We start from the raw sequence: 121,896 nt of genomic DNA on the forward strand, positions 1-121,896 counted from the left end.
AACTAGGGACAGCCTCCATGCCCCTGCACCCATTGAAATTATTCATGCTAGCCAATCCTAAACCTGTGTATGCTGCCACGCCATTCCTTCCTGCAGAAACACAGTAAGGATTCTTCCTACACCTCCCCTACTTCCTCTGCTCTCTGACTTACCCACTTGCTTCCTGGTGCAGTCCCCTGTGGCATAGTTCACTCTCTTCTCTTGGGAACTGTGAGTAACAGGCTATCTTCTCAATGCCAGTCATCTCCTGAGCTGTTGACCTTGCCATACCTAACTAATAATAAAACCTATATTCTAAGGCAAAAAAAAAAAAAAAAATAGGGTCTCACTCTGTTGCCCAAGCTGGAGTACAGTGGTGTAATCATGACTCACTGTAGCCTCAAACTCCTGGGCTCAAGCAGTTCTCTCATCTCAACCTCCCGAGTAGCTGGGACTTCAGGCACACACCACCATGCCTAGCTAGTTTTCTTATTTTTGTGTAGATACAGAGTCTCTTTATGTTGCCAAGGCTGGTCTTGAACTCCTGGGCTTAAGTGACTCTCCTGCCTTGGCCTCCCAAAGTGCTGCAATTACAGGCATAAGCCACCATGCCCAGCTCAGAAATCTTCTTATTAAAAGTATTTCAAGAAGAGAAAGCCAAAAATGTTGAACATATATATATATAGATAGATACAGATATAGATATAGATATAGATATATAGTGGGGGACAGGCATGGTGGCTCATGCTTGTGGTCCTAACTACTTGAGAGTCTGAGGTGGGAGGATCACTTGAGCCCAAGAGTTAGAGGCTGCCGTGAGCTACAATCCCGCCACTGCACTCCAGCCTGAGCAACAGAGCAAGACCTTGTCTCCAAGAAATAATAATTTAAAAGAAAAATATGAAGACATCTTGTTGTGGGCTGCAAAAAAATTAATAAAAGTCAAATTAAATTAAAATGTGTAAATGGGCCGGGAGCAGTGGCTCACGCCTGTAATCCCAGCACTTTGGGAGGCCAAGGTGGGTGGGTCACTTGAGCCCAGAAGTTTGGGATCAGCCTGGCCAACACGCCGAAACCGCATCTCTACAAAAATTATAAAAATTAACCGGGTGTTGTGGTGTACTCCTGTAGCCCCAGCTACTCGAGAAGCTGAGGTGAGAGGATTGCTTGAGCCTGGGAGATCAAGATTGCCGTGAGCCGAGACTGCACCACTGCACTCCAGCCTGGGTGACAGAATGAGATCCTGTCTCCATAAAAAGAAAAAGAAAAAGAAAAAAAAGATGGAAAAAGATGTGAAAAACCAACAACAGAAATACTCACACATCATCAATGGGAGGGAAGCATCTTGAGGCAGCAAGGCGGGAGTGCTAGTAGAGAGGCAGATAGGACACTGGACCTGAGGCATTAAGGAAAGTCAGGATTTGGAGCTTACGAGTCTCTCATTGCAGATGGGATGGGGCTGGAATGAATGAATGAGCAAACACAAAGCATTTCCTTCCCTAATGACTCCCTACAGTCTAAAGAATCCCCCATTAGGCCAGGCACAGTGGCTCACGCCTACACTGGGGAGGCTGGGAGGCGGTGGATGAGGTCAGGAGATCGAGACCATCCATAACATGGTGAAACCCCGTCTCTACTAAAAATACAAAAAATTTAGCTGGGTGTGGTGGTGGTGCCTGTAGTCCCAGCTACTCGGGAAGGCTGAGGCAGGAACATGGAATCGAGGTAGAGCTTGCAGTGAGCGATCAGCCACTGCACTTCTAGCCTGGGCAACAGAGCGAGACTCTGTCTCAAAAAAAAAAAAAAAAAAAAAAAAAAAAAAGAATCCTACATTAGAGTTGGGGAAATGGGCAGTCCTGGTGGAAGTTAGGGAACAGATTTGGGACACATTATATCCAGCTGGACCACAGGAGGCCATAAGCTCAATTCTTCCTTGACTCTGAAACCTTTCGCTGGTCCTAATGCCTAGTAATTCTAGGCCTTTCCCAGTTGTGCTAGGCCTGGAGGTGAACACCTCTATGTGCCAAAAAGGAAAGGTATGCCAAGCAGGGGCTCAAGTCATCCTTATCCTCAGTCTGTCTATGAGTGGTATGTACCCCAGCTCCCCTTGTAAGATCTGCTGGGGTTAGGTCTCCTGGCTGTGAGTTCCCCATACCTGGGCATAAATGTAGTGAGCCTGAGTTCCCAAATAAGGTTGGGGGCTCCAGAGAGGTGGAGGATCCTGTCTCTGGGAAGTGTGCCCACCCAGCAGGTCTGACAAGGAAGATACAGTACTGGGGTTATGGAAAAAGGCTATATGTCAAGAGACCTGTGTCTCCATTTACGCACAGAATCATCTTTAATTAATGGGAAATTGGAAGGTGAATCACTTGGATCTGAAAGTACCTTTTGTTTATTGAACCACTGTGTTGTAAATCACATCTCTCTGAAGGTAAGAGAAACCAGGGAGTTACAAAATGTTTAGGAGAACTAAACAGGACTCCCTGTTTTGCTAACTAATCAGATTGAGACAGGCTTTCTGGTAAATCTACAAATTTGATGTTGTTCAGTCATGAGTAGTAAATTTCCTATGTTGGATTTTCCTGACAATTAATGTAAAAGGAAAAGGAGTATTTTTGACAAAATATTTCATTGTTCATCTAAACTGAAAACTTCTCTATTTTTCAAAATTGCTATCCATGTTTAAAGATGTAGATATTTGAATAGCCTAACTGGTACAGAAGGTTTAATGGGTTTAATGATGATTTCTTTTCTTTTCTTTTCTTTTTTTTTTTTGAGACGGAGTCTTGCCCTGTCTCCCAGGCTGTAGTGCAGAGGCACGATCTCGGCTCACTGCAAGCTCTGCCTCTTGGGTTCACACCATTCTCCTGCCTCAGCCTCCAAAGTAGCTGGGACTACAGGCGCCCCCCACCACACCCAGCTAATTTTTTTTTTGTATTTTTAGTAGAGGCGGGGTTTCACCATGTTAGGATGGTCTCGATCTCCTGACCCCGTGATCCACCCGCCTCAGCCTCCCAAAGTGCTGGAATTACAGGCGTGAGCCACCACACCTGGCCTTAATGATGATTTCTAAGACATACCTATAAATTACTTGAAATTGAAACAAAACTTAAGAATTATTGGAATTTTAAGAGCAATTTTCCCCTTCTCAAATGAGTTATTAGTTTCATAAATACTATACAATTCCATAAGAGATTTGGGGTTTTGAGATGTCTATTTTTTTTTTTCAGACGGCGTTTCACTGTTGTTGCCCAGGCTGAAGTGCAGTGGCGTGATCTCGGCTCACTGCAACCTCTATCTCCCAGGTTCAAGCGATTCTCCTGCCTCAGTCCCCCAAGTAGCTGGGATTACAGGCACCTACCACAACGCCAGCTAATGTTTTGTATTTTTAGTACAGATGGAGTTTCACCATGCTGGCCAGGCTTGTCTGGAACTCCTGACCTCAGCTGATCCACCCGCCTATAATTTATTACTCCCTTTTGCAAATGTTTAAAAGAAATAAAGTGAAATATTTTTAAACAGAATGCAGAGTTCTGTTGTCCTTTGGCAATACCAGTTCCAGACTCTGAGAGTGGCTCTTACTGTTGCCGACAGTGGGCTAGTGACCAAATCCCAACATGCTCCCCCTGCGAGTCCTTCACATGACCCGATTCATTCATCAGTTAGAGGCCAGCAGGCTTCAGAGAGGCGTGAGCCTCAGCCAACAATCTATAGGGCAAGAGACACAGAACTCAACGCAGACAGGTTTGGATTCTGGTGCCTAAAGAATGCAACTTCGAAACTCCGAGCCAGGAGGAAAGGGTTCTCTCTCCATCAGAGGGTGTGGGCTTCGTGAGGAGGGACACACAGCAAACACAATTAACAGTCCACCCCTTAATTAGAAAGTTGGTCCTTTTGTGTTCCTGGTGATTCACTTGCTAAGTGGAAGAAACAGGAGGGAATCTTTTCTCCTGCCCTCCCGGTAATCAATAGCCCATGGCCTGGCTTTACTTCTGTAAAGTGGCGGGAGACCTTTTGACAGCTGAGCCATTTCTGATTTCATTTATTTTAATAAGACAGGGTAGGAATGAGCAATGATGTTAGTACCAGGGGACTGTTGTTCTTTGGGAGAAACAATCTTAGAATGGTTAGTGACACCCCTTGCTTTTTCATTATACTTTTTGTACACATAATTTTTTCCCATTTATTTACTGGAATCTTACTGATTTATTATAAGTATAAGCTTTGTGTCTACACATGGATAACCAGTTTTCCCCAATTATAAGTCTCTTTTTCATGGAGGCACAGCCTAGACCTGGTTAGCCACCATCTCCCCTCATTGTATGCCCAATGTCTATTGTAGTATCTGCTGCATAGAAGGAACTTGATGAGTGAATGGATGATTGATGATGAATCAATAAATGAATGAACATGTCATTGTAAAAAATTCTAAAAACCTAGAATAGCACAAGCCGTTCCCACTACCTAGAAACACAGATACCAGTTGATGTAAAACTTTCTAGGTTGTGTTTCACCATGGGAACACGTCTTTGAACAAAAATGGGATCATATTCTATTTCACTCTTTCCCTTAAGAGATTGTCTATACTTCTCCAGGTCATTAAATGTTATTCCACAGTATCAGTATATGGCAGAGGCAAGGTCATACCAGGTCTGTCTGAATCCAGGGCTTAGCTCTTAACTTCTAGTCATACTGCTTCCAAGTCTAGGTGGCTGGGTTTTAGGATCTGTGATGGGAACTCAGTGTCACAACCTCTACTGGAAAGGTATTCTGGTGTTTCGTAACAGGACTTTCTGTTAGAGATAAGCATGGCAAAACGGGATGGAGACAAAGTTCAGGTTTCTGCTGCCAGGAGCTGAGATTGCTGTGACCAATGGCATTCTCCCAAACCAAATAATCCAACCTGGAATTACCATAAACCACTCATCATCTTTTCAAGTTCCCAGAAAAGAACATTTGTTAAGGGATGGAGGCAAGGAAGTGGAGAAGAAAGAGCACTGGCCAAGGTATCGTGAGTGTCCTGCGTTCTGGTCCTTCAATGAGCCATTTATCTTCTCTGCAGCTTCTCCATCTGATAGGAGTTTGGAGGCAGAGTTTTTCTTAATGTTAAAAGACAGTCGTGCCTAGAAGACATGGTGTACATGTTAGAAAGAAGGGACTGGCTGTGACTCTATAAAAAATGAATTCATAAACAAACAAATTACCCTTCCCCAGGGAGAAAGCTTGGATCCAGTAATTAGTGATCTCAAAAAGTAGAAGACCCGGCCTGCGAGGCCTGTGGCCTCCAAGTTTCAATACTGTGTGTCAGCTTTAAAAATGAGTTTCTTGCTGATAAATGTCCTCAGATTAAGCATGTGCTGAAAGTACTCCTTTTCCACCTTCACTAGCCACTCTTTCCTTCCCCTCCTCCCTTGTCCCTTCATTCTCTCCAGAACTTCTGCTAACTTTCATTCTCTTCAGGAGTTCAGCACAGTTGGGAGAAGATCAGAAAGTCATCCTCACTGTTTTTATTTTAGTCCACTTGACCTTTGGGGAGTAGTTCCACTGGCTCATAAGTATAGCCCCCCACAGCACAGCACCCCACACTGAGCCCGAAAGCAATGAAGAATCCCAATCTGCTGTCACTAACCAGCACGCTCAACAGCCATGTCCTTTACCCTTCTTATCTCCCTGCTTTCATGTCACATTAACTAATTTCCCTAAGAGTCAGAGACAGCCTCACCTCTCCCTACAGTCTGCCCACCCTTCTTCTACTACCTTCCAGTGAGTTCCTCAAAAGAAGGGTCTGCAGCGAGGATGCCCCTTTATCTCCGCCTGTTTCCTTCCCATTACAAAAACCTGAAACCTGTCTTTCCCGTGTTGATTTCACTTTATTCTCATCTTTACCCACGGGGTATGCCTCCTGCAATTCCTCCTAGACAACAGAATGGGAAAGAGGAGTCCTCGTCCTCTTTGCTCTCCATGACCATTTCTCTATTCTTCATCCCCAGTTCTCCATGATGTGTCCTCTTTGAAGTCCCTGATAAATTCATTACCACCTTCCCTCCAGTCTTACTAATGTTATCTACACAAGTGATTTCCAAACAGGAAGATTTTCAAACACTGATTCCTGAAGATCACCCCCAACTCGCTGAACTGAGACCAAGACCTCCAAAATTATGGATTAGGAATCTGTATTTTTTTTTTTTTTTTTTGAGACAGAGTCTTGCTCTGTTGCCAGGCTGGAGTGCAATGGTGCAATCATAGCTCATTGTAACCTCAAGCTCCTGGGCTCAAGTGATCCTCCCACCTCAGCCTCCCAAGTAGTGAGGACAACAGGAGCGTGCCACCATGCCCAGCTAACTGTTAATTTTTTGTAGAAATGGAGTCTCGCTATGTTACTCAGACTGGTCTCAAACTCCTGACCTTAACCCATCCTCCGCCTCCGCCTCCAAAAGTGTTGGGATTACAGTTGTGAGCCACCGTGCCCAGCCTAGAAATACCCACTAGAAGCTTCTGTGTAGACAATCTGCTTAGTGATATTTGGAGACAAAGTATCTCTTTATTGTATTTGTTGACAAAACTCTCCAGTCCTCTCCCATCTTCACGGAAAATTTTCACAGTTCATTCACAGCCCTCTTTCCAACATATTCACCACCAATACTCTTATTGACAATAACTATATTGTTGAACCTTCCAGTATACTGGATTCCCGGATATGGCCCCCTCAAAGCCCTGATATGCAAATATCTGGGAAAAGAATGCTCCAGAGGAAAGGAACAGCTAATCCAAGGCCCCTAGGGTAAGATGTGCCTGGGAGTTTGGAGACCAGTGTGGCTGGAGCAAAATGAGCAAGAGGAGAGAACTGGATGATGAGTTACGAGAGGAAGGAGCTAGGACAGTTTGAGTAAAGTTTGAAAACCATTATAAGGACTTGACTTCAACTATAAGTGGAAGTGGAATCCTCTGGAGAGTTTTGAGTGGAGAGTGATAGAAGTTGTCTTGTGTTGTAACAGTCTGGCTGCTATATTGAAAAGAGACTAGTTGGTGGCAAAGGTGGAAATGTGGAAGCCAGTTAAGAAGCCATCATAACCCGGAAGATGATGCCTAATAACATCTCTCTGGGAGCAGCAGAGAGCTGATAAGGGTTTGCCTTCTGAATGTTTTTTGACAATTAATGTAAACATTTCAAGTAGGCTGAGACTTTATTGCATATTAACAATGTCCATGTTCATCTCTAAATGACTAATACTAAACATCATTGTTCCAAAGCTTTTCCATTTTTCTTAACCTTCAACCTGTCAATCTATTGCAGATGACTTCTACTTCACTCATGCACTGACTCTTTCAATCAATAAAAGTGACCGAGAACCTGCTACAGGTGAGGTGCTGTGTTTGGTGTAAAAGAGACAACAGTTATCTGTCAATAAGGCTGACAAGGTTCCCATCCCTGTGTTTTGTGCAGTCTGGATCAAACTCAGAAATGCAAACAGGTGGAGAGCAATGAGTCCTATGACTGGTAAAGGAAAGGGCCTGCTGGTTTCCCTCAGGATCTCTGTCCTTCATCTCAAAATGCATCTTCCTTGTTATCTCTCCTCTCCTGCCTGTCTCAGAGGAAGACCTGCTCCTGCTACACTCTGGGCAACCCTGTCCCCAGTGGCCCTGTGGGCCCTTGGTCATCAAAGTCTATGTTGTGCCCTATCTTTTACCCTCAGTCACTCTCTCTCTTAACATTCTCCCTGTGCCCTGTAACTCTCCCTCATCTTTAAATGAATCCTCCTCCTTTGCCTTTTGCATGTATTCAGTCATACAATTCAACAAGCATTTATTGCACAGTGATATTCAATTTGCCACTTGCTAAAAGTCTGAACCTTGGCAGCTGAATGTGATCAGAAAAAAAGTACGACTGCTATGACTAGTCTCACTTTAAATTCATGGTCATTAACCTTGAGCTACCGTACAATCCACTACCTTTCTCAAGTTCAGTCACATTCTTCCTCTCCTAGATGATCACTTTTTACTTCTCTTCTCTTCTGAAACTTCCCACAACTCCTCGTTCATTCTTTTCTCAGTTGACAAGTTTGCTTCCTATTTCATCAAAAAATAGAAGCAATCAGATATGAACTTCTGGCTGGGCATGGTAGCTCACGCCTATAATCTCAGCACTTTGGGAGGCCAAGGCAAGAGGACTGCAGGTTAGGAATTTGAGACCAGCCTGGGCAACATGGTGAGACTCCCAATGTACTAAAAATTTTAAAAATTACCCAGATGTGTTGGCAAACAACTGTAGTCCCAGCTACTTGGGAGGTTGAGATGCAAGGATCACTTAAACCTGGGAGGCTGAGGCTGCAGTGAGCCATGATCACACCACTGCACTCCAGTCCAGGCAACAGAGCAAGACCCTGTCTTGAAAGAAGAGGGGACGAGAGGAGAGGAGAGGAGAGGAGAGGAGAGGGGAGGAGAGGGGAGGGGATGGCTGGGGAGGGGAGGGGAGAAAAGAAAGGAAGATCAGGTGAGGAGTAGGCCAAGGAGTGTTTTTTAAACTTACTGTTTTCTCTTTCCCAACAAGATTGTCATTTCTTTTAAAAAGTAGTTATCCTGAGGCCTATATTCATAGAATTCTGAAGGTGCCTTATCTCCTCTGATCTAGGGAGGTAAGCAGGGTTGAGCCTAGTAGTACTTGGATGGGAGACTACCTGGGAATACCAGGTGCGAAAGAAAGAAAAGAAAAGAGGAAAGAAAGAGAGAGAAAGAAAGAGAGAGGAAGGAAGGAAGGAGAAAGAGAGAGGAAGGAAGAGAGGAAGAAAGGAAGGAAGGAAGAAAGGAAGGAGGGAGGGAAGGAAGGAAGGGAGAGGAAGGAAGGAGAAAGAGAGAGAGGGAGGGAAGGAGGAAGGAAGGAAGAAAAAGAGAGAGAGGAAGGAAGGAGAAAGAGAGAAGAAGGAAGGAAAAAAATGAAAGAGTGAAAATGAACGAGAGAAGAAGAAACCACAGTTGCTGCTATGTCCACCAGCCTCTCTGCATGTCCTGGCCTCAGCCCTGCTGAGCTCTGGTACTGACACATCCTTTCTTCCTTCCTAATTTCCTAATTGACTAGGCCAGCTGAGCAGGGCTTTTCTGTGCCGAGGAGGTAAATCTCGGGATATCTAGACTGAGGGGTGGAAGGAGCCTTCCAGGGCACACATGAGACATGGCAGGGCTAGGCTGCCAGTTTTATTTTGTTTTGATTTAGAGACACGATCTTGCTCTGTCACCCAGGCTGGAGTGCAGTGGCATGATTATAGCTCACTGCAGCCTTGACCTCCTGGGTCTCCAGCAATCCTTCCATTTCATCCTCTTGAGTAGCTGGGACTACAGCTGCACACTACCACAGCCGGTCCATTTATTTTTATTTTTTGTAGTGACAAGGTCTTATGATTTTGCACAGACTGATCTTAAACTCTTGACCCCAAGTGATCTTACTGCCGTGGCCTCCAAAAGCATTGGGATTACAGGAGTGAGCCACTGTGCTGGACTTAGTCTGTCAGCTTTGAAGCTTTACATATGAACTCAGAGGGACTTGATTTCAGAGGCATCTGCCATGTGGCCCAGCAGAGCCCATCCAGAGGAAATGACAGTACAGTCAGGAGCTGGCTTCAAAGCCGCCCCCTCACCAGCAGCAGGTGCCACCATCACAGGGCTCCTCCTCAACTCCTCAAGAGTCTCAGCCCTCCCCAATTTGAGGGAGCAGAGCTTGGTCTCCTGCCCTGACAGCTGCCATGCACAGCAAACCTATCTTGTTCCCACAGGTTGCCAACAACTGGGATAAATGACCCGATGAAGAACCACTGGCGCCTAGGAACTTGTCTTTTAGACCGTTTTGTAGGGGAATGACCTGCAGGACTTCCTTAGGGGACCACATCCAGCTTTTCTTCCCTCCCAAGAGCCCAACAGGGAAGGCTCAGCATAAATAGCAGCCACCTCTCCCTGGCAGACAGGGACCCGCAGCTCAGCTCCAGCATAGATCAGGTGAGGAGCACACCAAGGAGTGATTTTAAAACTTACTCTGTTTTCTCTTTCCCAACAAGATTGTCATTTCCTTTAAAAAATGGTTATCCTGGGGCCTACAGCCATACCATTCTGAAGGTGTCTTATCTCCTCGGATCTAGGGAGGTAAGCAGGGTCGGCCTGGTAGTACTTGGATGGGAGACCACCTGGGGAATTAGTTCAAAAGCTTTAAGAATAAAAATTAGGCACAAGTATACATATGTAACAAACCTGCACGTTATGCACATGTACCCTAGAACTTAAAGTATAATAATAAATAAATAAATAAATAAATAAATAAATAAATTACAAATTAAAAAAAAAATAATCCGAAATGTGAGCAATACTTTATGCACATGTAATATATAAATCATGTGAGCATTATTTATAATTGAAACATTTGAGACAAACCTAAATGCCCAACAGTAAGGGCACAATTAAGTAAAGTATGATATGCCCATAGAATGTTTAGAAGTTTTTAATGTCATGGGGAAATGTTTATGACCTAATGTCTTGAAAATTTACAAATTATATATATACACACATATATAGTCACTATGTAAAATATATTTAAAGAAGAAAAAGAATAGAAGAAAATGGACCAAAATGTAAGCAGTAAATAAGAGAATTTGAAGCCATTTTTTCATTATTTACAATGAACTTGTGTCTTTAATTTATTATTATTATTGTTAATTTATTTCTTGAAACACAATCTCACCTCTGTTGCCCAGGCTGGAGTACAGTGGGTTTGCGGATTCTCATGCCTCAGTCTCCTGAGTACTGGGATTACAGGTGTGCACCACCCATGCTAATTTTTGTATACAGTGTAGACAATTGCTTACATGTTGGCTGCTGGCCTAAACTCCTGACCTCAAGTGATTCGCCTGCCTTGGCCTCCCAAAGTGCTGGGATTACAGGTGTGAGTCACTGCTCCCGGCCATTATTCTTTAATAATAATAATAATAAACTATTAAAAATTAAGAAAAAAAAAGAATAAAAATTGTGATCTTACTTTGTGTTTATCCCATGTTGAGTTCTGTGCTGGGCAGAGGGATCACACGGTAAATGCGTTCTTGGGAATTACAGGCTACTTGAGGGAGTGACAGTCTGGTCGAATCTTCCTCCATCAATGCCACGTTGGCATCCTCTTACACAGTCAGGCTTTAGGGGTTGATGAACCAAGCGGCTTCTCGTTCCCATACAGTTCCGCCTCCACATACCAAGATTCTAATAAGATCCAGTGGAAATAACCAGGCTCTCGTTGGAATATGAGTCCCAAGGAAAGTTAAAAGCACTCTTGTGGGCGACTTCCTGCCTGACTTTCATTTCAGCACCATGAAGCTTCACGGCCTGGTTTCTGCTCCTGGTCCCAAGGCCAAGCAGCCGAGGCTGGTTTTCCTTCCTTGGTGAGGCTTATGATGGTAAGGCTTCAGAAGGTATGCAGGATTTCTGAAGAGAAGCATCATCCTGGACCTGATCAAATGGGGGAAATGATGCTTTCGGAAGGCTGCTTTTGAACCACAGAGTTGCTAGTGTCTGCGTTGCTAAGGCCTGTCATGAACTAGGCTTTGCTGGATTGCCCATCTCGGGTCTTTCAGAGCTGCTGGGAATATCTTCTTTCCCTGTAGTGCAGCTTCTCGGTGTGTTCAGCGGATGGATCACGTTTCAGAAGCCGCTGCAAGGTGTATCAAAAACACATCTCCTGAGCCGTAAGGGACGGGAGATCCAGTAACAACGCACACGGGGTATTTTTGTGCTTTCTTAAGGTTTGAGCCGCTGCCTTAGGTTGTGGTGCCCAACGTGCAGGATGTGCCGGGTGTCTGGGGAGCTGCTCAACAGCTTAGAGAGTCAGTCAGGTACTCAGAGAAAGAACAATCATCCTTTCCAGGAGCAGCTGAGCTTTTGTTTTGAGTAGAAGATGCAAAATAAGGCCTGCAATTGGTATAAAATGTCCCTCAGCATAAATCTCATAAGAGCATGACTAAGGCTGTTGACCCTTGTGTCTTCTTTCTCCTTCCTCCTTTGCTTTCCTAGTTGGATAATGTACAGGGCTCTTTAGCCTCGCTCTGTCAGGGGCTCCCTTCCTGGTTTGTTCCATTTCCATTCCTTCTCCAGCCTTCTTGACAGGAGATGGGAACTGATGGGCATCAAACTCCCACAAGGATCAGAGCATCTTCTCATTGAATTTCAGAACGACTCTGTGAGGCAGGCATCCTCCCCTCTTTGAAGGTGACAAAGCTGAGGCTTAGAGCAGCTGAGACCGCTGCCCAGGGACTTACTGCCAGTCAGCAGGTGGCAGAGCAGAGGTTTGAGCCCAGCTGTGCCTGAGGTCAGAGCTCTTGCCAGGTAGATGCATCACTGACCAGCTCCTAGAGCTTGATGGTTATGAATCTCAGGCACACCTTGGCATCACCTGAACTACCCATGCCTGCAACTCCCCAACAGAGTCTGCAGAAACTGGCCTGGGGTGTGGCCTGGGCATCGGGACTTTCAGTTTCTCTCTGGGTGGTTAGAGAGTGCAGCCAAGGCTCACACCTGTAATTCCAGCATTTTGGGAGGCCAAGGTGGATGAATCACTTGAGGTCATGAGTTTCTGAGCAGCCTGGCCAACATGGTGAAACCCTGTCTCTACTAAAAACAGTAAAATGTAGCCAGGCGTGGTGGCAGGCACCTGGAATCCCAGCTACTCGGGAGGCTGAAGCAGGAGAATCACTTGAACCCGGGAAGCAGAGGTTGTAGTGAGTTAGATCGCACCAGTGTGCTCCAGCCTGGGTGACAGAGCGAGACTCCGTCTAAAAAAACAAAAAAAGAAAGTACAGCCAAGGCCGAGCACCACTGCTCTATTGCTTCCTCAAGCAACCCACAGCATCAGTACAGCCTACTGAGAAAGTGTTTAGGGACTTTTATGCTCCTAGCAGTCACTGGGACTCAGGTCACAATGACGTGTATCCCATTTGTAAGAATATATACTTTAGGTCCGGGTGCAGTGGCTCACGCCTGAAATCCCAGCACTTTGGGAGGTCAAGACGGGGGATCATGAGGTCAGGAGCTCGAGACCAGCCTGACCGACATGGTGAAATCCCCATCTCTACTAAAAATACAAAAATTAGCCAGATGTGGTGGCACATGCCTGTAATCTCTTCTACTCAGGAGGCTGAGGCAGGAGAATCTCTTGAACCCGGGAGGTGGAGGTTGCAGTGAGCTGAGATAGCACCACTACACTCCAGCCTGGGCGACAGAGTGAGACTCCATCTAAAAAAAAAAGAATACATACTTTAGCAGTCAGGGCAGAAGTGCTCTGTGTCTGCCACCTTTCTCAGCATCAGTATTTCATGTCACCACCTCATTCCTATACACTCCTGGATCTTATCACGGACAGCTTCATTCTATAGCAGTGGCTCTTCACCAGGGGACCTGGAGAAGCCAACTAGGATAAAGGAATGTGCTTCTCAACCCACGGTATCCAAGGCTGCTATGATCACAGGCTGAAAGCTTGAAGTCAGTGGAAGATTTGTCCTTCTTTCATTCCCCTCTAAGGTGTTGTTGGATTCTTCATGTTCTCCTGATGTCCCTTCTGCCTTTCCTTTCCTTTCCAGGTGCTCGGGACATGTGGAGAGCCTACTCTGACATGAGAGAAGCCAATTACATAAATGCAGACAAATACTTCCATGCTAGGGGGAACTATGATGCTGCCCAACGGGGACCTGGGGGTGTCTGGGCCGCAGAAGTGATCAGGTAACTGGAGCTCCTGGGATGCCAGGGCTGTGTGAGCAGAGCTTGCCTGCCTTGGACAATCAGGAGGGAGGTGAGCTCCTTGTAGAGAAGTTAGAGGCTGCAGACCCTCCTCCTCTTGCCGTCTCTCTGCCTCTGTGCTCAGTGTGAGGGTCTGAGTGGTGGTAGGAGCGAGTGATTCCTCACCCTCCCTCTCTGGGTGCTGTTCATCCAGCCTCGGGTTGCCCAGCCTGGCTGAGTGGGGCGGTGTCCAGGCAGGGGCAGTGTTTTCACCACCACTTCCTTGGCCTTTCTGGGCTCCTCTCAGAGCCCTCCCTTGGAACCCCCATTCCAAGGGAGTTTGGGAGGGTGGGCTGTTGCTCACTGGCCTGGTGATTAATCTCCCTCTTGCCTGCCTGGACTACAGCGATGCCAGAGAGAATATCCAGAAACTCCTGGGCCGTGGTGCGGAGGACACACTGGCTGATCAGGCTGCTAATGAATGGGGCAGGAGTGGCAAAGACCCCAATCACTTCCGACCTGCTGGCCTGCCTGAGAAGTACTGAGCTTCCTCTTCAGTCTGCTTTCAGGAGACCTGGCTGTGAGGCCCTCAGGGCAGGGACACAAAGCAGGGAGAGGGCACACAATAGGTATCTAATAAATACTTAAGAGGTGGAATTTGTGGAAACTGTGTTATTCTTTGTGGTATAGACTGCCTGTTTAGTACAAAGGGGTGATCCATGCACATCTAGGTGAAAGTGGAGCCTGGGTGGGTGGGAGACAACTCCTGGGCACACAGGGCATCCTGGGCATCCCTGATCAAGGGCATGATGAGTTCAGTGACCACCCCCACAGGATCCCAGGGGCTTCAGCAGCATCCCACCCCTTACCGCATGTGAGCAGCTGCCCAGTGAGTTTGTAGGAACCCCAGCCACATTCCCAGTGAGTTCAACTGCACCCCGGCACGTTTTGCTGTCACCTCAATGGAGAGCTCCTTGCTTGTCAGCTTTGGCTTGTGGCACCCAGCAAAAGCTTCCTGCCACTCAGTGGCTACAGCCACACACTCTCCAGCAAGATTTAATCTCAGCCTTGTGAGGAGCCCTTTCCCAAATGTATTTCTATGTTCTTTATCCCTTAGTAGCTAATCTCATGTTAGTTGGTAATAACTCTGTTAAACTCGTCCTTTTATATCTGTGGCTACATCGATCAATTGTCTTACACCACTCACCCACCCCCTCGCCCAGGTCATGCAGAGGCCTCGCCAGTCGTTTTGTTGCTATTCCCAGGCCTCTGTGTGCCCAGATCTCTTCACTGCCCTGTCAGTTGTGTCCCGTCCCCTTCTCCACCTCCTGGCCTTGTCCTCAATGACCTTTCCATGAGGCTTTGGAAAGCCTCATCCCAAGAGTCCTGGCAACTGATACAATTAGTCTCATCAACACTAGCCCCTACTCCTGATCTCATTTTTAAATTTTATTTTCTTATTTTCTTATTTTTTGTTTAGGAACATCAACCTGCTTCCGACTGACCCAATTTTTAAAGTTTCTCTTTATTCTCCCTAAAGAATGGCTCTCCCATTTGTTTCCTTCATCTTTTTTTTCACTGACTTAGAATTCATGTCCAGACAAAAATTCTACTTCCTTGAAGAGCCTTCCCAGTAGCCATGAACCACACTCTGGGGCAGTTTGTGGCTCCCGAGCACTTTGTTCACACCTGCTGGTTCATCTTTACCCCCTAGTCTCAGAACTGGTTTTGTATGTCAGTTCCCCTGCTGGACTGGAAGTCCCTCTAACACAGCTAGCATTTGAACAGTTCATAAAAAACACTTTCATTTCTATGGTCCTGTGTAACTGTTCACAAGATACATTAGTCTCACTCATTGTCGTTTGACAATGTTTATTGTTCTAAAGAGGAAGTGAGACATGTAGGTGGACACAACACAGTAAGAGCCTCAATACAGGCACACAGTGGTGGCAGTTCAACTCTGCTGGAATATGGAAGGCCAGTGAATAGTAACTAGAATCACTGCCATCTTTTACATTGCAATTGCAAGACTGTGTCCTATACTTTATATGCTTTATCTGATTGACACCACAAAGAAACCTTTGATGTTCTCAGGTGGATAAACAGGTTTAGAGGTATGTGCTCAGGACCTTCTCCAAGGTCACACATGTAACAGGTGCAGAGCCAGGACTACAGGCTGGTTTGTCTGACTCCAGAACCTGCGATACACTGAACAAGGCCAAGAGGTTCAGCAGTGGAGACCTCTTCTCTTCTTCAGGAAGATAGGGAACATGGTAAGAGCAGTGAATTCCATAAGCATGGGACCCCATCATACTTCATTTTTTGTAAAATTAGTTCCTTGATTAGAAGCAATGCCTTTGGGTCTCTCACTATTGAATAAGTGTGGATGTGCCACTCTCCCTAGTACCCCAGAGTGCAGTTGGAGGCTTGCCTAGAAACTAGAGGTTGAGGATCCTTCAGTAGTTCCTATACCAAGCCATAAGCCATGCTGCATCTGGAGATAGGGTCAGGGAGCTCTGCTGAACAGATGGGGAGGACATCAGAGTGGGAGGAAAAGGAAGCAGGTCGTGTCGGGAGAGAGAAGACCCAGCCTGCCATGATGGCTGGGTAACTACTGTTTCTTTTTTTTTTGAGACAGTGTCTCGCTCTGTCGCCCGAGCTGGAGTGCAGTGGCCGGATCTCAGCTCACTGCAAGTTCCGCCTCCCGGGTTTATGCCATTCTCCTGCCTCAGCCTCCTGAGTAGCTGGGACTACAGGCGCCCGCCACCTTGCCCAGCTAGTTTTTTGTACTTTTTTTAGTAGAGATGGGGTTTCACCGTGTTAGCCAGGATGGTCTCCATCTCCTGACCTCGTGATCCGCCCCTCTCGGGCTCCCAAAGTGCTGGGATTACAGGCTTCAGCCACCGCGTCCGGCCGTAACTACTGTTTCTTATCTAATACACCCTCAACTTAGATAACAGACTAAGTCTAGGTGACAAAACCTCAAAGAATAGCAGACTCTCCCCACTGCATCCGCTTCCCACCTCCGCCACCTTTCCACAATTCTTAGCAAGGGTTCTCCCGAAAAGAAAGCGGAAACAGAGTCTTGCGTGCAGGTATTTTATTTGGGGAATGAACCTGGGGAGCAGGAGTGAGACAGTGGAGTGAAACAGGGAGGAGCAAAGCCAATACAGGGACACATTATACAGCTGGCCATGCAGAAGAGCTACATAACTGATGCCAATGGGACCTTCAGAGGAACGTGTAAAAAGTGTCTCAGTGCTCTCCATTAGGAGTCCAAAATGAAAGGCACCTAGCAATTGGCTTCCATATCCCTTTGGTCAAAGGTGGTCCCACCATTGTTAACTTTTCTGCATTTCTTGGCTATGCACACATGAGTGTCCAGTGGGTTTACCTGGAGTAGGAAATAGAAGGTCCACGGAGCAGACCCAAAGCAAGGTGCTACCAGGTTGTACCTGCATGAAATGAATCAAAGCCTATGGTGGAACTCATTGCTGTAGCAGTGGCTTGAGAAAGGGGAGGGGGCCAGCAGGTCCGAAGTAGTTGACAGGCTGCATCTGATACACAGTGCAAAGCTTTGCTTTTTGAAAGTAAGGTCTGGACACAGCAAGTTCACTCAGGAACAAAGGAATGGATTGGATCTTAAGACTGAAAATAAAAGAGACAAGAAGAAACTATACTGGGTAGCCAAGATGGGGAAAGAGGCAGGGCGACTGGGAGAGAGAGAGAAATGTAAGCCACCATGGACTAATGAAACCTGCCATAACCCTTGTGGTCCCACACAGATGCCACTCCCAGGGGGAACATGATCCGGGGCACAGTGCTCCATAAGACACTGAAGGAATTTAGGGATGCTATGGGGCTTTAATAGGTTTAGGGACATGGTGACTTTCCTAGCAACAAGATTGTAACACACTACATAATCTTTTGCTTGAAATAACTTTTTTTTGTTCTCTTACAACATAGGTACTTTGTTAGAGGTTGGGGTAAAATGAGGGTAATATGATGGCCTTTATGGTTAGGGGATACAAGGAATACATGAATCTTATGCCCAATCAAACCCACAAGGTCCCCAGTGGAGATAAGTTCTGAGGACAATGACCAGTACTCTACTGTTGGTTGGGGTCTGGCCCCAAACTTCAAAGCAGAACTCCGGTAAGCTGGGCTGCACTGCACAGTCTGGGCTAGAAGTCTAAGAGGACTTCTTTCAAAATCAGTCTCCAACCCCTCAGATCAGAAAGGCCATTCCAGTCAGTCCCCACCAGCCCTGGAGGAAGTGAACCAGAGAGCATGAGCTTGTGTTGGACCCACTCAGAGCCAAGTTCCCATTGCGCGCCTCATAGGCTTTTTCCAAAATTAGAAAAGGACAGACAGACCGGTGAGACCTGCTCTCCTTCACTTCCATTAGTAGGGTAAGGCTAACTTGCTTTAACAAAGATACTCCAAAATACAGAATGTTAAGGAATATACAAACTTACGTCACACTTAACAGTTTGTGATGAGTATTTCAGCTGCCAGGGACTTCCACTCCGTACTTTCAGGTTCCTTCCAAGTTGTTGGCTCTACCATACTTTAGACTGACCCTTGCTACTCAAAGTGTGATCCAAGGACCAGAGGCATCAGCATTGCCTGGGATCCTGCCAGAAATGGACAGTCTCAGGCACTACCCTAGATCTACTGTGGCAGTCAGGAGCTCCTACCTAATTTGTAGGAACTACTGCAAAATAAAAATGTGGGAACTTGTTGGGAAGCCAAAATGGAAAAAAAATGTGGGGACCCTTGTCCATCAATTATTAAAAATTTCAACAGAGTGAAAGCAGAACATTAAACCAAGTGGGGGGCCCTCATAAGCTTGGGGTTCTGACAATTATATGGCCCTCGCATCCGTGTGAGGCGGACAGAATCCTGAGGACATTTCAGCAGGTGGACAATGGGTGAAAAGCCACGCCAGGGTTGAACAGGAACATATGCAAAAAGTGCAAAGTGCAGAACGCACATGAGGAATGGAGGACCCAGGACAAGGGATAAACTTGGGCTCTGAAACTGAGAAAAAGTTTGAAAATAGATCACAGAGGGCCTTAAATGCCAAGCCCAAGGGCGTGGGCTGTGCTCTGAAAACAGAGGGGAGGTGCTGAAAGTGTCTGACTGGCAAGTGGCATGACTGGGCCCCAAGAAGACAAAGATTCTGGCAGCGCATCTGCAAGTAACTTCCCATGAGAGCAAGATAAACACTCTTTCTCAGGGGCTGTGGTGCATCTATACACAAGGATGACTCAATATCTAAATCTCCGAACAGTGTGGGGGTGGACGGCAAGTTGAGGGAGGTTAAATTAGTCCATTGAGGCCGGGCACAGTGGCTCACACCTGTAATCACAGCACTTTGGGAGGCCCAGGTGGGCAGATTAATTGAGGTCAGGAGTTCGAGATCAGCCTGGCCAACACAGTGAAACCCCATCTCTACTAAAAATACAAACATTAGTCAGGCATGGTGGCGAACACCTGTAATCCCAGCTACTCGGTAGGCTGAGGCAGGAGAATCACTTGAAACCAGGAGGTTGTTGCAGTGAGCGAGATCACATCATTGCATTCCAGGCTGGGTGACAGAGTGAGACTCCATCTCAAAAATAAAATTAAAATAAAAATAAATTAGTCCCTTGATCTATAGATTTCAGGTTTGGGGCAGGGTCTCTACCAATTGTTTTGTTTTGTTTTTTTGAGACGGACTCTCACTCTATCACCCAGGCTGGACTGCAGTGGTGCAATTTCAGCCCACTGCAACCTCTGCCTCCCGGGTTCAAGCGATTCTCATGTCTCAGCCTCCTGAGTAGCTGGGACTACAGGTGTGTGCCAGCATGCCCAGCTAATTTTTTTTTTTTTTTAACAGAGTCTCGCTGTGTGGCCCAGGCTGGAGAGCAGTGGTGCAATCTCAGCTCACTGCAACCTCCACCTCCCGGGTTCAAGTGATTCTCCTGCTTCATCCTCCCAAGTAGCTGGGACTACAGGCACCCACCACCATGCCCAGTTAATTTTTTTTTTTTTTTTTTGTATTTTTAGTAGAGACGGGGTTTCACTATGTTGGTCAGGCTGGTCTTGAACTCCTGACCTCAGATGATCTGCTGCCTTGGCCTCCCAAAGTGCTGGGATTACTAGTGTGAGCCACCGTGCCTGGCCAGCCATTGTATTTTTAACAAGCTCCTGTGGTGATTCTGATATGTAGCCAGGTTTGTGAACCACCTGACTGGGTGACATCTAAGATTGTTTACATTTATTGTGCTGAGATGAACTGGTAGCAGTAATGGGATGTCAGTGGTTAGAGGTGAAGAGAGGAAGGTCACTTAAGACTGCTGTAATGGGCCAGGCGCAGTGTCTCACACCTGTAATCCAAGCACTTTAGGAGGCCAAGGGAAGTGGATCACCTGAGGTCGGGAGTTCCAGACCAGTCTGACCAACATGGAGAAATCCCAGCTAATATATAATTAATTTAAATAATAATTATAAATTAGCTGGGTGTGGTGGCACATGCCTATAATCGCAGCTACTCGAGAGGCTGAGGCAGGAGAATCGCTTGAACCCAGGAGGCGGAGGTTGCTGTGAGCCGAGATGACACCATTGCACTCCAGCCTGGGTAACAAGAGTGAAACTCCATCTCCAAAAAAAAAAAGACTATGGCAATAGTCTAGGCAAGAAGTAATGAGAACATGGGCTGGTGGCAAGAGACAATGGGAAAAAAATGACTAATGGAAAAAAACACCAGCAAGGCAGAATTGAGAGGATGTACCTAGTAATTAGAAGTGAGCATAGAGGAGGAGGAAGAGGCAAGGATGACTACTACAAGGTTTTGAGCCTTGACCAGGGGAGTCACAAATTTAACACACGCAAGGAAATTATTAATTTCAATTTTCATCTTCCCACTGTCTCTGGCTCATGTAAATCCAATGTCTATGGGTCTGAAAACTACCAGGTCCAACGACGACATCTCAAACCTTTCTAACAAGAGTTAACATTATTACCTATATGCTATGTCACAGGCACTGTACCCTATATTTCCATCTCCTTTAATTCTCACTAAAGAGGAGCTCTAACACCTCACTCTTTCTTTGTGCTATTCATTATCTCATCTAATCCTCAAAATACCCTGAATCAGAGCTACTATCATCCCAATTTTACAGATGAGAACACTAAAACTTAGAGAAACAAAGGAACTTCCCAAGGTCATAAAGCAAAAGAGAGCACAGATATTCAAACCAAGGCAGTCAGCCTCAGAACACAAGCTCTCAGCCACTATGCTGCCCTGTAAAACAGTGGTCAGATCTGGAAACAAAAGTGAAAGGGAGGTAACCATGAATCACAATCTGCCTAGAACTTTCAGGCAAGTGAAAGAAAGACACAAGTTCTATTTAAAAACTAATACCCAAATAGACTGCAAGTTTAAATGTTTAACTGAAGTTTTTTTTTTTTCATCTAGCCCAAAATATCATGAAGGTGATTTTTGTTTGTTTGCCTTGGAAAACAAATTCAAGTGACAAGATTTGTTTTTGTTTGTTATACTAGAAATTTCTCTCCATACCCTTTATCAAATGAGAATTGCTGTGCCTTGAGAAAGTCTGTGAGGAAATGATTGCACAATTGTGCCAGTTCACGCTGTCTGCTTGCCATGGGACTTCCTCTGGGCCTTCTTGTAGTCACTGTGCTGACCGTGGACAGGGGCTCTCACCCTTATCTCAGTATAGACGCACATTTCAACATAATCCAATAGAGCCAAAAGGCAAATTATGCTAGTGGGAAGGTTTTCCATACTTCCCAGAATTCTCCCATCCAAGTACTAACCAGGCCCGACCCTGCTTAGCTTCCGAGATCAGACCAGATTGGGCGCGTTCAGGGTGGTATGGCCGTAGACTACTTCCCAGAATTCTAAGAATTATCCTTTCCCTGACAATCTCTTTAATCCATATGGTTACATCATATCTAGGAGTAATGTGTAAGTTTAACAGTGATTTGTGTCCATATTATCTGGTTGTGTTACAAATGAAAAAAAGAGTTGAATTGTTCAGTGCATCCAACGCTTTACTTACTCCACACCTTTCAGCAAAAATGCTCACAATAAACCTCCTGTCTACGTTCTGTTCAAATGAAAACTTTAGTCATACTTTACATTTATTATTAATATAACATGCTATGTAAATGTACAGGAGCCTGACAAATGACAATCTACTTACATAATTTAAATAATACAAGTGCTTGCTGCAGTCTTTATTAGTACACAGCTTTGTTATGGCTTCTTAGAAATAATTTTTAAAAGTGCATGATTCTTGTGGGCTACTCTGTTTAGGAAAGATTACAGATAACACATTTCTAAGAATGAATCAGTCAGCTGTATATAGGTTCAGATTAGAAAATATTAAATAAACACAGGGAAAAACATTTTAAATTAGCTTAATTTATATATGAAGACATTTTATTTAATTTATTTTTCAGACAGGGTCTTTCTCTGCCACCCAGACTGGAGTGCAATGGCACAAACATATCTCATTGCAGCCTGGACCTCCTGGCCGCAAGTACTATGCCCAGCTAATTTTTTTATTTTTTGTAGAGATGAGTTCTCACTATGTTGCCCAGGCTGGTCTTGAACTCCTGGTCTCAAGTGATCCTCCCATCTTTACCTTCCAAAGGGTTGGGATTACAGGCCTGAGCCACTGCACCCAGTTCCATTTTACTTAAATATCAAATTCAAATCTTCAGTGTTCTACTTATTTTGGGTTTGTTAATTCCATTACACAAGGTCTTATTTCAGTAATTTCCATACTGTGTCAGACAAGATATAAAAATAATTCAACTCCAGGCAATAATACTATCTGTCTTCATGTGACCAGGATGAAAAGCTTCTGCTCCCAACATGGAAGCCACAGTAAGAAAAGAATCTCTCTAATCCACTAGCAACAAGCAATTGATACTGTAGTTCGGAATAATACTAGGACATTAACATTCTAATTCCAGCAAACAAGGACTGACTCTTTTCAAAATTCAACTTTGGTTAAGAAATGCTGAGTACAACTTTGGTTAAGAAACACTGAGGTCATGGATAAAGAGTCACAGATGCCAATGCCAAGGGTACAGACACTGACAAAAGTGGCTCCAATAAGATGGCAGGATTTGGGGGTGGTGTCTTTACTTCAATAACAAATGCATTCAGAAGGTTCAGGAACATGATTTAGCTTTTCTCAAAATGTCATAACATCCTGCTGAATCTTCTCCCACTAGGCCTGCTGGGACCAGAGAAACCGATCACATTTTTCAAGCATGCTTTGTATCAGGGCCCTGAAATCCCAAATAAAAGAAACAAGCAAATTTAGTTGTCATTGTTCATTCTTCACAGAAAACTTAAAAACTACAGAGTTTCAGAGGATTCAAAAAGTTGACTGACTCTGTGCATCAAAAGACACAATCCACAGAGTGAAAAGGCAACCTACAGAATGGAAGAAAATATTTGCAAATCATATATCTGACAAGGGATTAATGTCCAGAATATCGGAGAACTCTTACAGCAACAACAAAAACACCCAACCCGATTCAAAATGGGCAAAGGACTTGAATAAGTATTTCTCCAAAGACAATTACATAAATGGTCAATAAGCATATGAAAAGATGTTCAACATCTCTATCACTAGAAAAATGCAAATCAAAACCACAATGAGGTAGTACCTGACACCCACTGGGATAGCTACTATTTAACAAAAAACAACAACAGAAAATGACAAGTGTTGGGCTAGCACATGGAGAAAGTGGAACCCTCGTGCACTGCCAGCAGGAAAATAAAACAGTGCGGTCTCTTCAGAACAGTATGGTGGTTCCTTAAAACATTAAAAATAGAATTATCATATGATTCCAGAATTCCACTTTCAGGTATATACCCAAAAGAACTGAAAGTAGTGTCTGGAAGACATATTTGTATACTCATATTCATAGTAGTGTTATTCACAATACCCAAGAAGCGGAAGCAATTCAAGTGTCTGTCAACAGATGAATGGATAAACAAAAGGTGGCATATATATACAACAGAATATTATTCAGCCTTAAGTAGAAAGGAAATTCTCACACATGCTACAACATGGATAAACCTTTAGGATGATATACTCAGTGAAACAGGCCAGTCACAAAAGGACAAATGTATTAATTCCACTGAGATGAGGTATTTAGAATAGTAAAATTAATAAAAACAGAAAGTAGAACTGTGGTTGCCAGGGGCTAGGTAGAGGAAGTAAGTTGCTGTTTAATGGGTGTAGAGTTTCAGTTTTGCAAAATGAAAAAGTTCTAGAGACTGGATGCAAAACAATGTGAATATACTTAATACCACTGAGCTGAACATTTTTAAATTGTTAAGATGATAAATTTTATGTGTGTTATACCACACACACACACACACACACACACACACACACACACACACAAAGACTGAGACATTAGGTACCTGGTAATTTTTTTTTTTTTTTTTCAGAGTTTCATTCTCGTTGCCCAGGCTGGAGTGCAATGGCATGATCTTGGCTCACTGTGATCTCTGCCTGCTGAGTTAAGCAATTCTCCTGCCTCAGCTTCCCGAGTAGCTGGGATTTACAGGTGTCCGCCACCACGTCCAGTTAATTTTTTTGAATTTTTTTTTTAATAGAGACAGGGTTTCACTATGTTGGTCAGGCTGGTCTCGAACTCCTGACCTCAGGTTATCCACCTGCCTCAGCCTCCCAAAGTGCTGGGATTATAGGCATAAGCCACTGTACCCAGCCAGGTACCAGTAATTTTTTTTTTTGAGATGGAATCTCGCCCTGTCACCAGGCTAGAGTACAGTGGCACATTCTCGGCTCACTGCAACCTCCACCTCCCGAGTTCAAGCAATTCTCCTGCCTCAGCCTCCCAAGTAGTTGGGACTACAGACACGCACCAACACGCCCAGCTAATTTTTGTATTTTTTTTTTTTTTTTTTTTTTAGCAGAGATGGGGTTTCACCATGTTGGCCAGGATGGTCTCAATCTCTTGACCTCGTGATCCGCCCACCACAGCCTCACAAAGCGCTGGGATTACAGGCGTGAGCCACCACAACCAGCCTGGTACCAGTAATATTTTTAAAGAATCAAGGACACATCAGATTATTCTGGTTAATCTGAACAGCATCTTGGTCATGACTGTGAATGAAATATTACTTTAGCCTCTTCCCTTAATTACCAGTTCAGTCTCAGTCTCCTCATGTTAGTGATGGGTCGGGACTAACTGATCTCCACATCTACCTCTGAATGTCTGGCATTCTACCTTCTCCAAGTACCACGCAGAGGGTAGGACAAACTGGTATTACCTCTGCCTTTTCTCGGCAATCCTCAGGACGTCGCAGGTTCTGGTAAACTTCTCTGACAACTCAAGGGCCAGACCACATTCCTGTAGCAGTGACCAAGCCCGATCTGGGCCCATGGCCTTAGCTAACAGAAGTGCCACATTCTCCACGTTGATGGGGGAAGGCCCATCACTGAGGCTCCCATTTAGTGACTCCTGGGGGGCTGGCCTCGTGCTCTTGTTCTGTATGAGATGAAGGAGAAGCTTCCATTCCTCCACAGTCTCTGGGATCCAACCTAAACACACACAGGGAAATGTCAGTTTGACCACTCTTAGCACACTGACTGGATACAAGAGATGGTCAAAACTGTGAAAATGTTTAATGCCAAAACATAAAAATATTCAAGAACATAATCTCATCACCCTAACACAAGTTATTTTCTGAAAATTTGTTGTATAAATTGTTCATGAGAAAGAGAAGTCACAAAATTAACTTTGATTTTTTTTTTTTTAAAAGAGAGACAGGGTCTCACTACCATGTTGCCCAGGCTGGTCTTGAACTCCTGAGCTCAAGCAATCCTCCCACCTCAGCCTCCCAAAGTGCTGGGATTATAGGCATGAGCTACCACACCCGGGCAGCTTCAGAATTCTTTCAACCACTCAGTAATTACCCAGGGCATATCCTATGCTAGGCACTGGATATGTAATGATGAACAAAAGAGACACAATCCCTGTACTCTTGTGGAGCTTACAGTATAGTATAGGAAACAAAACTTAAAACACATAAGTAAATATATACTTATAAAGTATGCTAAGCACTATGAAAAAAAAGAACAAGGAAGCATCAGAGAGAATGGCTAATAAGGGCTCTATGAGGAAGTGACATTGAAGCAGAAAGCTAAAAGATCAGATAAGCTTAGAGGACATATGCATGGGGCCCACATAATGTGAAAACTTGGAGTAGAGGCCATCAGAAATAAGGAGGCCTACACTTCTGATAAAGGAAACACGGAAGACAATGTGACACAGGAAAGAACTTGATGAATTCAATGAATTTTTCTTTTCCTTTTTTTTTTTTTTTGAGACCAACTTTAAAATTCAACACAAACCTAGCATGTTTCTTCTCCAAATATTCAAACCTTGGAAGTCTTCCTTGACTCTTCCCCCTCCTTCATTTGCTATATCCAGTATCAGCATGTCCCACGGCATTTTCCTTTGAAATGCCCACTGGATGTGCTCCTTTTGCTGCCCTACTAATCACCATTTTTTTGGGGGGGTCACTCTGTTGCCCAGGCTAGAGTGCAGTGGTGCGATCTCAGCTCACTGCAACCTCCGCCTCCCAGGTTCAAGCAATTCTCCTGCCTCAGCCTCTCAAGTAGCTGGGATCACAAGCATAAGCCACCAAGCCCAGTTAATTTTTGTATTTTTAGTAGAGACGGGGTTTCACCATGTTGGCCAGGCTTGTCTCAAACTCCTGACCTCAGGTGATCCACCCACCTCGGCCTCTGAAAGTGCTGGAATTACAAGCGTGAGCCACCATGTCTGGCCAGAATCATCTTTAATTAATGGGAAATTTAAAAAATAAAAAAAAAAAAAGCCTAAGCACACATTTTGGAGGAAGTCCTTGGTCTGAACCCCAGCTCCAACATTTACTGTTAGTAGCTGTGTGATTTTGGGCCAATTAACTGTCCCTTCTGTACCTCAGTTATCTGGAAAGTGGAAATAATAGTAACTATCCCCAGAGTTTATCTCATTTAAAACAACATATGGAAAGCACATAGTATAGTGCCTAACACATAGTAGGCACTCATGAAATAGAAAAGTTGCCTGTAGTTTATTCTTAGTTGTGATTTCGTAACATATCAAGGGCTATAGGTAAAAAACAAAAAACAAAAAACAAACAAAAAAAAACTCCACAAATGTGACAAGTAAAATTATATATTAAATTATGATCATTGAAAGGTTCACCAAATTTTTTTTGTTGAGAAGTCTGGAGTAACTTCTAAAAATTGACAACCAAGAGTAACCAGTTAGGATTGACATACCATTGTCCCCTTCCATCAGGCTCATATCATTCAGATACACAATATTGGTGAAGGCCTCTCTTCTTCTCTCCAGCTCCAAACAGAGACTTAGATATCCAGGCCAGAAACTTTAAAGAGACCAAAGTTGAAGAAAGGAATAAAAGACCATAAATTTATCTGGAGCTGTGCTGTCCAAAACAGCAGACACAGTCACATGTGGCTATTTCAATTTAAATTAATTAAAAGTAAATAACATCTGAAGGTCAGCTCTTCAGTTAACATATTCACATTTCAAGTAGTCAATGGCTACACGTGGCTAGTGGCCACCATTGGACAGTTCAGTAGAATATCTCCACTATGATAGAAAGTTATATTAGATGACCCTGATCTATGGAAAAAAACACAAAAAAACTAGCAACAAATGCTGACATTTGAGGCCAAGCTCCAATTACAAGGCATTTAAAATTTATTCACTTTATAAACCTTAAAATTCAACACAAACCTAGCATGTTTCTTGTCCAAACATTCAAACCTTGGAAGTCTTCCTTGACTCTTCCCCCTCCTTCATTTGCTATATCCAGTATCAGCATGTCCCACCGCATTTTCCTTTGAAATGCCCACTGGATGTGTTCCTTTTGCTGCCCCACTAATCACCAATCCACTCATATCTGAATTACTCCAGCAGCTTCCTAGCTGGCCTTCTGTCTCCAGCCGTCTCATGTATGACATCAGAAATGATCTCTAGAAAGCTCTACTTTCATTATGCAATTTTTGCACCAAAAAGTTTAGTCTAAAAGGGTCTCTACTGATAACCAAATACTTCTGCCGGCTTTCAAGGTCCTGCACTATCTTGTCACCCACCACCTGGCCAGACTCAGCCCTTATTATCAATGAACAAATATGTATCAAGTGCCTACCACTACACAAATTAGATACAGACATTATGAGGGAAAAGAAAGACACAAGGCGCTATCTCCAAAAGTTTATAATCCAGGTGGAGCCATAAGGCAGCATCACCAGGCAATAAATAACTGACTGAAGTGTGATGTGGATAATAAGCAATGTCAGTTTTCCACGCCCTTGCTCTCTCTCACCTAACTCACCCTCTCCTGGCTCCTTTATAAATACAAATCCTACCCAGGTTTGAGGTTTTATCTTCAAAATCTCACCTCCTCCCTGAGTCCTTCACCAGCGATTCTATTGAGCCCATTTTGATCTCTCTCTTACTATATTAATTATAAAAGCCTGTATCAATTATAATTGGTATCACACAATCTGGTGCTTAATGAAATACTATCTACATGCCTGAGAACTGGGGCTGGCAACTAAGCAGAGGGAGTGGAGGGGAATTAGCAAAAGGCTATACAAAAAAAAAAAAGCATGAAATTTAAACAGAAAAAACACGTTTAATTTACTATCACTTAAAACAAAAAGGTGCTTTTAAATAGCAAAGAGACTCCCCAAATAATAATGTGTATTAATTCAGACCCTTAACTATAAGGTTGTTAACTGAAATGTTTCTAATCTTAACTTCAGTTTCTAAGAAAATTCTCACTTACCCACAAGACCTGCAGATGTCTGTCATTTTCTCTTTCGTTATAAAATCTGCAGGAAGCTTAATTAGATGAAGGATCAGCTGACTGTAACCCCAGGAAAGTAAGTGTGAATGAGGCCTATGAAATGAAAAAGAATCAGTAAATCAGATAGGAAATAAACTCTAGAAAATGCTTACTAATCACCTAATAGGTAAGAATAGAGTTTAACTGCATTCTATTACTACATTTTAAAAACATTGCTACTTGGCTTTTGAAAAATTAAAAACAGATATTTTTCCTATAACCTGTTTATTTTTAAAGATTAGATACTTCAGGTAATCAAAAGCAAAAGAAATTCTTTTTTGATACTTTAGGTGATCAAAAGCAAAAGAAATAAATTATTTTTTCTTCTTTTAATTCATTCCATCACTCACAGATAACCACTGCATATCCTTCTAGACTTTTTGCTAGGAATGTAAGACTGGTATTTGGGGGTCTTTTAAGAAGTTTCTCCTGGGGGAAAACACAAGGAACAGTTCTGACACAAGTAGCCGTGTGTAGCTTGCCTGAATTTTATTTTATTTTTAAAGTCCTAAATCAGGTCAGGTTATGTCTAGAAATTCCTTGACAAATGTTTAGGAAGAAAACACTTACATACCTATCTCTCTAACCCCCCAACCCAGTTTTACCCTCTCACAGGCTATCATCAAGGTCTCTTAATGTGGGACCATGAAAAATCTGCAGGGGGTCAGTTGTGCACAATTTTGCAAGACTGCATTTTTCTAAAAGGAATCATCAGATTCTTATAGGGTGACCCCAAATAATTTCAGAACCACTAAGAAATACACTTCATCTCATTACTACCATGACTTGGGTCAGTCTCTTCCATAGCTATTCCTAAAGTGAGCCCAGAATGCCATATGTGAATAAACCAGTTCCATTCCAAAGGAACACTGGAGCTTAATCCTTAGAAATAAGACTCCTAGCCAGGTGCAGTGGCTCACGCCTGTAATCCCAGTACTTTGGGAGGCCAAGGCAGGTAGATCGCTTGAGCCCAGGAGATCGAGATCGGCCTGGGCCATATGGCGAAATCTCATCTGTACAAAAAATTAGCCGGGCAGAGAGGTGTGCTCCTGTATTCCTAGCTACTCAGGAAGCTAAGGTGAGAGGGTTGAATCACCTGAGCCTAGGAGATCAAGGCTGCAGGAAGCCATGATCTTAGCACCACATTCCAGCCTAGGCGACAGAGTGAGATCCTGTCTCAAAAAAAAAAAAGAAAGAAAGAAAGAGGACTTCTTCTGTACCTGGGATAACCTTCATCATCCATTGTGCTGGTGCTTGGTGGAGCATCAAGGGACACTGCCAAAAGCAGCCAATCCAACCTTAAAGACTCAGGTTGCAGAAGGGACTCAAGAAAAGATGACCTAAGAGAAAGTTGGGGAAAAAGTCACCAATCTTCACACTAAGAAAGGAAACATAAAATGTGGGGAGTGTGAAGAAAACCTGATTAAGAGATGAATACAGTAGAAGAAATAACTCGAAGACTCTTCTGCTACAAAATGTCTAGAAATGCTGGCGACTAAGCTCCAAGATAACAAGGAAAATGTCAAAGGGCCAAAAAAGAAAAAAAAAAAAAAAAGGAGAGAAAGAAAGAGACAAATAAAAACTAGTGTGGCCAGGGTAGGAAGATCACTGAGGCCATAAGTTTGAGGCTGTAGGATGCTACGATCATACCCGTGAATAGCCACTGCATCCAGCTTGGGCAACATTGTGGCAAACGTGAACCAATCAAAAGAAGAAAGGAGGAAGCTGCTAGTCTAATAAGCCAGGGGCACAGGTCACAAGTGTTACAACCATGGGGAGATAGAAAATCAGACATCAGCCTACAAAGAGAAGAGCTGGAACTGAGATCTATGTCAATAAAAAGGTAGCAGTGAATCTACTCACTGCAAAGACAATAAGAAGCTTATCTTCTTAGTCCAGGCCCTGAATCAAGGGATTAATTTTGCACTGATCTGAGAATCTCTGAGAGGGAGGGAAGAAGTGTGGTACATGCACATTTGTGATGTGTGCTGTGACATGTGGCAGAATGTTACAAGGCTGCCCAAATCCTCCTCTTCCATAGTAGGTGCCTCAACCCCTTGGTAATTAACAGCAACAATGTGACACCTGCTTATAAAAGAGAAACAATGCCCTATCAAAAGAAAGGAGAGTCTGCAAATATCTTCTCCTTCTCACCGCTGATCTTCAGGCCTTGATTTCACCAGACTGTCTAAATAGGCCAAAAACTCAGCAGGATGATGATGACAAAGTTGTATGATATCCGAGGGCAAAATGGATGGATAGAACTTGATTAAGGATCGAAGAGCAGATTCCCCAAACTTCTCATACAACCTGCATTTAAAAACAAAACACTTTAGTCTCTAATTTCAGTGAAATGCTATAACTTGGTTACATTTAGGTTACTTACTACAAATGAAAATAAATATACTAACGGAAGCTGCCTCATATGCAAATGAGTAACATGTTAGAGACTAAAATACACACAAAAAAAGCATGTGCTTTAGTTCATAAAAACAATATATAGGACAACTTACCGGGTAGCATAAACAACTAACAACGGACTATCAAAAGGAACCTTGTCATCTAGTAACTTTAACCTTGTTGGTAGATCTCCTTCTTCCATCTCCATATACACAGGATTGGAACTTGCCATTTCTGAAATATAAAGCATACCCTTTTCCAAACTTTATCTCTTAGATGGAAATATTCAATTTATGAACATGCTCATTCAGAAATCATCAGTCACTTACCTACTGTGTGGACCTATTATGTTCAAGGCCCAATGTTTGTTAAGCATTGTAGGAGAAACAAATAAAAGAACAAGAGATGCAATCTCTAGTTTTAAGAACCTTAAAATCAAATTGGGAGGCAAAGCATATTAAAGGTTTTAAATAAGACAAAGGAACATATAATTAATACATCAGTGACTATTACTCTTAAAATAATGAGTGTCTAGGGCTATATATAGTGACCGTCCATATCTACACACATCACAAAGCAATATACCTAGCTACCATCAATGCCAAGTTGATCAGTTTTTTCTATAACTAGTATTCCTACTCCATCTTTTAGAATTAAATTCAGTGAAAATAATTTTAAAATATTTGACCTATTTTTAAAGATATCAGTATAGCAAATATTCATTCTCTGAAGAACAAAATATTTGACTTTTTGGAATAGCCAAGTCATTTAAAACCAAGTCTGTGAAAGAAGTGAGTGATGATCTAAAACTATTGTGGTTAAAAAAAAAAAAAAAAAAAAGTATGAATCTAAAGTAAAGTAGGTGTTTTTCCAAGTAGTTTTCTTTTTTTAGTTTTTTAGAAACAGAGTCTCATTCTGTTGCCCAGGCTGGAGTGCGGTAGCGATCACTGCAACCTTGAACTCCTGGCCGTGTGTGTGTGTGTGTGTGTGTGTGTGTGTGTGTGTGTGCAGCGACAGGGTCTTCCTACATTGCCCAGCTGCAATGCTGGTGTGTGCACACATGCGCACATGCATGTGTGGAGAGACAGGGTCTTGCTACGTTGCCTAGATGCAATGCCTGGGTGTGTGCGTGTGTGTGTGTGTGTGTGTGCAGAGACAGTGTCTTGCAATGTTGTCTAGGCTGGTGTGTGTGTGTGTTTATGTGTATGTGTGTGTAGATAGGGTCTTGCTACATTACATAGGCTGGTGCGTGTGTCTTTGTGTGTGTAGAGACAGGGTCTTGCTATGTTGCCTAGGCTGGGCAAGTAGTTTTCAACTGGCTCTGAAGGCAAATCCCAAATAACAGTTCCAAAAGCTGTTTACCATAATTATAACATCATTAGAAGGGTGAGGGCTACTCACCAGGTTCTAAGAGCCAACATTCAAATTCTGATACATGTTTTTTTTAATAAGTCATTTTTTTCCTAGTCTCGTTTCCCATTTGACTGTGTCAGGCAATAAGTACTCTAAAGGAATTCAGAGGAGGATGCCATTCAGAGATTTGGGGAAGCCTTATGACTGCGTGCGAGCTAAACCAGACATACTCTCTTAAACTCAAGTAAGCAGCCACATCACTCAAATTGCCCACCATGCTTCCTCTAGCCAGCACTGGTAGTAACAACTATCACTCTGGCTGATGGAGACTCTTTTCTGCTCTTCTGTGACTGGGTATGATCACATAATAGAGACAGATACAGTAAATTTACAATGAGAAATAATGTCACACAATTGTGAGGAGAAATAACTTGTTTCTTATTTTGCACAAAAGACAATCTACCTCAACTCAGAAAAAAAAATATTATTATGCTTTTAACTGCTGTATTTGAATTAAAGCAGATCTGTAACTATAGATCCGTATTTCTAGAAAGCTAAAATATCTTTAAGTAAGTTGACATAAAAACGTTTCTCTATTCACTTTTGGTAATGAATGAAAAGTTTGCTTAAAGTCTAAATTAATTATTAGAAATACAGCATCTGTTATTCAAGCAGAATTTGGAATTAAGAAAATTCACTTCTTCAAAAACATGGAACTATGGCTGCAAAAAGGGCAATGCATATAGTTTTTAGAGTATGAGAGCTGGTTTCTATTATATGTCAGGATGACACATAGTGTGACCTTCAGCCAAGGTAGATACTGCTGGCTGTGCACCAAAGTTTCTGAGGCAGACATGTAAGCAAGTTCTTCACCTATATGCATTCTTTTCCTCCTGGACAGATTGCATTTCCCAGTTTACTTTACAATTAGTTGGGGCCATATGACGGAATTTTCTCCAATGGAAATGTATACAGAAGAGATGTAAGCCACTACCAGGCCAGGCCTGTAAGACACCACGTTCTACGTGCTTTCCCCAGACATAGCAACCCAAACACAACCGCAACCCTTAAGGGAAGCTGGAGGTGAAAATAATGGAAGGAACTTGGAATGCTGGAATGCTGAATTACCACCTGGAAGACAGCTACCCACTGACCTGGAATACCTGTCCTGGACTGTTACATAAGCAAGAAACATACTTCTATATAAGTCTGAGTTACTACATTATGAGATATTTATTACAGCAGTTTAGCCACCTAAGATCTCTCTCTGCCTCAGATTGCTTACCTATAAAATGAAATAACACCATCTACTCCAAAGATTATTGTAAGGATGAATGAGACAATGCTGAAAAGTGTTTACCATAATATCTGCCACACAATAAGTACCCCATATAGTATTTCTGTATTAGTAAGTTACATGAAAGATTTTCTTCTTTTAATATATCTGCATTTACAAACATTTTACTTTAACCTCAACTTCCCCAGCACTGCTCTACCATTTTCTGAATGTCATTATGAGAGAAATAAAACTAATTTCTAGGGCCAGGCATGGTGCCTCACACCTATAATCCCAGCATTTTGGGAGGCCAAGGTGGGAAGACTGCTTTGAGGTCAGGATTTCAAGACCAACCTGGGCAACACAGTAAGACCCCATCTCTATAAAAAAATGAAGAAATCAGCGGGTACAGTGGCACACGCCTATAATCTCACGACTCATAAAACTGAGGCAGGAGGATTGTTTGAACTGAAGGGGTCAAGGCTGCAGTGAGCCATGATCACACCACTGCATTCCAGCCTGGCCACAGAGTGAGACCCTGTCTCTAAAAATAAAAAATAGGGCCAGGCACAGTGGTTCATGCCTGTGATCTCAACACTTCGGGAGGCCAAGGCAGGTGGATCACTTGAGGTCAGGTATTTGAGACCAGCCTGGTCAACATGGCAAAACCCCGTCTCTACTAAAATACAAAAATTAGCCGGGCGTGGTGGTGCGCGCCTGTGGTCCCAGCTACTTGGGAAGCTAAGGCAAGAGAATCTCTTAAACCCAGGAGGCAGAGGTTGCAGTGAGCCAAGATGGTGCCACTGCACTCTAGCCTGGGCAACAGATTGAAACTGTCTCAAAAAAAGTAAAATAAATAAAAATTTAAAAACTAATTTCTTATAATCCAGTTGTAAATGTAACCAATGTCTGAAAGAACTATTAAAAGTTAAAATGAGGCCAGGCATGGTGGCTCACGCCTGTAATCCCAACACTTTGGGAGGCCAAGGCAGGCGGATCACGAGGTCAGGAGATCGAGACCATCCTGGCTAACGTGGTGAAACCCCATCTCTACTAAAACTACAAAAAAAATTAGCTGGGCATGGTGGCAGGTGCCTGTAGTCCCAGCTACTCGGGAGGCTGCAGCAGGAGAATGGTGTGAACCCAGGAGGCGGAGCTTGCAGTAAGCCGAGATCGCGCCACTGCACTCCAGCCTGGGCGACTGAGCAAGACTCCATCTCAAAAAAAGAGGAAAAAAAAAAGTTAAAATGAATGGAAAACAGAATGAAGGGCTGACCAGAACAGATGTGATTTTCTACTTAAATCTTTTTTTTAAACCCCAAAATTCAAAACTGCTACTGCTTTTTTATACAAATTTCTATCTTTGATAAGGCAATCTGAGTATTACCTTTCAATCCTTCAATAAAAGTATCCCAAACAGAAGGGCTATTCCTGTAACTAAGCTTGATACTCTCTTTTGCTCTTTTCAAGTCCAGGAGAAAAAAGTACTTCTTCAGGAATTGGCAAGCCAGAATTTCAGGAGAGTACTGTTGCAAAGTGTGGTCCGCATGTCCACTGGTGCTTTTGGTCTTAGAATTCAATATATTCAACTCCAAACACAATGTTGTCAATTCAGCCAGGTCGTTCTGAAGACCACTTGCAATGGTGCATGGAGAACATATTTGAAACAGGTCATCCAGAGACTCCCTTGGACTCCTTACACATTCACATGCTGTTTTATCAATAGTTTCTTCATTGCCTAAAGAGTCCCTTTTTTCTTCTTCATTATCTTCATCTAATATTCCCTTTTTTGATTCATTAACTAATAGTACATCCTGGTTCGATTTCATGGATGAGTTGTCAGTATCTGAAATGCCTGAAAAGTCTTTCATGGCAAATGTTTTTTCTAAATATGAAAGCCACTCCTGTAAAACCATTCTCAGAGACTCGGATTCAAATAAAACCAGAGGGTCCTGTAGCTTGGTCCTATACAAGACAGATAAGTATGAAATTTGTTTCATGTGTCTTTCTTAAAACAAATTAATTCAAGCTAAATTAACCTAACCAATGTAACATACTCATCTGGAATAAATGTTACTTTTCAACTCTTTCAATAAAAACTGTCTCAACAGATGACAAAACAGAAAACATAAACTTGGCAGTGTTTACTAATCCCCCCCCCCTTTTTTTTTGTTTTTTGGAGATTGGGTCTTGTTTTGTCACCCAGGCCAGAGTGCAATGGCACAAATATAGCTCACTGCAGGCTCCAGTGATCTTCCCACCTCAGCCTCCTGAGTAGCTGGGAATACAGGCACATGCCACTACACCAAGCTACTTTTGGTATTTGGGGTTTCGTCATGTTGCCCTGGATGGTCTCAAACTTTTGAGCTCAAGCGATCTGCCCACCTCAGCCTTCCAAAATGCTGGGATTGCAGTCATGAGGCACCGCGCCCAGCCTAATTCTTCAATTTCAATTCCAGATGAGGCTACCTCTGCCCCAAACTATCACAGGACTACTACTGATGGACTCAGAAAGTCATTCCCATTCTGGGCTTGTGTGAAGGCTGCTAATCTCAGAAGTTTTACACACAAAGCTAGGAATATTGAAAGTCAAATACCAAAAAATTAACATGAAAAAAATCTTATTGCTGCCAAGAATGAAAACTTCAGTGCCTGGGTTTTTCCTACTAATCCTAGGAAGGCAACTTGGACTTAATAAAAGGAAAGACCATTTATAACAACTTCTCTAATCAACTATATATTTCACATAAGGCCCATAAAAAAGTTACGATATAATGATTCACTTCATTTACTAAACTGCCTTGAGAAGTCACTATAAAGGTTTCTCATTATACTCACATTGCTTCCGCTGTTGCTACTTTAAGCTCCTGGAGCCTGTCTTCTTCTGGTGGTGGACTAGTTACCTCTTTTTCCTCCCTAAGGAAACGTGAACAATAACAATAACATTCACAAGAGTTAGAGGGGATCAGAGTTGTTTTTTTTTTTGAGACAGGATCTCACTGTCGCCCAGGCTGGAGTGCAGTGACGTGATCTCAGCTCATTGCAACTTCCGCCTCCTGGGTTCAAGCAATTCTCCCTGCCTCAGCCTCAGAGCTTTCTTAGACAAATATTTCTTTTTTTTTTTTTCTTTTTTTTTTTTGAGACGGAGTCATGCTCTGTCGCCCAGGCTGGAGTGCAGTGGCGTGATCTCTGCTCACTGCAAGCTCTGCCTCCCGGGTTCACATCATTCTCCTGCCTCAGCCTCCTGAGTAGCTGGGACCACAGGCACCCGCCACTGTGCCCAGTTAACTTTTTGTGTTTTTAGTAGAGATGGGGTTTCACCACGTTAGCCAGGATGGTCTCGATCTCCTGACCTCGTGATCCGCCCGCCTCAGCCTCCCAAAGTGTTGGGATTACAGGCATGAGCTACCGCGCCCGGCCCTTAGACAAATATTTCTTACACTTACTAAATGGCAAGTATTAATACTCCTATTACATCAGACGAATAGATGAATAGAAAAGGTGGTCCTTGGCCTCAAGGTGATAAGCTCCAGTAAGCTCTCATTAGAAAGAAAGGCATGCAAACAACTAAGTATAATTTAAAAGAAGAGTAAGTTGAATACCAAAGACCAGCTCTTTAAAGAGCATTGTGATATGAAAGCAGAGAAGAAGACATAATTTTTCTGAGTAGGGAAAGCGACAGATTCCTAAGGAGGTATTATTTGTGTTACAAAAAACGGTGGGAGAATACTCTGGATAGAAGACATAGCATGAAGAAAGGTAGTAAGGTATCAGAGTACACACTTAGTTCTCTGACAGGAGTGAAATTTACAGCACTTAGAAAATGTGGCTGGAAGGTAGCTACGGTCAGATAGAAGGCTGCATTAAATGTCATGTCAAAAAATCTGTACTTTTTTTCTATAAACACATGGATTCACTAAGTTATTCTGAGGATTACAAATCTTTTATTTCATCTGGCTGTCCATGGGTTTCTAAACCCCAATACCACTGGTGTCCAAACACTGGTCCCATGGGTTTCTCTCTTAATTCCTGGGTAAGTGCTGAATTTGCTTGCCTTTAATACCCAGATTCCCTAAACTGTAAGGCAGAAGCCAGAAAGACAAGATACTCCACACTATGCCCGATCAAGGGCTCTGCTACAACTCTGCTACACAAGGACCAGGCCACCAGCATATCATGGGAAAGTACCTGACAGGACATCAATGCCAACTGTTTGATCAACAGTGTCTTCATTGCCTAAAGAATCCCTTCTTTTCTTTTTCATTATCTCAATCTAATATTCTGTTTATTAGAGAATAAAGTATTACGTTACATGAGACAATGAGATGAATATAAAAGGTGGTCCTTTTGCTATTGCTTGATGAGTCCTCGACTCATCAAATAATAGCACATTTGGATCTTGCAGGCCAGAGAGCATCAGTGACATTCCCAAAGTCACATACTAGTCATAAGCAGAGCCAGGACAAGGTCTAGATCCTTGGTCATCCTACTCTTAATATAATACTCCTGTGAGATCCCAGAAGTTTGAAGAGATTATGGGGGAAGGAGGGGAGTTATGCAGGGGAAAGATGGAAGAGGTACTAAATTAAAACTTGGCTCCATAGATCTGCTTCAGGGTGATGTGATTTTTCAACACTTTGTGGAACTTCACAATTTTTATAAGCTACACAAACAATCTTCAATGAATGCAGACATACACGTGCCTTCTTGAAAAGGACACAGCCTATGGCACAGGTGTCCAATTTTTGGCTTCCCTGCGCCACACGGGAAGAATTGTCTGGGGCCACACATAAAATACACTAACAATAGCTGATGAGCTATTAAAAAAAAAAAACACAAAAAAACTCATGTTTTCAGAAACTTTACAAATTTGTGTTGGGCTGCATTCAAAGCGGTCCTGGAACACATGAGGCCCAAGGGCCACAGGCTGCACAAGGTTGGTCTATGGCTTTCGTAAAACTGACAGCTGGATTCCCTATAATGTATAGAGACTGATGTCTAAGAGCTTACTCGGTGTCTTCATCCTTTGGGCAGGTATCTGAACTCCCATCCTCTTCACATGATTGCTCATCACCCCTGAGCTCTGGTCTCACTTTCAGATCAGGGCTTGTGTGAAGGGTGCCAATCTTCTCAGTAGTTTTACGCACAAAGCTAGAAACACTAGAAGTCAAATACCAAAAAATCATTAACATGAATAAAAACTTATTACTGCCAAGAATGAAAACTCAGGTTTTCATTCTTGACTTTTCTGTGTTTCTATTAGTCCTAGGGAGGCAACTTGGACTTAGTAAAGACTGTTTATAGCAACTTCTCTGTTCAAATAATAGTATTTCACATAAGCCCCATATAAAACTTACAATATAATGATTCCCATTATTTACTAAATTGCTCTAAGAAACCAGTGTTTCAGGGCTAAAGAAAAGGTCTTTAACTCCAGCTGTATCTGTAATATTTCTATCAACTTGGGCAAAACCATGTGATCATCAGCCCCATTCTGGTCACAGAACAACAAAGAATTGCTTCATGTAACTCAGCTGTTAACTAGTCACAATATAGCCTTCTTAAGCAAAACTTGTACCCAGTAAGACTCAGATACACAGCTAAGTAGCTGCACAAAGTCCTCTCTCAAACTCAAATGTCAACCCTGGTTCCATGGAGTAGCTAGAAAGAATTCTGAAAAGACTCCAAGTCTGAGCCCAAACTGACCATTAGAAAGGATCAACTAAAGACTAATGATACATGGAAACTATTCCCATCAGAGATTTTTTGATTTTTGATCTCTTGAGGGTGTGGACACCTACACCTGTAACAACTCAAATACCAGCTACTAAAACAGAGGGAAACTAGATTCCCCAAGGTAAATGAGAGTTAATAGCTTCATATGACAAGTTATACGGAAAACAAGAGACTTCTTTTTTCTCATTTTCCATTCTCTCTCTAATGTGACAACTGAAGTAAGATCAGAAATGGAATTAAATAACAAGACTAATTGGTTTACCTTTCTTTGACAGCCTGAAGAGACACAAGAGGAGATGGAGAACGAAATGGTAATGGAATGCCGAAGGGGAGAAAAGTTTCATTCTTATCTGTCTCAAACATCACTGGAGCATGAGAAACATTGTCTAATGAATGGAATCAGGAAAAAAAGAAACAAAATCTAATCATGTGGGAGTTGTTTTAATCTTCAAAAAAATTCTGAAATGAATAAACCGAAAGAAATGAAGGATTCAATACCAAAATCACAATTGACCCAGAAACAAATGAGCGAAACACAGGTTTACAAAATGCACGGGATGGTCCACATAAAACAGAGGCAGGTACCTTCATTTGCCTACTAACCCTGAGTCCCCATAAGTCAAAAAGGGAGTTTAGGGTCTCTACTATTCTCTTCTCAATAGTTCAGCCATAGGAATACTCGCACATCGAAAAAGGAAGGCAATGACCCCCAAAACTGCAGTAATTTTTCATTCCTGATGAAAAATAATTTGGTTAGTCAGGATAAAATCTTCCCACTCTTTTGGTTAATGACTTTTCTTTCATAACTTTTCCAGCATTTTGATGCATGATCAAAAATAGGCCCTAATGTTAGTCCAAACATGAGGGGAAAAAATACTAAACATAAACCAACTCTTCTAATAGGCAGCATATCTGTGGATCTGGATGGAAAGTTCTATCAACATGTTAAAAATTATTAACACTTCAGAGAACTTCTGTGCACAAGATAATCCTGGTAACAAGAGCTTGTGGAAAATAATGGCTTCACATCAGGAACCAACAACAGACATATTCATCACCTTCATTTCCGTGTGAGCCACAGCACTGATCTGGCAGGTCCTCTTCCTGTTGTGAGGTGAATTCTTTAAATCTCTCATCTTCCGAGAGGGTTTGGCTGTGAAGGGAGCAAGAGTCTTCATCTGACTGACTGCCTCTTCTACTACTAATGATACGATAAATACCAGAGTCCAAGATGCTGAAACTTTCCTAAAAATTAAAAGAATTCCAAAAAAAAAAGTAAAAATTTCCTTTATAACATTAATATAACTTCTGCAAAGAAATATCAACACTCAAGTGGAAAGTTAATAACAACCATTATGGCTTATTAGAAGAAACTGATGAGCAAGGCTTAGGCGCCTGGCAGCTGGGTCACTCCGTGTGCCAGTGGCATCAGCTGCCATATTTCACCAGCTTGTCTTCATAAAGCGTGGTAGTGAGAATGGGGATTAAATGAGATAATCCGGAGCTGCATTCAGACTCAAATTAGCATAAAGCACCTGAAATCACATATTAGAGCAACGTAACTTATGCTGGGAGCTATATGAGTACATCAGGGAACAGAAAATAATAAACAATGACAAAACAAAATGTGGCTCCAAGACACACCTAAATGGAGGCTTCACAGAGCTGGGCCGGTAGCTAAACAAAAGTTCACCCCTTCCCACCAAAAAATCTAAATGGAAAGGACAACAAATTTGGAGATCCTAGAGGTAAATAAGAACAACCAAAGGTGGAAAAATCCCTTAAAGGTGAGAATACTTACATGTGATGAAATTGAGCTTCTTCTACTGCTACAAGCTGAATCCAAAGGTTCAAATTTTAAGATCAATTCTTCTAGTTGAGAAATTAGATCATTGTAGGTGCCATGGTCCAGCTGAGATTTCAAATGCTCCAATTTATCTGCAGTCAAAGTTTTTCTTGCCTAATAAAAGAATATTGCAATGGAATAGCTATTTGTAGGTAAATCTATATTCAAATGGCCGATATATTGAAAGAGGTCTAGGTCGGGCGTGGTGGCTCATGCCTGTAATCCCAGCACTTTGGGAGGCCAAGGTGGGTGGATCCCCTGAGGTCAGGAATTAGAGACCAGCCTGGCCAACATGGTGAAACCCCGTCTCTACTAAAAATACAAAAATTAGCTGGGCGTGGTGGCAGGCGCCTATAATCCCAGCTACTCGGGAGGCTGAGGCAGGAGAATCGCTTGAACCTGGGAGGCGGACATTGCACTGAGCCGAGGGTCGACCCATTGCACTCCACTCCAGCCTGAGGGACAAGAGCGAGACTGCATCTCAAAAAAAAAAAAAAAAAGAAAAAAGAAAGAAAGAAAGAGGTCTAATACAGAACATAAAACTTCAATGGTGCTTTAAAAAGGCTTAGCAAGCTAGAGAAAAATTTAATGAGAATTTTCTTAGGAATTAAGAATTTAAGGCCATGTGCGGTGGCTGACACCTGTAATTCCGCACTTTGGGAGGCCAAGGTAGGCGGATCACTTGACGTCAGGAGTTCGAGACCAGCCTGGCCAACATGGTAAAACCCCGTCTCTACTAAAAATACAAAAAAAATCAGCTAGGTGTGGTGGCGAGTGCCTGTAGTCGCAGCTACTCAGGAGACTGAGACACGCGACTCGCTTGAACCCAGGAGGCAGAGGTTGCAGTGAGCTGAGATTGCCCCATTGCACTCCACTCCAGCCTGAGGGACAAGAGCGAGACTGCATCTCAAAAAAAAAAAAAAGAAAAAAGAAAGAAAGAAAGAGGTCTAATACAGAACATAAAACTTCAATGGTGCTTTAAAAAGGCTTAGCAAGCTAGAGAAAAATTTAATGAGAATTTTCTTAGGAATTAAGAATTTAAGGCCATGTGCGGTGGCTGACACCTGTAATTCCGCACTTTGGGAGGCCAAGGTAGGCGGATCACTTGACGTCAGGAGTTCGAGACCAGCCTGGCCAACATGGTAAAACCCCGTCTCTACTAAAAATACAAAAAAAATCAGCTAGGTGTGGTGGCGAGTGCCTGTAGTCGCAGCTACTCAGGAGACTGAGACACGCGACTCGCTTGAACCCAGGAGGCAGAGGTTGCAGTGAGCTGAGATTGCGCCACTGCACTCCAGCCTGGGTGACAGAGCAAGACTCTGTCTCAAAATAATAATAATAATAATTTAATTAAAATTTACCATATACACAATTATCCCCCTTAAAAACAAGTTCTGAAACAAATAAATTTGTATGTAAATTTGATATTTTAAATGAAAATTGTACCCTATTTCTTACCCTCTATCCACCCCTAGATATAACTATCATGCTTTCCCTGGGCATGTATTGCTGTATCTGTAGGTCATACAGACAGGGCTAATAAAGTCAAGCAACTTTGTAACACAATCTTGCAAGCTAGGATAGTTTCACCAATCCATGGCAAAGATGTCTAGGTAAGCTCTGACTCACTCTGCTGGCAATGACAGAATTTTGGAAAAGACAGCAGGTGCGAGCAGCCAGGTTCCATAAGCCTCTTCTTAGCAGGCGTTCCACACAGCGCTCCACGGATATCAGGGAGAGATGTGAGACCTTCCCATTTAGGTACAAGCAGAACAATTCATTCTTACAGACAGCCACATCCTGAATATCTACAAAAACCACAGGTGTGAACATACAAAACATTAACCAAATATCCCTTACAATTTTAAAAGGGTTGAAATTATTCTAATAAATTCATTTCTTATGTAGGGTTTGGCTTGACTGAATTTCATCTCTATTTTTGTACTTGCAGTTCAATGAAGAAATCATATTTTAGAAACTACTCTAAAAAGATCAAGAATAAAAGATGTGAAGAAAGAACTCTCTCTCTCTGACCTGAAGTCTTATGTTTTAAAATGCTGCTTTCTGTGAAAAGGAATTGGGACATTAAAAGAGGATAATCTACATTAGAGGCCACACTATAAGGTCCCTGAGCGTTACAACCTGGTCCTCAATGAATGGATTTTAACACAGTATGTAAATCAATATACAGTTAATGAGAAAATATCTGCCTTCAAGAAAGTATCTGTCTCGGCAGAGTATCCTGAAAGGACTTAAACGACTAGTTTTCAAGGGACATACTTAAGAAATTTAAGCCACAAGAAAATCACTGTTGATGAGACCAGTAAGTAATGATTTCTTTCTCTCTCTCCTTTTTTGGTTTTTACAAAAGTAGAAAAAGAACCAAAAAGTCAACATATACTCTCTACTGAGCAGCAATGGTAAAAAAGCTAGATTTCCCCCACTTCTGGTTTTAACCCAAAGAATATAGAGACTGATTTTCTGTCTCAGTCACATATGATGGCTGTTGCTCCCACAAGAACAGTTTGAACGCCAAACTATAAAGATACAAAATGGGAGCCAAAGCAAGACTTCTGGCAGGGACAAAGACTCAGCGCAATAGAGGGACAAATAACCTGTTTGTTCCTTTTCAGCAGTTACTAATGAAAATTACACTTAAAATTACTCATGAAAACTGGAGGACACCATGTTAAGTGAAATAAGCCAGGAACAGAAAGTTAAAGACTACATGTTCTCATTTATATGCAGAAGCTAGAAAACATGTGATCTCACAGAAGAAGAAAAGCAGAACAGAGGTGACGAGATTCTGCAAGCATAAGAGGAAGGAGGAGACAGGGAAAAGACTTGTTAAAGGATACAAAATCACAGCTAGATAGAAGGAATAAGTTCTACTGTTCCATAGCATTGTAGGATGACTATAGTTAATAACAATGTATGTTTTCAAAGAGCTAGAAGAATAATGAATGTTCCCAACACAAAGAGCTAATAAATGTCTAAGATGATAGATATGCTAACCACTCTGACCTGATCAGCGTACACTATACACTGCATGTATCGAAACATCACTATGTACCCCATAAATATGTACAATTAGTATGTGTCAATTAAAAAATAAATAAAATTACTCATGAAAAAATAAATAGCTGAATACAAATTCACAAATGCATGTTTAGGAAGTACCTTACAATGGGAAACATCTACGGTCAATCTTTAAAAGAAACGTGACTGGACGCAGTAGCTCACACCTATAATCATACACGCTTGTAATCCCAGAACTTTAGGAGGCCGAGGCCGGCAGATCACCTGACGTCAGGGGTTCGAGACCAGCCTGGCCAACATGGCGAAACTCCTTCTCTACTAAAAGTAGAAAAATTAGCCAGGTGTGGTGGTACATGCCTGTAATCCCAGCTATACAGGAGGTTGAGGCAGGAGAATCACTTGAACCCAGGAGGCGGAGGTTGCCATGAGCCAAGATTGCACCAGTGCGCTCCAGCCTGGGTGACAGAGCAAGACTTTGTCTCAAAAAAAAAAAAATCCTATTTTTCTACTTCTTAAATTACAAGAGAATGCTCCTACAATAATCTAATTTTCATAAGCATGAGATTAAAAATTACTTAAAGAAAAATATAATTACCTTTGACTTCACTCCAAAGAAGAACTTGAACATTCTGAGGAATGAAAATATAAATTCCTCTTTCTGTCCAAGTCAGCACACAATGCTCACTGCAAGAGAATAAGTCAAGAGAATTCGAGTGTGCTAGGACACAAAAGTTTATAATTCCCTGAATTCAGATCCTTGCATTAGCTATTAAAGTAAAATCAGACTGTAGAAAGAAAACACAAGAGTGATCCATCTAATTGAGTCCTAACAACTCCTTTCTGTAACAACAGTCCACTAATAAATAGCGTAAAATGATACCAAATTGGGAAAATTCAGACATATATACTAGATATTTTCCAGAAAAAGAAAAGGGTCAGCTGGGTGCAGTGGCTCTCACCTGTAGTCCCAGCACTTTGGGAGGCCAAAGTGGGTGGATCACTTGAGGTCAGGAGTTTGAGACTGAATTCACACAACATGGCAAAACCTCTCAATTAAAATGATAAAAATTGAAGGAATTCTGAAATAATGGGGGAGGAGGAATTTTGAAACTTAGGAGGAATGGATGGAATGGATAGGAAGATTCAATGGAGGAGGGAGGAGGAGGGAAGGAGGGAGGAGGGAGGGAGGGGAAGGGAGGGAGGGGGAAGGAGGGGGGAAGGGGGAAGGAAGGAAGGGAGGGAGGGAAGGAAGGAAGGAAGGGAAGGGAAGGAGGGGAGGGGAGGAAGGAAGGAGGGAAGGAAGGAGGGGAAGGGAAGAGGGAAGGAAGGAGGGGAAGGAAGAGGGAGGGGAGGGAGGGGGAAGAGGAGGGGGGAGGGAGGGAAGAGGGGGGAGGGGGGAGGGAGGGAAGAGGAGGGGGAGAGAGACAGAGAGGAAGGAAGGAAGGAAGGCAGGCAGGTAGGTGGTATGGGATGGAAAGAAAGGAATGAAAGAAGGAATGGATGGACATGAAAGACTAACATCTGACAAGAATGGAATGGAATATTTGATAAAGAAGAAGGGGGAATATGGAATGGAAGTAGGGAAACAGCCCTATATTACTACCTAACTTCTAGAAGCCAATCAAGGTAGATACACTATTCTTATTTTATTAAAAAGTATAAGGCTCAGAGAGATAAAATAATATGCCAAAGGCCATTCAGCACGAAATGTAGAAGACTCGGAATTTACACCAAGGATAGTCTGGCTCCAAAACCTGGACTTTTTTCCTGTGTAACACAGAATCTACTTCCTCCTCCACTTATCTCCACTAACCTACCCACTATTATCTGGAATCCTAACTATTCCACTTAACTGAATTCTCAAAAAGTCACAGATTCCCAAACTGCCAAACCCAATAACCCTTCATCACTTCCCATTTTCTTAACCCCACGCAGAAGACAACCCGGCTAACTGTTCTCTGCTTCTTGAACCCCACCTCCTGGGGCTCTAGGACACTGCATTTTCTCGGTTCTCTTTCTCTCCAGTTCTCTGGTACTCTCTCATCTTTTTCTATACTTACTCATATAAATTTATCTCATATATTTCATTTACTCTCTCAAGGCTGCTACTATTTTTTATACACCACTGGTATATACCACTGGTATATAAAAAAAAATCTCCACTTCCTAATGCTGGTCAGGACATTCTCCAACTTACAATGTTCTTAATCTAGCCACCTCTCAAGGATCAGAAGTTCTACTTCCCTCTGAAATCCTCCCTTACAGCCCACAGCACTCACCCTATTTCTTGCACTCAACCTATTTCTTACACTCTGCTCATATGGCACTAAATCATGCACTGCACTGTCACAACTCTTACTTCTTATTGTTGTTAAACTTTTTGGAGAAATAAATCACATCTCTCCAATAAATTATAATCTTAAGAACAGGGACCATATTTCTTTTTCCTTTATGTTTCCAAGAATACTAAAAATGGTTCCATGTGTCTATGAAACTAACTGATTTTTAACAGGAGTTGAGTACTCATGTAAGTGTTAAACATTTTGTCAATATGAAAGACCCGATCACTATCCCTACAGGATAGTAATCTTTGTCATAAAATGCAAGAAATGGTCAGAATCTTAATCCAAAGTCAAATTGAGAAGGCTACCTTCAATAATCAGAGGAGAAAAAAAAAGGAAGGGGTCCAGAGGATCTCTGAGAAAGAGATACAGGATCATAATTTTGATACTGAACCTGACATTGAGCTTGGAAAACTCCTTAGGAATTGCAACCTAGATTAGATGGGGGGCTGGGGACGGGAACTTAGATAAAAGCTGATACTTGTAATTTATACATTCCTCATCCCCTTATCCCTACACTGATAATAAATGGGGACACAAACCTAAGAGGATTGTTTTAAAGTTCGAGAAAGTAATACCAATGTGCCTGAAAGGAAACAAAGTGCATAAGGATGCCCCCTCTGGGATGTATGGGTTGCAACAGTAAAAGTCCCACAGGGCACAGTGTACAAATGAAAAAAATAAATAAACAGGAACGAAAAGAAGCCCTCCTCTTCATGTTTTTGAAACAACTCTTTGTTGAATTCACTATCATTTGAGAGTTTTCTATGTGTCTAGCACTGCCCATAGAAAAGGAGTTGACAATCTGATGCTGGGATGCATATTCATAATACAATAAGAGTGGCAATGATAAAGGAATGAATATGGTTTGACAACAGTACATGCACAGGAACAGGCTGTCTAATGTAAGCCTCTTGGAGGAATCAGCAGAGGTTTCAAAGCGGCATTAATTGTTGCTTTAGCTGAGGAACAGGCAGAGTCAGATCATCAAAGGTTTTGTCTACCATGGTAGGGACTGTTAGCAGGAGCTTTAAATAGCTACAGTCAAAAGAATAACTACCAGGAGAGCTAAGTGTATTGTGGCCCGACTACTAGAAAACATACTCTTGGGTACTCTGGGAGGCCAAGGCAGGTGGATTGCCTGAGCCCAGGAATTCGAGACCAGCTTGAGCAACAAGGTGAAACCCTGTCTCTACTAAAATATAAAAAATTAGCCAGGGGTGGTGGCGTGCACCTGTGAGTCCCAGCTACCTGGGAGGTTGAGGCAGGAGAATTGCTAGAAACTGGAAGGCGGAGGCTGCAGTAAGCCGAGATCGCACCACTGCACTCCAATCTGGGTGACAGACCAAGACTCTGTCTCTAAAAAAAAAAAAAATACTCTTGGGTAAGGGACTTCCCAACACCCTGCACATCACATCATAGTCAACAAATACTTATTAAGTAGCTATCACATGCCAGGCATTAGGCCAAGCATTGAAAAAACAATAGTGAACAAAACAGAAATAAAGCCCTCATGGAGCTTACTGTCTAGGGTAAGACGTGTATAAATACTATATTAATATGTAATTATATTAAATATATTAATATGTAACTATATTGATTGTAATTATATTAATTGTAATTAATTATAACATATTATATTAATATGCAATTATAAACAAATTATGATATAATATGTAATTATAAAAATAATATGTAGTTATAAATTAATATGTAATTATAAAATAATATGTAAATATAGAATTATATAAATGTAATTATATTGTATATAATTATAAAATTATAAAATTAATATATAAATATGTAATATATGAATTATATATTATATAATATATAAAAATGACAAGTGCCATAAAGGAAGAATGCTAAAGAAGGAAGTTTTTAGCATGCTTTATCTAATTATGGGCAAATAAATGTCTTTCTCTAGTAACTTTCATGATGAATTAGAATTATGGAGTTACTAAAGTGTTATAATGTCTATAATTCACTTTTTAATTTTATTTGAGACAGAGTCTTGCTCCGTAGCCCAGGCTGGAGTGCAATGGCACGATCTCGGCTCACTGCAACCTCCACCTTCCAGGTTCAAGTGATTCTCCTGCCTCAGCCTCCCTAGTAGCTGGGATTACAGAAGCGTGCCACCATGCCGGGCTAATTTTGTATTTTTAGTAGAGATGGGGTTTCTCCATGTTGATAGGCTAGTCTCGAACTCCTGACCTCAAATGATCTGCCTGCCTCTGTCTCCCAAAGTGCTGGGATTACAAGCATGAGCCACACTCAGCCTTATAATTCACTTTTAAATACTTCAGTGTAGGAAGTATGACAAATACATAAGCTGGTTTTTATCCTTACCCTTAGAGGCAATCAGTTAAATTTCAATTACTTTTAAAAAATCACAAAGAGTGGTTAGCCTTTGAAAGAACTGAATCAGGTGTTCGCACTCCAGTGTACCATATAGCAACTTCATACAACGTTTGCTGAATTTCCATCAGAGATCTTATTAACTAGCCTAACGGATATCAGAAATAATTTTTTATTGATGAAATAGAGTTCAAGATACTGGCTGGAAATCATACACTGGCACTCTTGCTCTTGCAGAACAAGGTGTAAGAATTGGCAGGCCCAGCAGTTAACAACTTTTAGGGCAGCACTTTGTGCTGGACTTTGCACCAAATCCAACTAGAAGGCTGGCTGAACTCTGACTTTAGAATACGGCTGAAACTGCCTCCAGCAGATCTTTCATGCAAGTATTTGTCAGAGTACCTACAGGATAGAGAGCTGAAATTTCACCAAGCATACAAGAACAAGTTCTACAACTTTTTTTGTGCCTGCTTGCTAAAAAGACATACATCTGTGTGGCAGATTTTGATCTGGGACTTTTTTTCATTATGGCATCCCACCAGCTAGGGGAGGTTATGAAGAGGTTAGTAGAGCTATCTTAGCTCTAATTGTTAGAAGTTTCTTGGCAATTATAAACTCTCCAGTTGGCTTGGAAAGAGAAGTGTATTTCTAGGATCTTTCCATTCCTTTTAAATACAGAACACTTCATGTAACATAATTATTTCCTAACTTTCTAAAAATAATTTAGTGCAAAAATAACCTTAAAAAACTAACTACTTCTGAACAAGAAACAGAGATTAAAAGCTAAGTATTCTTTTTTTCCCCCCAGATCAAAGGAAAGTAGAAACTTACCTAAGATGTAAGAGTTTGGGGAAAGACAAAGATTGGGAGGATCCAACTGTATGATCATACTGAGGTTCTGATCTAGAAAGTAAACACATCTGTTAATGAGTTTATCTGTTAGAAGTATAACATAAAATTATACTTTTCCCAATATACGGTAATTTTTGCCTCCAAAACAAATTCAACAGCCTAACTACATCTGCCCTTATTCAACTCACATTAATCATAGGAAAGGTAATTCTCAAAGACTTCTTTGGTTTTTCTGAATCTTTTAATAAAAATTCAACTTCACTCTGAAAAGACATAATAAAATCTTTCTTTTTTTTTTTTGAGACGGAGTCTCGTTCTGTCGCCCAGGCTGGGTGCAGTGGCATGATCTCGGCTCACTGCAAGCTCCGCATCCTGGGTTCACGTCATTCTCCTGACTCAGCCTCCTGAGTAGCTGGGACTACAGGCATGCGCCACCACGCCCAGCTAATTTTTTTTTTTGTATTTTTAGTAGATACAACGGTTTCACCGTTAGCCAGGATGGTCTCAATCTCCTGACCTCGTGATCCACCGGCCTCAGCCTCCCAAAGTGCTGGGATTACAGGCGTGTGCCACCACGCCTGGCCAGGTATAATAAAATCTTTAACACTTATACAATATCAGAGATTTTCACCCAACCTCTATATATAAGCTCTTCAAACAATCCTAACAAGACATACAAATCATTACCTTAGAGTAATCACAGGGAGAGGTGGCAACGAGAGGAGTTTCTTGAACTGATGTGTACTTATAACTTCTCCATCAAAGTTCACTTCCCACATCCTAGAGCCTGGGCGAGCACAATATATCAGAGGTTGCTGGCCCACAGAACATCTTCCAGGAAAGAAACAAGCTCCATATTCTCCATCTCTTTCCTTGTTTCCAATTTTCCAAAACTTTTCTCTAACATCCAGAAAGGAAGAGAAAGCAGATTTACTTACAAAAAAAAGGCAAAAACAATGGCACTACAAATCAGCATGGGCATAATAACTCCACTCACAATGCCTTCTCCTTCATTCATATTAGCAATATACTGAAAAAAACAAGAGAATGGAAAGATCAAAATAGGGTTCTGGCTCTGATTTGCCATTAGCTATTTCTGTGACAGGAAGCAAATCATTTCATATTAGTACTTCGTTTATTAGCCACAGAATAAGAGGCTCAGAATTAATGTAAAGGCCCCTTTCAAATCTAAAAAGTGAATGCTACTGAACTATTTCGTACATCCTTGAACCCTACTAATTGCTTCTAAAGTCACTTTGTAAAATGTTCTTTGGACACTCTATGGAAGCTACTAATCTAGTTCTCCAACCCTGTCTCCAAGTCACTTCCTCACCACAAACACCCAATAAACTTACTTTTTCCTCAAAAACCCAGGTCCTTCTGAAACTCTGCACCTTGGAGTATTCTGCTCCCTTAGGATTACATGGGTTAGATATATAAAAGAGCTCAGTACACTGCCTGGGAACATGGAAGGTGATAATGATGAGGTAGATGTCTCTTCCTAAAAACTCCTGTTACTTACCCTCCATGATTCCATCATTCCTCCTCAGAAACTTTCCCGGATTCCCATATAGGGAATTACATGCTTCCTATGCTTTGCTTTCATAGCACTTATGACATGATATATGGCAATTATGTCTATTTAAACAGCAAATCATGACTTTTCAGGGCAAAGGACACTTCTTATTCCTCTTTGGTTGGATTCCCAGTGTGTAGCACAGTGTCAGGCCTACAGAAAGCACTCAATACATTGTAGAGTTCCATAAACTCAATCTCTTTTATTGAAGAGTGATCTAGTATGCTCTCTAGCATGAATTTACTAGATAACCTCAGATAATTCAGTAACTACTTCTGTAGTTACTTGCTTTATGAATAAAACATAACATTTGCTTTACTTTAAGAACATTGGTGTAAGAGTGCTTTGAAATGTATACAGAGCAGTACAGGAAGTAGTGGTTTTATTACTTATATTCCTTATTTGGGAAATAAAATATATTTCTTCCTTATTTTATATATTTTATGATACCTAATATGGTGCTAAGGATCTGGAAGACTATAATAAATGTTTGCTGAGTGAAAAATGCAATCAATTCATTATCATTTGTATCCTCATTAATCTTACTTTCTATTATTTTTCAAACAATATGTCACAGGCCCAAAGTTGAGTATTTTCACATATGCAACCTTAGTTAATCCTTAACACTAAATTTACATGAAACAAAGTCATATCTATCACTTTGGCTAGTCACTAGGAGGCCCAGCTTTTAAAAATATATATACATACTGTTTGTTGGGGGGGAAAATAGGTTGAAACAAAAAGATTTTTTAACATAAGTATATATTTTATTATACTATCCATGTCCCCAAAAACTGAATTCTAGCTAACAGAGAGTAAGCACATCTAAACATGTTATTTTTACAAGAGGTTCTAGGCTACTGTCATCCAACTTTAGTTATGAAATAGGTACACGGGGGTTGATTACACAATTCTCCCTTCTTTTGTGTAGGCTCAAAACTCTCCATGACAAATTTTTAAAAGGAGATGGTCCTGAGAAATATGATAGCTGCCACGTCCAGTGAAAAAACGAATGGCCAGTGAAAATTTCCTTGCATTGAGAATGGCTGAGAACTTTGGCACAGTGATGCATAATACTCATTTTCAGCTGTCTGGTATTCTGCTCTGGTATTTCACAGCTACCTCTAATGCACTCCTTTGCCACTCATTGGACCTCTGGCTCTATCTACCCTTGAGATTTTGATGAAATACTTATCTTCGTAAAGCTCTTATTCTTCATCCAATTTTACCCTTTAGTAAAATTCTATTAAAATAAAACAAATCTTGAAAACAACAAAACTCAAAGAAGCCTTCCTGCTTCCGCATATAAAAACAGGCCTTTGGCCTTCTCTCATGGCACTTAGAACACGCCTCACCAGCAACGGGCTCACGGAATACTTGTCTTAGTCACCCACTGGACTGTCTTAGACTCCTCTACCTCCTCTCTGCTCTCTAACATCAGCTTGCATACAACTGATTCCGTAACGTCTGTAATAGCCAAGGGCAGTGGTTCTTGCCTGTAATCCAAGCACTTTGGGAGGCTGAGGCAGGAAGATCGCTTGAGCCCAGGAGTTCAAGACCCGCCTGGGTAACATGACAAAACCCAGTCTCTGAACAAAATACAAAAAATTAGCAGGGCATGGTGGCATGTGCCTGTAGACCCAGCTACTTGAGAGGCTGAGGTAGGAGGATCGCTTGAGCTGGGGAGGTCAAGGCTGCAGTGAGCCATGATCACACCACTGCACTCCAGCCTGAGTGACAGAGTGAGACCCTGTCTCAAAAAAACAAAAAAGAAAAGAAAAAAAAAATCTGTATAACTGATTGATGGGGCTTGGGGTAGATAACTTCTAAGTTCCTCCCATTTCTAAAAGTCTGCATTTCTGGTGACTAATGGATGGCCAATATACCTCTCAGTGTCACACAAGAAGGATCGAGTTAGTGAAGATATAAGCAGCCTTCCATCCAAATAATCTAACTGTACAACACAGGAGTCAACTGTTGTTATGGTCTGAACAGGAAACATCACAAAAGCAGCAGCTGCCTAAAAGGAATGTGAGAAAGAAATAAAGTTTATTTAATCATAACATACACAAGTGATCTCTTCCTCTTTACCTTGTAAATGAAAATAACTTGAATAGCAAAATAAAATTTTCAAATAAGCCAAAATTTAATTTGCTTGTAAGGATATCGAAGTTTCACTCACTTAAAAGTTGTATTAAATAATTTGGTACGTTAACTGCAGAAGGGAATTCTTAAGGCTCTGTTTGTGATCATCTAATCTTAGAGGTTAGAATGAAAAACATGAAGCAAGCTTTAGAACTTGTTAGTCAGGCGTGGTAGCACAGATCTATAATCTCAGCTACCCGGGAGGCTGAGACAGAAGGATTGCTTGAGCCTAGGAGCTTGAGGCTGCAGTGAGCTTTGATCGAGCTACTATATTCCAGCCTGGGCAACAGAGGAAGAACCTGTCTCTAACTAAATAAAGTTCTGGAGTATGTGAGAGAATTTTTCACCTGTAGATAGTACTTCTCCCGTTGAGAAAAAGACAAAGTACGTTTACTATGTATAGGGTTTCTATATTTTAGATCCAAAATACATTAAGAATCAATTGATAACTTTGATCAGTCATGATGGCAAAAACCAGAAAAATATTCTGATGTGTTCATTCAAATAAAGTAATTTAGCCAATAGCCAGGTGCAGTGGCTCATGCCTGTAATCCCAACACTTTGGGAGGGCAAGGTGAGTGGATCGCTTGAGCCCAGGAGTTCGAGACCAGCCTGGGCAACATGGCAAAACCCTGTTTCTACAAAAAATTTTTAAAAATTAGCCAGGCGTGGTGGTGCATGCCAGTAGTCCCAGCTACTCAGGAGGTTTGGGGTGGGAGGATTGCTTCAGCCCGGGCGATCAAGAGTGCAGTGAACCATGATCTCACCACTGTACTTCAGCCTGAGTGACAGAGCAAGAACCTGTCTCAAAATAAAATAAAATAAAATATAAAATTAATTTAGCCAATAGTAGTTAGAGCCCTTCTTTTCCACCAGGATCCTAAATAGAAACAAGCCAATGCGAGACAAATCCCTCTACTTCTGCTGTAATGGCCCTGGAGGAGCAGGACAATGAGAAGCTGGTCTACTCTGTCTTAATGACAGACTGGAGCATTCTGTTAGGGTAAACTGAGTCTCAACCCTTCTACTCAGAAAGAACTGCAGCAGGAAGCCTGAGAACCTGCAGAGCAGAGCAAAGCCCGAAGGTGTCTTCAGGATTCCATTCAAAATAAATTATATCCATCCTGATAAAAAAGTATTCCTAGACCTATGAGTTTCTTCTACACAAGAAGCGGAGAAGACCAGGAGCCTGAGCAATTGGTGTCATTTCTATGTCTGTCATTTTATTCACACCAATAATAAACAGATTTCTTTTCTTTCTTAATAGCCTTATACTAAAGAATGCTTTAAATGAGCCATGCAGGTGAATCAGGAAGAACTGCAATAGATAATGTGCAAAGTACTGAAGTTAGCTCACAAAAGCCATTCTGTAACAGCACTGAGCTATAACAGGCTACCATATGTACTATATAAAAACAGGTCTCCTCAAAATCTCCAAGTCTGGACTCTGGATTAGTCTCCCAAGAAATATAGTAGATAAAAATCACATTCTTTAATTGGAAGTTTTATAAGACAACACCTTGTATCTCACTACATACACAAAGAATGGGACTGCTTCTCACCTTTGCTTGTTTAGAAGTACTGAGTTTGATGGCAGAAACCTTCCCGGCATGATCACCTACAAAAACTCTAAGAATAGCTGTATCCCAACAGAGAGCTGTGACTTTTCGGCCTTTGTGTTCTGAAGACACATAAATTTGTTCTGGTTTCCCACGACGCTCTTGATTTAATTCCCAAACAACTACAAGACCTTGACTGCAAGAATTGAGTCACAGAGGCAAACTTTTGGCAATGATGAACAAGGTAGAATTTAATTGCATCACAGTATCAACTATACTAAATACATATGTAACTCTTATTCTTCAGAAAAGAGGAAGTATTATAAAAAGTCAAGATATTAATTTCCTTGTTTTAGTCACCAAACCAGTTTAATAGGAGAAGTTAAATGATCTAAATTATCTCTGTTCCCTTTCTCTTTTAAGGCCTTTGAAATGTTGTAACCTCAAATTAGCATTTTCTACAAACACTCGGATGACCAGCTGTCCGTTCTCGTTTGCTGGGTACTGAGAGATTTCCCGAGACACAGTAATTTCAGCGTTAAAACTAGGGCAATCCTAGGCAAACCAGGATGGTTGGTTACCCTAACAAACACATTAAATAAAATAATTAAATGTGTCAAATTAAAATGCATTTGAAAAAGGACAGACGGTTTTAGAACAGATTCTTACCTGGTAGCTACAGCAACATAATCATCATCATGTAAACAACAGGCAACTTGAGAAATTGCACCTTCCTAGAGCACAAAAGAAAAAATATTTTTTAAATCTCAAGTTTTACTTTTTTTTTTTTTTTTTTTGAGACTGAGTCTCGCTCTCTTGCCCAGGCTGGGGTGCAATGATGCGATCTCGGCTCACTGCAACCTCCACTTCCTGGGTTCAAGCAATTCTCCGGCCTCCGCCTCCCAAGTAGCTAGGATTACAGGTGCCCACCAACACGCCCAGCTAATTTTTGTATTTTTAGCAGAGACAGGGTTTCACCATGTTGGCCAGGCTGGTCTCCAACTCCTGACCTCAGGTAATCCACCCGCCTTGGCCTCCCAAAACGCTGGGATTACAGGCGTGAGCCACCGCACCAGGGCACGTTTTACATTCTTTTATTCCAAACGATTATTTATATTGGAGAAATTTGCATTTATGAAAAAGACTCCAAATGGTATACGACAGAGCTGCCCTTAATCTTACCCTGTGTGAAAGAAAAAGCCTGTGCTTCCAACCTTCTTTCTGAATGAGATGGAGTCCTCCTCCTGAACTGCCCAAAGCCAACCATTTCCGAGACACAGCTATGCTCGTGCACTAAAAACATGTAAAGAGAAGTGTGAGATGATCACAGCTACTTAACCAAATAGACTATCCACTGAAAATAAATACTGAGGATTTATGCATCAGGCTCCTTCCCTCACTTTACCCTCTGCCCAAATGGACACAACATGACACTTACTCTCTAATTTTAGAATAGTAAAAAATACTGAAGAAAGAACATTTTGTTTTTAAACTTCTAAACGAATCTCACAAAGGCTGAATAGGCTCCACCTTGTGAGTAATTTTCCCTTGGCAAAAGCTGGCTGTTAGACTGTTCATATTTTGTGTAATTTGGCTAGGTCATTCCAATGCTAACTACAACAATGGAAGACCGAGGAAGTGACCAGAAGATAAAGTAACCATGTTAAACATTCATTCACTTACATCACTTCTGATCTGTACAAACACCACAAAACAGCCTCAAGTCTTAGGGTAGGTGAGACTCCATCAGAGAATGCAGTGGCCATGCTGTGCCCAATACCCTGTGGCAAAGTTATTAGTTGGTTGACTAAGAGACATTCCCAATCCTCTTCAATTTTGCTGCTTTTCACTACAGAAGTTGGAAAACCTAAATATTCACCTTCCCAGTTCCCTAGCTGCCAAGCGTTGCCATGTAACTCAGTTCTACCTAATATGACCAACACAGCTGAGGGCTTCTCAGGAAGGGAAGCTTTACCTTTCCAGATAAGAGGCAGAGCCTGTAGAAAGCCTTTGCCCTTTGCCCCCACTTTCTTGAGATGTTAATGAGAACAGTAAGACTGGAGACAGGACACACATTGCAAATGCAACTAAAAGCTAATATATGTACAATGGTAGAATGGGAAAAATGGGAGCCAGTTATATCATTGGGCCACTACACTAAACCCAGAACACTAACCTCCTATGAGATTATAAACATCTTTACCACTTAAGCTCCTATTAATATGTTACACCATACTGTAACTTGCAGCTGAAAAAATGTCTGATGTCAAGCCTCAAAACTGTTACTCATATTATTTTGTCTATTACTTCCTATTTTTCCCTTTCCTCAGATGCTGGTATTTCCTTTAGGGCAGTAGCAAAAGTATAAAAATGAAATTATTTTGGTACTGGTTATGAAACTTTGTTTTTTACCACATCATTCCTGAGTTTAATCAAAATAACTCAGAGATTGAAGGAAGTACATAGTTCTTTGAATTCCAAGGACAATCAAAACACATAGCTATTAGGAAAAGAAAAATAGCTCAGGGCAGTCTGAACTATGTGAAGTATGCAGGTCCAGACAGAAATGAATATGAGATATCAGTCATGCTCCCAATCTCGGCACCCATGCCTGGGGACAATTGTTTAAAGTCATTTTGTCACTGACTAGCTGTCTCGCCTGTTAACTTCATGTCACTGAAATCTGTGATACTAAGAACAATGTATAGCCAATCAATAGTTTTTGTTATTTTAATATGTTATTGGTAAACAACTCAGAATCTGCCTCCTTTTCCTTTAAACATCCACTTGGGCTGGACAAGGTGGCTCACGCCTATAATCCCAACACTTTGGGAGGTCAGAAGTTCGAGACTAGACTGAGCAACAGAATAAGATCCCAGTCCTAAATTAAAATTTTTTATTTTTAAGAAATCCAGGCCAGGCGCAGCAGCTCACGCCTGTAATCCCAGCACTTTGGGAGGCCGAGGTAGGAGGGTCACGAGGTTAGGAGATCGAGACCATCCTGGCCAATAAGGTGAAACCCTATCTCTACTAAAAGTACAAAAATTAGCTGAGTGTGGCAGTGTGCACCTTTAATCCCAGCTACTTGGGAGGCTGAGGCAGTAGAATCACCTGAACCCAGGAGACGGAGGTTGCAGTGAGCCAAGATTGCGCCACTGAACTCCAGCCTGGAGACAGAGCTAGATGCCATTTCAAAAAAAAAGGCCTGGTGCGGTAGCTCATGCCTATAATTCCAGCACTTTGGGAGGCCAAGGCTGAAGGACTGCCGGAGCCCGGGAGTTTGAGACCAGTCACAGCAACATAATGAAACCCTATCTCTAAGAAATTTACAAAAATTAGTCGGGCCACGTGGTGTGGTGCACGCCTATAGTCCCAGTTACTTGAGAGGCTGAGGCAAGAAGACTGCCTGACGCCAGTTCAAGGCTACAGTGCACTGCAGTGTGCTATGACTCAGCTATGATGACTGTGAATAGCCACTGTACTCCAGCTTGGGCAACACTGTAAGACTGCACCACCCCTTGCCCCACCATCTGTTTCAAAAAATAATCACCCAGCACATTGGGAGGCTGAGGCGGGCGTATTACTTGAGGCCAGGTGTTTGAGAACAGCCTGGCCAATATGGCAAACCCCCGTCTCCACTAAAAATTCAAAAATTAGCCAGGCATGGTGGTACACACCTGTAATCCTAGCCTCTCTGGTGGCTGAGGCATGAGAATCACTTGAAACCAGGAGGCAGAGTTTGCAGAGAGCTGAGATGGTGCCACTGTACTCCATCCTGGGCAACAGAGCACGACTCCATCTCAAAAAAAAAAAAAATCCACTTGTAACTGCTGCTAATTAAAGTGTATATTTAAAACAACTTTTATCTATGTTCCCAGGTTGTAATCCTCAAGCTTGGCCCTAATAAACTGTCTGCTTATATTATTTTTGCCTTTGTTTTGTTTTTTGGGTTTTTTTATTCCTCTTGAGATAGGGTCTTGCTGTGTCACCCAAGCTGGAATGCAGTGGAGCGATCACAGCTCACTGTAGCCTCAACCTCCCTGGCTCAAGCAATCCTCCCAACTCAGCCTTCTGAGTAGCTGGGACCACAGGTGCCCACCACCATGTCCAGCTAATTTTTGTATTTTTTGTAAAGATGGGATTTTGCCATGTTGCCCAAGCTGGTCTCAAACTCCTGAGCTCAAGCAATCCTCCCACTTCTGCCTCCTAAATTATTGGGATTACAGGTGTGAACCACGAAGCCAGGGCACTTGCCTCAGCTTCTTCCTCTTAGGTCAACATTCTGCCCAGAGCGAACTAACTTTTGTTTTGCTCCCTAAACTGAGGGTTACACCAGACTCCCTGTTTTGGAATGACCGTAGTATAACTGCAATGATTCATGTTATTCAAAATGTAATGGGGTTATTGGGGCTCAGCAACCAATACCCCAAAATATGGAGCTTTGACATGCTGACAGTTCTCAGAAGTTGCCTCAAAATCAAAGTCCCTTTAACCTTGTCTCGTTTCTACCTCTCCACCAAGCACAGAGAGGGACTCTCTCCATAGGAATTTCCTTATCTGACCAAGAAAGCCTCTTTCCAAAAGGTACAGGCTCAGTGGCTCATGCCTGTAATCCCAGCTCTTTGGGAGGAGGCAGGAGGATTGTCTGAGGCCAGGAGTTTGAGACGAGCCTGGCCAACATGGTGAAACTCCGTCTCTACTAAAAATACAAAAATTAGCCGGGCATGGCGGCAGGTGCCTGTAATCCCAGCTACTCGGGAGGCTGCGGCACAAGACTCACTTGAACCCAGGAAGTAGAGGTTGCAGTGAGCCAAGATGGTGCCACTGCACTCCAGCCTGGGCAAGGGAATGAGATTCTATCTCAAAAAAGAAAGAAAGAAAGGAAGGAAAGAAAGGAAAGAAAGAAAGGAAAGGAAAGGGAAGGAAGGAAGGAAGGAAGGAAGGAAGGAAGGAAGGAAGGGAGGGAGGGAGGGTGGGTGGGAGGGAAAGCTTCCTTCCAAAAGAAATGCAATTGTCCTAAACACTTTCCCTAGGGATCTCATCAAATTACCAGGAAAGATCAACCACTAGAGAAGAGACTGGGAGTGATCATCATGCCCAGATAGACTTTTCATTTATTCTTCTGAAGGCAGCTCCAAGAGTTCATCCGGGGGATTTTACCTGATTGTTCCTATGCAGCTCCATCCCTCACCTTCCCATGTCTGCCTCCCACTTGCTAGGTCTATTCATTCTCCCTAATGATTTATTGCTACTCAGAACAATCATCTACATTCTCCATATCCCCACTTCCCTATGAAAGAGGGTACATACAGCCAGGCATGGTGGCTCACTCCTGTTACCCCAGTGCTTTGGGGAGGCCAAAGGCCAAGGCACAGGATTGCTTGCGGCCAGGAGTTAGATGCTATCATGAGCTATGGTCTCACCACTGTACTCCAGCCTGGGCAACATAGCAAGACCCCATCTCTACAAAAACTTTTTTAAAATTAGCCTGGCATGGTGTCGAGTATGTTTAGTCCCAGGTACTCAGGAGGATGAGGCAGGAGGATTACTTGAACCCAGAAGTTTGAGGTTACAGTGAGCTAGGATCTCCCCATTGCACTCAGGCACAGGCAACAAAGAGAGCCTGTTTCAAAAGGAAAAAAAAAAAAAGAAAAGAAGATTTTATATGCCTTTTCTCCTATTAATCTTACTTGTATTAGTTGATTTTCAGCGAACCTTCAGAGGGTGAAGGGACAGTTTTCTCTTGGTCTTTGTGGGATATACTCATTTATACCATTTTATTTTCAATCAAATACATTAGCTTCTGAGAGAAGACAGCAACACTAACAGGGGAAAATGAAGCAAGTCAGTATCAGGGTTTCCAGGGACGGTAAATTAGAATTCAAAAGATAGCTCAAAAAATAAATCAAGAAAGAGCTATGAAAATTATACCTCTATGTAAAGTGTCAACCTAAAAGGAAGAAGTTGAGGCCAAATTAACATCGAGTTTATCTGGGCCAAGTTTGAGGACTGCAGCCTAGGACACACTTCCAAGTTGCCTTGGTGAATGCTCTGGAAAACAAGAAACTCAAGTTCTCAGAAGAGGCTGTTTGTCAGGAATTTTCATTGGCTTACAGCAATAACATTGATTAGTGATTGGCTATACACTTTTGAAGTATAAGGTATACTGCATTTTATCACTACTTGGTGTCAGTTAGTCTAGTGCCCACATAGCAAGTAGCTTCAAGAGGTAATTAATTAGCTCAAACGAGAGTGATAAGACCTGTAATCCCAGCACTTTGGGAGGCCAAGGCAGGCGGATCACAAGGTCAGGAGATCAAGACCATCCTGGCTAACCTGGTGAAACCCTGTCTCTACTAAAAATACAAAAAAATTAGCCAGGCGTGGTGGTGGGTGCCTGTAGTCCCAGTTACTCGGTAGGCTGAGGCAAGAGAATGGCGAGAACCCAGGAGGCGGAGCTTACAGTGAGTCAAGATCGTGCCACCACACTCTAGCCTGGGTGACAGGGCGAGACTCTGTCTCAAAAAAAAAAAAAAAAAGAGTGATAAAAGGCTGCTGTTTCACTCCAATGCTTCTCTGGGCCTGACAATTTTTTTTTTCTTGAGACAGAGTCTCACTTTGTTGCCCAGGCTACAGTGCAGTGGCATGACCTCGGCTCACTGCAACCTCCACCTCCCGAGTTCAAGTGATTCTCATGCCTCAGCCTCCCGAATACCTAGGATTATAGGCGCATGCCACCTTGCCCAGCTAATTTTTGTATTTTTAGTAGAGACAGAGTTTTGCCATGTTGGCCAGGCTGGTCTTGAACTCCTTGCCTCAAGCGATTCTCCCACCTCAGCCTCCCAAAGTGTTGGAATTACAGGTGTAAGCCACCACACCCAGCCTTGGCCTGATAATTTAAAGGGGCTCACATTCCTCAGATAAAAAGTTTATTTTCTTTTTTTCTCCCCACGAAAGTATGACTAGGACAGGTAAGAACACCCAAGATTCCATAAAACGTTAAGGAACTAGAGGGTAGGGGCACAGTAACAAAGAGTACATGAAAATGAAACTGATACAAGGATCAATAAATTCACCTTTAGACGACTGGAGTCCAGCCGCAGGGCTGACAGTAATGGATCCAGAGATTCAAACTCTGCAAGAACATGGCTGTAGGACTCTGGTATCACTGGCACAAAAGTCATTTAGCCAGAAAGCTGAAACTTGTTGAATGATAGATACAGTATTCCTTACCTGAATAAAATCCACAAAAATATAATTTAAGAAGCCCTCCATTCATTTAACATGCATTTAACAAATATGTGGGGAACATAATGAAACATGAGAAAGTCCCCACTATACAGGTACTTAGAAAGAAAACACATACAGGTAACATTGTATGCCACGGTGTGTTTACATTGTGTCATTCCCTGACTCTAAAACTCCCAGAGTAGCAGGTACAGATTCTCAAGGCCCTCCATAATCCTATCCCCCTCTATTATCTAACAGTGTGAGTAAGCAGAATAGGCAGAGTAGGATTTAGGAAAATTGGCCTATCTCCTCTGAGGCAAAACAGTAACCCTGCTGCTGTATTTCCATGAGTAGTAAATCTTCTGTCTTTAGGAGTCTTTCATTAAAATGCAATCTTCCATAAAGGTCTCAACTTATTAAGTGTTATCAGCAAACCCTACAGTTATCAGCTAACAATTTAACAGTGCTTAATAGGAATAGGCCACTAGACTTCTCTCTCCAACCTAGCAGGTGCTTAGTAAGTGAGGTGAATGAATGAACAGATCTAAGTGAGAAGGTACAGGGAAATAGAGCACAAAGAAAAATAAAGAGCTGCAACAAAAGAGACTAGATAGGACAGAACAGGGATAAGAATGCAAGGTAACAAATGCCAAATAACCAGGGAGGACTTTGTAAAGTAACACAAGAGTTTTTGTGTTCACCTACTCTCAAATGCACTTTTATGTCCCATTGCAGCAATCTCAAGAAAAAAAGAAAAGAAAATTCTCCTCATAAATTACAACTTTTCTCAATCACTTGTTACCTGCCAAATTTAGAAAGCAAATTAATACAACAGAAAAATTCATAAACTGTTTATATATTCTCGTTTTTTGTTCATGCTTTATGTTTTTGACTTTTTTTCCAGAAACATATATATTCAATCATTCATTTATTCAACAGATTTGTACTGAGCACCCACCTAAGTGCCAGCCATTATTCTAGGTCCTAGATATGATAAAGTTCTAACCCTCAAAGAACATACTTTCTAGTGGCAAAACGAAGACTATGTTTTTTATTGCACACATATAACACAATCTGATTTTCTGCTAGTAACACTGTTCCTAATACAGCTTGACCTCTGCAAGGAGAATGATGTTCAGGAAAAAAAAAAAAAGTTTTCACATGCCTGTACTCAAAATATTTGAGAATTATTGATCTAAGAAAGTCTTCCCTCATTCTTTTCACTCATTCATTTCATTCAGTACCTAGTAAAGTATCAGGCACAGTGGTAAAAAAAGACGAGTAAAATAATTCCAGAAGTCAGTTTATAATAGAGAGAAAAAGACAAATACCACACACACACACACACACACACACACACATATCTTATGAGGGAAACATAAGCAAACTGCTTTGTTAGAACTTTACAGGACAGAGGGATCACACTGAATTACAGCGAACCGAAGAAAACTCTCTAAGGAAAGTAGTATTGATGCTGACTATGCTTTTATCTCAAGGAAAAGGGAAAGGGTAGCAGGTAGGGCAGCAACGTGCAAATATATAGAGAAGAAAAAAATGCAGAATATACTAGAAGCATACAAATTTAGTCTTTGACTGAAACATAGGATACAAGCAATGGAATAACGAAAGACAAAGCTGGAATCATAATTTGGGCCCAAGTTACAAAACACTTTGAATTTCAAACCAAAGAGCCTGCACTTAACTTGGCAGGCAACAGAAAGGAACTGAAGAATTTGGTGTTGGGAGGTCGCATAATTTCTGTAAAGTGCTGTGGGTGGTTAGACGCTAGAAAACAAAGATTTGAGAAAAGGGGTGGGTGGTATGAAAATGAGGATAAAACATTTCAATTACTCAAGAAGTCCGGTGGAAAAGGAGAAAACCTCTCTGGACTTTATTATTGGGGAGACTCTTCAACAGATTTGTAGGTAGTAGCTAAAAGTAGACTCTAAAACGAAAGGGGCTGAAAATACAAGAAAAAGATAAAACCACAGTACAGGTTCCAAGAGATGGAAAGGAATGATAATATCATAGTGTCTCCTCTACGTGTGATCTTGAAAGAAACTCCAAAGTAGATAGGTCATTTTGCCTTAATCTCGGTGAAAAGAGAATGTCCTGCAAGTTATAATATAATGGGGGTGGGGGTGGGGTGGGGAGGGGAACACACCTAGTAAGTTCTACTGAAAAGAAAAAAAGAATTTAACAGAAATGAGAACCGACAATAAAAACAGCATAAGCAATGCCAATTCTCAGAGAAGCTGCTGGATGACAGTGTTAAACCAACTCTAACTTTACGCATTTATGTTTACTCTCCCTGAAATGACTGCTTCCCCTCCAGATCTTCTTACCCAAATGTATCCAGCTTTCAAGATCCCACATGAGCCCTATTTCCTAGAATTCTCAACATGGAGACAGGTTCATAGGTAATTCAGTGAACATGTCCACCTAATTCAGAAATTAGTTTTGCCCTAGGTCCCCGAACACTTTCAGCAACGGAAAGAAAACACTCACTCTCATGAAGCTGCCAACTCCAGTCCTCCACAGGGCTCACTGTTAAAAGGTTCTTTTTAATACTGTGCTGAAGCCTGATCACTTATAGCTCTACTATTATTCCTATTTGTATGTAGCTTCTATAGTTGAAGGGAATGAGCTGTCTCTTTCCAAAACAATCCTTCTGTATTTCAAAAGTCTTATCAGGTCTTCTAAAAATTTAACATTCCCAGTTCCTCCATCACTCCTGACATGACATTTTCCAACCCTCTGTTCCAGTCAACCTTCTACAGACGTACTTTAGTTTGTCTAAAAATGAGGTGCCTAGTGCTGAGCATAATACTCCTTAAGCAGTTGGATGAGCCCAGAATAGAGTAGAAACACTAACTTCCTGGATCTAGACACTAAGTTTCTATATTACAACCTAAAATAGTATTAGTTGTGTTTAAGTGGCCGTGTTACACCGTTGATTCAACAGAGCAAGTGGTCAACTAAAACCCAAAGAAATTGTTTACATAAACAAAATCTTCTTAGCCAGTAGCTACATATAGTAGAACTGAGCTCAAATTGAAAGCTGCTATTAATCAAATGCAACAATGGATACAAAAAGTACCTAGAAATGTACAAACAGTATAAACAGGAACAGCAGAATGCTGATAATTGCCCAAGTTGCGTTAAGTGTACATGAGGGTTCATTTTATTATCCTACTTTTGTCTACGTTTGAAATTTTCCACAATAAAGTTTTAAAAGTATGTACTTAATACTGTACAAGCCTTCAATAGCTCTATTTCTTCATTTCCCATCTTAACCTCTCTCCTATTCTCCAACTACATTGGACTCAACTCTTTTTTTTCTCTTTCATTCTATAAACTTGCTGTGCCTCCATGGTTTAAAACATGATGTTTATGGAATCTTCCCCCATTTACCAAAACCCTATCTTTCTGCAAAGCTGAGTTTAAATGTTACTTCTGTGAAGTGACTCTACCAAAAACTAAGAACATACAAGTTGACGACAAATGCTTAACCAAAGTAAATGAAACAACTTTTGGAAGACTGGCTTGCCCAAGGACCACAGAGCTCATCAATGGTATATCTGAGATTAGAATACACGTCTCCTGAATCCAAATCTCATCATCTTCCCATTATCGTAAAATAGTTCAGTGTTTGTTGCTCACACATCAAATGCAAATATGTTCTCTTTTGCCCCAGTAGGTGCGTGGAAGAAAAGAGGAGAAAGAAATACGAGAGCAAAAATTGAAGAAATGAGAAGGAGAAGTTGCCGACTGTCTCATTTTCACAAGGGGATCTTTCTAAGAAGAAATGATCAGAAAACAACTCTCTGCCTCAGACAGACAAATGGCGACTGACTCATTCATACATTCATTCATTCAACATTCGAGTGCCTTCTATGTTCCAGGACCTGAACACACCGCTAGAGACACAAGGATGAACAAAATACAATCCCTGCCCACAAAAAGTTCCTTGCCTAGTGGAACTACTACCTTTTTAACAGCAGTAACTTTAATATCTTGAGATCTCTTGAGAGGAGACCCAGTAACCAATTTTCAAAGCCAGGCTCACAGACCAGCAGCCCGGAGGTCCCAACCCAGCTCCACCACATCCAGGCCAGTACCTCGCAGCTCTCAGTGGATCGGATCTTGGCTTCCGACTTAGCGCCAGGGAATTCACCGCCCACTAACAGCAGAACATGCACTTCAGTCTCACCTCCCGTTCCTCCCCTTCCTTGCTGACGTCATCCAGGAGAGCCGCGGACCCGAGACAACGCTACTAACGGCACTTCCTCATCACGTGACGAGTCACGCCCCCTGCTTGCGCGTAGTCCCTCCCCCTCAGGTCGCGGTCGCGATTACGCTCTCTACGGCCTGAAGCCGGAGGGCCGTTGCGGGCTGAAGACACGGCGCCGACTGGAACCAGAGGAGCTCTAGGCCAAATGGTTGGGCCGGCCAGGATCCCAGGACCCTTCGCCGCTCGAAACCGGAGAGAGGAAACGAAACAGGCGGGAAACCGTGGGGGAGGGAGGGAACTAGCGGAAGGTGTCATGGCGGCCGCGCTCTTGAGTCACGTGCCTAGGGCCCGCCTTGCTACTTCCGGTCACGTGCCCTCGGACTCCTCGCAGCCAGCGATGGAGCCGAGACCCCCCAGTAACAGAGGCGGTGGCAACTCCTGCAGCCACTGGGTTTCAGCTTCTTCCCAGCAGCGGCTCTAAGAAGTGCAGCGGAACTCGACCAGATCCAACCCAGTTAGTTACTTCCTGTCTGGAGTTGTGGCTTCCACCTGGTAAGTTTAGACCGAAGAATGCGGGCGGGCGGGCGGGTGAGGATCTGACAGGCCTGGGGGCCACAGGACGGCGTGGATTCTACCCCTTTTCCCAGCGTCGCTGTCGGCGTCCTCCCAACGCCCAAGCCTACCGTCTTGTTTGCCCTTACCCCGAGGCGAGGAAGAGGCGACCCCTAATCTACTTGTCTAAAGGAAGCCTGCTCTTCCACTGAGAGCAGGTTTACCCAAAGCCAGGATCAGATTTGGCTTATGAGAATGAAGTGGAGGCCTCTCCCAGACAGAGAAGCCCTTCCCGTCAGGAAATGTGCTGTTGAGTCTGGGATTCTGTAAGAGAAAAGCTCTCACCTTGGTGTCTGCACACCTTTTGCTTCCACCTGTCAATCTTACCTCTCTTAAAAACCTTCTTAACACATGGGCCAGTCCACACATTCCTAGTTTTGGTCATTTGGTTGTGGTGAAATGATGAAAAATAGACCGTGAGTACCTGGATATATACATAATTGTTTTGTATATCCCCCAGTGTTCTCAAAGGCCAAATTGAATAAGGAGGTGACTTTTTTTTTTTTTTTTTAAAGAGACACGGTCTTGCTCTGTCGTCCTGGCTGGAATGCAGTGCCGTGATAATAGCTCACTGTAACCTCGAATTCCCGGGCTCAAGCGATTCTCCTGCCTAGACCTCCCAAAGCGCTAGAATTATAGGCATGAGCCACAGTGCCTGGCCCCAAATGACTCCTAAACTCTCCTTTTAGCGTCAGTAAAATGGGGACGGGGAAAGGAGGTATAAAAAATACACCTTTCGTCCATTCGAAGACCAGGTCTTAAAAACAAACAAAAAAAACCAACAGTGGTTTGAATGAAATATGCTTTGCAGTGAGTATTGACTCCATACAAACCAATATCCAGACTTGTGATTTTCAAACGTTTTAAAGGAGTGAAACAATTTCTCCCCGTGAATTTTTACCTGGAACCCAATATATAAAAAGCAGCATGCTCTGGTGGAACTAAGTTTAAGAGAGCCAGGCCCCACCACTCCACTTCGCCTATATCCTAGAGGCATCTCCTTGGAACACAGTTTGAAAACCACTGAACTGGACTTAGGTAATTAAGCCAAAGTTGCCAAACTTAAGATTTTTTAGAAGACAAAACCAGCCGGGCGCGGTGGCTCACGCCTGTAATCCCAGCACTTTGGGAGGCCAAGGCGGGCGGATCATGAGGTCAGGAGATCGAGACCATCCTGGCTAACACGGTGAAACCCCGTCTCTACTAAAAATACAAAACAATCTAGCCGGGCGTGGTGGCGGGTCCCTGTAGTCCCAGCTACTCCGGAGGCTGAGGCGGGAGAATGGCGTGAACCCGGGAGGCGGAGCTTGCAGTGAGCCGAGTGAGTCACTGCACTCCAGCCTGGGCAACAGAGGGAGACTCCCTGTCAAAAAAAAGAAAAGACCAGAGCAGTTGAGATGGAGAGGTCACAACCGCAGGGAAGGTAACCTCTAGTAGCAGACCTTTGGCTCACAGAAGGACTAGACTCTGGAGAGAACTTTGTACCTGTTAGTAGGCTTAAGCCCCTCATTCAGATAGGAGAAAAAAGAGATGGTCTGCTATCCTCACTCAGTCGACTTTTTTTTTTTTTTTTTTCTGAGACGGAGTTTTGCCCTTGTTGCCCAGGCTGGAGTGCAATGGCGCGATCTCGGCTTACTGCAGCCTCCACCTCCCGGGTTCAAGGGCTTCTCCTGCCTCTGCCTCCTGAGTGGCTGGGACCGAGGCGCATGCCACCACGCCTGGCTAATTTTTGTATTTTTAGTAGAGACGGGATTTCACTATGTTGACCAGGACACTCAGCCGACTTGTAGCAGTGCAGCAGATTGGTAAGTTTGAGTCTCTCCTAAGTAATATTAAATGCACATTGCGGTACAAATGTGGGGAAAAAAAGCAAATTCAGAGAGGTCTTTTGAAAAATACTAGGAGAATTGGTGCAGTGTGCGAGAAGAATCAGTTAAAAGTAGTGAAGCCGGCTACCAGGGACCAGCACCAGTCCTCGATTGTGAATGCTTCCTGTGTGTACTGCTCTCAAGGCTTGTAACTTCTTGCTGGTACCGTGTGTCCTGCCCTCTGATAACGTGCTTCTCTATGCTATTTTATTCCCTACCATCAGAGTATTTTCTGGCATCCCTTGAGCTTTCCTAGCGTTTTGGCTACCATTTATCTCTGCCTTATGGATACTGCTGATAGAGATGTCTTTGCGCCCTTCCTTTCTCTTTCCTGCTTTCAGGGTGGCAGTATCAGCCATTGACGTAGTAGTTCCTCTTTTCACCACTTTGATTACCAACTGATTACTCTTCTCTCAATTTTGGTAATATGCTTTTGTCACCATGCAGTATTAGTAGATATGAGCATATTTTCCTTTGTCATGCATCTCTGTCGCATTTTCCTTCTCCTGCCTCTTCCCTGCACTGCTGTAAAATGTGCAAGTGCTCAGTCCTAAAATTGCCACATCAGTTATTCTTCTTAATATCTTCCTTGTCTGTGAAATTATCCTTAAAACAGTACATTTTGGTCACTCTTTGCATACTTACAAAGTTATTCCCTTTAATGCTGAATTGTTAAAATACTTTTGGATTGCTTGATGGCAAGCGGCATTCCAAATCTCCATTTTTGTATGCTGGCAGATGTAACAGTGCTCTCTAGTAATCCTCCTTTCAGAGGATGATTTCTCTTTCACTTGTTGCTCCCTATCTCCTCTCCTCCATTTATCTCTTGCAGATTGGAAAAGGGGGTGTAGGTAATGGAAATGCAGAAGTGCAGTAATGTAAAGGTTTGTGTTCAGCCAGTTCAAATTCTTCCCTATCACTGTTCCCTTTTAAGTGCAAGATCCAGTTATTAGAATCTCTATGAGAAATGATACATTGATCTGTGAATTGAGAACTATAGTGGTTCTTGGAGTTTAGGCAAGGATGTATATGCAGAGGTTTCGTCTTATGTCTTACCAAAAGATTGTATTCTTTTAGCAGCAAGATCTTAAATGATGTCATTGATATTTCTTGGACTCTTCCTATAGGCCAAACACTGTATTACTGAGTGCTGTGTTACAGAGAACCCAATATATGTGGCCTCTGCCCTCCCTTATGAAGCTTGAAATCTGTCAGGGGATGTATACGTTAAAAGAATTACATTAAAAATTATTTTGTAGTAAGTGCCATGAAGAAAATAATAGGAGACTTTAGCCTGGTAACTTTAGCTTAACATAGACTGAAAAAAAAAATGAGTGAAAGTTAGCCAGTTGATGGGAAAGGAAGAGAATGTACAAAGGCTCAGAGCAAGGTATATGAATTTAGATTCAGACAAATACATTTTTAACTGCAAATAAATTAATGCCTTTACTAGAGATCTTGCTAAGTAAAGAAGATATTTAAATAAAGAAGTCATAACAGACTGTTTCATAAAGTAAGCAGTCTTTTAGTAAAGCCAGATCTTCTTTGACCTGATCTGTTTAAATGTAGCCTACACCAATAATTTTCATGAATTTCTATGACTCTTATAGCGTTCTCCTGGGAGGAAGTGTTTGCCACTCAAGGAATACACTCAAGAAAAACCTGGAAATCACAGAAGGCATTGTAAGATAGCTTCAGTGATTCTATTAAACCTCCTGAAATTGGTCTTTGAACAATTTAGAGGTGCTACAGATGACGAGGAAAATTTACCAAGCAAATTAGCTGTGAGACAGTTGATCAGTTATGCCCAATGTTCAGTAATTTATCTCAGTTTTATTTCTTAAAGTTCCCCATAAATGAATTTTGATATAAATGGTTTTATATGTTATATATAAGAGGATATGGCTGGGTGCAGTGGCTCACGCCTGTAATCCCAGCACTTTGGGAGGCTGAGGCGGGCAGAGCACCTGAGGTCAGGAGTTTGAGACCAGCCTGGCCAAAATGGCAAAACCCCATCTCTACTAAAAATAGAAAAATTAGTGAGGCATGGTGGCACGTGCCTGTAATCCCACCTATTTGGGAGGCTGAGGCAAGGGAATCACTTGAACCTGGAGGGTGGAGGTTAGAGTAAGCTGAAATGATGCCACTGTATTCCAGCCTGGGTGACAGAGCAAGACTCCTTCTCAAAAAAAAAAAAAATAAAGTTATGTTTTTCCCAGTTGATATAGTCAGTTCTAATATATTCTCCACTTTGCAGTTTCTCTGTCTTCATGCATTTTTTACCTTCTCAACTCAGAAAGGTTTTTGTTTTATTTTCCAATGCTAAAACTTTATTTGTGCCTGTAAACCCAGTTAATTGGAGACTTGCTCTATCAGCTGTCCTTGCTCATTGCTTTTCTTCCAACTACTGACATACTTAAAATTATCCTGCTTAAGTAGGATAATGAGGTATCAACATACTTAAAAGTATCTGCCAACTTCCCCCTCAAATCCTCCCCTCTCATCTTTCTTAGATTTTAATTCATTTTTCTGAAAACATATGTTTCCTAATTTGCATGGTTTGCAGTCCCGTTTCATATTCTACAGAGTGGGCTTTTTAAAATATGTTCTCTAACTCCCAACTTCAAGTGATCCACCTGCCTCAAAACCCAATCTCTACTAAAAAAAAATACAAAAATTAGCTGGGCATGGTGGCTGGTGCTTATAATTCCAGCTAGTTGGCCAGCTGAGGCAGAAGAATTGCATAGTTACATGTTTATTATAAAGAATACTAGAAAATTAATGTTAAAATATTTCAACTAATGATTTCATACGTTATAAAATTTCCTTTCATAAATTAGTTTAAAAGTACAAGTGATACACCTGCATTACAGAAATTGAAAATAATAAACTATTGAAAATGAAAACACTGTTTTCAGATTCTCACACTAGCACCCCTAACACTTTCCTGGGTTACCTTATAAACATTTGGTTTGATAAAGAAGAAACTCTTGGGAAGACATTTTTTTTTAAATAACTGCTTTAGTATAAAGTACATATTTTTTATAGATCAGAAAAGAGAACATTTAAATCATCTGTATTTTTATCACCCATAGATAATCACTATTAAATTTGGTGTCTGTCCCTTCAGTCGCATATATTTTCAGAGTGACATAGTGGAATTTCAAGGACAGACTGACCCAGATTCAAACCCACTTCTGCTGCTTCCCTGATGCTTTAAGAAAGCATCTTGATTTCTCAGACCCAGGTTCCTTATGTACAAAATGTAACTAATAATAGAACCTACCTCATGGGATTATTAACTGGGGACTGACTGAGATAATGCCTATAAGAAACTTAGTCTAGCACCTGACACATTATTAAGCATTCGGTAAATTCTAGATGATGAAGAATATTATTTTGAGACAGTGTCTCACTGTCACCCAGACTGGAGTGCAGTGGCGTCATCACAGCTCCATCTCCCCAGGCTCAGGTAATCCTCCCATTTCAGCCTCCCAAGTTGCTGGGACTACAGATGTGTGCCACCAGGCCCAGCTAATTTTTATAGTTTTTGTAGAAACAGGATTTTGCTATGTTGCACGGGCTGGTCTCAAACTTCTGGTCTCAGGCAGTCTGTACACCTCGGCTTCCCAAAGTGATGGGATTACAGACATGAGCCACCCTGCCCAGCCTAAATTTTAGATTTTTTTAAATTTAAGAATATGGGGCAGGCTGGGCATGGAGGCTCACGCGTGTAATCCCAGCACTTTGGGAGACTGAGGCAGGGGATCACGAGGTCAGGAGTTCGAGACCAGCCTGATAACATGGTGAAACCCCATCTCTACTAAAAATACAAAAATTAGCTGGCCATGGTCGCATGCGCCTGTAACCCCCAGTTACTGAGGAGCCTGAGGTAGAAGAATCACTTGAACCCGGGAGGTGGAGGTTGCAGTGAGCTAAGATCGGGCCACTGCACTCCAGCCTGGGTGACAGAGTGAGACTCCGTCTCAAAAAAAAAAAGAATATGGGGCCAGGCACGGTGGCTCATGCCTGTAATCCCAGCACTTTGGGAGGCCGAGGCAGGCGGATCACCTGAGATCAGGAGTTCAAGACCAGCCTGGCCAACATGGCGAAACCCTGTCTCGACTAAAAAATACAAAAATTAGCTGGATGTGGTGGCGGGCACCTGTAATCCCACCTACTTGGGAGGCTGAGGCAGGGAGAATTGCTGGGAACTGGGAGGAAGAGATTGCAGTGAGCCAAGATCATGCCCCTGCACTCCAGCCTGGGTGACAGAATGAGACTCTGTCTCAAAAAAAAAAATATGGAATCATGCGAGGCGCGGTGGCTCACACCTGTAATCCCAGCACTTTGGGAGGCTGAGGCGGGCGGATCACTGCGCCCAGGAGTTCGAGACCAGCCTGGCTTGGAACATGGTGAAACCCCATCTCTACTAAAAATACAAGAAATTAGCCGGGCGTGGTGGCTTATGCCTGTAGTCCCAGCTATTCTGGAGGCTGAGGCAGGACAATCGCTTGAACCCAGGAGGCAGAGGTTGCAGCGAGCCGAGATTGTGCTGCTGCACTCCAGCCTGGGCGACAGAGCAAGACTCCCATCTTGGAAAAAAAAAAAAAAAGAAGAGAATATGAAATCAAACTACCTGCTTTTTTTTTCTCTTTGTGTATTTTTTCATGTCATTAAACAGTCTTAAAACAGTTTTTTAAACTTCTAGAAGGGAAAACTCAAAGTCTTAAGACATCAAATAAGTCAGTTAAAAGATGGTATCATTTATTAAGAATTGTGATCCTTTATCATATTTGATATGTGGATATCAAAACAGGATTGAAAGAAAACATGGAGAAATTCTCAGTGATGAGTAAAAATCACAAAATAATGAACTTGAATGTATTTTATGATTACATTTGTGAGGTAGGTACAGATAAGGTAAGCACAACTGAAAATGAGGAAAATTGATGTTAGGGTTGTGACATTATGGAATTTTTAAAATTCCTTTTTAATTAAAAGCAGTCATCTAATCGGGCTTTATTCTAGCGTTTGCAAATGCCCACATAATGCAGACTGTCTCCACCTGCATGACTCAGCAGTACCTCACACTCATCATGTCCAGAACTGAATTCCTTATCTTCACTTTCAAATCTGCTCTTCCTTCTCATTAATTTCTGAAAATGGTACCACTGTGCTCATGTCAGTAAGGCTCGGAAATGGGGTATGGGCAAGCAACCGTGATGCTTCTTTCAGCACTTCAGCAATGTCTGTTCATTCTGCTGCTTCAGTGGTCCTTCTTGTCCCTTCCTCTCCAGTCTCTCTTGCTGCCCACAGATTAATTTCTAAAATGCAAATCACTGCCCTATTCAGAAGTCTTCAGAAGTTTTCTATTGTTTGCCACATAGGGTGGCCTTCTCCACTGTATGCTTCTATCTTAACCATCCAACCTCATATCCTACTGATCATCATGAACCTTATGCTGTATCCTAAGCAGACTACTCATTCCTAGAGAGTTTCAATCCATTGCCCCAAACTATTCCCTTTGTCTCTGACACCTGTTTCCCTTTACTTTCTCTGTAGAAGTTCTCTCTTCAAGACCCAATATATAACCAAACTATATATTAAAAAGAATGAACTGATACATATGCAACAATGTGGTGGATTTCAAAAAACATGTTAAGCAAAAAAACTAGAGACAAAAGGAGTACATACTGTATGATTCCTTTCATATGAAATCCTAGAACAGATAAAAACTAATCTGTGGTGATAGAAGTCAGAATAGTTGCTGGAGATTGGGGAAAAGAGATTGACTTGAAGGAAACATGAGGGAATGTTCAAGGGTGACTGAAATGTTCTGTGTCTCATTTTGGGTAATTGTAAATGGGTATGTACTGTTGTCAAAACGCATCAAACAGAATGCCTAAGACCTATGCATTTGTTGGTTTGTTAATTGTATCTCAGTTTTTTAAAATGGCTTTTAAAAAATTCTGTGGCAAACATTTCTCATGGCTTTCTGAGTGAAGAAACTGCCTCCGAGTCCTAACTTGGAATATTTTTGTGTCCCTTTTGGGACTTCATGTCGTAGGTAGCAACTGTCTGAGGCTGGTGGCACCAGTAGTAAAAAGAATTTGCCAGGACAATTGTAGGTAAAGAAAGGCAGGTTTATTAGAGAAAGTAGGAAAATATGTTGCAAGAAAGCAACGTGCAGATTAGCAAGCGGAGAACTGACTGCAAGGAGACAAAAGCTTCCTGGGGATTTTATAGGATGGTGCTTTTGCTGAAGAAGGTTACGTGAAGTACTGATAACACGAAGGCTGCAGTGAGCTAACTTGCATTTTTCTATCAGCTGAGGGTCTGGTTGATGAGTGGGGCACAGGAAGATTGTGAATTATTTGCACGGGAGGGCTATGTGTCCTGGACCATGAAGAAAGGCTGACTTGTAGCTTATCTGCTTTTTCTTTTTGCTTTTCCCTGCTCCCACCAGCCTGACTCCTTTTCCCTAATCAGGACTCCACATACATTCTAATTTATATCCACTAACAAATAGTACACATATACACACTTGCTCGCTGCACTGGAAGATCTTTGAAGGCAGAAATCAACAGACATTCATCTTTGGATAGCCCCCAGGCTCCTTGGCTCAGTACAAATTTGTTGAATAAATGTGTTCACACTGACCTATTTCCTTTCTATTTTCGGGATAGAATAGTCTGTGAAGACTTATAAAAGGGGTATCTGACTACTCATAATTGAGATAATCAACTTCAGAGAAAGCAGGGTTTCACATTTTTCCCTTGTATTTTTTATTTCTAACTCATTGTTTGAGTGAATAAGAATAATTTTTTTAATCCAGTGATTTGTTTTGTTTTGTTTTGAGACAGGGTTTCACTTTCATCCCTAGGCTGGAGTACGATGGTGTGGTCTCACCTCACTGCAACCTCTGCCTCCTGGGCTCAAGAGATTCTCCTGCATCATCCTTCCAAGTAGCTGGGACTGCAGGAGCACATCCTTGTGCCTGGCTAATTTTTGTATTTTTTGTGGGAACAGATTTCACCATGTTGCCCAGACTGGTCTCGAACTCCTGAGTTCAAGTGATCCACCTGCCTCAGCCTCCCAAAGTGCTGGGATTATAGACAGGAGCCACCGTGCCCAGCCATATTAATCTTAAGAGGTGGATGGTTTTCTGGGCGCAGTGGCTCACACCTGTAATCCCAGCACTTTGGGAGGCCGAGGTGGGCAGGTCAGCTGAGGTCGAGAGTTTGAGACCAGCCTGACCAACATGGAGAAACCCTGTCTCTACTAAAAATACAAAAATAGCTGAGTGTGGTGGCGCATGCCTGTAATCCCAGCTACTCAGGAGTCTGAGGCAGGAGAATTGCTTGAACCCATGAGGCAAGGTTGTGGTGAGCTGAGATCACGCCATTGCACTCCAGCCTGGGCAACAAAAATGAAACTCCATCTCAAAAAATAAAAATAAAAAAAAGTGATGGGGTTTTTTTTTTTTGTAATTTTATAATAGGAATTTCTGATTTCTGTTGTTTTTAATCCCTGCCATACTCCCCTTCCTCATACTTATTTTCCCATTATGTTCAAATAGAAGTTCTCAATTATTTTGAAGAACTAATGGCAGATCCAGTATTTCATTGTTCCCATTTTATTTGTTTAGAGACAGGGTCTCACTTTGTCACCCAGGTTGGAGTACAGTGTGGTGATTATAGCTCACTGCCACCTCAAACTCCTGGGCTCAAGCAGTTCTCCCACCTTGGCCTCTCATGTAGTTAGACCTATTTTTTGTACAGACAGGGTCTCACTTTGTTGACAAGGCTGGTCTCAAACTCTTGGGCTTAAGTAATATCTCCTTCCTCGGCCTCCCAAGTCACGGGGGTTACAGGTGTAAGCCACCTCACTTGGCCTGTTTTCATTTGTTTTAATCCTCGGAAAAATACTTCAGTAAAGCTTCACTTATTTGCCCAGGGCAAACGTAATTGTTAAATTATATTTTAGCCATTCCTCTGGTTACTAAAGTCATAACTTCACCAGAAATGGCATATATGTGGCATTGGTGCCACAACTTTCCCCATCCCGGCCCATGGCAGACATCACCGTCAGTTCGAGTCCAGACAGCCACACTCAAGCCTGGAGGATTTGGATTGGGCATTTAAGATTCCCAGAGGCGGGGGATAAGAGTTGGAGGGACCAGACTCTTTCCTAGGTTACTAGTTAGGCATTATACCAATGAATCATGGCCAAGACTTGGAGAGCAGTTGAAGACATTTGAATGTTAAAAGATAGGAAATTAGCATGTGAAGTGTTAAATACTTAGTTCTCTCAGTTTTATTTATACAGAAGAAACAGACCAGAAATCAGCAAACTTTGGTATGGTTTTAGCTCTGGGAGTGGTTCTGGGAAGACCCCACAAATCTTGCAGACCTTAGTTTCAATTGAAACAAATTTGAACTAAATAATAAATACGACTGTGTAATTCTAAAGTTTTACAATTGTAAATATAGACTGTATAAAATACTACACATTTGCAAATTGTGTATGTATAATTTAAGAATGTAACTGAGGAAAATAAATTGATAATACTCATTAGCATAGAAGTGTTGTATAAATTTACACCTGTGGTATGAGCAAAATAAAATGTAATTGTAGAGGAACGTTATCTTCCACTTTGAATGAGAAAAGAGACTTTCTTCTTTCCTGTTAATTTCCTACAATTTAGATTTTATATTTGAAAGGGACTCTAGAAGTCAACAAATTCAACCCTAATTGATGTGTGGGATAGTTTTTTTCTTCATCATTTTTTTCTCTCTTAGCACCTTCTAGCCACCATGGCAACCTCATCTGAAGAAGTTTTGCTGATTGTAAAGAAAGTGCGTCAAAAGAAGCAGGATGGAGCTCTATACCTCATGGCAGAAAGAATTGCTTGGGCACCTGAAGGCAAAGATAGATTTACAATCAGCCATATGTATGCGGACATTAAATGTAAGTCAGCTATACTAAGTTCTGATGTATTTGTATGTCATAGTTGCTAGTAATTTTATAAAAAGGTTATATAAATAATCTTTGTGTTTTATTTTATATCCAAAAATCAACCATGTAGAAATAATTACAAAATGGGGTATTTTACAATCTGGCCTTTTCACTTAATAATAGAACAGGTACAGGTTTATGTATAATATGTAAATCTACCTCACACTAAGATCTCCACACACTAAGAGTTGCATGATACTCCACTAAATGAATATACCATCATGTATTTAACCAGCCCTCTGTGGTTGGACACTTAGGAAGTTTCCAGAATTTTTTTATTGCAGTGTTTACAGTAATATCATTTCAAGCTTGTGTGTATAGGATACATTTCTGCAAAGAATTTCCTGTTTAATAGTTGATATGATTTTTTTGTGTGTTATTGTTGGTAGGGACAGAGTCTTGCTGTGTTGCCCAGGCCAGTCTCAAACTCCTGGCCTCAAGCAACACTCCTGCCTCATGCTCCCAAAGTTCTGGGATTATATTACAGGCATGCACCACCATGCTTGGCCAGGTTTATGCATTTAAAATGCTGATAGATGATGCCAGATTTTCCTTTGCTAAAATTGTACCAGTTAGGCAAGTTATCTGATCTTTGTTTATGTGGCCATCTTCTGTTGAGAAGACCCAACCTTATAGTGAATGTAGATGGAAGAATTTCTTTTTATAAATTTCAGGCATGGGCTAGGCACAGTGGCTCACACCTGTAATCCCAGCACTTTGAGAGACCAAAGTGAGTGTATCATCTGAGGTCAGGAGTTTGAGACCAGCCTGGCCAACATGGTGAAACCCCATTTCTACTAAAAATACAAAAATTAACCGAGAGTGGTGGATGCGCCTGTAATCCCAGCTACTCCAGAGGCTGAGGCAGGAGAGTCACTTGAACCTGGGAGGCAGAGGTTGCCATGAGCCAAGATCATGCCATTGCACTGTAGTCTGGGCAACAGAGCAGGACTCCATCTCAAAAAAAAAATAAAAGATCTTGATTAGGAGAAACTTAAGGCAACAACTCCTTGACAATAATCATTAATTGAATTCATTTATTTCCCTGGATATAAGATTCTTCTCCTAAATAAAATTCTGTGATAATTTCAAGCAATGTGATACCCTCCAAAACGGACAACCCTCAACTTGCAAGTGCTCAATTTATAAATTGCTTTGTATACAAACCGCTGCCTTGCCCCAAAGACTTACCTCTGCTTTGCTGCAGGAAATAACCAAGATCCCTGTCTTTCTCCACTGAAATAATTTAGAATCTTAATTTTCAAAAAAGAATGCTATTTAAAATTCATCGTAGCTCAGTACTGCCTAAGCCTTATGGTCTTTTGTCCACTATCCTGGTAATAGTACCTCCTTTTAAAACTTTATTTCTGGCCGGTATGGTAGTTCATGCCTGTAATCCCAGCACTTTGGGAGACCGAGGCAGGCGGATCACGAGGTCAGGAGATCAAGACCATCCTGGCTTACACGGTGAAACCCCATCTCTACTAAAAATACAAAAAAATTATCTGAGCATGGTGGCAGGTGCCTGTAGTTCCAGCTGCTCGGGAGGCTGAGGCAGGAGAATGGCATGAACCCGAGAGGCGGGGCTTGCAGTAAGCCAAGATCGCACCACTGCACTCACTCCAGCCTGGGTGTTGTAGTGAGACTCATTCTCAAAAAAAAAAAAAAAAAAAAAATATATATATATATATATATATATGTGTATATGTATTTCTGTGAGAATGCCCTACAAATTTCTGTTAGTAGCTAATAGCTACTAACATTTCTATAACAGTAGACTTATAAATTAGGAGTACTAGCATCTCTCTCAAACGGGAAGCTAGCCCCATAGCTTTGTAATACACACGCACATTGTGATAACTGCAGTGTACAATAAACAGTATGCCCATCTCCAATTTCTCTACAGTTCTTCTCAGTTATTGGTGAAAGCAGTGCATACCCAAAACTAAATTTGCACCAGAACAGTTTCAAGTTGAATATTTGAAGGAATGCCCACATCTGAAAGAAGCAATTGAAATTGATTTTCACTAAGGTGAAAATCAGCAGTAGTTCTTACCATAGCTGACAAAGTTACAAAAAATTTTAAAGAATGGTACTGTGAAAACCTGTGTAATATGCCCTACCTAGATACTACATTTATTGTTTTGCCATATTTGCTTTATTATTTGTGTGTGCACTTTTATTGCTTGTAATACCATTATCACACTGAAAACGTTTTAATAAAAAATACCCATTGTTACATTTTCATTGGTTGTCTCAATGATATTTATAGTTGTGGTTTTTGGGTTTAAAAAAAAAAAAGGTATCCAATGTAGGTTCCTGTAGTTGTCATTTCTTTATTCCCTTTCAGGGTGTAGCCTAGTCAAATATCAAACATTCTGAATATTTCTGATTGTCTCCTCAAGGTTTTAATTTATTCCCGTATACCTGTATTTTTTTATAAACTAAAAATCAGACCTAAAGGCTTGAATATATTCAGCTTAAACATTTTGTGCAAGAATAATAACATACATAGTGATACTCACTTCCTGTTCCATCACCTCAGAAAGCATATAGTGTCAGGTTATCTCACTTTTAGTGAGGCTAAGTTTGATTACTTTATTAAAGTGGTGACACCAGATATCTTGAATATAAAATTACATATTTCCCTTGCAAAATGAATAAACCATGGGCCGCATTTTGCAGTCTTTTGGATCATGATAAGTCATTTTTATTAATGATAATGTTGATTTGGGGCAGTTTGTTTAAAATACATTCAGAAAGCTTTAAAGAGGTCTGCCCTAGTTGAATGGAAACGAAAGCCCATTAATATCTGGAAGTAGTAGCAGTGGGTGAGAAGTGCTGCATGAAAAGAGTACCGAAGAAGGAAGCAGAGTGTTAGTGAATTTGTTGAGCATGCTCTGGTTACATGGGATCATTTAAGAATTGTGCGTTCTGCAAAAGCATCACTATTGGAATAGGGCAGTTAAAGCCCAAAGGAATCCTGAATCTTCTTGGAAAGTAACTTATTGTATGGTTATTCCCACAGTGTGAGTGTCATCATCTAACTGCCCTCATGCTTCTTTTTAGGCCAGAAAATTAGTCCAGAAGGAAAAGCTAAAATTCAGCTTCAGCTGGTCCTACATGCAGGGGACACAACTAACTTCCATTTTTCCAATGAAAGCACAGCAGTGAAAGAGCGAGATGCAGTAAAGGACCTTCTTCAGCAGCTGCTGCCCAAATTCAAGAGGAAAGCAAATAAAGAACTGGAAGAAAAGAACAGGTGGGAGGAAAAGAATAGCCTTTCGAAAGAGATAGATACTGGGTTCTCTCTAGTCTCCTAGTAGGGTAATAGCTTGTTAGGTATACCCACTTTTTTTGTTGTTTTGGTTTTGGTTTTGGTTTTTTTTTCTTTTGGAGACGGAGTCACACTCTGTCACCCGGGCTGGAGTGCAGTGGCACGATCTTGGCTCACTGCAACCTCCACCTCCTGGGTTCAAGCAATTAGCCTGTCTCATCCTCCCAAGTAGCTAGGACTACAGGTGTGTGCCACCACACCAGGCTAATTTTTGTAATTTTAGTAGAGATGGGGTTTCACCGCATTGGTCAGGCTGGTCTCAAACTCCTGACCTCAGGTGTGAGCCACCACGCCCGGCCATCTATCCTTGCTTCTGCTATGATACTGTAATGTAGGAAAATATGGGCTCTAGTGTCTTTACCTTGGTGTTTAGTTTTCAGCTTTAAAATCTTACTGCTTGTTTGACTTCAGGCAAGTGAGAATGGAAACCCAGAAGTTGAATTAGCTGCATCACACCTAAGATCTGCTTAGGAACAGAGCGGAGATTGGAAGGTGCTGAAGTTCTTTAATTTATTTTCCCAGTTCTCTGTTACAGAGAAGATGCCAAGGCCTTGGAAGTATGCTTATGAACAAGAAACCTAAAAGAATTCACACTGAAAAAGTGAGACAGTATGTAAAATAATGAGAATTTCTTTTTTCTTTTTTTTTTTTTTTTGAGACAGAGTCTTGCTTTGTCACCCAGGCTGGAGTGCAGTGGCGTGATCTCAGCTCACTGCAACCTCCGCCTCCTGGGTTCAAGCAATTCTCCTGCCTCGGCCTCCCACGTAGCTGGTATCACAGGCACACGCCACCACTCCCGGCTAATTTTTATATTTTTAGTACAGACAGGGTTTCACCATGTTGGCCAGGCTGGTCTCAAACTCCTGACCTCAAGGGATCTGCCCACCTCAGCCTCCCAAAGTGCTGGGATTACAGGTGTGAACCACCACACCTGGCCACAATTTCCTTATGAATTATTCCATCACCAGTATCTTTCAGGCCATCAGTGCTTATATCTGTGCATGCTTAGCACCATGAAAAATCCATTGCTGAAGGCGAGGCATAGTGGCTCATGCCTGTATTCCCAGTACTTTTCGAGGCTGAGGTGGGTGACTCACTTGAAGTCAGAAGTTCAAGACCAACCCGGCCAACATGGTGAAACTCTGCCTCTACAAAAAAAAAATTTATACACACACACACACGCAAAACTTAGCCGGGTGTGATGGCGCGTGCCTGGAATCCAGCAACTCGGGAGGCTGAGGCAGGAGAATTGCATGAACCTGGGAGGCAAAGGCTGCAGTGAGCTGAGATCATGCCAATGCACTCTAGCCTGGGTGGCAGAGCAAGACTCCGTCTCAAAAAAGAGAAAAAAAACTTCACTCCTAGAAAATTTCAAGCATACCTCCTCTCCTGCCCATTTACTTTTGTATGTGAAAGAGAATACATTCAGCCTTCCATATCCAGGACTTCTCCGTTCACAGATTCAACCGACTTGGGATCAGAAGTACTTGGGGGAAAAAAAATACAATAATTAAACATAATACAAATAAAAATACGGTATAGCAACTATTTACATTGTATTTGATATTATAAATAATCTAGAGATTTAAGTATATGGGAGGATATGTGCAGCTTGTATGTAAATATACCATTTTATCTAAGGGACTTGAGCATTTTCAGATACCAGCGGACGACAGTACACTACAGACGTGGTGATCTTTGAATCACTGGGATACAGAGATGAATAAGATCAAACCCATGCCCTCAAAGGGTTTAATCTTTCCTTTATACCTGCCTCCATTTATTACCACGTCATTTGTTCCTCCAAAAATGTGGGGTATTTTGCTCTTAATTACTGAAAAGTGAACTGAATGACCTCTGCTGCTCAAACATCACAAAATAAAAGTAGTGTGTTTCAATGTTTTGTGTTGCCAAAATCTTTTTAAAATGTACCTAAATGGTGTTTTATTCTAGAAGTTCAGTTATATTCAGTATATTCTGCTTTACAGAATGCTGCAAGAAGATCCTGTTTTGTTTCAGCTTTATAAAGACCTTGTTGTGAGTCAAGTGATCAGTGCTGAGGAATTCTGGGCCAATCGTTTAAATGTGAATGCAACAGATAGTTCTTCCACATCCAATCATAAGCAGGATGTTGGCATTTCTGCTGCATTTCTGGTATGTGACCCTTCTAGATTTCTGAAGAAAATAAAGATTCAAACCCCAATATACGTCTTAAGACCATTATTCCTTTTGTTAAATTTAGCATTTCCTTAAAGGAAATTAATGGAAAATTGAGTATCCACGGTATTCTTCGTTATTATTGAACTATTATTATTTTTGTTTGTTTATTTTTAAAAGACATGGTCTCACTCTGTCACCCAGACTGGAGTGCAGTGGCACAGTGATAGTTCCCTGCATCCTCAAACTCCTGGGCTCAAGCGATCCTCCTGCTTCAGCCTTTCAAGTAGCTGGGACTAAAGGTGTGCACCACCTTGCCTGGCTAAATTTTCTTATTTTTATAGAGTTGGGGGCAGCTCTTACTGTATTTCCCAGGCTGGTCTCAAATCCCAGGCCTCAAGCATTCCTCCCTTCTCAGCCTCCCAAAGCTCTGGGATTACAAGTATGAGCTACCACACTCAGCCCTCTTCCAAACTGTTTTTAAAATATGTACGATTTTTTTTAAATTTACGTTTCTTTTTACCAGTTATGTTTTCTTGGCCTTTGGACTTGACCCTAGCGTACTGGTAGTCAAATGGAATTTGAAAATGACTCTTTTAAGAGTTTGGACTAATACTTTTTTGAGTATTTTCAAATTTAGGACTTTCTGGTGCCTTTTTCAATCTTTGCCATATTTTACTTATAAAGTTAAATGTATCATGACTGTATTATGGAAAATGTAAGATTTGTAAACTATATTAGAAAAATTGGAAATACCTCATCTATGGAATTATAGAATGGAATTCAGTCAGTTGGTATTCTGGTGGAGCCAGAATAGTATTGACACATTCAACAAAATTTTGAATACTATTTGTATGTTTGGTATCTTTTTTGGATGTTTATTAGTGAAGCGAATTAATAAGGCATTTCGCAAAGAAGCCAGTCAGTTAATGTTAATTTAATTATTTACTAACCAAGGTTTGTAGTGGTTTTTATGACTATACAAATTTTATCTTAAAGCTCCACCACCTCTCTACTTTCATACTTAAACATGCCTATTTGACCATATTAGACTTCCAAAGAAGCAGATTTTATAGGTCACTTAAGACCGTGAGAAACAAGTCAGGCTTCTTTGAGTCCTGCCTCTGTGCAAAAAGTGAAGGTGAGGGACTTTCTCTGTCTATGTAGTTAGTTTAGAAATTTTTTTTTCTACCTTTGTCCAGTGTCCACTGGGACCTTAGCGATCTTTCCCTGATGTTCTAATGTGTATGTGTGTATGGACTTTGTTTTAGGCTGATGTCCGGCCCCAGACCGATGGCTGTAACGGTCTAAGATATAATTTAACTTCTGATATCATTGAGTCCATATTTAGGACCTATCCAGCAGGTAAGAAGAATCAGTTCTTTCAGATGGTTAAAATATATGGATGTATTCTGTAGTATATCAATGAAAAATAAAAAGCTTCACATTCCTGATCAAGTGCAATAAATTACGTAAAGTACTTTACCCAGTGCCTGACATACAGTAGATACTAGGGGCTCAGTAAATAATGTGTTGTCATCAGTTCACTGATATGACTTTTCATCAGTGGTTCTTAAACTTTATTTAGCCTACAACATACCTGATGAGATGGCATTCTGCAGAGACATCAATAAATGAGTCTGTCTATACTACTAAGATCATCCTTCGTACCGTATCCAGAGTGACCTTCCTAACGCACAAATTACTTCCCATGCAGATGCCATCTTAAAAGTATAGATTCCTTGACCCCAGCCTCAGTGATTTATTATGTGCAGACAAGGGTGAGAGCCAGTGCGTCTGTCATTCTTCTGACTAAGCAGTACTCTCTTAAGCTGTATTCTGTTCTCTCTTCCCTCTTCACCACTCTCACCCCTTTAGTCCTTAGGAATATCTCTCTCAGGACTCAGCTCAAGCATCACCTCCTTGCCACCTTTATGAAATCCTGGCCAGGCTCAGTGGCTCACACCTGTAATCCCAACACTTCAGGAGGCTGAGGCAAGAGGATCCCTTGAAGCAAGGAGTTCAAGACTAGCCTGGGCAACAAAACAAGACCCTCTTCTTATTTTTTTTTTTTTTTTTTTTTTTTTTGAGACAGTCTTGCTCTGTCACCCAGGCTGGAGTGGGTGACATCTTGGCTCACTGCAACCTCTGCCTCCCAGGCTCAAGTGATTCTACTGCCTCCACCTCCCAAGTAGCTGGGACTACAGGCATGTGCCACCATGCCAAGCTAATTTTTGTATTTTTTGTAGAGGTGGGGTTTCACCCTGTTGGCCAGACTGGTCTTGAATTCCTGACCTCAAGTGATCTGCCCGCCTCAGCCTCCCAAAGTGCCGAGATTATAGGCTTGAGCCATAGTGCCTGGCTCTTTTGTATCTTTCTGGTAATAACATAATTGTGTAGTGTTTATTATGTGCCAGACACTATTTAAGTTATTTTTCTATAGTAACTGATTTAATCATCATGTACACCTATGAAGTGGAAGTACTGTTATGACCCTTACTTTACAGATGAGGAAACCAAGGTACAGAAAGATTAAGTAATTTGCTCAGGGTCACACAGAAAGTGGCAGACCTAGAAATTTAAACTCAGAGCTCAGGAAACAATGCTGTTGAACTCTATGCTTACCTAGAGTGTAAGCCCCTGGAGTGCTGAGCTGACAGTCCAGTGGCTACTGAGCTCTTTCTTTCCCCACCAGCTAACATGGTGCCTTGGATTGAGAGAGCACATATATAAATGAGCAAACAAGCCAACTCAGCTCTGACTCCTGAGATTCTTGGTATTTCTACTAAAACTTCAAAACCTTACTCTGTTGGTGCAAATAAGGTTTTGTTAGTAATTTGTAAGATTTATAGAGGTCATGCCTTGCCTAATCTCTCAAGTTACATTTCATGTTTATAATGAGATTATAATATATAGTATGTAGAATTGAGAGCTTTATGGTCTAGATTTTGCTGATGGTTTGTATTTCCGTATCTAATTTGAGAGGTTTTAAAAATGGAAATTCAGTATATATTTTCTTGTGGGTTTTTTTTTCCCCCACAGTAAAAATGAAATATGCAGAAAATGTTCCCCACAACATGACAGAGAAGGAATTCTGGACACGTTTTTTCCAGTCCCATTATTTTCACAGGGATCGGCTGAATACAGGGTCAAAGGATCTCTTTGCAGAATGTGCCAAAATAGATGAAAAAGGTAACTGTTTATCTCTGATAGACCCTGGTATTTAACTTGTCACCCTCTAGACATTATAGGTGTTAATTTTCTGAGACAGATAAGACATGCTGAACTTTTTATTTTGTTGATTTTCTAGGCCTAAAAACAATGGTTTCATTAGGAGTGAAAAACCCACTACTAGATTTAACAGCTTTGGAAGATAAACCATTAGATGAGGTAAGAAGCAATAAAAGAAGTTTTGAGAGAAAAGAGTTTTCTTCTAGTTTTCAACATTGTCTTAAGTGTAGACCTGTTCCACTTGTGAGAATGTCAAATAAGCAAAATACTGTTATTTGAAGTGATTTATCGGAAGAGCTCTGAAATAGCGTTGTTTGCCATTAAAATTGCCTGGAAGAAATGAAATTCCTGTGTGAGTTGCTAAAACTTTTTAAAAATAAATTTCTAGCTCCCTTATCCGCAGTTCTCTAGTAATAATAAAGGCTTAATGTGATGAGTCCAGCTTTATGCTCTAGCTAACATTTAATCTAAAGAAATGTGGATAAATTAATAAATAAGGAAGATAACAAACATTTGTTGATTGCTTACTATCTGCCAAACGTTAAGCAATCTCATGACGCTTACACCACGCCAACCCCAGTGTTTCAGCAAGTAGGCCATCATATATGACCTACCTACCTCAGCATCATGACCCCAGACCTACAGATTTATCCACTTGCAGAGAAAGAGGTGGTTCCTGTTGTGATCAAGGATAATTTTATCACTACCTCTGTCTTCTAGGCCAGAACCTGTCTTCCTCAGTTATTCCCTTTACTCTGAGTTTTCATTTTCTTGCTCTTCTTTTTTTTTTGAGACAGAGTCACTCTGTTGCCCAGACTGGAGTGCAGTGGTGCAATCTCGGCTCGCTGCAACCTCCGCCTCCCAAGTTAAAGCCATTCTCCTGCCTCAGTCTCCTGAGTAGCTGGAATTACAGGCACGTGCCACCACACCCAGCTAATTTTTGTATTTTTACTAGAGATGAGGTTTTGCCATGTTGGCCAGGCTGGTCTCAAACTCCTTACCTCAGGTGATCTGCCCACCTTGGCCTCCCAAAGTGCTGGGTGCTGGGATTGAGCGTCATGAGCCACCGCATCCGGCCAATGTATTTTCAATTTATATTTTCATCATACAGTGAGTTTATCAGGACATTACCCTTTCATAATTCCAGAAGAATCTATACAAACATGGCCCTCTTTAATTATCCTGAGAAAATAAAGCTTAGCGGCACTTAGACTTACAACTTACTATGAAGGAAAAGATTTTTTTAGTGCTTTTTTTGGCTTTAAAATAAACATGATGGCATATTGTACATGTACATTTATAACTATCTTTTGTTTAGTATCAATATCTATATAAATTATCCCATAGTTTAAAACATAGACTTTAAAACCAAACTAGCTGACTTAGATTCTGATATTTTCTAACATTTCCAGGCCCAGTTTGGTTTTTTTATTTTGTTTTGTTTTGTTTTTTGAGATGGGATCTCACTCTGTTGCTCAGGCTGGAGTGCAGTGGCATGAGCTCGACTCACTGCAACCTCCACCTCCAGGGTTCAAGCGATTCTCCTGCCTCAGGCTCCCAAGTAGCTGGGATCACAGGCACATGCCACCATGCCAGGCTAATTTTTGTATTTCTAGTACAGGCAGGGTTTCATCATGTTGGCCAGGCTGATCTCGAACTCCTGACCTCAAGTGGTCCGCCTGCCTCGGCCTCCCAAAGTGCAGGGATTACAGGTGTGAGCCACCATGCCCGGCCCAAGCCCAGTTTTTTGGGTTTTTTTTTTCCCCCGTTAGGCTAATAGTACTTGCCTTACAGGATTTCTATGAGTTAAAAGAGCCTAGTGCGTAGTAAGTAGTAGGTAATAGGCGTTACTGTTGTTATCTGTATTTTTAGATTCCTGCATAGTATTCCAATGGTATGGGTATATCAACATTTATATAACCAATCCTTTTACTACAAATGTTGGTTGATGCAGTTTTTCCTTTGGTGTTCCTTCTTCCTTTATCAATCTTCTGATAGTAGTAACTGTCATAGGCTATGATTTCCAGCCTCCTGAATGCATTCTCTCTATTCCATTGCTTTACTAGATATGGGGAACAGGGGAGGGAGTAAAAATAAAAATAAAAAAATTATTGTTACATAATGATGAATCCCGGGTAACTATAGTCTGTCTTTGACTGCAGAGCTCTAACTGCCTACTTGACATCTCCACTCAGTTATTTCAAAGGCATCTCAACTTCACATGTAAAATGGAACCTTTGATTCCCATCCTCATAAACCTATCTCCATGGGTATTCTCTCTCTCAGTAAAAAGCATTGCAGTTTGCTTAAACCAAAAACCTGGGAGTTGGCGAGTCTCCTTAATTATTCCTCTTCTTTTTTATGGCAGGCTTACTCTGTCACCCAGGCTGGAGTGCAATGGCACAATCATGGCTCACTGCAACCTTGACCTCTTGGACTTAAGCAGTCTGCCTCAGTCTCCTGAGTAGCTAGGACTGTAGCACAGGCTACTACACCTGGCTAATTTTTTTATTTTTTGTAGAGACAGGGTCTTGCTGTGTTGCCCAGGCTGGTCTCGAACTCCTAGGCTCAAGCTGTTTTTCCACCTCAGCCTCTTAAAGTGCTGAGATTACAGGCGTGAGCCATTGCAGCCAGCCATGTTTTCCTTCTGTTACATCCAGCATTCAGTGTATCAGCAAGCCTTATACAATACACCTCTCATCTGTGGGATCTACACAGACGCTTACACCCTTTTGTGTTTATGGTATCATCATGTTTGGCCTGTTTGCTTGTCTTAGCCTCCTAACTGACCTTTATTTTTGCTGTCTTGTCTTTTATAGTTAATTCTCCTCTAGCAGTAATAATTATAATATAGGCCAAGCGCAGTGGCTTGTGCCTATAATCCCAGCACTTTGGGAGGCTGAGGCGGGTGGATCACCTGAGGTCAGGAGTTCAAAACCAGCCTGGCCAATATAGTGAAACCCCATCTCCACTAAAAATACAAAAATTAGCCAGGCCTGGTGGCGCATGCCTGTAATCCCAGCTACCCAGGAGGCCGAGGCAGGAGACTCGCTGGAACTGGGGAGGCAGAGGCTACAATGAGCCAAGATTGCACCACTGCACTCCTGCCTGAGCAACAGAGCAAGACTCCGTTTCAAAAAAAAGAGAAAGGATTATAATACAAATCAGATCCTAATAATCCCCTATATGAAATTCTTCATTATCTTCTCATTGAACTTAGAATAAAATCAAAATTCCTACAAGACTGCTTGATTTGGCTCCTGCATTCTTCTCAGATGGGGCACTTCCACTCATTCATGCCTTAGACATAATAACCTTTCAGTTCCATGCCACGCTTTTTCTACCTCAGGGCTTATGCACTTAACTGTTCTTCTAGCTGCTTGTCCCCTAACCAGCTTCTGCCTATCTTTAGATATCTGTTGTAATGTCATTTCCCGCTGGGTGGGGTGGCTCATGCCTTTAATCCTAGCACTTTGGGAGACTGAGGTGAGAGGATCATTTGAGTCCATTGTGAGACCCCATCTCTAAACTTTTTTTTTTTTTTTTTTTTTAATTTAAAAATTAGCTGGGCATAGTGGTATATACTTCTAGTCCCAGCTACCTGGGAGGCTGAGGCAGGAGGATCACTTGATCCCAGGAGGTCAAGGCTGCAGTGAACTGTGATTGGGCCACTGTGCTCCAGCCTGGACAACAGAGTGAGAACCTGTCTCAAAAAAAAATAAAAATTTTAAAATTAAAAATAAAAAAGTTGCTTCATCAGAAAGGCTTTCTCTGACCACCCGCAAATTCAGTCACTTCATCATGTTACCCTCTATTTTCTTCAATAACATTTTCCACTTTCAAAAAAAAGTTTTGTTTACCTTGTTTTACTTGATAATTCCATTCACTCTCCTGTCAGAGTGTAATCTTGATGAAGCTGACTTTGTTCTGTTTATTGGCCTGTTCCCAGTACATGTCATGTAGTAATAATCACTTAGTAATTATTTGATACATGGATGAACAGCATATGGATCTTTTTTTTTTTTTGAGATGGAGTCGCGCCCTGTTGCCCAGACTGGAGTGCAGTGGCGTGATCTCGGCTCACTGCAATCTCCGCCTCCTGAGTTAAAGCAATTCTTCTCCCTCAGCTTCCTGAGTAGCTGGGATCACAGGCACACACCACAGCCAGCTAATTTTTGTATTTTGAGTACAGACAGGGTTTCACCATGTTGACCAAGACTGGTCTTGAACTCCCAACCTCAGGTGACCCACCCACCTCAGCCTCGCAAAGTGCTGGGATTACGGGCATGAGCCACCATGCCCAGCACATGTGAGTCTTATGATCTTTTACCTTTTTAGCCTCACCAATTCCTGGACCATCATTATTTCTCAGTATATTGAACCATATACAGTCTCATGTCACAATATGTGCTACGTTGCTTCTTTGCTTTTGTTTTGTTTTATTTTTAAATAGAGACAGGGTCTCACTATGTTGCCAGGCTGGACTTGAACTCTTCGGCTCAACAGTTCTTCTGCCTCAACCTCCCAAATAATCGGGACCACAGTGCCTCTTTCTTTGTTTAAGCAGTTTCCTCTCCCTGAAATGTTGTTGTCTCCTGGATCTACTTGGCAAGCACCAGTTTATCTTATGGTTTTCTCTGTAGCTTTTTCAAACCCTCTTCTCCAGTGGGATTGATTAGTAATTCTCTCCAGCCCAGCTTCCCACTAACTAGTATTTAAGCTTCTATGGCATGGGGTCTTAATCAGTTTTGTATCTACATGGTCTAGCAAGTAGCATGCACTCAGTACATGTTTTAAAACATAATCTCGGCCAGGCGCGGTGGCTCACGCCTGTAATCCCAGCTTTAAATAGCGGGCGGATCACGAGGCTGAGATCGAGACCATCCTGGCTAACACGGTGAAACCCCGCCTCTACTAAAAATGCAAAATTATTGTGCGAGGCGGGCGGCGCCTGTAGTCCCAGCTACTCGGGAGGCTGAGGCAGGAGAATGGCTGAACCTCGGGAGGCATGAGCTTGCAGTGAGCTGGAGATCACACTGCACTCCAGCCTGGGCGACTAAGTGAGACTCTGTTCAAAAAATCTCTATTTTATTATCTTTTTTTTTTTTTGAGACGGAGTCGGCTCCTTGTCAGCCTGGTGGCTGTGGGAGTGCAGTGGCCGGATCTCAGCTCACCGCAAGCCCACCCCGGGTTCACCATTCTCCCGCCTCAGCCTCCTAGGTAGCTGGGACTACAGGCACCCGCTTTTCACTCCTGTCTGCCAGTTTTTTTGTATTTTTTAGTAGAGATTTGTTTCAATTGCCAGCTGGATGGTCTGACCCCCACCTCGCAGATCCGCCTGGCCTCGGCCTCCCAAAGTGTTGATTACAGGCTTGAGCCACCGCTACCGCCTCATTTTATTATCTTTTATCCTACTTTATAGAACTTGGAAAGTGCTTATTTTGCTCTAGATTAATGTTAGAAAAGAATTTTGACTTTATCTTTCTATCATATAGTCTACTTTTCCTAATTATATTCTATTCTTTTTATTTGCTTTTTTTTGTTTGTTTTTTTGTTTTGTTTTGTTTTTGAGACAGGTCTCGCTTCATCACCCAGGCTCAGAGCAGTGGCAACTTCAGCTCACTGTGCCATTTCAGTTTTCCTTGGTTCAAGGGATTCTCCTGCTTCACTCAGCCTCCCAAGCAGCTGGGATTATAGGTGTATGCCACCACACCTGGCTGATTTTTGTATTTTTGGTAGAGATGAGGTTTCACCATGTTGGCCGGGCTAGTTTTGAACTCCTGACCTCAGGTGACTCGCCCACCTTGGCCTCCCAAAGTGCTGGGATTACAGGCATCCTGGCCTCTATCACTTCTATTTAATGTTTTGATAACTAGATCCAAATTGTTCTTTAAAAGAGAAATACAGACCAGGCACAGTGGCTCACACCTGTAATCTCAGCACTTTGGGAGGTCGAGGTGGGCAGATCATTTGAGGTCAGGAGTTCAAAACCAACCTGATCAGCATGGTGAAACCCCATCTCTACTAAAAATGCAAAATATTAGCTGGCTGTGGTGGCAGGCACCTGTAATTCCAGCTTCTTAGGAGGCTGAGGCAGGAGAATCACTTGAACCCAGGAGGCAAAGGTTGCCCTCCAGCCTGAGCAACAGAGCGGGACTCAAAAAAAAAAGAGAAGAATTCAGTTTAAGATGTATTTTGTAATGCTATAACAAGTTAGTGCTATTTGTTAATCTTCTGTGTGTATAATGTCACTTGTTTTTAAATGTTTGCTCATAAATATTTAGTAATGTTCGTGAAAAATAATAAAGTCCCATCGTCCAGCAAATTTTTTCAGCTAAGCATGTCTTAAGAAAGCAGAACCTTTTTAAAAAATGTTTAATCTACTAAATTATTTCTCACAGGGCTATGGCATTTCCTCTGTGCCATCTGCTTCCAATTCTAAATCCATAAAAGAGAATAGTAATGCTGCCATCATCAAGAGATTTAACCATCACAGTGCCATGGTCCTGGCAGCTGGACTCAGAAAACAGTTAAGTATAAATGCAGAGGTGCAGTAACTGGGCTTTTCAAGATATCCAGATGCAGTTGTGGTGTTTTGGTTGTGGTTTTTAACGTTAACTTTTTTTTTTCCCTTTGTTTTAAGAGAAGCACAAAATGAACAAAATAGTGAGCCCAGCAGCATGGATGGAAATTCCGGAGATGCAGACTGCTTTCAGCCAGCAGTCAAAAGGGTATGGGCAAAAAAAATATGAACCATTTGGGTCTCAAGTTTCTCCAAATACTTTACGTAACTGCAAGAACTATATATGCTTATTTCCTATGACTCAGTTCTTCTGACCAAGATGTTAAGCATTTAGCTTAAAGTGTATAGCATTACAAAGAGTATTTCCCCAGCTTTGGCTTGCCAGCCAACTTTCCATTGACTCTAGCCTGTTAGCCATTTTTATTGTTTTTTGTTTGTTTGTTTATTTTCCCCACATGTACACATACATATAGATTGTTATTATATGTGATTTTTGTTCTCTGGGAATAAAATCTTCGTTTAACAGAGGCAATGTGACAGAAAAGCCAAAGTTTCATGTATATGATTTTTAAAAGAAAGTGAATTAGCCCTGTAAACCTAGCATTTCAGAGCTGAAGGTGTCTTCTCATTAAATATTGATGAAATCATTTGAGGTTGTGGAGAAGGATGGACAGAATTAGCTTCTTGTATATTCTCCTGCAACTTTGCCAAGCTATTTTGTACCTCCCTTCCTAATTAGGATAAAGCTTTCTTAGAGAGCAGTCAGGCAATGTGTATTAAACATTTAAAGCTTTATATCCTTAGTTCTACTTGTGGACATTTAGTTCTTAAGAAAGGCATACTAAGATTTAGATAGAAATATTCGTTACAATATCACAATAAAGACAGTAGCAAGGATTCTGTTATCTGTAGTGCATTTATACAATAGAGACTGATGCAACTATTAATTATTTTGAAAGCATTAATGATATATTGCATCAAAGAGTTCACAGAACAGATTGTACAGTACAGTTTTATGCACAAAAAATTAGTTTGTGAGCTTTGAAAGGGCCTTCAAATGAATATGCTAAACAGTTATCTTTCAATAAAGAGATTAAGGATAAGTCTTAATTTCTTTCATTTATTTCAGTAATTTAATGTTGTTGTTGTTTGTTTGTTTGTTTTTTTGAGACAGAGTCTTGCTCTGTCACCCAGGCTGGAGTGCAGTGGTGCAGTCTCAGCTCACTGCAACGTTTGCCTCCTGGATTCAAGCGATTCTTCTGCCTCAGCCTCCGGAGTAGCTGGGATTACAGGCATGCACCACCACACCTGGCTAATTTTTGTATTTTTAGTAGAGACGGAATTTTGCCATGTGGGCTAGGCTGGTCTTGAACTCCTGGCCTCATGTGATCTGCCCACCTCGGCCTCCCAGAGTGCTGGGATTACAGGCATGAGCCACTGTGCCGGCCTATTTCAGTAACTTAATGTTTTTACAGGCATGTATTACCTGTAAAATTAATAAAGCCAGTAAGGTATTTCTTTTTTGAACTAAAGCAAAACTAAAATATAAGTTATAAAGAAGTTAGAGAAGAAATCTATTAAGTGATGCTTTCTTTGTATACTGTTGCACTGAGTACCCTTGATTCTTGGTGGTGAACAAGTTATCAGAAATTTCTTGGCCAGGTGCCGTGGCTCATGCCTGTAATCCCAGCACTTTGGGAGGCCAAGGTGGGTGGATCACTTGAGGTCAGAATTTCTAGAACAGCCTGGCCAGCATGGTGAAACCATGTCTCTACTAAAAATACAAAAATTAGCCAGGCGTGGTGACGTGCACCTATAATTCCAGCTACTTGGGAGGCTGAGGCAGGAAAATCACTTGAACCTGGGAGGTGGAGTTTGCAGTGAGCGGAGATCGCACCACTACACTCCAGCCTGAATGACAGAGCAAGATTCCATCTCAAAAAATAAAAAAGAAATTTATTTATTTGTGTGAATTTTTACAAATCAGATACTTCTCGACTTAAATGGGTCTACATCCCAGTAAACTCATCAGAAGTTGCAAATACTGTAAATCAAAAATGCATTGAATACACCTAATGTATGGAACACCATAGTTTAGCCTATCCTACTTTAAACGTGTTCCGAGCACTTAGATTAGCCTATAGTTGGGCAGCATTACCTGCTGTAAAGCGTATTTTGTAATAAAATGTTGAATATCTCATGTAACTCATTGAATACTGAAAGTGAAAAACAATGTATGGCTATTCAAAGTATGGTTTCTCTACTGAATGTGTATCACTTTGACACCATCATAAAGTTGAAAAATTCCAAGTCAAACCATTATAAGTCAGGGGCTATCAGTATTCAGTAGTAAATGCTGGCTCTAACTATTCTTCCAAGTCAGTGGTTGACTGCTCTTTATTCTATAAAGGGTTACAATTTATAGATTATCTCACTTGTAGAATGAGAGATTCAGAATTAATAGCAGACAGAGTCCCTACCTTGATGGAGCTTTCAGTTAAGTGTGAAAGTCAGGTGACCTAACTAGGCCTTGGCATAAGTTTAGGATTTGGATTGTTAACGGGAGCTTGGGTAGGGACATGTCATAGGTAAGGCGACAGCAGGGGTAGAAATAAGCTTGACATATGTCAAAAATCATGAAGACATCAGTAATCTTTGAAGTTGGCTGAAGGGTATAGGGTTGAGAAAGTAATAAAAAAAGAAAAAAAAGTTAGGCTGAGTCTAGGTAAGGATGTGTTTCTCTGAGTATCATATGAGGAGGTCAGATTTGTTCTGTACCATAAAGGGACTATTTAGAATCTTAAAGTTGGAGCAATTTAAAATGTTAAATTTTCAGATTGACCTTATTTGAGATATAGTTAATAACCTGAATGTTCTGATTCTAGTCTTGGTAGTCAATAAGAGTTGACCAGATGAATTTCATAGCTTTGTAGAGGAAGACATTGCAAGGCTGATTTGCACAAATGTTTACATAGATCATGTATCTTTCATAAGTAATATGTTTTTATTATTACAAGGCTGTAAAAATTTAAGCAGGTTGTTACTAGCACAGGGGGTAACAGATTAATGAAATTAATGAATAAAATTAGTAAAAATAAAGAGTCCAGAAGTAAACCCAAATACATGGAGGAATTAAGCATATATATGATACACATGACATTTTAAAAGTCAGTGAGAAAAGATGAATTATTTTACAAATGGTGTTAGAAGGACTGATCGATAATTTTGTTAAAAGAAACTTAGATTCCCAGGCCGGGCGCGGTGGCTCACACCTGTAATCCCAGCACTTTGGGAGGCCGAGGTGGGCGGATCACGAGGTCAGGAGATCGAGACCATCCTGGCTAACACGGTGAAACCCCGTCTTTACTAAAAATACAAAAAATTAGCCGGGCGAGGTGGCGGGCGCCTGTAGTCCCAGCTATTTGGGAGGCTGAGGCAGGAGAATGGCGTGAACCCAGGAGGCGGAGCTTGCAGTGAGCCAAGATCACGCCACTGCACTCCAGCCTGGGTGACAGAGCGAGACGCTGTCTCAAAAAAAAAAAAAAAAAAAGGAAGAAACTTAGATTCCGTATTTTACTCCTAATCCAAAATAAATTCTGAGTGGATCCAAGATTCAAGCAAAAATTAAGCCACAAGCTGGGCTTGGTAGCATGTGCCTATAATCTCAGCAATTTAGGAGGCTGAGTTCAGCTGGGGAGATGGTGATTTGCGCCTAGGGGAAAAAAAAAAAAAAAAAAAAAAGCCCCAGATGTATAAGCAAAAAGCAGGCAAAGAGGCAGATTTTTTTTTTTTTTTTTGAGATGAAGTCTTACTCTTGTCGCCCAGGCTGGAGCGTAGTGGCGTGATCTCAGCTCACTGCAACCTCTGCCTCCCGGGTTCAAGCGATTCTCCTGCCTCAACCTCCCAAGTAGCTGGAATTACAGGCATGTGCCGAGGAGATGGTTTTTTTATAATTAAAACAAAAAAATACCAAACTGGAAGATAAAGTATTTACAACACATAAAGTAAAAGACTGTTTCCTTAATATTTAAAAAAGTCTTATTTTTTAAAAAGTACCCAATATAAAAATAGCGGTCAGCATAACATCATTCATTTGGGGAAAAAATAATAAAATGTAAACTTTCACCTACCAGATTGGCAAAAGTAAAAAGTTCAGTAATACTTCATGTGGTCAAAGTGTAAGAAAACTAGTACTCCTAAGTATTGGTTGAGAAAATTGGTTCAACCATTTGTAGAACAGTCATCTCTAGGAAGTGAAGCTCATGGTGGGAAGACTTCATTTTTTACTCTCTGTACAGTTTTATTTTTTCAGTCATGTTTATTTTGTAAGAGAAAGTTGTGACCAAATAAAAAGAACTGTGTTAATAATTATAGGCGAAATTACAAGAGTCCATTGAATATGAAGACTTGGGGAAAAATAACTCTGTAAAAACGATTGCACTAAACCTCAAGAAGTCAGATAGGTAAGTTTGGTCAATATTAAGCAGAATAGCTATGTAACACAATTCAGTCCAAAATATATCCTGCAAGTACAGCAGTCATGTTTTCATCAGTTTGTCACTATTAAAGTACAATATCCTTTTTTGTTTAAAATTTATGCTTCTCAGGAAAGCAAAAATGATCAAACCCATGACAATAAATGTTGGATCTTTCTGCTGTTGCCTTCTTATTGCCCTTATGGGAGTTAAATTATTTTATTGAAATTATTTTATTGAAATCTCTTTAACTATATAGTTACCGTTTTTTGCCTTGAGGGGAACTTTTTTCTGACTGCTAAAATGTTGCAAAGACAAATGTTGAGCATCTTTACTGTGTGTGATTAGTAATTTCTTCTGTGCTAACCTGCAGGTATTATCATGGTCCAACTCCAATCCAGTCACTACAGTATGCAACAAGTCAGGACATTATTAATTCTTTTCAAAGTGTTAAACAAGAAATGGAAGCTTATACACCCCAGTTAACTCAGGTAGGTGACTTCTACTGTTTGAAGACCAGAATTCCCATAGTTTCTCCCTCAGTTTATGAGCACAAGCAGATTGAACTATACAACTAATATTATAATTGGGTTTAAAGACATAGTTCTGATAAATAAATTGAAAAAATCAAGAGGTAGCGAGAAAAGGTGTTTGGCACATTCAAGAGGCATCTGAAGATGATAATGAAAAATAAGGTGATGAATTTTGTGATTTTTACTTCTGTATACTTTTATTGGGAAAATCTCCCAGCTTTCCAAATTCTCTCTGGACATTATTCTCTGAATATTTTGCATGACTCAGGCTCAAAATATGTAAAACAGCTCATCATTGTTCTTTGTTTTTCTTCGTACTTCAGTTGATCAACAGTTTGTCAGTTCTGCCTTCAATAATACTTCTTGATTCTATCACCCTTATTTGGGCAAACCTGACTGATTTTCCATATTGCTACTACAAGTTGCCTTTCTAAAATCACTTATTTTGGCCAGGTGCAGTGGCTCATGCCTGTAATCCTAATGCTTTGGGAGGCTGAGGTGGGTGGATCATGTGAGGTCAGAAGTTCGAGACCAGCCTGGCCAACATGGTGGAACCCTGTCTGTACTAAAAATTTAAAAATTAGCTGGGCTTGCTGGTACACACCTGTAATCCCAGCTATGCAAGAGGCTGAGGCAGGAGAATCACTTGAACCCGGGTGAGGTGCAGAGGTTGCAGTGAGCTGACACCACACCATTGCCTGGGCAACAAGAGCGAAGCTCCATCTCAAATAGATAAATAAATATTTTAAAATAAAAACATGTATTTTATCACTGCAGCTGGAAAATCTTCACTGCCTCCTTTCATTGCAGTAGTCTGAGTGCCTTTGTCTGGCCTGCAAAACTCTTTCTAGTCTGGTCCCTGCCCACTACTCGAGTCTCATCTTCAGCCATAGTCTCCACTACTCCCTTCCACACATGGCCACAGGTTCCGTACTCCAGCCTAACACACTAAGCTGTCCAGAATCTTTTGATCACATTATCTCCTTCATGCTTCCTGTGCTTTGACTCATACTCTTTCTCCTTAGAATACCCTTAGCCCTGTTTCTCCCCCAAGGAACTAATAATTACTCAGGACTCAGCTCCAGTTTCATTGCCTTTGGAAAGTAATCCTTAACTTGTGCAAAGAAGAATTTGTTTTTTCCTTTTCTCCGTTTTTATGAGCACTGAGGCAGAGTGTATACCTATATTATGGTATTTATCACACATCAAGACTTACTTTTTTACTTTTTATTTCAAAATCTCAGATTTTACAGAAAGTGACAGAAAAATGTTTTCCAACCCATTTTGAGAGAGGGTTACAGGCATAATTTCCCTTTACCCCTAAATATTTCGATGTATATTTTCAAAAAACTAAGACATTCTCTTAAGTAACAATACAATTATAGAATTAATAAGTTAACATTGATGATGTATTATCTAGTCTACAGATCTACACTTTCACCAGTTATACCATACATAGCAAAAGAAAACTTTCTGGTCCAGCAGCCAAGCCAGGTTTATGAGTTGTATTTGTTTCTCATGTGTTTTTAGTCTCCTTTAAAATGGAGTGATTTGTTAATCTTTGTCTTTTCATAACTTTGACACTGAAAGAGTACTGGGCAAATTTTTGTAGAATGACCTTAAATTTCTCTAATGTTTCCTCGTGACTAGATTCACATTAGGCATTTTTCCAGAAATACCACAGAAATAATGTTGTATCCTACTCTGTGTGTCGTATCAGGAGGCAAATGATTTGTGTATATCCCAGCTTGTGATAATACATTTTTTCACTTGGTTAAAGGTAGTATTTGCCTGGTTTTCCACCAAAAAGTTAACTACTTTTCGCTTTGTAATTAATAAGTATTTTGTGGAGCTGTACTTTGAGACTATGTAAATACCCCATTTCTCACCAAATGTTTTATTTTTTAATATTATTATCTTTAGAGACAGGGTCTTGCTCTGATGCCCAGGCTGGAGTGCAGTGGCACAGTCATAGCTCCGTACAGCCTCAAACTCCTAGACTCAAGCAATCCTCCTACCTCAGCTTCCTGAGTAGCTGGGATTATATGCATGTGTCACCACACAACAAACTTCCATCTAGTAGTTTTTTTAGAATCATTGACGATTTTTACCTGGAAGAGCGGTTGTTAAATGATGATTTTCTAATTCCATCAGCCCTTCTATGTTATCAGCTGACATGAAAGGAAGAGCATTCCCTTCATTCCCTTCTCCTCTGTTTGTTTTTTATATCAGCATGGATGCATTTATTCTATGAGTTAAACACTGTTGCTATCTTTTTTTTCTTTTATTTTGGTTTTTTTTGTTTGTTTGTTTGTTTGTTTGAGATGGGGTCTCATGTCTCTGTCACCCAGGCTGTAGCACAGTGGCATGATCTCAGCCCACTGCAACCTCCACCTCTCTGGCTCAAGCGATCCTCCCACCTCAGCCCCCCAGGCAGCTGAAACCACAGGCACTCACCACCATACCTGGCTAATTTTTTGTATTTTTGGTAGAGACAGTGTTTTGCCGTATTGCCCAGGCTGGTCTTGAACTCCTGAGCTCAAGCAATCCACCCGCCTCGGCCTCCCAAAGTGCTGAGATTACAGGCTATTTTTTTCTTTCTGTTAACCAACTTAACATACAGTAAAATTTATTTATTTATTTATTTAGAGACAGGGTCTCACTATGTCTCCCAGGCTAGAGTGCAGTATCACAATCTTGGCTCACTGCAGCCTCGACTAGGTTCAAGCAATCCTCTCACCTCAGCCCCCTCAAGTAGCTAAGTAGCTGGGACTCCAGGCATACGTCACCACCCCTGGCTAATTTTTATATTTTTTTGTGTAAACAGGGTTTCACCACGTTGCCCAGGCTGGTCTTGAATTCCCCACCTCAGCCTCCCAAAATGAAATTTATCTTTTTAAGTCTGCTAGTCTACAAGTTTTGATAAACACATGCTGTTATGTAGCCACCAACAAAATCAAGATTTAAAAAAACCAGTTCTGTCACCTCAGAAAGTCTACCCATGCCCCTTTATAGTCAAACCCTTCCTACCCTCTTCACACAGGCTCTCCTGTGTCTGACAATATCCCCATCATTCTGAGCCCCTCCTTACTTAATGGTGCAGTAAGATAGATGTTCCAGGCTTATCTTGCATTTGCTCCGCCCCAGGCGTGGAATTTTCATTTTAGCACTGAGTGGATTAAGGTTGGAACCAAGATCTGGGACCAGGCACAGTGACTCAAGCCTGTAGTCCCAGCACTTTGCCAGGCCAAGGCACGCAGGTCACTCGAGAGTTCTAGACCACCCAGGCCAACATGGCAAAACCCCGTGTCCACCAAAAATGCAAAAATTAACTGGGTATGGTGGTGCATACCTGTAGTCTCAGCTACTCGGGAGGCTGAGGCAGAAGAATTGCTTGAACCTGGAAGGCAGAGGTTGCAGTGAGCCAAGATCACACCATTGCACTCCAGCCTGGGCAATAGAGTAAGACTCTGTCTCAAAAAAAAAGAAAAACATATCTGAGCACTAGGTATACTCATTGCCATTGGGGTGTCATTGTCCCTTCAGCAGAAAGCTAGAAAATACATATGTGTACATATATGCACACATAACCAACTTGGGATTATTTGACCAATTCTTTCAATCTAGACTATAGTTGTCCAGTATCTGGCCCTGGGGCCCAAGTAGACACACGTAACTTTTGTTTTGGGGGTGGTGGTGTTTGTTTGATTTAGAGATGAGATTTCTGTCACCCAGACTGGAGTGCAGTAGCACTATCATAGCTTACTGCAACCTTGAACTCCTGGGCTCAAGCGGTGCTTCCACCTCAGCTTCCTGAGTCACTAGGATTACAATTGTGAGCCACCATGCCCAGCTCTCCCCACATAATTTTTTTATGCTGTAGTCAGTCTGTTTCTTTTTTTTTTTTTTTTTTTTGGAGTCAGGGTCTTGCTTTGTTGCCCAGACTGGAGTGCAGTGGCGTCATCTCAGCTCACTGCAGCCTCAACTTCCCAGGCTCAAATGATCTTCTCACCTCAGCCTCCCAAGTAACTTGGACTACAGGCGTGCACCACCACGCCCAACTAATTTTTTTGTATTTTTTGTAGAGACAGGGTTTCGCCATATTGCCCAGGCTGGTATCTGACAAAAAGAAGATAGGAATAAAGTGAGCTCCAGTGTCCCCTTGACTCATGGTTGTCCCATACTGTACTTTTACACTAAGTTGAAAAAATGTTTTCATCCAATCTATACATGGATGGATTTCTGCTCATAAGAACTTCATTGGAAAATCTTAGAGATGCTAACCCTGCACTTGCTGTTTCACAAATTATTTGTTCCTCCCTATAGCAGTGCCTCCCTACAGTGCCTGGCACTTGATAGGCACTCATTGAATAGATAGGTCAATTTTTTCCTAAATGTTGATGTTGATACAGTGGGGAGTATATTTTTCCCCTTTTGCCTATATTTATTCACTTCCTTGAAAACTAAATGACGATTAATAAATTTCTGCTCTGTTGATTCCCCCCTCCCCCAGTCTGCTCTCAAGGGTATGTGTTAGCAAAGCCAGGTGTGGAGTACATACCTGTAGTCTGTCCCAGCTACTCAGGAGGCTGAGGGAGGAGGATTGCTTGAGCCCAGGAGTTCAAGTTCTGCCTGGGCAACATAACAAGATTTTGTTTCTTAGAAAAATAAATTTAACAGTAACAAAGGATACAGGTTAACATGTTGTTTTACCTGTTTCCTTAAACTCCATTTTACCTTCAGTGGTAAGAGTTCCCAAGTTAAAATTGAATTGGTACTTAAGAAAGGGCTTTAACTAGGGAAAACCTTGGGAGTTTTGAGGTCCCTGTGGACTTGCCTGGCATGCCTGGAAGATTTGTAGGTATCATCTTTCTACACAGATTGTGTTTCTGCCCTCAAGGAAAATAGTTCACTTTGATCACTGTAAATGATGTAGTATTTAAACAAAAGTAAAACACTTCATCTTTTGCTCTAAAACTAAAATTTAAGAAAGAAAGGTGGCAAAAAAAAAAAAAGAGGAAAACCAGTTTTTCTGCATTTTCATTTTTTTCAGGTTCTCTCAAGTAGTGCTGCCAGTAGTACCATCACAGCACTGTCACCTGGAGGGGCACTTATGCAGGGAGGAACACAGCAAGCCATAAACCGTATGTGCCGGGCCATCTTCTACTACTATCTTTCTGCCTAAATCAGCTTTAAAAACCAAGCTGGGGAGAGTGCTGAACTTTTATTGGTTTTTCCATGGAATAATCCTGGGATTTCTATTTTGTAGATTTGTTTTTATACATTCAGATTCTGAAACACATCTAGACAAGATCTTAGGTTTCAGAACTGTCTTACTATTACAAATAGTGGTACATTGCTAGTTTCTCTAATATCATACTAAAAGCTGCTTTCTTCTCCCCTACCTCTTAGAATAAAGGGGAAACCTGAACATTTCTTTAAAATCCCAAGAGCTTTTAAATTTTATGATCTCTCAGCCCCAAAATTACTAACTTATCTGAAAATAGCATATCCTGGTTTGGCATTGACAGAGTATATGTTCAAGTTTATTCTCTGAGTGGTCATTTTTTTCAATTCTGTATATATGTTAAAATAGCTCTTACCCTGTGGACCTCGTTCTTCTTTTGCAGAGATGGTGCCAAATGATATTCAGTCTGAATTGAAACACTTATATGTAGCTGTTGGAGAACTTCTACGGCATTTCTGGTCCTGCTTTCCTGTTAATACGCCATTCCTAGAAGAAAAGGTTAGAACCAGTTCTGAAGACAGCCAGATAATTGTGGTAGTGACTTATGAGATGTTTTGAAATTGGACAGTTTTATTAAGTCTTTACCATGTGACAGACACTGGGATAACTCTTTTGCATACATTATTTCATGTAAACCTCACAGCATCTTTATGGAGTAGGTATTGGTACCCATTTTATAGATTAGGAAACTGAGATCGAGACCAGTTTCATAACTAATAATCATATGACTTAAAGCTTGTATCTACCTCCAAGCCACTGTGAATAGAGACCCAAAACAAATTACATCATTAAAGTTGTTTATATTTGATACGTTTTTCAGGGATAGCAAAATCCAAAGTAAGAACTGACAACAAATATAGCACTAGCTATTTAACACTAAAACCCCTTTAACCCATTAAAGGACAGTTGACAAATGGAAAAATGTAACATTAATAGTAATATTATAAATTGGTCTTATAAACCATGATTAAGTAAAAGATAAAGACCTCATTAAGAACAATAGGCAAACACTTTACAAGCAACTCACTAAAGAATGGAGTGACCTAGGAAGATTAAGGGGAAATGCTCACACTCACCAGCATGCAGATAAATTAAAGCTACAGTAAAAGAACATTTTGGCCAACGATGGTGGCTCACACCTGTAATCCCAACACTTTGGTGGGGCCGAGGTGGGAGGATTGTTTGAGCCCAGGAATTGGAGACCAGCCTGGACAACATAGCAAGACTCTGTCTCCAAAAAATGTATAAATAAATTTTTTAAAAGAATATTATTTTCACCTACTAATTTGCAAAAGAACAAAAAACTTAAAATGAGCAATGTTGACCATGTTGCCAAGATTCCTTTCTTCCACTGCTAGTGTTTTTTTAGGTGCTTTTACTTCAGCATGCAAATGAAACTTCAAATGAAATTCAACGTTTAGAAATTTAGGAAATAATTAGGAATGCAAATACTTAGCTAGAGATGGTCTATCACTGTCTAAGATAGAGGAAATGGCCTAAATATCTTCCAGAAGGGGGTTGGTTAGAGAAGCATTTGGTATATTCATACACTGAAAGACAATAATTATTTTGGTTTTTTTTATTGAGACAGGGTCTCATTCTGTCACCCAGACTGGAGTGCAGTGGAGTGATCTCAGCTCACTGCAGCCGCTACCTTCTGGGCTGAGGTGATTCTCCACCTCAGTGTAGTGGTATGAGCCCCTACACCCAGCACTTTGGGAGGCCGAGGCAGGCAGATCGCTTGAGCTCAGAAGTTCGAGACCAGCTTGGGCAATGTGACAAAACCCCGTCTCTACAAAAATTACGAAAAGTAGCTCAGGTGATCACCTGAGCCTAGAGAGGTCAAAGCTGCAGTGAGCCGTGCATGATCTTGCCACCGCACTCCAGCTTGGGTGACAGAGTGAGACCCTGTCTCTAAATGAATGAATAAGTGAATGAGTGACTATTTCAATGAGTTGAGTTTTTTTGTTTGTTTTTGTTTTTTCAGACAGAGTGTCACTCTGTAGGCAGGCTGGAGTGCAGTGGTATGATCTCAGTTCACTGCAACCTCCACCTCCCGGGTTCCACCAATTTTCCTGCCACAGCCTCCCGAGTAGCTGGGACTACAGGCATGTGCCACCACACTCAGCTAATTTTTGTATTTTTAGTGGAGACAGGGTTTCACCATGTTAGCCAGGATGGTCTCAATCTCTTGTCCTTGTGTTCCGCCCACCTCGGCCTCCCAAAGTGCTGGGATTACAGGCGTGAGCCACCGCGCCTGGCCAAATGAATGTTTATGACTGAAAGATGTTCACATTGAAGCGTTAACAATGGGATATAATTGGTATATTTATTTTCTTTTTATATTTAAATTCTACAAAAAAAGTAACTTTCATATGTAGAAGTTTGTTTTTCTCTTGGTCTCTACAGCTTCTTTGAGATTTCTCTGTAATTTATTGTTTCTCATCTTTTATAGGTAGTGAAAATGAAAAGTAATTTGGAACGATTCCAAGTTACGAAGCTCTGCCCATTCCAAGAAAAGATTCGGAGACAGTATTTAAGCACAAATGTAAGGCAGTAATCTGATTTTTGCCTGATCATCTTTCTGTTTGTAGTAAAATGATGAAATTGACTTTGCTTTCATGTAAATGAGTACTTAATTTTCTTTTTTGAAACGGAGTCTCACTCTTGTCGCTCAGGCTGAGTGCAGTGGCTCCATCTCAGCTCACTGCAACCTCTGCCTCCGGGATTCAAGCAATTCTTCTGCCTCAGCCTTCTGAGTAGCTGAGATTATAAGTGCATGCTGCCACGCCCAGCTAATTTTTGTATTTTAGTAGAGACGGGGTTTCACCATGTTGGCCAGGCTGGTCTCAAACTCTTGACCTCAGGTGATCAGCCCACCTTGGCCTTCCAAAGTACTGGGATTACAGGCATGAACCACCACGCCCTGCCGATACTTTATTTTCTGTTGCTCAAGGTACTATTTTTTAATACTGAAATGTGTCATGCATTCAGAAGTATATAAAATACATACATATTTTTAAAATAATAAAACAACTGTTGACTCACCAATCAGGAAAATGAATAGAATGTTACCATAACCCACAGATATTCCCTGAGTGCCCCTGTCCAGTTGCATACCACTCTCTCTTCCCCTCCAGAGGTCATGAGTAACCAAGGCATTTGTGATAACCAGCTCCATGCTTTCCCTTAGAAAAGTTTTACAATCTGGCAGGGTGCGGTGGCTCACTCCTGTAATCCCAGCACTTTGGGAGGCCAAGGCAGGCCGATGACTTGAGGTCAGGAGTTCAAGACCAGTCTGGCCAACATGGTGAAACCCTGTCTTTACTAAAAATACAAAAATTAGCCTGGTGTGGTGCATGCCTGTAGTCCCAGCTGCTTGGGATGCTGAAACAGGAGAATTGATTAAACCTGGGAGGCAGGGGGTTGCAGTGAGCTGAGGTCACACCACCACACTCCAGCCTGGGTGACACAACGAGACTCTGTCTCAAAAAGTTTTACAATCTGTGTGTATGTTTTCAAAAATACATATTACTAATTTATTTGGAAAAACTGAGTGGCAAGCACAAACCTAGCAGCATAAGGAAAGATAGAATTGCCACTACTCACAGTAAGCAAAACTGTTCCTGGATTCTATTTGGCATCAGCTTCCCTGATTGTTTACAGCAGGGAAGGTCAGTGGATGAGGTATTGAGAAGTGTTACTTTATGCTCAGCATTTTTAGCATTGTATTTAAAACAAGGTTAGAGCAACCACATCAGATCATTTGTATGTGCAGTTATACAAGTCCTCCCACAGGTACCTTGGGAAGAATAGTACAGTCACATGTTGCTTAACCACAGGGATATGTTCTAAATAATTTATTGACAGGCAGTTTTGTTATATGAACCTCACAGTGTACTTAAAACCTAGCTATATAGCCTGCTACACTTCTAGGTTGTATGGTGTAGCCTATTGCTCCTAGGCTGCAAACATATACAGCATAGTACTGTACACAGTTTTTTTTTTTTTTATTATTATACTTTAAGTTCTAGGGTACATGTGCATAACGTGCAGGTTTGTTACATATGTATACTTGTGCCATGTTGGTGTGCTGCACCCATCAGCTCGTCAGTACCCATCAACTCGTCATTTACATCAGGTATAACTCCCAATGCAATCCCTCCCCCCTCCCCCCTCCCCATGATAGGCCCTGGTGTATGATGTTCCCCTTCCCGAGTCCAAGTGATCTCATTGTTCAATTCCCACCTATGAGTGAGAACATGCAGTGTTTAGTTTTCTGTTCTTGCGATAGTTTGCTGAGAATGATGGTTTCCAGCTGCATCCATGTCCCTACAAAGGACACAAACTCATCCTTTTTTATGGCTGCATAGTATTCCATGGTGTATATGTGCCACATTTTCTTAATCCAGTCTGTCACTGATGGACATTTGGGTTGATTCCAAGTCTTTGCTATTGTGAATAGTGCCACATTAAACATACGTGTGCATGTGTCTTTATAGCAGCATGATTTATAATCCTTTGGGTATATACCCAGTAATGGGATGGCTGGGTCATATGGTACTTCTAGTTCTAGATCCTTGAGGAATCGCCATACTGTTTTCCATAATGGTTGAACTAGTTTACAATCCCAACAACAGTGTAAAAGTGTTCCTATTTCTCCACATCCTCTCCAGCACCTGTTGTTTCCTGACTTTTTAATGATTGCCATTCTAACTGGTGTGGGATGGTATCTCATTGTGGTTTTGATTTACATTTCTCTGATGGCCAGTGATGATGAGCATTTTTTCATGTGTCTGTTGGCTGTATGAATGTCTTCTTTTGAGAAATGTCTGTTCATATCCTTTGCCCACTTTTTGATGGGGTTGTTTTTTTCTTGTAAATTTGTTTGAGTTCTTTGTAGGTTCTGGATATTAGCCCTTTGTCAGATGAGTAGATTGCAAAAATTTTCTCCCATTCTGTAGGTTGCCTGTTCACTCTGATGGTAGTTTCTTTTGCTGTGCAGAAGCTCTTTAATTTAATTAGATCCCATTTGTCAATTTTGGCTTTTGTTGCCATTGCTTTTGGTGTTTTAGACATGAAGTCCTTGCCCATGCCTATGTCCTGAATGGTATTACCTAGGTTTTCTTCTAGGGTTTTTATGGTATTAGGTCTAACATTTAAGTCTCTAATCCATCTTGAATTAATTTTCGTATAAGGAGTAAGGAAAGGATCCAGTTTCAGCTTTCTACTTATGGCTAGCCAATTTTCCCAGCACCATTTATTAAATAGGGAATCCTTTCCCCATTTCTTGTTTCTCTCAGGTTTGTCAAAGATCAGATGGCTGTAGATGTGTGGTATTATTTCTGAGGACTCTGTTCTGTTCCATTGGTCTATATCTCTGTTTTGGTACCAGTACCATGCTGTTTTGGTTACTGTAGCCTTGTAGTATAGTTTGAAGTCAGGTAGCAAGTAGTTTTTTCCAATTCTGTGAAGAAATTCATTGGTAGCTTGATGGGGGTGGCATTGAATCTATAAATTCCCTTGGGCAGTATGGCCATTTTCACGATATTGATTCTTCCTATCCATGAGCATGGTATGTTCTTCCATTTGTTTGTGTCCTCTTTTATTTCACTGAGCAGTGGTTTGTAGTTCTCCTTGAAGAGGTCCTTTACATCTCTTGTAAGTTGGATTCCTAGGTATTTTATTCTCTTTGAAGCAATTGTGAATGGAAGTTCATTCATTATTTGGCTGTCTGTCTGTTACTGGTGTATAAGAATGCTTGTGATTTTTGCACATTAATTTTGTATCCTGAGACTTTGCTGAAGTTTCTCATCAGCTTAAGGAGATTTTGGGCTGAGACAGTGGGGTTTTCTAAATATACAATGATGTCATCTGCAAACAGGGACAATTTGACTTCTTCTTTTCCTAACTGAATACCCTTGATTTCTTTCTCTTGCCTGATTGCCCTAGCCAGAACTTCCAACACTATGTTGAATAGGAGTGGTGAGAGAGGGCATCCCTGTCTTGTGCCAGTTTTCAAAGGGAATTTTTCCAGTTTTTGCCCATTCAGTATGCTGTTGCTGTGGGTTTGTCATAAATAGCTCTTATTATTTTGAAATATGTTCCATCAATACCGAATTTATTGAGAGTTTTTAGCATGAAGCGCTGTTGAATTTTGTCAAAGGCCTTTTCTGCATCTATTGAGATAATCATGTGGTTTTTGTCTTTGGTTCTGTTTATATGCTGGATTACGTTTATTGATTTGCGTATGTTGAACCAGCCTTGCATCCCAGGGATGAAGCCCACTTGATCATGGTGGATAAGCTTCTTGATGTGCTGCTGGATCCGGTTTGCCAGTATTTTATTGAGGATTTTTGCATCGATGTTCATCAGGGATATTGGTCTAAAATTCTCTTTTTTTGTTGCGTCTCTGCCAGGCTTTGGTATCAGGATGATGTTGGCCTCATAAAATGAGTTAGGGAGGATTCCCTCTTTTTCTATTGATTGGAATAGTTTCAGAAGGAATGGTACCAGCTCCTCCTTGTACCTCTGGTAGAATTCAGCTGTGAATCCATCTGGTCCTGGACTTTTTTTGGTTGGTAGGCTATTAATTATTGCCTCAATTTCAGAGCCTGCTATTGGTCTATTCAGGGATTCAGCTTCTTCCTGGTTTAGTCTTGGGAGAGTGTAAGTGTCCAGGAAATTATCCGTTTCTTCTAGATTTTCTAGTTTATTTGCGTAGAGGTGTTTATAGTATTCTCTGATGGTAGTTTGTATTTCTGGGGGTCGGTGGTGATATCCCCTTTATCATTTTTTATTGCGTCTATTTGATTCTTCTCTCTTTTCTTCTTTATTAGTCTTGCTAGCGGTCTATCAATTTTGTTGATCTTTTCAAAAAACCAACTCCTGGATTCATTGATTTTTTTGGAGGGTTTTTTGTGTCTCTATCTCCTTCAGTTCTGCTCTGATCTTAGTTATTTCTTGCCTTCTGCTAGCTTTTGAATGTGTTTGCTCTTGCTTCTCTAGTTCTTTTAGTTGTGATGTTAGAGTGTCCATTTTAGATCTTTCCAGCTTTCTCTTGTGGGCATTTAGTGCTATAAATTTCCCTCTACACACTGCTTTAAATGTGTCCCAGAGATTCTGGTATGTTGTATCTTTGTTCTCATTGGTTTCAAAGAACATCTTTATTTCTGCCTTCATTTCGTTATGTACCCGGTAGTCATTGAGGAGCAGGTTATTCAGTTTCCATGTAGTTGAGCGGTTTTGATTGAGTTTCTTAGTCCTGAGTGCTAGTTTGATTGCACTGTGGTCTTAGAGACAGTTTGTTATAATTTCCGTTCTTGTACATTTGCTGAGGAGTGCTTTACTTCCAATTATGTGGTCTATTTTGGAATAAGTGTGATGTGGTGCTGAGAAGAATGTATATTCTGTTGATTTGGGGTGGAGAGTTCTGTAGATGTCTATTAGGTCTGCTTGCTGCAGAGATGAGTTCAATTCCTGGATATCCTTGTTAACTTTCTGTCTCGTTGATCTGTCTAATGTTGACAGTGGGGTGTTGAAGTCTCCCATTATTATTGTATGGGAGTCTAAGTCTCTTTGTAAGTCTCTGAGGACTTGCTTTATGAATCTGGGTGCTCCTGTATTGGGTGCATATATATTTAGGAGAGTTAGCTCTTCCTGTTGAATTGATCCCTTTACCATTATGTAATGGCCTTCTTTGTCTCTTTTGATCTTTGATGGTTTAAAGTCTGTTTTATCAGAGACTAGTATTGCAACCCCTGCTTTTTTTTGTTCTCCATTTGCTTGGTAGATCTTCCCCCATCCCTTTATTTTAAGCCTATGTATGTCTCTGCATGTGAGATGGGTCTCCTGAATACAGCAAACTGATGGATCTTGACTCTTTATCCAGTTTGCCAGTCTGTGTCTTTTAATTGGAGCATTTAGTCCATTTACATTTAAGGTTGATATTGTTATGTGTGAACTTGATCCTGCCATTATGATATTAACTGGTTATTTTGCTCGTTAGTTGATGCAGTTTCTTCCTAGCCTCGATGGTCTTTACATTTTGGCATGTTTTTGCAATGGCTGGTACCGGTTGTTCCTTTCCATGTTTAGTGCTTCCTTCAGGGTCTCTTGTAAGGCAGGCCTGGTGGTGACAAAATCTCTAAGCATTTGCTTATCTGTAAAGTATTTTATTTCTCCTTCACTTATGAAACTTAGTTTGGCTGGATATGAAATTCTGGATTTAAAATTCTTTTCTTGGCCGGGCGCGGTGGCCCAGCACTTTGGGAGGCCGAGACGGGCGGATCACAAGGTCAGGAGATCGAGACCATCCTGGCTAGCATGGTGAAACCCCGTCTCTACTAAAAAATACCAAAAAAAACTAGATAGGCGAGGTGGCGGCGCCTGTAGTCCCAGCTACTTGGGAGGCTGAGGCAGGAGAATGGCGTAAACCCGGGAAGCGGAGCTTGCAGTGAGCTAAGATCCAGCCACTGCACTCCAGCCTGGGCGACAGAGCGAGACTCTGTCTCAAAAATAAATAAATAAAATAAAATTCTTTTCTTTAAGAATGTTGAATATTGGCCCCCACTCTCTTCTGGCTTGTAGAGCTTCTGCCGAGAGATCTGCTGTTAGTCTGATGGGCTTCCCTTTGTGGGTAACCCGACCTTTCTCTCTGGCTGCCCTTAAGATTTTTTCCTTCATTTCAACTTTGGTGAATCTGGCAATTATGTGTCTTGCAGTTGCTCTTCTCGAGGAGTATCTTTGTGGCATTCTCTGTATTTCCTGAATTTGAATGTTGGCCTGCCCTACTAGGTTGGGGAAGTTCTCCTGGATGATATCCTGAAGAGTGTTTTCCAACTTGGTTCCATTTTCCCCCTCACTTTCAGGCACCCCAGTCAGACGTAGATTTGGTCTTTTTACATAATCCCATACTCCTTGAAGGCTTTGTTCATTTCTTTTTCTTCTTTTTTCTTTAGATTTCTCTTCTCGCTTCATTTCATTCATTTGATCCTCAATCACTGATACTCTTTCTTCCAGTTGATCGAGTCGGTTACTGAAGCTTGTGCATTTGTCATGTATTTCTCGTGTCATGGTTTTCATCTCTGTCAGTTCATTTATGGCCTTCTCTGCATTAATTATTCTAGTTATCAATTCTTCCACTCTTTTTTCAAGATTTTTAGTTTCTTTGCGCTGGGTACGTAATTCCTCCTTTAGCTCTGAGAAGTTTGATGGACTGAAGCCTTCTCTCATCTTGTGAAAGTCATTCTCCGTCCAGCTTTGATCCGTTGCTGGTGATGAGCTGCGCTCCTTTGCCGAGGGAGATGTGCTCTTATTTTTTGAATTTCCAGCTTTTCTGCCCTGCTTTTTCCCCATCTTTGTGGTTTTATCTGCCTCTGGTCTTTGATGATGGTGACATACTGATGGGGTTTTGGTGTGGGTGTCCTTCCTGTTTGTTAGTTTTCCTTCTAACAGTCAGGACCCTCAGCTGTAGGTCTGTTGGAGATTGCTTGAGGTCCACTCCAGACCCTGTTTGCCTGGGTATCAGCAGCAGAGGCTGCAGAAGATAGAATATTGCTGAACAGCGAGTGTACCTGTCTGATTCTTGCTTTGGAAGCTTCCTCTCAGGGGTGTACTCCACCGTGTGAGGTGTGGGGTGTCAGTCTGCCCCTAGTGGGGGATGTCTCCCAGTTAGGCTACTCAGGCCTCAGCAATGGCAGGCACCCCTCCCCCAGCCTCGCTGCTGCCTTGCAGTTAGATCGCAGACTGCTGTGCTAGCAATGAGGGAGGCTCCCTGGGCATGGGACCCTCCCGGCCAGGTGTGGGATATAGTCTCCTGGTGTGCCCGTTTGCTAAGACCCTTGGTAAAGTGCAGAATTGGGGTGGGAGTTACCCAATTTTCCAGGTGTTGTGTGTCTCAGTTCCCCTGGCTAGGAAAAGGGATTCCCTTCCCTCTTACACTTCCCAGGTGAGGCGATGCCTTTCCCTGCGTCAGCTCTCGCTGGTCAGGCTGCAGCAGCTGACCAGCACCGATTGTCCAGCAATCCCTAGTGAGATGAACCCAGTACCCCAGTTGAAAATGCAGAGATCACCTGTCTTCTGTGTTGCTTGCGCTGGGAGCTGGAGACTGGAGCTGTTCCTATTGGGCCATCTATGTACACAGTTTTAACACAGTGGTATTTGTGTATCTAAACATAGAAAAGTTGCAGTAAAAATTCAGTATAAAAGATAAAAAGTGGTCCACCTGTAAAGGGCATTTACCATAAATAGAGCTTGCAGGACTACAGGACTAGAAGTTAGTTGCTCTGGGTGACTCAGTGAGTGAATGTGAAGGACTAGGACATTACTGTACACTACTGCAGAGTTTACTAACACTATACACTTAGACTACATTAAATTTACAAAACAGCTTTTTTTCTTCAATAATAAATTAGCCTTAGCTTACTATAACATTTTTACTTTTATGAACTTTTAAATATTTTTAAAGTTTTTCATTCTTTGGAATAATATGTAACTTAAAACACACATTGTATAGCTGTACAAAAGTATTTTCTTTGTATTCTTATTCTGTAAGCCTTTCTCTCTCTCTCTCTCATATAATATATATGTGTGTATATATATATGTATATGGTTTTTGGTTTTTTTTTGAGATGAAGTCTAGTTCTGTCACCCAGGCTGGAGTGCAGTGGCACAATCGCAACTCAGTGCAACCTCTGCCTCCTGGGTTCAAGCAGTTCTCCTGCCTCAGCCTCCCGAGTAGCTGGGATTACAGGTGCCCGCCACCATGCCCAGCTAATTTTTCTTTTTTTTTTTTTTTAGTAGAGACGGGGTTTCACTGTGTTGACCAGATTGGTCTCGAACTCCTGACCTCGCAATCTGCCCGCCTCAGCCTCCCAAAGTGCTGAGATTCCAGGTGTGAGCCACCATGCCTGGTCCCTTTTTTCTATTTTTAATTTTTTTTTTTTCTTTTTAAACTTTTGTTAAAAACTAAGACACAAACACACATTAGCCTAGGCCCACACAGGGTCAAGATCATCACTATCACTGTCTTCCACCTCCACATTTGTCCCACTGAAAAGTCTTCAGGAGCAGTAATGCACTTGGAGCAGTCATCTCCTGTGATAACAATTCCTTCTTCTGGAATACCTCCTGAAGGACCTGCCTAAGGATATTTTACAGTTAACTTTTTTATATTTATAAATAGGAGTACACCGTAAATAATGATTTTAAAATACAGTAAATAGATAAACCAGTAGCATATTCATTATCATTATCAAGTATTATGTCCTATACATAATTGTACATGCTATACTTTTATACAGCTGGCTACTTAATAGGTTCGTTTACACCAGCATCCCTACAAACGAGTGAATAATGTGCTGCTCTATGATGTCACGACATCACTAGATGATGGAAATTTCTCAGCTCTATTATAATCTTATGGGACCACCATCATATATGCACATCATTATGTGGCACGTGACTCTAGTTACAAATTTAAGATTCAATGTTTCAATAACTAGGATAATTAAAAGGAGTTTTATAATTGAAAGCTGAAAAATCATCAGTAAGATTTTTCGTATTTATTGCCTAAATATTCTAAGTGGGTTTTCTTAAAATATAAAACAGCATTACTTAGAATAGAAGCCTGGAGTGTCTTCTCACAGCAGGGCACGGATGGCAGATAGGTTTCAGGTCATGTGCCTTCTCAATTGATTATAACTGCTTGGAGTACTGTGTTGGAAAGTTTGCTGAGGGCCAGGCGCGGTGGCTAACACCTGTAATCCCGGCACTTTGGGAGGCCGAGGCGGGTGGATCACCTGAGGTCAGGAGTTCAAGACCAGCCTGGCCAACATGGCAAAACCCCTTCTCTACTAAAAATACAAAAAATTAGCCAGGTGCTGTGGCGAGTGCCTGTAATCCCAGCTACTCAGGAAGTTGAGGCAAGAGAATTGCTTGAACCTGGGAGGCGGAGATTGCAGTGAGCTGAGGTCGCGCCATTGCATCCAGCCTGGGCAACAAAAGTGAAACTCCATCTCAAAAAAAAAAGGATGCTGAGGCCATGTGCAGCCTTACAGTAGGATATGTTGTTGATCTCTTCCAATTGATAATATATAGATACTGCTGCTCATCAAGCAGAATAAGTAATTTTTACAGTTTTCAGACAGAGCTAAATTATTCCTATCCCCCATAATGATAAACAGGTATGGCAGTAAGGGGAATTTTTTTTAACTCTGTACCCCTCAGACCTAAGCATTGACATGCCAGAAGAATTTAGGACTTCCTGATCTCCATCTCCATCCTCCCAGACTTGGGAAAACTTTATTTCCAAACACATAAACACTGTGCACCTCCAAGGAAACATATTCCAGAGACTTGTACCTCAAAAGTCAGTGTAAGCCAGATGTTGTGGTATGCACATGTAGTCCCAGCTATTCAAGAGACTGAGGCAGGAGAATCATTTGGAGGCAGGAGAATCATTTGAAATCAGGAGTTTGAGACTATAATAAACCTAAATTGCACCTGTGAATAGGTACTGCACTCCAGTCTGGGCAACGTAGTGAGACCGTGTCTCAAAAAAAATAAAAAAGATTCCATATGATCCTTTTGACTTCTAGCCTAGCTATGTCCATGATGAGGGCAAAATTCTTAATCTATTCAAAGATCTGTAGTCCTGACCCAAGACATGACATAGCACATTGTGTGAAGCATTGAAACCATTTAGGTTTTCTGTAATATGCTGAGTTGTGTTGAACTGAAATGCCGGAGTTGGAAAAACCCTAAAAATAGCAAACTATTTCACAAAATTTTGCAGAATTAACTGCAGGAGCTTTTGAAAATCAAAGATTCTTGGGTCTCATCCCAGGCCTGTTGAATCAGAATCTTCAGGAGAATAAGGCATTTTTCCAATGTTCTGCCAAGATGTATATACAAGGCTGGGCACAGTGGCTCATGCCTGTAATCCCAGCACTTTGAGAGGCTGAGGCAGGTAGATTGCTTGAGCCCAGGAGTTCGAGTCCAGCCTGGCCAACATGGTGAAACCCCATCTCTACTAAAAATACAAAAATTAGCCAGGTATGGTGGCTCATGGTTGTAATCCTAGCTCCTCAGGAGTCTGAGGCATGAGAACTGCTTGGACCTGCAGGGTGGAGGCTGCAATGAGCGAAAAATCACACCACAGCACTCCAGCCTGGGTGACAGAGCAAGACTCTGTCTCAAAAAAAAAAAAAAAAAAAGTGTATACTACCATCCTGGCCTTAGTTGGCTGACCAGTACTCAAATCTAGAAAATCACAAATACAGTTCAGACCGCTTGTTTGACAGAAGGAGCCGAGGCCTGGAGCACAATTGTGACTTTCATATTGGCCTATTGTTGGTTAATGACAGGACAGCCATTACAACCACAGCTTTTTCACTGCCCCTCACTTTCTGTCTTTCCTTTCCATACAAAATGTGTCTGACAGAACCTTCTCAGAGGGCTTGCACTTTGCCCCATTGACTGGGGCAATACAGAGGAGCTCCAAAACTACACTTTGAAATATGTGCCAGATTTGGGTTGGAAGGATTAACTTCCCCTGCTTTTGCCCAATTGTTAAGTGTCTTGCTGTGTTTTTCAGTTGGTAAGTCACATAGAAGAGATGCTCCAGACAGCCTACAACAAGCTCCACACATGGCAGTCACGGCGTCTGATGAAGAAAACGTGAGGTGGCCATGATGCTCACAGGTTTTGTGAGATTGAGAGAACTATGACCTGCAGCAACTCTGGAAACCTGGCCTGACAGACAAGCAGATGACCTCACAGGAGTGATAAGAAACATCTGCTCCACGCCAACTCCCAGAGCTGATGCTATTGTACTTGCACATTGGGGACTGAAAGGAAAGAAGGGACTAAATGCTGGGGAGGTAAATTAAGGCAGAACCAAATGAGCTACGTTGCAAATATATATATATACACACACATATATATGTACATGTGTATGTACATATATATATTTTAAAAGACTGTTTACTGCAGTTACTCAGGAACTGCTTTTGATTGACATTAAGCTGCTTTCAGAAATTTAAAAAAAAAATTTTTTAAGGGTGCATTGATAAAATCGAGGTTTTTTTGGTTGTCGTTTTTTTCCGTGTAAATTTTTTTTCCTAAGTTTATGACACAGGGTAGACCTTAAGTATTCCTCCTCCATCCTTCATCCTCCACCCTCCATTGGATCCTCAAGTTTTAATGAATTCCAATTATACCTTACATCAGCAAGTTAAAAAGAGTACTTTAAAATAAAGCAAAGGGAGACTGTTGCTCAACCATCAGGAAACAGTTGTCAGAAGATATCATTGGTCCTGTGTTTCCTACGGAAATAAGAAACAATAAATATTGCACTGAATGTTTGTGGTTTGGAGTCCCTGAATAATAAAGAGGGAACATATTTGCAGAAAGTTGCATAGGGTTTTTTAATGCAGAATTTTGTCAGAAGACAATGGCGCTGCATGTTTTTCTTTGAGTGCAAATGTACATTGCTAAGATTTTTTTTAAGATGGCATGTGCTTTGAAAAGAGGATATTGCATTTTTAAGAGTTTAAAAATCTTATGAGTGAGAAATATAAAAAAAAAATATTATTTTCACCTCTTTAGAAGAAATAAAAGATGTTTCTCCTATCTCCTTTTCTCTAGTATTTGACTGTTACTGTCCTTGGCGAATCGATAATCATTGCATAGTGACTGAAAAGCCTAAGTGCAAAAAAAAAAAAAAAAATGTTCTTGTTTCTGGAATTCGTGCCATATTTTGTTCCTAATGGGATCAACTTACTGTTTAAGACTTTAGATGTCTTGTATTAAAAATTACACAAAAAAGTAAAACTTTTTATACTTACTCTTTTAACTCAAACACATCTCTGGTTTCTCATTATGTGTGAATTTCCTTGGGTGGGCTGCCTGAGAACTGTTCATTTTATTTTAGGCCATGTTACAAACTGGTTATCCTTCATATAATGACTGTTAAGGTCAGAACCTAAGCCAGGCAAAGTAGCACATGCCTGTAGTTCCAGCTACTCGGGAGGCTGAGGTAGGAGGATCACTTGAGCCCAGAAGTTCAAAAGTCCAGACTAGGCAACATAGTGAGACTTCATCTCTATTTTTGTAGAAAAAAAAGAAATTTATCAAGACCTTGAACTGATAAAGGGAAAGAAGCCACATCATTTCCTGCCTTCAGTCTTCCCATTTCTCTTTCAGATCAGTATAGTAATGGTATAATCCCTTAAAATTTACACTTTCACAAAGTACTTTCAAATGTGTTACTGCCATAATGGGGCAAATAGAAAAATGATTGAAATAAAAAAAAAATACGGCTATTGGGAAAGACAGACATAAGAAATAGAATGTTCTGTTGAGTGCTGTGTTAAAAATTAAGTTGTAAGCTGGGCATGGTGAGTCACACCTGTAATCCCAGCATTTTGGGAAGCCAAGGCAGGAGGATCACTTGAGCTCAGGAATTCAAGACCAGCCTGGGCAACATAGCAAAGCCTCATCTCTATTAAAAGTAAAAAAAAAAAAAAAAAACATTAGCTGGGCGTGGTGGTATGTAGTTCCAGCTGCTCCGGAGGCTGAGGCGGGAAGATTGCATGAGCCCAGGAAATTGAGACTGCAATGAGCTATGATCACACCACTGCACTACAGCCTGGACAGTAAGACAAAGCCCTGTCGGCCGGGCGCGGTGGCTCAAGCCTGTAATCCCAGCACTTTGGGAGGCTGAGACAGGCGGATCACGAGGTCAGGAGATCGAGACCATCCTGGCTAACACGTTGAAACCCCGTCTCTACTAAAAAAAAAATACAAAAAACTAGCCAGGCGACGTGGCGGGTGCCTGTAGTCCCAGCTACTCGGGAGGCTGAGGCAGGAGAATGGCGTAAACCCGGGAGGCGGAGCTTGCAGTGAGCCAAGATCCAGCCACTGCACTCCAGCCTGGGAGACAGAGCAAGACTCTATCTCAAAAAAAAAATACAAACCCCTGTCTTAAAAAAAAATAAATACATACGAAGTCTGAAGGAAGAAAAGACAATTTTGGGAAATTGGGATAGACTTCATTTAAAAGAGCATTATAGCTAAGTCTTGAAGGTTGAATAAGATTTTGTGAAGTAGAGAAGAAAGTCATCTCTTCTAGACTGAGGGAAGAGCATGATGGTGTGAAGGTTTGAAAGACTGAAATATGTTAGGAGAACAGGAAAAATGTGTTAGATTGGAGAGTTGGGAGTGACAAGTAAAGCTCAGAAAACCATTTTAATTCAGCTTGTGAATGGCCTTGTATGCTAAAGTAAAATACTCAGACCTTACCTATTAGGCATGGGAGACTTGAGAGAAAATTCTAAGCAAGTTGCTTTTATGGGGGGGTTTTCTGGTGGGGGCGGGTTAGGCAGGGGTTAAATAACTTGGCAGTTAGGACAGACTTAGAAGACTTTTGGAATAAACCAGACAGGAAACGGTCTACATTAAAATGAAGTCCTAGTAAATAGGAAGGGCCTGAGTAAAGGCATTCCTACAGTGTATGTGACCATTTCACACGGAGTGAAGGAATCAAGGGTGATTTCACCAGAGATAGCTGTGAATTTCATGTCTAGCTTGCACTTGAAATATTTGAGCCTTGGATTCCTTTAACAATGAACTTCAGCAGCCGTATAGGCCTTTTATGGCCCTTCATCTCATTGTGGAAAACAATAGCACCACTGATGATTGAAGGCTGCTGTAAACCAGCACTGTGCCAAACACTTTTTCTGCTGTATCTCACTTCATTCCCACAACTGAAGAAGCAAGTAGATACTACAAGATTTTGCACAAATTAGAAATGGTTTAGAGGTTAAGTAATTTACCCAAATTCACACAGCTAGTAAGTGTCAGAGCTAGGATTTACCCTAAACTGCTAAGGCTTGTCTAGTCTGGAGAAGGGATGAGATGTCTGTGAAGTTGCCAGTTTTCATTCCGCAGCCCAGGCTTCCATTGCCTATTTTTTCCTTTGACTTCTTTGTCATTCCTGCCCGACTCTGTTCTGTGTTTTACTTGTAGCAAATCACATTATGGGGTTAGTCTGCCTAGTAGGCCCAGAGGGCTACAAAATGTAATAATGTAACAAAAGCATGTCCTGCCTTAGGAGAAAGTCTTTTCTGGAAAGAAAGTCAGTAGTGGCCAGGCGCAGTGGCTCATGCCTGTAATGGCCGGGCGCAGTGGCTCATGCCTGTAATCCCAGCACTTTGGGAGGCCTAGGCAGGTGGATTACCTGAGGTCAGGAATTTGAGACCCGCCTGCCCAACAGGGCGAAACCCCATCTCTAAAAAATCCAAAAAGTTAGCTGGGCGTGGTGGCAGGTGCCTGTAATCCCAGCTACTCAGGAGGCTGGGGCAGGAGAATTGCTTGAACCCAGGAGGCGGAGACTGTGGTGAGCTGAGATGGAGCCACTGCACTCCAGCCTGGGCAACAAGAGTGAAACAACATCTCAAAAAAAAAAAAAAAAAAGTCAGTAGTGTTAGTCTGCTTTAGACATATTACTAAGTGGGTGAGGTACCTTGTAAAGTCCACTTCAGGATGGAAAACCAAAGAATGTTTTAACATCTATAACTAGAAAGGTAACCCCACTCATCCAGCCTGAGAGTTTAATCCAGAAAGTGATTTCCTGTTGCATATACCATCTCTCTAGAGCTGACAGTGTCTGGAATGGGAAGCTGTGTGTTTCAAACTTAGGTTTGCTGTCTCCAGTGTCAAGACTTGCATGGGATTCCTTAGGATTACCTCTGCCCTTTCCCAATTTAGCTCCTCCAAGACTCAGCTGTTCTCCCAGTTCTTGAGGCCAGGGGCGTCTTAGTTATTTTCAGCTGTTAAAATGTCCAGAACTGGAGTATTGCCCGGAACCTGATTCAAGAGTGATGAGCCTGAGTTAGTAGTCCATCTCCTTGTCTGGGTGTATATTAAAGTCACAGAAGAGACTGGAAATCTTGTCATCTCATGGCTTTCAAACTGTGTAAATGCAGAACCCTGTTTTCATAATCTTTTACAGCATCCCTAATACATAAGACAAAATGGAATTATGCCTGTTGAGGTGGAACCAGAGATCCAGCTCCTTCCCCCACCCCACCCCAACAAACTACAACAACATGAAAAATCCATACCCTCTGGCCACTGGCAACCTGCTGTGTTTGCTGGGATGCCTGATAGGAAGAGTAGGGTGAAGTTGAAGTTGAAGTGTAAGATGAGTAAGAATTTATCTGTGGATAGAAACAGCAAGATGGTAGACTTAAACCCAACTATCAACAGTTA

The 121,896-nt window shown here is 41.5% G+C and overlaps 3 protein-coding genes across 20 annotated transcripts; 2 read left to right on the plus strand and 1 right to left on the minus strand.

Annotated features, from left to right (window-relative positions):
• The first annotated feature begins 8,957 nt into the window (after positions 1 to 8,957).
• SAA1 (serum amyloid A1) lies at positions 8,958 to 14,370 on the plus strand. Its single transcript, XM_009186460.4, has 4 exons — positions 8,958 to 9,007; positions 11,356 to 11,402; positions 13,578 to 13,716; positions 14,120 to 14,370. Exons 1-4 carry the CDS (start codon positions 8,958 to 8,960, stop codon positions 14,256 to 14,258), a joined length of 375 nt encoding a protein of 124 aa, XP_009184724.2. The 3' UTR covers positions 14,259 to 14,370.
• Positions 14,371 to 16,798: 2,428 nt separating this feature from the next.
• HPS5 (HPS5 biogenesis of lysosomal organelles complex 2 subunit 2) lies at positions 16,799 to 66,709 on the minus strand. Of its 12 annotated transcripts, none has more exons than XM_021925964.2 (24): positions 66,503 to 66,702; positions 62,228 to 62,384; positions 61,083 to 61,202; positions 56,334 to 56,444; positions 55,821 to 55,885; positions 55,155 to 55,347; positions 53,334 to 53,467; positions 50,559 to 50,771; positions 49,851 to 49,922; positions 44,915 to 45,003; positions 42,910 to 43,088; positions 41,236 to 41,394; positions 40,493 to 40,679; positions 39,697 to 39,820; positions 38,709 to 38,858; positions 36,537 to 36,614; positions 35,086 to 35,663; positions 31,183 to 31,303; positions 30,824 to 30,979; positions 29,890 to 30,009; positions 28,610 to 28,723; positions 27,072 to 27,178; positions 25,052 to 25,322; positions 16,799 to 18,350 (listed from the first exon to the last, which is right to left on the minus strand). In XM_021925964.2, the coding sequence occupies exons 2-24, from the start codon at positions 62,333 to 62,335 to the stop codon at positions 18,305 to 18,307; spliced, it is 3,495 nt and encodes a 1,164-aa protein (XP_021781656.2). In that variant the 5' UTR covers positions 62,336 to 62,384; positions 66,503 to 66,702; the 3' UTR covers positions 16,799 to 18,304. The 12 variants fall into 12 exon arrangements, with proteins under 12 accessions (XP_021781656.2, XP_021781655.2, XP_021781653.2 ...); XM_021925963.2 differs by lacking the exon at positions 16,799 to 18,350 and adding an exon at positions 21,760 to 23,028 and having other exon boundaries at positions 66,595 to 66,707; XM_021925961.2 differs by lacking the exon at positions 16,799 to 18,350 and adding an exon at positions 21,760 to 23,028.
• Positions 66,710 to 66,980: 271 nt separating this feature from the next.
• Positions 66,981 to 118,483, plus strand: GTF2H1 (general transcription factor IIH subunit 1). 7 transcript variants are annotated; one of them, XM_021925972.2, is made up of 17 exons: positions 67,053 to 67,167; positions 68,969 to 69,032; positions 77,900 to 78,068; positions 81,186 to 81,378; positions 81,976 to 82,062; positions 83,442 to 83,607; positions 84,882 to 84,975; positions 86,653 to 86,802; positions 86,921 to 87,000; positions 93,243 to 93,370; positions 93,485 to 93,572; positions 97,739 to 97,827; positions 98,213 to 98,330; positions 103,426 to 103,516; positions 104,003 to 104,118; positions 106,076 to 106,168; positions 117,218 to 118,483. In XM_021925972.2, exons 3-17 carry the CDS (start codon positions 77,915 to 77,917, stop codon positions 117,302 to 117,304), a joined length of 1,734 nt encoding a protein of 577 aa, XP_021781664.2. In that variant the 5' UTR covers positions 67,053 to 67,167; positions 68,969 to 69,032; positions 77,900 to 77,914; the 3' UTR covers positions 117,305 to 118,483. The 7 variants fall into 7 exon arrangements, with proteins under 7 accessions (XP_021781666.2, XP_021781667.2, XP_021781663.2 ...); XM_021925973.2 differs by having other exon boundaries at positions 67,054 to 67,167; positions 68,972 to 69,032; XM_021925971.2 differs by lacking the exon at positions 68,969 to 69,032 and having other exon boundaries at positions 67,042 to 67,167.
• The last annotated feature ends 3,413 nt before the right edge of the window (positions 118,484 to 121,896 follow it).

The sequence above is a fragment of the Papio anubis genome, chromosome 12 (genome assembly GCF_008728515.1).
Source record: "Papio anubis isolate 15944 chromosome 12, Panubis1.0, whole genome shotgun sequence".
NCBI classification, from domain to species: Eukaryota; Metazoa; Chordata; class Mammalia; order Primates; family Cercopithecidae; genus Papio; species Papio anubis.

Bases quoted from the DNA above. Each gene is read 5' to 3' on its own strand.
- SAA1 (XM_009186460.4), top strand. From the start codon at position 8,958: ATGTCCACCAGCCTCTCTGCATGTCCTGGCCTCAGCCCTGCTGAGCTC. The intron at 11,403-13,577 runs GTAAGGCTTCAG...TTTCCTTTCCAG, and splicing joins CCTTGGTGAGGCTTATGATG to GTGCTCGGGACATGTGGAGA. The intron at 13,717-14,119 runs GTAACTGGAGCT...CCTGGACTACAG, and splicing joins TGGGCCGCAGAAGTGATCAG to CGATGCCAGAGAGAATATCC.
- HPS5 (XM_021925963.2), bottom strand. From the start codon at position 62,335: ATGACTTTTGTGCCAGTGATACCAGAGTCCTACAGCCATGTTCTTGCA. The intron at 55,348-55,820 runs GTAAGAATCTGT...CAATTCTTGCAG, and splicing joins TATGTTGCTGTAGCTACCAG to TCAAGGTCTTGTAGTTGTTT. The intron at 31,304-35,085 runs GTAATACTCAGA...TTTATATTTCAG, and splicing joins TTTTATTGAAGGATTGAAAG to AAATGGCAAGTTCCAATCCT.
- GTF2H1 (XM_021925971.2), top strand. From the start codon at position 77,915: ATGGCAACCTCATCTGAAGAAGTTTTGCTGATTGTAAAGAAAGTGCGT. The intron at 78,069-81,185 runs GTAAGTCAGCTA...GCTTCTTTTTAG, and splicing joins TATGTATGCGGACATTAAAT to GCCAGAAAATTAGTCCAGAA. The intron at 93,371-93,484 runs GTTAAGTATAAA...CTTTGTTTTAAG, and splicing joins GCAGCTGGACTCAGAAAACA to AGAAGCACAAAATGAACAAA.